Here is a 131,416-nt window from a genome sequence, read left to right on the forward strand (position 1 = left end):
CCTTGGTACCAAGGGCCTTTCTATGAAATAGACAAAGCCAACTTGTCTGAATATTGTGGGGAATATACATAGGAGTATGTCAGGAGGCATGCAAAGGAATCTGGAATTTAATCCTAAAACTATTGAAGGATTAGTAATACGACCTCATATGTTTTGAAAGATCACTCTGGCTGCTGGCCATAGGGCGGATTAGAGACTAGGACCTGGAGCCAGTTCTGCTAGTATTACTTGGTGTGAATGGAACAGAGGTTTTATTTGATATATTTGAATAAAGTTATTTTAAATATATTTTGGCATAATACTATCTTATTTTTAAATTACCTTCTGTTATGAGTTATAATATCCAGTCTTTTTGTTATTACTATCCAGTCTTTTTGTTAAAATTAAAAAAAACTAGCTTAGTGTGATGAATACTATGTACTGAGTAATTAGTCTTAACATCTGTAAACACTGTACAATTTTGTCTTCTCTCCCCACCTCCCCCAGTTATTTAGATGAATTATTCTAAGTAGTTTGTAGACATGAGGCTACCTCAAGCTAAGAATTTAGCTTGTATCTATTAGAGACAGTGAAATTCTCGAAGATAATCAATAAAGCAGTATTACAACTTAATAGAACTACCAGTAATTTTCTAAAATATTTGTTCTTTAGTACATATTATACTTCCATTTTTAATTATTTATATATATTTTACATCATTGTTCATTTTTAACCAATGTTTGCTTTTTTTTCCCATCTCTCAGGTGTAGTCCCCATAGAATTTCCTCTACCAATTCACCCTCGCACCATCCTTGAAACTTGTATTGTGAATGTATTTTTTTGGACATTTTTAAATTCCAAGTTAGTTTCTTACAAATGCTTATATATGGTTCTTATTGATTTCTATCTCTTAACCTACAAATCACTCCAGATATCCCTCATTTCTTTTTAAATCACAAACTGAATAATTATTTGTTTTGCCAAATTGCTTATTCTGCATTTCATGATGATTTCTTTTAACTTAATGTGTTCTCTGTCTTATGTATTTCTTTTAGACTGGAAGTTTCATCTCTACACCATTTAGATTCCGGTAAAATTTCCAGACACAGTTTCACAGGTGAGGTTTACAACATATGATTCCTCTCATAAAGTGAATGCTAGTTTGTCCCACAATTGGTGATGTTAATTTGGCCCCTTGGCTAAGATGGGGACAGATAATTCTCCATTGTAAGGGAGGTATTACCCTTTGGAAGTATTTAGCAACATGTGGGAGTGATACTTAGACATCATGCCAATATCCCCAGTATAATTTACCTAGCAGTTTTACATCCACTGATGATCTGTGTGTGAATTAACTATTCCTTTGGTGGAATTAAATTTTTTTTAAAAGATTTGTGTATTTATACATCCAAGAACTGGGTTGTAGGCCAGAGATGCGGGGGTTAGGGGCTGGTGAGAGGATTCACCAGAGTCAGAGTGGGGAGCAGAACAGGCAGATCTACTGAAATAAGTGCTGAGGGGAGCAGCGGGGGAGACAGGACAGGTCTGCTGCGCCATGTGGGTCAGCTGCCTGGCCAGGGATCGAACTCAGGCTGCTATGGCTGCAAATAGCTTCATAGTGCTTGTGCTACCAGGGAGACCCGGGAAGTAAATCTTGGATTATTCCTTCAATATTATTAGCTGGAATTCTTTATAAAGGAGAGCTTTTCTTCAATGCCTGGCATGATCTATATTTCTTAAAAAATGATCACTTTTCATAGTAAGGAAGTATGATCCTTATTTATGAGTATGCTAGACACTTCCAGCGAGAACAAATGCTTCTTTCCTTCCCTCTTTCTCTGAGTAGCAGAAGAATGGACTTTTATTTACTCCATGTTTTATGATCACTTACTCTCTGTGGGCTCCATATATTCCTAAATTTTACTCATGTCATTTAAATTTTTGTCCACCCACTTTTGAGCATTTCTTGCAATAAGGTGTCCCTGTACTTCTCTGCTTCAGAATGGGAATCAGTTATTCTCCAGGAAGCCACGGTTTTGTTGGAGGGTGGGGATTACATATTGAAACCAACATCTGCATTCTTAGTTATGGATTGTAGCTCTGGGGTACAGCTTTTAATACCTTTCAGGAAAGAAGAAATAGGAAATACATTTCTAAAAATGTGTGAGATTGTTTAATATTTCTAATTTAATTTCATATTAGAGTTTTTACTCAACTTCTGGGATTTTAGTTTTCATCTCTATTTCTTTACACTGTTAATCTTGGCTGCTGACTAAAACAATAAACTTATTTGCTTTATTTTAAGGTGTATATTCTCGCTTTACCTTACAGTGTATATGAAGTAATTTCAAAATAGCAGTAGCACTACTGTTATTAACAATACAACTAATGAATAAAGTTGATTATTTCTTTTTGGGTCTACATATGTTATAGGACAGGGAGAGGGGCAGCCCAAACCGGACCACTCTGTTACACATAGACTATATCTCACTAAGTTTGCATACACCATTGTGTTCAAAAATCACTTGAAACAAATATTTTTCTCTGTTGTTATCAATTTGACAAATGATTAGGTGCATTTCATTTCTTTTTTACTTTATGATTTAATTGTTTTTATAGCATTCATTATAAATTTTTCCAAATATACAGAGAAATTAAAACAACTGTACAAAGTGTACCTATACCCACTAACTAGATTGTATGATGAATATTTAACTTTATTTGCTTCATCTCCAGGATGTATCTATCCATTATTTTTGATGTATTTTAAAGTAAGTAGCACAAATTAGCACCCTTGACCCCAAGCATTTCAGACCTCCTATCATTAGAACAGATTAATTCCTGTATCTAAAATAGCTACAACACGCTCAGAATATGTTGAATCAAGGAATTTTATTTTTTAGATGAAATGCTAAGTTACAGTAAGTTAAGTTTTCTTATTTAAAGAACAGCATTCCTGAGGTTGTTTAAACAACAGCATTTAATGTTGATTATACAACAGCATTCCTGAGGTTGAACTTCTTTGGGGGCAGCAGCAAGTGGTGTCTCAGCAGAAATACCTGGATTTCTTATTTAGAAAGCTGTAAGAGGCAGGAGATTCTAATAAAAGGCTTCCCCAAGGAAAAGCAATAACAAAGAAGCAAGCAAAAATGAGATTAATATCTGTACCAGTGCTTTCATTCTTATTTATTTTTAAATATATTCTAATGGCTAGGTAGTATCACTTCTTTCATTTAGTTTCTTTTTTATTGTGGTAATGTTGATTCATTGGTTTGCACTGTGTTGGTATTTGGAAGTATAGGGCCGCCCTTCAGGTGTAGCTGCCACAGCCGCCACCTCCAGGACACCCCAGTTCACCACCACAGTCCACTGTGCTCCTCCCACTTTGTTTACCCTCCCCCTTCCCTTCCCCTCTGGATGCCTCAGCTCTACAATCTTAGCTTTCAGGGGCGTAGTTTTTAAACTTGTCTTTATCTGACCCTCTGGTTTCTTACATGAAACAAAACACATCTTACAGAAACCATTGCATGGGTTTTGACAAATGATGTGTCAGTGTAACCTAAGCTCTTACCACAATGTATACTTTTTGTGTTTAATTTCCTTCACTCAGCTAGATTTTGAGGGTCACCCATTGCAGGGTTAAACGGTTTTTAAGGCTTTTCTGCCCTCCCACTGTAACAGGGTGGTCCCAAGGAAAGGGGGAGGTTCCCTGCCCCACCCAAGCGAGGGTGGAGCTGAGCAGGGAGAGGAGAAGCTGCAGAAGAGACTGAGGAAGGAAGCAGGATGGAGCCAGGAGACCTGGAAGAGGCACATGGAGCCTAGAGACACGTGAAGAAACTGCGCTTGTCTTTTGGTCGTGGACTGGGTGACACAGATGTGGGTGAGACCCGTGGGGAGGTGACAATGGCAGCTTTTATCTTGATGTTGATTTTGCTCTTTTCCTTCCGGACTTGTCCGGTTGTTTGTGACCCTTTTCTGTGGGTCCTCACTGGAAGATGCTTTAGACTTTTAGCAGGCTTTGGGGCCTTGCTCTGGGCCGATCCCATATGGATGGACTTTAACCCACGAGGGGACGGGTAACTTTGGGTGCTTGATTTAGAAACTAGATTATTTGCCTTTCCTGTATTGTTTCCTAGTTGTATTAAAGTTCCTTCCCATTAAAGTCTCATATGTTTTGTGTTGATGCGGCGGATGGCAGAACCCATTTAGAATAGGCAGGTTTGCGGGGTTTGGGCTGCCCCTCTCCCTGTCCTATAACACCACCATTAGGATTGCCCTACCTGATGGGGCACCTGCAGTTGTTACCTTGTTGTAAACTGTCTTGTTTACTTCAGTGGGCCATGGGAGGAGTATTGAGGTAGTCACCAAGAGAAGTAGAAGCAAGAGAGACAGAAGTCAGAGAAGCCCAGAGTGAAGACTTGCAGAAGACCTCCTGGGTATCTGTTTGCCACACTACATGTACAGCTCAATTAAAGCCTGAGAAAGCCATGGAGGGCTCCAGGACTCTCTTTACCCCGTCTGCATGGATCATAGATAACTGCTCAGGTGCCCATCCTGCCACTACACCCATCTTATAAGAGATCCTAATAGCTTGTTTCATTGTTACTGTTGAATAGTATGCCATTGTATGCCATTGTGGTATGTCTGTACCACAATTTGCTTAACCATCCACTGTTGATTGACTTCCATGCTATTTCCAGTTCTGGGTTATTATGAAGAAAGCGGCCATGAATATTTTTGAAAAGTCTTTTCTGTGGACATTTGTTTCTATGTCTCTTCAATAAGTAAGTGGGAGTGGAATTTCTGGATCAGCTGATAAATGTATATTTAATGCTATAAAGAAGTGCAGTATTTTCAGAAATAGTTATGTCAGCTTTAACTCCTACTAACCATGAATGAGAGCTCCAATTTTAAATGACTGTAACACAAACACTAAACAAAGGGCATTAAAAAACCCAATAGATCATTAACTCATACATTCAATTAACATTAAATTACAGATAACATTTATTTGTTGGTAGAAAATTTTTTTAGAAATATTTCAGTGGCGTTAAAAAGAATCCCTACTTGTTTAAAAATGGTGGTCCTTTCATGATTTCTGACTTCACACCATATTTTTTCTGCTACCACTCTAAAAAATTATCTGCACTGAAGTATAAAGATGTGGTATTAGGTCTGTCCCAGAGAATCTCTTTTTCACATCTTTTAATAAAAAAGTCAACTCATAAAGACTTGCAAGGTTAGAAAATTTACTGGGGACCTCCCTGGTGGCACAAGGGGTTAAGCATCAGCACTATGAAGCTATCAGCCGCTACTGCAGCACAAGTTTGATCCCCAGCCAGGGAGGTACCCACATGGCACAGCAGACCTCTCCAGTGTATTTCAGTGGATCCACCTGTTCTGTTCCCCACTCTGTCTCTGGTGAATCCTCTCACCCCTCTTGCATCCCTGACCTACACCCCAGCTCTTGTATGCATAAATAAATAAATAAATCTTTAAAAGAAAGAAAATTTACTGATGGGCATCTGTTGATTTATTGGAGGTGAGATTAAGGAGGGGCTACAGGAGACAGGTAAGAATACACTACCCTGCTTACATTCTAGCTCTGGAGGTAGCAGAACTCCACAGAAGCCTCTGGAAAACCCAGTCTCTTGAATCCAGAACTGCTGTAGTGGAAAAGCCGCTGCTGAACTCAGGAAATGGGAGACTCAGGGGTCCTTGGGATGCTATCCCTCCCCCCCCCCCAAGGGCCCTGCAGACCTTGCCTTCTGTATCAACAATGTGAATGGAGCAGACCCTTTTACATATCATAGAAAAACAAACATTCAGAGCAGGTTTAGTCTATGCACATTCGACTGCAAGTCTTCCTAAAGTAGAGCATTGGAAAATTTTTTGACATCGAATGAATCTTTGATGATTCATTATCATAAGGGAGTTTCATGAATTGACAAAACCTGGGAATACCATCCACCACCAGTTAACAGGATGGCTCTGGGCATACAGACAGGAAAATGCCATCCCTGCCCATGAGACGGGCAAAGTTGGGTGAGGCTGTGGAGGAAAAGAAATTTCCTCAGACTGCCCATGGGAAAACACATGAATCCACCCTCTTTGGAAAAGAGTTTGGCTTGTCTGCTAGGCTGCAAATGTGCGTCCTCTCTGACCCAGCACTCGTTCTCACTCACATTTTTTAGAAATGTGTGCATGCTTCTCTGGGACTCTTGTCCAAGAATATTTTCAGCAGCATTGGCTATAGCAGTTCTAGCTGGTCTATGAACTTTAGAGTGGAGACATACATGGTGGAATATTCTCTGCCATGAAAATCTAGACAGAAGGGAAAATAAGCCAGAGCTGAAAGCAACAATCGCTTGGAATTGATGACAAAAAGGAGATAAATGAAAAGGATCTACAGGATTTGTCTATAAACTGTAAAACACAAAAATAGAAGAGATGGAACTTTATTGTATAGGAATACCTCCCAATGTGGTAAAACTCTAAAGAACAGTGAAGAAATGATTAGCAGAAAGGCAAGTGTTTATCAGGTTTTGGATCTGAGAGCCCTCACTCCCACAAGCAGGAAGTTTATACTTAGGACTCAAGCCAAATGCATGTAACAATGATAGGAATTTACAAGGGGAATCCACATAGCAATAAGCATGCAATTCAATTGGCAGCAAAGACGGGGAAGGTAAGATATCTCTTGGCCAAGTATGGGACACTGGCGTGCAGAGCTCCTGAGATACCCCACCTTGGGAGGTGGGGAGAGGTTTCCTCACATAGAGTCCCCAAAGTCCCTACCCCCAAGGTTTTTATTGAACCTTGAGAAGGCTTCAGGGCTATGGGCATGCAGTCCATAAACATCTCAATTTGCCTCAAATTTCATGCTTATGTTTAGATCTCTCTTCAGAGGCCTGACATCAGAACCACCTGTTATTTTTAATTTAGGAGGGATCTCTTGGCACAGCCAGGTTTTAGTTGTCTTGCCTTTTGCATGTATGTTTCTCCGTATCTTCATAAGCAAGTGGTTTTTTAATTGATAGCTTAAGTGGCTCTCTCAGTTGCCTCAACCTATCTGTCAGGATCATTACAATATCTGTGTCTATCTGTATCTATCTATCTATCTATCTATCTATCTATCTATCTATCTATCTATGAATGAGACCAACAGTTATTTTCAGGAGGGTGTAAGCAGGTTATAACAAAAATATGTTTGATATCATAGAGTGCTGATCTGGGTGGAGGTTCTATGGATATTTAACAATCACACCAAGTACTCTGTTTGTTTGTTTCATGCATTCTTTTCCGACACTGTCAGATCTGACTGCTTTTGCAACCTGTCTTGAATTTTGATTGATAAGGAGGTTAAACCTGTGCGGTGGTAGTAGCACAGGTGCCCTTTGACTACCAAGAGTAAGAAGGTCTCAGTTCTTGGGGGAAGAGCAGGACGTAAAGAGACAAAGAGAAGAACCGTCCTAGCCTGAGGGAAGACTCACTCCAGGAGTGTGAGCAGATGTTGTGTGTGAAGGTGGAATCCCGGCCCTCCTTGCTGTCAGGGCTAGTGTCGTGGTGCCCAGAGTTCCTGCTGGTCAAGCTAAAGTATAGAGTCAGGCAGGGGCCTCTCACCAGGGCAAAAGTCCTGGCATGAGGAACACACTGGGAAACCAGTATCTGCTGATAACAGCAGGCAGACATTATGGCCCCATTAGCAAGATCAGCTAGACCACTTTACTTATAAAGATGAGGAAGTTACATAGAATAGGAATTAGAGATAGCATGCTTTTATTAGTTCTGACTATGGACGCCCCCCCACCCATGCAATAGACCCTGCTCACTCCATCTTAGCTGGCACCAGATGATGATGCATCCCCATAGTGCACCCCAAACATGTACATTCCTCTACATATTTTCCCACCTCTCTGAACCTGGTAATAAGTAAGAGATTGCCCAGAGATCAGGGCTTACTTTGTGAGGTGTCAGCCCCTCTAGGCCTGTCTCACTTGGACTTTGAGTTGTCTTTCTCTCATTCCCGCTCTCCCTCCAATGCTGCCACCCAGAGAGGTGACACCTGAGGATATAAAGAACAGGCCTGGCGAGGCAGGTCACAGGCCAGATGCCCCACCTGCTTTGAAGGGATTTCTAGAGGTATTTTTAAAAGCAGTCCACTTTGTTAGGAAGCAAGAACAGAAAGAACTAAAGGAAAGAAGAGGAGAATTTAGAAGGGAAAACAGAAGCACAGAAACAAAGGGAAAGAGTGAGCAAGGGAGGAGCCAAAAGGAAGACTCAGGGAAAAGACTGGAAACATGAAAACTGAAAACATACAGAGAGAAAAAGGAAGAGGTTACCAAGCAAGACCTTAGAAGCTGAATTGTTGAGACCATTTCCTTTTCAGGTGAAGAATGGGGGAAAAATCAGTGAAAGAGGAGCTAAACACAAAGCTTTAATGAGAAGAAAGTGATCAGAATGTCTAGTAGAAACATGAAAATTACAAGTTCAAAAGACTAATTTTACAAATACTAAACATTTTTAGGAAACCAAATGATCCCCACAATCAGAGATAAACAAAACCAAGAAATGGAAAAACCCTTAGAAAAAACAAGAATGACATGAAAGTACTAATAATTATTTAAAGATGCTAAGGGAAATAATTGGATAAAAGGAGAAAACAAAAATATTTAAAAGTTATGCTGCAGAAAATACAGGAAATGAAAAAGATGATTTTTTAAAAAATTTATTTATACATACAAGAGCTGGGGTGCAGGCCAGAGGTGCAGGGGGCAAGAGGATTCACAGGAGACATAGTGGAGAACAGAGCAGGTGGGTCTACTGAAATACACTCTCGGGAACAGCGGGGAGACAGGAGAGGTCTGCTGCACCATGTGGGTAGCTCCCTGGCCTGGATCGAGCCCATGCAGTATTGGCTGCGGATAGCTTCGTAGTGCTGAGACTTAACCCCTGTGCTGCCAGGGAGGCCCTGAAAAAGATGATTATTATGTTTTAAAAGTTCTAGAGTTTCCAAATTTCTGGTCTCTTTGCATCTTACTCTGCTAAAGATAAGAGAAAAAGAGGACAGAAAATATGAAAGAATATCACAAACCCGAAAACTTGGGATCATTCAAGTTATTAAAACAGGAGAAAGCCAACCAGCATGGAAGGAATGGGGAGCCTAGTTAGAGCTAGGAGGAGGCTGGGAGGTGCAGGTTCAGGAATGTTCAAACCCTGAGTTCACTTTCCTGGGGGAACATCACGCCCTCGACTGGAAAGACCAGTTCCACTCACACACCCAGCAGCTGAGCATCTAGGAAGTGACTTCACAAAAGTTCTTCCTTTGCTCTAGGTAATTTCTGCCTTTCATGATTTAACTCATTCTACCACATCTTGACCTACTTGAAAACTGGGTCAGACCTTCAGAAAAAAAAAAAAAAAAAAAAAAAAAAACGGAAATTTGAAAATCATTCTCCCTTAAACAAATTCAGGTTTTGTACTGTTTTCTATATTCAGTTTCTTTTCTACTTTTTGAAGCTGCTAACAAAAGTGGCGTGAGCCAGAGATTCTGAATATGTAGAGACCTGCAGAGAAATGGGCATTTCACAAGAAAGCATGAGGACTTCCTGGTGATTGTCCTTGCATGGCGCTGGGCTAATCAGTGACATCTAGAACATTTCAGTTGTGACATTTCTCATTTTCTGGACACTTCCAGAGGTGCAGAGGCACTCACTTTTGCCTCAAAGATTCTTATGAAGGATTGAAGAAAGACAGTAAGGTGGAAATGGGGAAGTGAGGTGTGAGTAATAAATAATGAGGCAGCAGAAATAGACTAGGAGCAGGGAAACCCAGTCTCCTAAGTGACATTAAGGAGTCCTGGGTGAGGTACTGTCTTGATGACATTAAGGAGCCTGATGGGGTTATTAAAAGATGTGTAATATGATCAAATTAACATTTTGAGCAGGTTGGAAAGTTCTAGAGTGACTTGGAGGAATGGAGTAGACACTATCCTGAGCATAGAGCTATCACAGGGCACACTCATTGAGGCGCTTTCCTCCTGGCCTGGACCCCAAATGCCTGTTGATCATCCATCCTCTTTGTCCATCTGGCTCATTGAAATGGGTATCTGGGAACCCAAGGAAAGTTGCCAGATAGAAATAGAAGATACCCAGTGAGTTTTGAATTTCAGATGAACAGCATATATTTAGCATTATATGTGCTTTATTTGGAACATACTTACATTAACATTTTTCTGGGCTGTTGCTAAATCTGGCAACCTGGTCCTCCAGACAGTGTCCTTGGGGGCCAGGCGAGGAAAGCAAGTCCGAAGATAAATGGAACCAGGATATCTGGGTCAAATTGGGCATGAGAACAACATGGGGGGTTCGGGGGGCACCTAGAGTTTAGAACTTGTCGCTTTCAGAACTGTAAGAGAAAACCTTGTGTATGAAACCACTGAGGTGGTGGCCATGTGTTCCAGTGATTATAGGACGTGAACCCCACTGGAACTATTGAGCCTCCTTTCCTCTCTTCTTCCTTTACCCACCTTGGCGTCTGCCCTGACACACAGAGAGGACCAGATGGGAAAGAGGTTGGAGGTCATAGAGCCAGTGTTCTCATTTTCTGATGAAGACGCTGAGGACATAGTCACTGATCACCATTTTAACTTATTTGTAGAGTAGTCCAGCTAGCTACACATGCTCATATTCCCCTTCATCTAATAATCTCTATCATCCTCGTCCCAAGTCTTTCTTGTCTTCCTCTTTCCATCCTCGACCCTTTTCTCCATCATCTGTCCACTCCTCCATCCATGCATCCATTCATACAACATCCTCTTCCTTTTTTTTTTTTTTTGTTATTCCAAAAGAGAATTTTTCAAGTTCATTAGTCCCTGCTTTCCAAAAATTCGTCATTATTTTGTTCTTCTTTTCTTCATGGTGCATCACTATTTATAGATCCATTTGAGTAAAGAAACTTCTCTTTTAAAAGTGCATTATCTGCTTTCAAGGGAAAGTTGGAAATTTACATCCTGAAAGTTCTATCCCAAGGTTTTCTGTCTAAGAAAGCTTATGAATTTGTACTACATTTCTAAAACAGGAGCACTTAGGGTATTTCATATTATCTTAGGATATCTGGGCCAATTGAATATTCTAGTTAATCGTGAGTGACCCCTTTTATTATAATTGGATATTTTATATTTTCAATCTATTGGAATAAAATAAAACCGAATAATTATCTCTGCTTTGGTTGTCAGATTTCCATATGCAAGAACTATCTGGGGCACTTGTGAAGACAGTCTGTTTGGAGATACTCATTCAGTAGGTGTGGAATGGGCCTCCACCTCACACCTACTATTTATATCTTGCTTAACTATGTCATACACTTTGTAGATTTATATATTGTTTAAATGCTTCAAAAAGCACTAGCTGAACCACCCATTCCCGAGACTGGGATTTCACAGATGGGGTTTAAAAAATGTGTGTGGGTGATTCACAGAGAAGGGGTTTGACTAATATAGAATTATCAATGCTTTATTTTTCAAAGCAAAGAAATTACAAGCAAGTGAGCAAGACAAATGTCATCATTTCATTAAACACATCTCAGACTGTAAATATGAGAAGAATAATTTCAAAATGATGGGAAACTCATCATAAGAAAGCACAGGGAGTGATGTTTATAACCTTAATGGCCTTTTTAAAGAAGAGAATATATTAAAGAACTTAAATAGGGGTTCCCTGGTGGCGTAGAGGTTAAAGTCTCAGCTGTTTCAAGCTATCAGCCACTGTGGCCTGAGTTCGATCCCAGGTCAGGGAGCTGACCCACATGGGGCAGCAGACCTCTCCTGTCTCGCCCTCTGCTCCCCTCAGCAGTGGATTTCAATCTGCCTGTTCTGCTCTCCACTCTGTCTCTGGTGATTCCTCTCACCCCACTGCACCTCTGGCCTATATCCTAGCTCCTGTACGCATAAATAAATAAAAATAAATCTTTAAAAAAAGAGAATTTAAGTAGATAAAAATATATAACAACACAACACAGCAGTGTGTTTTACATTATTTGAGTGCATTTTTTTCTTTTCTACAAGCTTGTCAATTTGCAAGTCTATATTTGCTGCGGTGTGAACTGAGGTGACCATGTCTTACTTCTTCCTGGGTTCCATCTTTATCGCTTATTGTTGAAAATCTGTTCTCACATACCTATGCTAACAGAAATAGACACAGCCTTCTTAATGCTCTTCTGCTCAATCTAAACTTCTCTGAAGATACAGAAGTGACCTTGTGATTCTGGGCAGTCTCCTGTTTCTCGTTGGCAGCCTTCAGGCTGCGGAGAGGAAGGTTTCCCCGGGGGGATGAAAGAGCGAAGGCTGCAGGGCCTCTGTCCTGGCAGCCTCCCCCTAGGGGGGCCGGGAGCTGAGTGTGCGCACCTGGGTCCTGGTGGGGGCGTCCACTGAGGAGTTGTCCTCCCTCACCCACCCGCCTCAGGCTGCTGCCTGGGACAGTTTCTTGCGCTTGGGTCTACTTCAGACCTATGGATGTAGAGTTTCTGGGATGAGTGTCTTGCATAAATACATGTTTTAAACTGTACATGTGATCAGATGCCCACCCTCCATCAAACCTTGCTGAACAAGAGTGGTTCCCACCCCATGGTGCCCCATCCTACTTATTTGGGGAGCAGAACCTGGACACCTTCCCGCCCCCCGCCTCCATGACTTCTAATGGACTATGTGGTGGAGGAGGGAGCCAGGGTATTAGTAGTTTTTTAAAGCACCTCTGATGGTTCTGCTGGGCAGCTAGATTTGGGAAACTGCCTTATGCGCATCATTTTGCACCATTTCAGTAGCCCAGCATTAAGGAATCCTGCACAGAACACTTTGGAGTCAATACGTAGCCACTCCATGGTGTCACGCGGTCAGCCATGTGGACACCTTAGGAGACAGGCCAGGGTAGGGGCTAATGCTGCCCGGTAGCTAATGCTGCCCGAGCACTTCCCGGGTGCCCTGCCCAGTTCTGGGGTTTGCATCGGTTGCACCCCCTCAAACAGGAGAGGGGACCGAGAGCAGTGCAGCTGCTGGGTTCATGCAGCTGAGCTGTGGTGCCATCTGGCTTGGCGCTTGCTTGCTAAACCACATGCTCCGCGGGAAAAAAGGCTCCCTGGGAAAGGCTCAGGGGAAGACCGCCAGGGAAGCAGTAAAAGGAGTTCAGGGAACACTGGCACTAAGGGCAGGTCTAGGGAGATCCTGGCTGATGGTAGACCAGATGCTGAGGAAAGAGTAGCTGAGAACCTCCCTAGCGGAAGGAGAAATGGTGCATGACAGGGGCCGATACCTGGCCAAAGACAAATGACATCACTTTCAACAGTTTTCCAGCACGTTCTACCCAGGGAAGGGGGAAGAAACTGCTAGTGTGAGGACATCAGCTATCAACTGCCCCTTGTTATCACATGGCTGCCCCCAAAGTCATTTGAATTGAAGGCACCACATTTTATTTGCTGTCTCTAAAAGGGAGGTGACACCTCTTGCCTCGTGCGGGTCAGACCACAAGAATGAGCCACATTTTGAAAAGGAGAAGAGGAGGGAACCAATTTCAGAGATGGCCCAGGGGAGGGGACTACACACTGGAGTGAGGAGCTGATGGTGTTTGGAGGGGTCTGGCTGGCCTCTGTGGGCCTGACTGCAGCAGGTGGGTTAGACTTTCGGGGCCTGTCTCCAGGACTGAACTGGGGGTGGACACAGACTGAGGTTTTCTCCTCTTAGAAGGAATTATCTATCCCTCACTGCTTTGAGAATATTCTTTACTACTGGAAAGAACCCTGATCAGCTGAACAATGACTGGGCGTAGGGAGTACCTTTCAAGTTTGCTGCAGCTGACCTTCTGTGGTCCTGTGATGTTTCCTCATCCCCACTCAATTATTCATTGAGGATTTATTGCCTTTGGGCTGGCGCATGAGCTGCAGGGGTGGCCACTGCCTTGACAGATAGAGAGGAAAGCAAAATAAACTCCACTCACACTTTGATCATTTGCTCCCAGGATCTAGAATTTGGACTGTGAATATTGAGCACTATGTTTCCAGAAACATTTTGGAGTTAGTATCTCTACATCTCTCTCTCTCATTGCTTGTCATGCTCTACTTTTTTCTCTCCCTCTTTCTCTTCCATGTTTTTTTTTTTTTTTGGTTCTCGTTGACCATCTGTCTCTGTTATATTTTGTCTCTTTTATCCTCTCTTCTCCCCGTTTCTTCTTTCCTATTTACCATTAATAAATGGGTGGAATTAACATATTTATTAATCAATATCTATTATATATAATTATATATTATGTAGGAATATACCTAATTATCTGTCTTTGTTTTTATATCCTTGGTTATATTGACAGAATATAACTAATATGGTCTGTGAAGATTTAAGTACCATACACATATTTCTTGGCTCATGACATATTTTAATAAAAGAAAATCAGGTCCTTCTCTCCTCTAAATCATTCTCCAAGGAGAACTTCCTCCCTCTACCTCGGGCTTGGGAAGTACTGTAAAGTTTATACTAGAAAATACCTCACGCATTGTATGTTTTGTGACCCAGTAATGAATAGTTTTCTTGTTCTGCTCTGGGTCATCAGGTGCCAAACATTTCTAGAACAATAGCCTCAGCAGGACAGCCAGCCCTGAAAGCTAACATCATTTCATTGTTTAAAAAGTGGTGGTTTCCACTGTGAAGAAACACAGTTTGAATTTTTATCACTTTCACCTCTGGAAATTAAAGTCATGGGTAAATTTTGAGAGCAAACACTTCAAGTGATTTTGCTTTAACATGAAAGTGGAGAGCATGTAACAACATATTTTAGGAACTTTAATTTGGAAAGGTCTAAAAAAAACAGCACACCAGGCAATTACTTATCTTGAATTGCGCTTCCTGCTTCAAGAGAGAAATGAATCAAGATGGGAGAGGAATCTGGGGCCTGTTGGAGAACATACCTTGGTGACAGCAACAAATGCAGAAGTTCAGCCTGATATTGGCCCTGCATGCTGAAAGTTTTTGCCCAGAGAACTTTCTATCTCTAAAAAAAAAAAAAAAAGAAAGAAAGAAAGAAAAAGAAATCAGATCCCAGTGGGAGTGATATTTCCCCTAGCTTCATGCCCTGTGGGATAATATCTTAAATTCTTTTTTTATCATCCTTGCAATAGTGCACATTTTTATTCATCTCTGGCAAAGATATCACCAGTTTCCAAACTGCCAAACAGATCTGTCAGTTGTTAAGAGCTGAGGAATCTACATTTGAAGGTGTTGCCAGGTACTGTTCTAGGTGATTTACCCTCATTCTTGCACTTTTTTCTCTAGATAATTCGTCAGGGACGGCCCATCATTATACTCATGTAAGGCTGATGTCCAGCTCTGAGAAAATCATGAAATCGCCCACTTCCTATACGTTCTGATAGCACAGGAAGCATTGAGTCCATCTCCTCTCCTGAACCTTCTTGTATAGCTGAGAACATAGTCCCCAGGTGGTTTAAATATCTCTTCATTTTTCTTGGAGAAGGCCTTTGTGCCCTTGAGAATGGCAAGGTCAAGGGGAAACTTGAGCCGGACAGATGTCTGGGAACTGTATGTAGTCTGATGTCTCAGTCCCCAGCTTGCAAGAAGTCCCGACACAGGGAATTGGTGTGACCTTACGGAGCCAATATGGCACCCTCGCCAGAGGCCACACCTTTGGCTCCTTGACATCCTGGCATGCCCTTCTTCCACACTGAAAATGTCAAAGCACAACAGCAACTGAAATTGCTCATTGTTGGAACGAAACCATGCTTCCTGCGAGTAAGAATACATTTAGCTTTCCTCCCAAAGTGGAGACCTCATTTGTCACAGTACAGCATTCATCTCTGGGGTGGTCTTTCCTCCTGAAGTTTCATCACAGTCCTGTATTTTTATTCTGCAGCCTATGCACAAAATTATAAAGTTGACACCCACTAACAACCCCTATGTAAGTCGTAGGAAAAGGGGAGAGAAAAGACGACACAACATGGGGAGGAGAAATGTGAATGACAACAATGTTCATTTCTGCAACTGATCGTGAGTTTTTATTTGGCATCTGTTATTTATAGCTTATTCCACTGCCAATTCTATGTTCCCTGTGCCTTCAGACAGCAGCTTAGGGTTCTTTATTTAGGTGGTAACTCAAAATGTCATTCCTGAAAGGCATGAGTCTTAGGGAAGTCTTTGTATATGAACTGTCAGTCTTTCATTGACTTTTCTCACTTGACGTGGCACAATATGGGCCATCCCATAGGATTTCTTGGTTTGGGTAATCTATCCCATTGACTGCCTAATTTTACAGAATTTGTTTTTTTATAACCAATCAAATCTTACATGCCAATGTGACAACCTCCTATGTTTGCCTCTTGGTCCAAGGACTTAAGGAATCCAAAATGGCCAGCGGTAACTCTCAGCTACAGGAACATGGTTGTGTCTGATCTTGGATGATTTTGTCCTTGAGATCTTAGGCTTTGACACCAGCAGAACCACAGTTGAAAAGATACTGATCAAACTTTTAAAGATTTATATATTTTTTTATTTATTCAAGACCTGGAGTACAGGCCAGAGGCACAGGAGGGTGAGAGAATTCACCAGAAGACAGAGCAGGGAGCAACACAGGCAAAAGGGCCGAAATACACTGCTGAGGGGAGCAGCGGGCAAGACAGGAGAGGTCTGCTGCACCATGTGTGTATCTCCCTGGCTGGCTGGGAATTGAACCCACACTGCAGAGGCTGCAGACAGCTTCACAGCATTGTGCTCAACCCACTCTGCCACTGGGGGAGGTCCCTTATCAAATTTTTAGATTCCAGAACAATGTATCTGATTATGGGAGAATTGATAGCTCATGTGGTTGCTGGTTCAGAACAAATAACTCATCAAGAACAACACTTCAGTGTAATCTGTGTTGCTTATCACTCAGTCCTGGAACTCTCTGCCCTGTAGGCCAATTGCTTCCAACTGATGAGGTTTTGTTAAGAACAAGGAACTTTTTTCCTGCCTTTAATTCTTATGCAAGTGCATGGACATGAGTTCTTAGTTCAGAAGCAGTATTGTTTGGTTAATTTGTCGGGGCTACTCTAACAAAATACCAGAGGGTGAGCTTATAAACAACTTAAATTTATTTCTGATAATTGGTGGGAGCAAGTCTGACATGGGAGTTCCCACGTGACTGGGTAGGTGCCATCTTCTGCGGTACAGACATCTCTGTGTGTCCTCACTTGGGGAAAGGGTCTCTGGAACTCTCTTGTGCCTCTTTTTTTTTTTTTTAAAAAAAAAGATTTATTTATTTAAAGATTTATTTATTTATGCATACAAGAGCTGGATACAGGCCAGAGGTGCAGGGGGTGAGAGGATTCGCCAGCGACAGAGTGGAGAGCACAACAGGCAGATCCACTGAAATACACTGCTGAGGGGAGCAGTGGGCGAAACAGGAGAGGTCTGCTTCACCATGTGGGTTGCTCCCAGGCCGGCTGGGGATCGAACTCATGCTGCAGAGGCTGCAGATTGCTTCATAGTACGGTGCTTAACACCTTGTGCCACCAGGAAGGCCCTGAAGATTTATTTATTTATGCATACAAGAATGGGGGTGTAGACCAGAGGTACAGAGGGTGAGAGGATTCACCAGAGACAGAGTGGGGAACAGAATAGTCAGATTGACTGAAATACTGCTGAGGGGAGCAGCAGGCAAGTCAGGAGAGGTCTGCTGCACCATGTGAGTCAGCTTCCTGCCCGGGGATTGAACTTGTTCTGCATTGGCTGGCGATAGCTTGATAGCACTGTGTTTTTAACCCCTTACCACCAGGGAGGCCCTCTTGTGCCTCTTTTAATAAAAGAACTAATCTCATTTAGGAGTGCGAGTCCTCATGACCTACTTAGCTGCCAAACCCCTCACTCAGCATACCAGCACATTGGACATTAAGATTTCAAAATTTGAATTTTGGAGGAGCACAAATGTTGAGCCTATAGCAATGCACAGGGCAGATTATGTTGCAGGAGGGAGTGTGGTAGGCAGAGAGAAGGAAAACTCTAATCCAGGTCTCAGTGTCTTCTCCACCGAGGGCAATGTTCAATGCCCTCCATGATAGAGCAGTTCCATTCTAATCAACCTTCTGGCAGCTGTTGGGTAGGAGATGACTGACAGCTCCAGTGAGGGCTTACTCTTGATCAAGAGAAGCATGCTGTCTGAGACATGAATATTCTTACTCTCCTGTCCCATTCTGAAATGCCCCTTCACCTTCTCCAGGCTTCCTGTCACCAAGTCCCAATTTTTCCATCCGAGTTCCGGAACACTTGTCCTCATTAAATTGTTCACATACCCAACTATCTCTCTCACTCCAGACAAAGGGGACTCTGAGATGGGCTGTTCGACACCCACCCCTGAACATGACTTTCTGCATTCCACTGACCTCGAGGGCCACCTCTGACAGAAGTCCTCTTCCAATTTATGCAGCCATGTTTACATTATGCTTAAATTCCATTCTTCATTCTCATGGTGGGAGCTCCTCACGCGGCCACGGGTGTGGGCAGAGGGAAAGATGTCAGTGAGGTAGAGTAGGCGCACTGGGGATATAGGCTTTGTTCTTGCAACTGACTTGTACCTTCAGAATCTGCTTGAGCTGGATCCCATAATTGCTGCTCCCACTTGTAGATATCGTGTGCTGCTGCTTGCACCTGGCTTCAGTGCTTGATGAGCCAGCCAAGCCCCAGTTTGGGATGGGCACCTCCACTTATCACGACAACTGGTCCTTTCGGTCAGGTGTTAAGGGCCTTAGAGAAAGTCGAGAACTCTTTTTCAAAAGAAGACTGACTAAGGGAAAGGACATGGTTTCCTTCAAAATGCAGTGGTCTGAGCTCTGAGTTTTTTTCAAGGCTCCTCAAAGACTCTATCCATCATCCTGCACAGCCAAAGACCTGTTAACTCATAAAGGCCAAGTGTACAACTATTTTCACTGCATTCTGGTTACATGGAAAACCCATTTGTGCTCAACCCACTCAACATGAGTGCCTTAGAGGTTACTCGAGTGAGATGAGGCTGTCAACTCAAATTGTTCTGACATTCCCACCAAGAGTTTTGCTTCTTAATCGGCTGGAGAAGCACAATGCAGATGTCCCAGCAAGCTCAAGAACCAAGAATGCTGGTCTTCGAGAAGTAGTTGTGGGCCTCCCCGGTGGTGCAGTGGTTGAGTGCTGGGCTGCAAAGCTGCCTGCAGCCTCTGCAGCCTCTGCAGCGCCGGTTTGATCCCCGGCCACCGGCGAGGTTCCCACATGGCGCACAGACCTCTCCTGCCACCCGCAGCTCCCCTCAGCAGTGTATCTCGTCACTCTACCTGTTCTGTTCCCAGCTCTGGCTCTGGTGAATTCTCTCACCTTCCTGCAATTCTGACTGTACCCAGTGCTTGTATAAATAAATAAATAAATCTTTTAAAAAAAGAAGTAGTTGTAAGGTGGTAGACCTTGCATTTATTTATTTATTTGTTTGTTTGTTTATTTATTTATTTTTAAAGATTTATTTATTTATGCATACAAGAACTGGGGAACAGGCCAGAGGTGCAGAGGGTGAGAGGATTCATCAGAGACAGTGGGAGCAGAACAGGCAGATTGATTGAAATACACTGCTGAGGGGAGCAGCGAGCAAGTCCATGTTTGTAGCTCCCTGGCCAGGGATTGAATTCATGCTGTAGTGGCTATGGACAGTTTCACAGGTTGCGTCTTACCGCTTGCACCACCAGATCTTGCTCTAGGGATTAAATCCTATGGTTTTTGGCTGCTTCTCATTCACTGCATAGTATTAGTAAGATGTCATCACACAGGGGGCCAGTGTGATCTCCTGTGGGCTGCTGAGACACTCAAGCTCCCTCCAGCTACGGACTTTCAATCTTTCATCATATAACGGTTGTGACCATTACCTGGAGATAGTCACTCCCAGACTCCATCCTTGAGAGTTTGCTGCCCCAAATCAATTCTTACACCAATTAATGTTGGGCAGGACTTACAGTTTGAACTAAAAGAAAAAGGGAATAAGATGTTTTCCAAGTTATTGGAGGGCTGGAAAAATAGATTCTGAGCAGAACGTCCAGGCAGGTCTACCCGAACAACAATGCAGAGCTGGCCAGACACGTCTGCAGGCAGCTGTGCCACAACCAGTGAGCAGGAAGTCGGGACACCAGCACGGTGGGCTGACCGCTGTCCGGGATGGCATGCACTCTGCTTCCAGCACCCATGGAGCTGGAGACCATGTGTGGACCATTCTGCTACAGATGCTGTGAAAAAACAACCTGGCTTCCCAGGGACTGAGCTTTCCGGATCCAGCACAGACTCTGTCTCCAGATGTTGCTTCTGCTTCCTGATGGTCCAGCAGCTCCCTTTGGCTGGGACTTGGGCCACACACAGTACTGGGCTGTGAGGATGTCTACTTTCTCCAACGGATGCAAGGCCACCCCCAGGGGGATGAAACAGAGTGGAGTGAACCAACTTGTTCAATCTGCCAAAGGGGCCAAGGAAGAGTTTTGGAAATGAAAGGATGTATCTGCTGATTAAATACTTAGGAAAAAAGAAAGGAAAATCCTGGAATTCTCTGAAAGGAGCTGCCTTGGGGAAAGGATGATGGCACATAGCTAGAGTTGGAGCTAGAAGAGGAGAAAGTGAAAAAGAAAGGGAAAGAGAAAGTCAAAGAACCTTGGAGAAGGAAGAGAGACCAGTGGGGTCCAAGTAAGAAAGGGGAGAGAAGGAAAACTCAGATCCTCGCTCGTGGAGCAGCTCCAGCTGTCTGTGGTTACCCTGCTGCTCTGCAGTCCCAGGTGGCCTGAGGGATTTAGGTCCTAGAAAACAGGACAACCTCTGCCACCACAATCATATAGCAGCATCCATCTTGAGAGTTCTTTTTCTAATTTTAAAAGCATTTTTGTATACATCTCCATAGAAACAACGCAAAATCAGGACAGTTTGGCTTTTCCTTTTCTCTGTTAAGAAGTTCCCTTTTCTGGGGGTCTCCCTGTGGTGCAAGAGGTTATGTCTCAGCACTATGAAGCTATCCACAACCACTGCAGGGAGCTGACCCACATGGCGCAGCAGACCTCTTCTGTCTCGCCCGCTGCTCCCCTCAGCAGTGTATTTCAGTCATTCTGCCTGTTCTGCTCCCCACTCTGTCTCTGGTGAATCCTCTTACACCCCCTGCACCTCTTCTGTACCCCAGCTCTTGTATGCATAAATAAATAAATCTTTTTTTAAAAAAGAAATTCCCCTTTACACTTTAAAATAAAATCATTTTAAATATTTCCTTCTCTGCTGTAAAATAGCACCACAGTGTTGTTAGTTCAGTGGACCGCATGAGGCTGATCTTGGCTGAGAGACAACAGGCTGTTGGCATTTGGTGCACTTGGCACTGGGGCTGCAGGGTTGTGACCCCAGTGTTGCTTCATCTATTATTATCAGTTCTTCAGTTACAGTGAAAATGCTACCTTCTTAAAAGGAAAATAAAAGAGAATAGGATTTGAACTGGAAAAAATTTTTAACAAATTAGACTAAAAGAACTTCTTTGCTTTTTGAAAAAAAAATTTCTTTTTTGATTGAGGTGTTGTGGGTTTAAAACATGGTATATGATTTAGGGGTACAGTTTCAACCCCAAATCCTCCACCATTATCCACTGGGCCCCTCCTGTCTTTATTTCTCACTCCTCACTGCCCCCTCTGGTAGCCTCAATTCTACAGTGAGAGTTCTAGAGTTTGTCTTGTTTTAGTTTTGTCTTTTCTTTTGTTTTATTTCTTTATATTCCACATGTGAGTGAAATCATCTAGTACTTGTCTTTCTCCTGAGTTATTAAAAGAACTCTTTTTAAAAAGCCATAGGGAGAGACAAGAAAACTCAGCTGCCTTATCTTCTCAGAACACCTAGGCCTCACCTGTAAAGTTGGGATGATTGTCTTGACTTTCCTCCCAAATTCTGTCCCATGCTGACTCCCTTGTATTCCTTATTTCTTCCTTCCCCATCTGCCCCCAGCTGTATTCTTTTTGTGTATCACTACAGTATGATCACTATTTTATAAAGTATTCAAAAATGGGTAGTCTCTCTCAAAAAATATTCAGGTATGGCCAAGAGCACCACAGTAACGCCGGGGAAAGCTAAATGCAATAGAATATAAAAATGTCTAACTCACCAGTTCTCAATATTTTTTCAGAACAAAGAGAAGGATACTTGTAAATTGTTAAATCTCAACAAATAAATGCAAAAATTAATAAAAAAGATAAAACAAACAAGATCTGCCTTATGTACTGCTTTGGCATGAGGAATAACCATCAAAGTTATATTCCAGGAAGCCAGAAGAAAGAAGTGTCTGGCACTGGCCTTCTGTCCTTTGTCTGCCCAGGACCTGGTCTTCAGAAGAAGCGGGTGTCCCTGCATACAGCACACGTGTGCACTGCTGCCCCCTACTGCCCACACGCTGTGTAGCAGCTAAAAAGCCAGAGTGTGAAAATCTCCCAATCACATTTTACACACAAACCCCCACCTCCACGCCCCACCCTCAGCCCCAGATATTGTAGGTTTGGTTTCAGACCACCACAATAAAGTGAATATTTAAATAAGGTGAATATTATGTTATAATAAAGTGAGTCATATGAACTTTCTTGGTTTCCCAGAGCATATAAAAGCTATGTTTATACTGTAGTCTGACTAGCCTTGTCAGGCAAGCCTAAGGAATGCTGGGAGGCGCGGGGCTTTCGTGCCACTGGGGCTGGTCTAAGGGAAGTTTGGAAAGATCAACACAGCCCTGGGCATTCGGGCATTCGTCGGGGGTGCCTGGACCTCCTGAGTTTAAGGGACAGTCTGGGCAGTTACCTAAAGCCCAGCCAGAGAGCAGGAGTTTGGGAACCTGGTGTGAGCTCAGCTTCATCTCTCTGCTTGCCCCCAACAAGCCTGCCCTGGAGGGCCGAAGACACACTTGTAATCCTCTAATCAGAGGGGAATCCATGTTATCATTTGCCCCCAGTCTCAGCTCCTACCAATGGTGGCACTGCACAGACCATGGCTGGATGTGCTCACCTGTCTGTACCCACATTTCAGGCTCAGGCAGGGCAGAGGGCTCCCGCCAAGTGATTCGAACCCAGTGCACGGCACCACTGCCACCTGCAAATTGAGAAAATAGCCTGTTAGCCAACAGCATAATACTAAAATGATTACTATTAGTATAATTATTATAGGTATTAAAACTAGTTTACTTTCCTAAAGACATAACTACTTTTTCTGACTAGCCAAGCAGATTTGTCTTCTCCAAGAAATGGCCTGTGTGAATTTAGAACAAGAGAGAGGATCTTTATCTCAAGAAGCTAGACGTAGTCCAGAGAAGAAAATCAAGGTGTGAAAGGACCTGTGAATATCTTGGACAGGAACAAGATAACTGGGTGGGCATGATGCCAACTTCCTGCCACACAGTAGATCCTGCCTGGCACACAGTAGGTCCTCCACTAATGAGTGATGCTGCAGCTAACATACTGCAGTAGGTAAGGAGGGAGGGAGAGTATTTCTTTGGAATTATTTTTTAATTATTATTTTTTATTGCTTTAACATCGGTTTACGTTGTTGTTTGTATTTTGCAAGTGTAAGATACTCCTTCAGGTGTGATTTCCATAGCATACCTACAGTTCTTGGAGTTTTGACAAAAAAGTGATAACAAGCTTCTCAGAGGTGATACATTCGTGCATCACAGAAATGGGGGAATCGGGGGAAAATGGCAGCCTGATACAGATTAGAGAAAGCCCCTCGTTTCTCTTAGTCAAACTGATGAGTTTAGATGTTTGACGGTTTTCAGGACTGCCAGTGGGGTGTGGAAACTAACAAAGAAAGCCCCACAGGTTTTTGGCGGGGCAGTGGACAAAAGGGGGCAAGCACAGGGGCCCCAGGGGACTGTCCTTTCTGGACTGAAGCAGGACACGGTCTGGGCCTCTGGCTGCCTGGAGCCGGCAGGGAGCATGTGATTGGGGTAGGAGCCCAGGACCAAGGGCCCAGGACTGAGGGCGTCAGGCCATTCCCCTATCAGCCAGTCCCCTATCAGCTTTTGTAGAAGGTCCCTCAGGAGTTTCGAGTAAACTCTACTGGAAAAGCAATAAGCACACAGTTCTGAATGGGATGGGGTTTCAGACATGAAGTAACTCAGGAGCCCCTGGCCGCACCTGAGCGGGCCTAAAAGTAATCAGAGCCGGTCTTGTGCTTGGGGGCCTGAGGTGGGGCTGGCCAGCAGGGACGCTTCGGCACCTGGGATGTGAGTGCCCACACACGCCATCATAGTCTGAGGACTTGAGCATGTGGAGAAGGTGATTCCAGCCTGGAGGGTGTTAGAAGGGATGACGTGGGAGGCTTATCAGGTGGAAAGACTGGCAAGAACAAGCTGTGGTATGCCAGAGCTGGATGGCACGCAAGGAGATGACTTGCAGGTATGTGAGGGCCGGAAGGACAGATGGCTGGCTGAGAGCTGACTGACCAGAGGACAAGGACTAGAATGTCTGTCTTCAATGAGCCATCTACTCTTGTATAGGTTCCACATTTATTCTTTCGTGAAAACACAGAGACCCTAACTGTGGAATTGTAGAAAGGGAATTAGAGCTCTTCTCCAGTCCTGTCTCTCTCCTCCAGTTCAACTTGTGTTCTGGAATAATCCTGGCAGCTGGTCAAATCACCTTAGAGTTCAAAAATTCTCGGTACTTTTTCACAAACTGGACAAATTGGCACAAAGTTGTTGAAATTGAACTGAAATCTACCTCATCTGTATCCTCATCTCTTTGCTTTACCTTCTAGCCCTGATTATCATCAATTCCTTTTTTAAAAATGGATACTCCAAATTCTCAAGAATTAATGGAGGACCTACTGTGTGCCAAACAGGAAGGTGGCATTATGCCCACCCAGGTGTCATATTCCTGTTCCAGATATTAGCGGCCCCTTCACACCTTGATTTTCTTCTCTGGACTATGTCTAGCTTCTTCAGATAAAGAATACCCTTTCTCGTTTTAAATTCAGAGAGGCCATTTCTTTTTTCTTTTTTTTTTTAAATAAATTTTATTTTTATATTCCCCATACAATTGCAACCCCCTTATTTTGACCCCAATCCCTCCCCTCCCCGCACCCCACCCCCCATAGAGTGTCTCTGGTTCATAGTTTTATGTAGATTTTGATTTTCACTTTCTTATAGTTATTCATTTTCCTGGTCCCTTATTTAAGTTTTCTAGATTCCTGCTATGAGTGAGACCATCCGGTATTTTTCTTTTTCTTTCTGGCTTATTTCGCTGAGCATGATCCCTTCCAGCGCCATCCATGTTGCTGCAAATTGCATGTGTTTATCTTTTTTGAATGCTGAGTAATATTCCATGGTGTGTATGTACCACATCTTCTTGATCCAGTCATCTATTTTTGGGCATTTGGGCTGTTTCCAAAGCTTAGCTATTGTAAACAGTGCTGCTATAAACATAGGGGTGCAGGTGAGGTGCTCTTTGGAATTGATGTTTCTGTGTCCTTTGGGTAAATACCTAGGAGTGGAATTGCTGGATCCTATGGAAGCTCTATGTTTAGTAGGTCCAGAAATCTCCACACAGCTCTCCATAGTGGTTGGACCAGTTTGCACTCCCACCAACAGTGCAAGAGAGTTCCTTTTTCTCCACATCCTCCCCAACATTTGTTGTTGCTAGTTTTTTTAATATGTGCCATTCTCACTGGTGTGAGATGGTATCTCATGGTAGTTTTGATTTGCATTTCCCTGATGACAAGTGATGTTGAACATTTTTTCATCTGCCTGTTGGCCATTTGCATTTCCTCTTCAGAGAAGTTTCTTTCTAGCTCTTCTGCCCATTTTTTGACAGGATTATTTTCTTTGTTGTTGTTGAGTCTCATCAGCTCTTTGCAGATTTTTGTGATCAGTCCTTTATCATTAGTGTTGTGTGCAAAAATGTTCTCCCAGTCGGTGGGGTTCAGAGAGGCCATTTCTTTAAGAACACCAATCTCCTTGGCTAGTCAGAGAAAGTAGTTATGTCTTAAGGAATATAAATTAGTTTTAATATTTATATTAATTATATTAATACTAATTACCTAATTGGCAAGGTGCACCTGTTACTAAATGTCACACAAAGGATTCCAAGTGGCCAGTGAGTGATTATCAGAGTAATTGTTGATTTAAATTATCAACTTAAATGGGAACAAGATGCACACACACCTTCCCCAATTTCAAATAAACAACCGCAGGGTAATACATGTTTATTATCATCACCATCCCTGGTATGGAGTGTTTGTGAATGAGAGACTGAGGTATAACTCCATTAACTGGATACTTCCAGCATTCCTTTCTTATGAGGAAACTGAAGGCAGAAGGGGTCTGGATCTCCCCAAGATGACACCTCGTAGATGGTAAGGTTGGGCTCTTAAGTCCCAATTCTGCTCTAAGGAATTGCAGTTGGCAAAGCTGTTGTTTACCAGGCCTGTTAGCATAACTTGCACGTCCCAGGTGCCTCAGCTTGGATGAGGATAAGGTCACATCTAGAGATGTGATCCTTTCTGCACATGTAATAGCTTCAAACCTTCCTAAAATCCATACGAGTTCCTCAGTTGCAGTGGAAGCAGGCATGGAAGGAGGTAAAAAGTGAGGTGTCACTGTGCACCCCAATCTGATGCAATGCCTTCCCTGGGTCCTGCTAGTGGGACCCCAGCTAACTGCACAGTTCACTTCTACTGCCAGTTCTCAGCTCCTCTTTCTACCTTCCTCCCTAGAGGAAACTCTGCCTCTTCTTTTTAATCGACTGATCTCAGAGAGGACCCAAAGGCAAGGGATGGTCCTTCCATGATGCCACGGTTCTCCAGGAAGAGGTGAGTCCAGTGTGAACCCAGCAAGCCCCACTGCAGCTGAACTCCTGCTCCTACCCTGCCTGCCCCAGTCTTATGCTGCACCTGGGCCCCCCAGAACGGCTCCCTCCTCCCTGAATGCCACCCCCCCCTTCTCTCTTCTTTCCTGCTTGTAGAAATCCCCCTCCCTTTGCCTCCCAGGGGCCTTGTTTTCTGTTCCTCCCACGGTCTGACAGCCACTGGCCTCTCCTGGTGCTTTGGAGCTTCTGGAACTCAACTATGGAGAGAATTCCAGCTTCTTCTTGCATTGTTTCTGAGTCACATTCGCATCCAAGGATGCAGCTGGGCAAGCAGTGGACTGTCTCTGACAATCACAAAAGGTCAGCTTGTGGCGGGGGAGGGCGAGCATCCGAGTTCACGCAGCTCGCAGCCACACTGGCTGGCCACACTAGCGCAGCCCTTTGTAAACATGCCATTCACCAGGACTGCAGGAAAACCTGTTCCAACACGACTGCTTGGTCCCACCACCAGCATTTCTGACTCAGTAGCTGGCTGTTCAAGCATTTGCATTTCTAACAAGTTCTCAGATGACACTGATGTTGATGGTCCAGGGACCACACTTTGAGAACCGACATCCAGAGTATCTCTAATGTACTTGGCAGTGTTGATTTGGGGAAGTAAAGCACTGCTGCTCATTTTCTAGTTTCTAGTTGTTTGAGGCAGGCCTCCTTAGGAAAAAACAAGATCAGACATTAAACTTATGTGTATGAACCCATGTGAATGACAGTCATGGATGCTGGTCAACACAGAACACCAATAATTAACTAAAAGTGAAAGTTTCAGGAGTGCCTGTGCAGCAACCCTGTGAGGAAGTCACACCTGTGTCAGCCACACACACTCCTGGCCATGCAGGAACCTTGGTTTGCCGATTTCCAGACTTCTGACTGCAGTGGGGGTGGCTTACTTAGGTTGACGGATTCCTGCAGCAGCTTCTGGGAATGAGCAAAGCTGAGCCAATAAACCAGGGTAGGACACGGGGTGGTTCGGAATCTCTCTAACACGTATGTAGGAGAACTTGACTTAAACTCCTTGGACCAAGGGAAAGTAGTTAAAAAAATGCAGAACTGGAATAAGAGGATTTTGTGAAGCCAAAGCACAGCCTTAGAATTTGATTTGAGGAAGTAGGAGGGATCCTCTACTAGGAAGATGAAAGAAAGAGACACTCAGAGTGGACAGAATCCCTAGAAAAGAAGGGAGTGGTGAAGGGAAGTGATGAAGGTGCCTGCTTGAGAAGAAGAGATGAGATTAAGGATGAATCAGAAAGTGAACTTGAACTTGGGGCTCTCTTAAAAAACAAAAGTAGATTCAAATAGTTCTGTCATTAGCATCTTTATTCTGGAACATTCTGAATTGGCTTGGCTTTCAGGAAACTAAGGCCACTTTTTATTTTGTATTACTCTCAAACTTAAGGAGCAGTGGCAAGTGTAGTGCAAGAAAAAGTGCTCTGCCTAGAGTCAACATTTTGCTTCTTTGTTTGACCATGTGTTTTATCTAAATGCACATATCTGTTTGATTTTGTTCAAAGCCACTTGGAAGTTCATTACAGTTCATTACATCATACCTCTTTATCCCAAAGCAAATCAGTGCATTCATTACAGACATCATACCTCTTCATCCCAAAGCAAATCAGTGCATTTTTCTTAAGAACACTCTTTTATGTAACCACAGGACGATGATCAAAATCAGGAAACTTTATATTGATCTAATACTCTGATCTAAACCACAGTCCTCATTTGAATTTCAACCAGTTGTGTCCATCATGTCCTTATAGCTAATATTCTCCTGGTTCCACATCCACAATCTCTCTGTGCATTTAGCTGTTCTAGCTTTTCAATATTGTCTCATCTGGAGTAGTTTTCAGCCTTTTTCTTTCGTGACATTGATAGTCATTTTGTTTAATTTGTTTGGTTTCTCTGATGTTTCCTGAAGGTGAGAGGCAGGAATTGCATTGAACTGTTCTACCCTTTTTAGAATAGGTGTGTTTAAAACAGGAGTGTTCTACCCTTCTTAGAACAGGCATCTACCCTTTTTAGAACACTATAAAGTTATCGTTAACTGTTCATCAACAGGAGAATGGATAAATTATGCTGTTTCCACACAATGGACATTAGTACAGCAATAGAAATTAATGAATGTGACTACACTTACTGAAATGAATGAAGCAGGAGACCTAATGCTGAGTTACAAAGCAAGGGTAGACAAATGCATATACAGGTAGGAGAATTGTTTCTGTTGCAGAAGTGCAAAAGTAACAGCATGGATGGGTATACTATGTACAGAAATGAAAAATACAAAATTCAGGGGAAGCAAGAAGTAAGCAAAGGAGAAGTACAGAAGATGCTTTCTCCACTCTTCTTTGAGGAGTCAGCTTATGATTAAAATCTGAGTGGTGTTTTGGGCCTGGTGTTTCACAGAGACCATTACAGAGGCTTTGTCTGGCAGGCCGGGTACAGACAGCTGCCCTCCCCACACCAGGCTGGGGTGAGGCCAGGCTGTGATAGTCTCCCCAGGAGTTACAGTCAAGGTCTCAGCTTCCCCTGGACAGTGATGCTCTTTCAACCCGGTGCTGTCACAGGGCAGGGAGAGGGCAGCCTGGACCCCGCAACCCTGCCTGTCTAGTTCTGCCATCCGCAGCATCCACACAAAACATATGAGACTTAATGGGAAGGAACTTTAATATAATTAGGAAACAATACAGAAAAGACAAAGAACAGTGTTTCTAAATCAAGCACCCAAAGTCACCTGTCCCCTCGTGGGTGAAAGTCCACCCAAATGGGATTGGCCCAGAGCAAGGCCCCAAAGCCTGCCACGAGTCTAAAGCACCTTCCAGTGGGGACCCCCAGAAAAGGGTCAGAAACAACCGGACAGGTCTGGAGGGAAAAGAGCAAAATCAGCGAGAGCGAGAGAGGACGCGCAGCGGCGGGGCCGGAGGAGACCCTGCGGGATCGGGAGGGAGCCCAGAGAGAGTCAAGACCCCCTGGGCGCTGGGGGGCCCCGCCCGCCTCAGCCCTGGATCCCGGCCCCTCAGGCCCCGGCCCGCCCTGGGGGAACCCGCCTGGAGAGTCTGGGGTCGCAAGGCCGGAAGCCTCCCCGGGCCGGCCTCCTGCCCGCCCAGCCCCCGGGCGCCCAGCTGCGATGGCCAAGAGAACCCGAAAGGCCCTCGCCAGCCCCCGGGAGCCCCAGGACCTCTGCCCGGGAGCCCGGAGCCCCCGGAACCCCGGAGCCGGGCCCTGCAGCCGCCCCACGCCCGGCCCGGTTGGCTGGACCCGGCACGGACGGGGACGCGGCCCCCCCCCCCCCCGCCCCAGGCCTCGGGCAGGAGCGAGGGGCGGCTCCTCTCTGCGGCTCCTCTCTGCGGCCCCGGGGCCCTCTCGGAGCAGGTCTGGGGGGAGCGCCCCTCGAGGCTCTGTCCGTGGGGCGGGGGGACGACCCCGGAGGCGCGCAGACCCCAAAGGCGGACGCGGCCGGCCCCGGAGCTGCCGGAGCAGACTAGGGGGGAGGGGGGCTGCCGGCGGGGACCCGCCCGGCACCCGGAGCCGCAGACGCAGGGCGGGGGAGCAGGGGCCCGACCCCGCCTGCTGCGCTGCCGGGGCACCCCATGGGCGGCGGGGACTCCCGAGCCCGCCAGCGGCTGGGGCTGGGGCGGGGGCGCCCTCTCCGGGGTGCCCGGGGAGGGGGAGCGAGGGCGTCCTCTGTGCGCCCCCGGAGAGCAGAGTCGGGGTGTCCTTGAGCGGCCTGGGGGAGGGTCTCCGCGGCAGGCGGGAGAGTCTCAAAGAGCCGCTCAGACGCGCTAAAAGGGGCGCGGATGTGGGGAGCCCCGAACGTGTGGGCGGCCGCCGCGGGGCTCCCGGAGCAGCGGACCCCCGCCCGGCACCTGTGGGCGAGCCCCGTCGGCTTCGGGGGGAGGGTGAGGGCGGAGGAGGCTCAGGGGCGGGTGGGGACGAGGCCCGTGGGGGAGCCCAGGCGGAGAGGGGACGGGGCGCCCCGCGGGGAGCTGGTCTCCCTGGGCCTGAGCGCAGGGGTAGCCTGGCGGCGGCGGGGAGCGCCCCTGGGGCTGGGCTGTTCCCCCCGACGAGAGTGGAGTGTCTCAGACCTCAGAATGCGGGTGGGGGCGGGGGTGGCTTGTGCTGAGTCCGCAGCCGGGAGAAGGCCCTGAGCCAGGCGCCCTTGCAGGGGATGCGGGTTGCCAGGGGCTTGCGCGCGCGGGGGGGAGTCTGGGGGGACCTATCTGCATTTTCTGGCTGTTGTCGCGGTCACTGTCCGCCTGTGGCTAGAGGGGGTGTCCTCCCTGACAGTGACCTCGCCCCTCCGCCCAGGGCGCCTTCGGGCACAGCCTGCCCCTGGGGGTGAGTGCGAGCGGAGGGTGCAGGTGTCCCTGTGTCCCCCGGCGACTGTGGCCAGGGCAAGGGGGTGCTAGGAGGGTTCGGGGAGTCCTGGAGATGAAGCAGCTGGATATCGGGGGCCCGGGCAGGGTGGGTGTGCCCCTGCTCTGCTTGGAGCCCCCCTGGCGCCTCAGGGTCGCGGGCCGGGCGGGCCTTGAGGGGCGCCGCCTCTGCTGAGGGCGAGTGGGCAGAGAGGCCCTGGCCTGGGGCGGCACCGACTCAGGGGTGTCAAAGTCGGGGCCACCGTGTATTGTGCTGCACCATGATGTGCAAAGAGAAACGTTCTGTGTGGAGCCGAGAGCCTTCATTTTTCTCAGAATGTATTTTGAGTAACAGCTGCTTTTTAATGTTCACAGTAGGATCCATGTCAGGATCTGCAGGTAAATGACGTTTTAGTCATGCTTTATTTTATTTTATTTTATTACAGATTTATTTGCTTATGAATACAAGAGCTGGGGAGCAGGCCAGAGGTGCGGGGTGGGGGTAAGGAGAGTCACCAGAGACAGTGGGGAGCAGAACAGGCGGACTGACTGAAATCCACGGCTGAGGGCAGCAGCGGGGAGACAGGAGGGGTCTGTGGCGCCCCGTGGGTCACCTTCCTGGCTGGGGATGGAACGGGGGCTCCAGAGGCTGTGGATGGCGTCACAGTGCGGGGCTTCACCCCTGCCCCACCGGGGTGGCCCCTAGTCATGCTTTTATGTCAGCTTCAGGTAAGGCGATTTTTAGGAATGATTTTTAAAAAATAATCTTTCCCAGAAATCCAAGCACCTTGTTTGCCCTTTTACTGACGAGCGGATACCGCAGGGGCGCAGTGTTCTGGGCGAGGAGGAGGCATCTGTCTGCATCTCAGTGTTTATTTGCGAACCGTCCCGCCAGCGCCTGGGCCGGGTGGGCGTGGCCTCCGGGGGCCCCTGCGCGCCCAGCCCCGCCCAGCGCACCTGGCTGCACCTGTGCCGCTACTGCGCATGCGCGCGCTGGCCCTGCTGTCCCCAGACTCGGGGTGAGGTTCAGGCTGGGGTGAGCCTGGTCCTTCAGGAGCCCCGCGGGGGCGCCGCTGTTGATTACATGCTTAACCCCTTGCACCATGTGGGAGGCCCCAGACCTCTTGTATTTGAGGCTGGAAGTGTCTGGACTTCGAATTAGTGCCTTATTTTTTCACTGTTTTTTATTTTACCTATAACTAGATGAAGCTTGTTGATTAAAACAATAAATATTGTAAAAATTGAAAAAGGGTAAAATGTGCTCTTTTGGACTGACAAATGAGTTCAGGCTAAAAATTGAAAACCTAGTTATGGAATTCAGGTGATGGGGTTCAGTATGGGGGGATTCTTGGATCCTCTGACAAATCATTGAGTAATGTTCCCTTTCATCAGCAACGGCAGGGTGATTGAGGAAAAGATAGCAGGAAAGAGACGTCTGCACAGACACAGATAGGCTCTGAAAGAATAAAAGCCGCATTTTGCCAGGGCAGGGGGTGGTCTTTCATAATGTTCTTTGATTGAATTATTGTGGAAATTATTGCTTGCCTTGGGGCCAGAATGGGTGTGTCTTCTAAGTTTGATAATCCTCTCTGCCCCATCTGTGGCTGATCATCTTTTCTGATCCCACCTTAGATTGCTGGAACCTTCCATAATTGGGTTAATAAAGATTTATAGATTTTCCTTATGATACCTTCCTCATAAAAAAAAAAACAAAACAGGGTGACCTTGACATTAACTGATGAACTGATATGCAGCTGCTCTTCCTACACCTGCTTTACTATCAGGTAGGCCATATTTTCACCCTTAGAAATTTTTCTGTAACTGCAACATAATTTTTAAGGCTTTCTTTACAAAATTCTATGGTTACTTTTCACCTGCCAGGGGGGTAATTGCACCAAATGATTGCACCACGGGCCTCCCCGGTGGCGCAGCGGCAGTGCTGGGTTGCGAAGCTGCCCGCAGCCTCTGAAGCGCCGGTTCGATCCCCGGCTGCTCACCGGCCACCAGAAGAGGGTCCCACGTGGCGCGCAGACCTCTCCTCAGCAGTGTACTTCGGTCCTTCTGCCTGCTCTGCTCCCCGCTCTGGCTCTGGTGAATTCTCTCACCCTCCTGTGCTTCTGACTGTACCCATTGCTTGTATAAAATAGATAAAAAAATCTTAAAAAAAAATGTTAAAAAAATAAATAAATTGAAACGAAAGGCAATTTAAAAGAAATGATTGCACCGATTTGTAAATTTGCTTTGGTTGACTGGTCCTGAAACTGAAAGGGAGTTGTACATTGTAGAATATTTGAACATTAGAATAAAATACAATGAGGAACAGTGAACTGTGATTTTTCCTCAAAAGATAAATACTTTTAGGGTCTCCCTGGTGGTGCAGGAGTGAAAGTCTCAGTGCTATCAAGCTATTGCCAGCACTGTGGCCTGAGTTTGATCCCCAGGCGGGGAGTTGACCCACATGGCACAGCAGACCTCTCCTGTTTCCCTGCAGCTCCCCTCAGCAGTGGGTTTCAGTGGATCCTTCTGTTCTGCTCCCCACTCTGTCTCTGGTGAATCCTCTCACCTCCTGCACCTCTGCCCTAGACCCCAGTTCTTGTTTGCATAAAAATAAATAAATCTTTTTAAAATAGATAATTTGAAGAATTAGCTTACTTTCTTCCTCATAATTTCCAATATTTTGAACTGTGGACTATGACACCCGTGTGTAAAGGCAGAGACTATACAGGTGAAAATTTAGAATTACAAAATGAACTCCCATTAAGAATCCTAAGACCACACTATATCATCATCTTCCTCCCCAAGTAAGCAGGAATATGTGGCTGTCATCACAATTATTTCCCTTGCCCTTCATGACAGTTCATCACCTAAGTGTGCATCAGTAAATGCAGACCTAACACACGATTTCAACTTTGTCTGGTTTGAAAATTTAAATCAATCCTATTATGTTCATTTTATATCTGGAATAATGCTATGCCTACAAGCTTCTGTCTTTCCTCCTTCATTTAACATTATAACACAGGTATTTTCCAAATCATGTAAAACTATTCAGAATGACTGTGCCTCATTGCTACGTTTGTCTCACGTACATAGTGTACTCCATTTCACTGTTTCCTGGAGTTTTGACTTAGATTGTTTCCAGTATTTGTAAGTATGAGAAAATGCTGGTTAGTATGTTTACAAATAAAGATGTGTGTGTGTGTGTGTGTGTGTGTGAAAGCGTTTCCTTAGGTCATGTCTCAAAACCTGAATTACTATTTCTTTTAATACAGACACACATATATAAATATATACAACATCCCAAGTGCTGGCAGCTAAATCCAGAAGGGCGATACCAACTTGTCCTCTTCCCCAATGAGCGAGGATCCCTATTTCAGCGGGTTCTTGCCTCCAAGTCATTCTGTCTCCCCATCTTCAGGGCTGTGATGTCACACACTCCAGCTTCCTGCTCCCCCTCGGCGCGGGCCTCCCCCTCGCCTAGGCTCTCCCTGCTGCGTCCTCCCGGCCTGGCCGACCCGCCCCTCAGCCTGCTCCATCCCCGCTGCTCCTCTCCCCGACCCCAGCTCCTCCTCCCCTCTGTGTCCCGCCTCGGCCGCACCGCCCCTCCGCGCCACCAGGCGGCGCGCGCCGCTGCTCCGTCCCTGGTTTCCCCCGCGAGCCTCTCCTTCCTCGGCCGTGCCCCGCCCCTGCGTATTGACGTCACGGCACTGCGTGCTGACGCGGAACGGCGGCGGGAGCGGAAGTGGTTGAGCCGCGGATTGCAGGCGCGCCCGCCCCGGCGGAGCGGGACCGCGGGCCGAGGAAGGAGAAGCCCCGGGGGCAAAGCACAGGCGCGGGGAGCGCGCGCCGCCTGGTGGTGAGGCGGGGAAATGCGGCCTCGCGGGGAATCATGAGGAGGCGCCTGGGCGGGCAAGGCGGGGCCAGCGGAGCGGGACGCCCCTTCTCTCACTGGGGGGCAGCAGGTTTGCGGGGCCCTCTTGGCCGCGGGTCAGTGTTCCCCGGCGTGTCTGATGCCCGTGGACACGATCTGCTGTTTTAATGGCTGCGGAAATTTAGATTAATAGTATTTTCAGAGATGTGGGCTCTTCGCCTCCGTTTCCGTTTGATTTTCTAAACTTCAGCCGCAGCAGGACGGGCGGGGGCGCCCCCGCGAGTACCCCAGGGCGTTCCCGCTTGCCCCCAGGCTCTGGAGCGCGCCCCCTACGCCCGCACCTGCAGCCCCGCCCCCTCCCTGCAGCCCCGCCCCCTCCCTGCAGCCCCGCCCCTGCCCCCCTGCTTCCGCAGCCCCGCCACTGCACCTGCAGGCCTCCCCGGCTGGCTCCTGAATCCCCGCCCATGCCTCTGCACCTGCAGCCCCGCCCCTGCTTCTGCAGCCCCGCCCTCCCTGCACCTGCAGCCCCGCCCCTGCAGCCCGCCCCTGCTCCTGCAGCCCCGCCCATGCTCTGCACCTGCAGCCCTGCCCCTGCAGCCACGCCACTGCACCTGCAGGCCTCCCCTGCTCCTGCAGTCCCGCCCATGCCTCTGCACCTGCAGCCCCACCCATGCCACTGCACCTGCAGTCCTACCCTGCTCCTGCAGCCCCTCCCATGCCTCTGCACCTGCAGCCCCGCCCATGCCTCTGCACCTGCAGGCCTCCCCTGCTCCTGCAGCCCCGCCCATGCCTCTGCACCTGCAGCCCCGCCCCTGCTGCCCCGTCCCTCCCCTGCACCTGCAGCCCTTCCCCGCCCCAACACTGGCTCCTGCCTCCCCAGTGGCCGGGCTCGCCTTGGCACTCGAGGGTCCAGGGGGTAAAGGGTCCAGGGAGGGGTAGAGGGTCCAGGGTGTTTCTGGCGCCCCCTACCGACGGTTCTCAAGTTGTCACTTTTGCGCCAGCACAGTCTGGGGGGGCGGGGTGTGGCTCACCTGCGGCTGCGCCTGGAGCTTCTCAGCTCTGCGGCCCATGCGGGCTTCTCCCCATCAGGGATGCGGGTTGCCAGGGGCTTGCGCGCGCCCGCGGTGAGGAGAGGGGAGACCTATCTGCATTTTCTGGCCCTTGTCACGGTCACTGTCCGCCTGTGGCTAGAGGGGCGCGTCCTCCCTGATAGTGACCTCACCCCTCCCTGTCTTTCGCCTCAGGCCTGTGCGCCACTCCCTAGACCTTCGGATCTTGCTTGGGCCTTGGGCCTTGTGACAAGGCAGTGCGCCTGAGGGCCTTGAGTTCTACACTGGGTTGATGGTCGTGTTACTTCCCTCTACCCCCACCTCCTTGTGTGAGTCAGGTTCTGGTCTCAGGGCACCCCGTTTCCAGGTTTTTCACTCTTGTCCGCCATCAATTCTTCCAAGGTGGGAAACTCCACTGGAGACATGTTTGTAATTGCAGTTTGGCAGGGGTGTGTGCTTTTGTTCTTTTGACTCCTTCATTCATCACTGCTGATAAAGGGAGGACCCCGCCCCCAGCTCTGCAGCTCGGCCTGACTCCAACCCCTAACCACCAGCCACAGAGCAGACTCAGGGGTGTCAAAGTCGGGGCCACAGTGTATTGCGCTGCACCATGATGTGCAAAGAGAAACGTTCTGTGTGGAGCCGAGAGCCTTCATTTTCCTCAGAGTGTATTTTGAGTAACAGCTGCTTTTTAATGTTCACAGTAGGATCCATGTCAGGATCTGCAGGTAAATGACGTTTTAGTCATGCTTTATTTTATTTTATTACAGATTTATTTACTTATGAATACAAGAGCTGGGGAGCAGGCCAGAGGTGCGGGGTGGGGGTAAGGTGATTCACCAGAGACAGAGTGGGGAGCAGAACAAGCGGACTGACTGAAATCCACGGCTGAGGGCAGCAGCGGGGAGACAGGAGGGGTCTGTGGCGCCCCGTGGGTCACCTTCCTGGCTGGGGATGGAACTGGGGCTCCAGAGGCTGTGGATGGCGTCACAGTGCGGTGCTTCACCCCTGCCCCACCGGGGTGGCCCCTAGTCATGCTTTTATGTCAGCTTCAGGTAAGGCGATTTTTAGGAATGATATAAAAAAATAATCTTTCCCAGAAATCCAAGCACCTTGTTTGCCCTTTTAACGACGAGCGGATACCGCAGGGGCGCAGTGTTCTGGGCGAGGAGGAGGCATCTGTCTGCATCTCAGTGTTTATTTGCGAACCGTCCCGCCAGCGCCTGGGCCGGGTGGGCGTGGCCTCCGGGAGCCCCTGCGCGCCCAGCCCCGCCCAGCGCACCTGGTGCACCTGTGCCGCTACCGCGCATGCGCGCTCGCCCAGGCCAGGCCCCTGGCCCTGCTGGCCCCGGACTCGGACTCGGGATGAGGTTCAGGCTTGGCTGAGCCTGGTCCTTCAGGAGCCCCGTGGGGGCGCCGCTGCCCTTTGACCTGGGGAGCCGGCGGCCTTGGAGCGGACAGGTGAGGCCGAGGGAGGGAAGGCGCCAGGGCTCGGGGAGGCCCAGCGCGCGGGCTGGATGTGGAGAACTGGGGCTTTGGGGGTTCATCGTGGAGCCGGCAGGACGCGGGGGTCCGGGGCCCTCCTGCGCGCGGCCCCGCCGCTTCCCGAGGCCTTTGCTCCCTTCTGCGGCCCGCGAGGGCGCCCTGGCGGGTCCTGGGCCTCCTCCCCCGCCGGCCTGCGCGGTTTCATCCCCGCGGTCTGCGGTGCGGTTCGGGGACCGGGTTGTCCACGTTCCCGGGGCCGGTCCCCGCCGCCCCAGGTGCAGCAGGCAGGAGGCGAGCCGCGTCCAGTCTCCCGGGTGCAGGCTCTGACCAGCGGGCCGCGTGGGCCTGGGGCTCTGCTTTTCTCGGGGGGTCTGAGGTGCTGCCCCTGCCGGGCCTGGGCCCACGTCTGAGGGCTGAGGCGTCACTTCCCCGCCGCGCAGCTGATGTGGCCGTTCAGAGCCTGGAAGGGAATTTCACACCTGGACACTGCCTCAGGAGGCGCCTTTAGACGCTCCCTTGAGTAGAATCCAGGCTTTCCTGAGCCTCGAGAGACCAGGAGCCACGCGGCTGCTGCACTCCGGCTGCATGTCTCTGGTTTTCTAAAATGGGTTATTATTATTTTTAAAGATAATTGGATTTCCTTTTTTTCTTTTTTTGAAGGATTGATTGATTGATTGATTTATAGGAGTACTGGGTACAGTCAGAAGCGCGGGAGGATGAGAGAATTCACCAGAGCCAGAGCGGGGAGCAGAGCAGGCAGAAGGGCCGAAGTACACTGCTGAGGGGAGCAGCGGGCGGCAGGAGAGGTCTGCGTGCCACGTGGGACCCTCCCTGCGCCCGGGGATCGAACCAGCACTGCAGAGGCTGCGGGCAGCCTCGCAGCCCAGCGTTCAACCACTGCGCCACCAGGGAGGCTAAAATGGGTTATTATTAACCAACTCAGTGTAGTGAGAGCAGTGACCCTCTCTGTGTCACCAGAGGACCCGCCTGAGAAACACAGCAGGTGTAGCTGGGCGCTGTCACCAACGGGGGGGGGGGTGCAAAGTTCTTCATGGGGGATAATCTGAGACACTGAGGACCAGTTTCCTGAGCTCTGGAGATCTTTTCTCTATGACACCTGGTGCCAAGAGGATTCCTCCTGTTTCAGGGGCTGCATTAGCCACAGTGACTCCCCTGGGAACTGGGCTATTTGTAGATAATCCACATTGCCTCTTAACCGTTCTAATGTGTTAAACTATTGTTACCTCCTTCCTTGCAATCCCCTGTTATGAGGAGAAGTTGGGCTCCTCAGGGAAGGAGAAAGGAATTGCGTTTCTGAGCACCTGCTGGAGGTGACCTGAGGCCCTGCAGTGCACGCGTGATCTACATTAATGACACTATAGAGATTTTAAGCATTAATAATCTCTATTTTAATCATATAAGTTTAACAAAAGAGAGCTCAGGTGTGAAAATACAAATTACTGATTGAATCAATATCTACACTGATACTGTTTTTTAATATATATAAATTATTTTATTTTCTATAATTCTTACATCATTTTTCATTTTTGCATAATGTATGCATTTTCATTTTGTTTATATTCCCCATACAATTCCCACCCCCTTTTTCTTACTCTAATCCCTCTTCTCCTCCCCCTGGCCCCCACTGTAGTGTGTCTCTGGTCTACAGTTGCTTGTATTTTGATGTTTACTCTATTGCAATTAATCTTTTTCCTAGTCCCTTATTTAGGTTTTCTAAATTCCTGCTATGAGTGAGACCATCCGGTATTTTTCTTTTTCTTTCTGGCTTATTTTGCTGAGCATGATCCCTTCCAGCTCCATCCATGTTGCTGCAAATGGCATAAGTTTATCTTTTTTGATTGCTGAGTAATATTCCATGGTGTATATGTATCACATCTTCTTGATCCAGTCATCTGTTTTTTGGGCATTTGGGTTGTTTTCATAGCTTGGCTATTGTAAATAGTGCTGCTATAAACATAGGGGTGCAGGTACCCTTTTGAATTAATGTTTCTGTGTCCTTTGGGTAAATACCTAGGAGTGGAATTGCTGGATCATATGGAAGCTCCATCTTTAGCAGGTTGAAGAATCTCCACACAGCTCTCCATAGTGGTTGGACCATTTTGCACTCCTACCAGCAGTGTAGGAGAGTTCCTTTCTCTCCACATCCTCGCCAACATTTGTTGTTTCTAGTTTATTTTTATTATTTTTTAAAGATTTTTTGTTTATTTTTATACTAGAACTGGGGTATAGGCCAGAGCTGTGGGAGGATGAGAGGATTCACCAGAGACATAGTGGGGAGCACAACAGGCACATTGACTAAAATACACTGCTGAGTGGGTGAGACAGGAGAAGTCTGCCCTGCCATGTGGGTTTCTCTCTGGCCAACTGGGAATCAAACCCATGCTGCAGAGGCTGTGGACAGCTTCTCAGCGCTGTGCTCAACCCGCTGTGCCACTGGGGAGGCCCTATTTCTAATTTTTCTAATATGTGCCATTCTCACTGGTGGAAGTTGGTATTTCATTGTAGTTTTGATTTGCATTTCCCTGCTTACAAGTGATGTTGAACATTTTTTCATATGCCTGTTGCCCATTTGTATTTCCCCTTTGGAGAAGTTTCTTTTTAGCTCTTCTGCCCATTTTTTGACTGGATTACTTTCTTCCTTTTTGTTGAGTCTCATCAGCTCTTTATAGATTTTTGTGATCAGTCCTTTATCATTAGTGTTGTGTGCAAAAATTTTCTCCCAGTCGGTGAGGTGTTTCTTTGTTTTGGTTGCTGTCTCTTGCTGTGCAGAAGCTCTTTTATTTGATGTCGTTCCAGCTGTTTATCTTTGCCTTCACTATCACTGCTTTGGGTGATGTGTCTGTAAAGATGTCTTTGAGGTGCATGTCATGTAGTGTTTCGCCTATATTTCCTTCTATATATTTTTGGTTTTGGGTCTTATGTCTAGTTCTTTAATCCATTTTGAGTTGTTTTTTGTGCATGGCATGAGGTAGGAGTCAAGTTTCATTCTTTTTTTTAAAGGTTTTTTTCTTTTTTAAAGATTTATTTATACAAGCACTGGGTACAGTCAGAAGCGCGGGAGGGTGAGAGGATTCACCAGAGCCAGAGTGGGGAACAGAACAGCCAGACTGACAAAATACACTGCTGAGGGGAGCAGCGGGCATGGCAGGAGAGGTCTGTTGCACCATGTGGGACCCTTGCTGGTGGCCAGGGATCGAATCGGCGCTGCAGAGGCTGCAGGCAGCTTCGCAGCCCAGCGTGCAACCACTGCGCCACCATGGGATGCCCCTGACTGATGTTCTTTTTAAGAAGGGGAAATTTATGGAGTCTCCCTGGTGGCTCTGGGGTTAAGGCTGAGTGCTATCTGCTATGGCCTGAGTTCGATCTCTGGCCAGGTGCATGGTTGCCACATGGCACAGCAGACGTCTCCGGTGAATTCTCTCACGCCCCACACCCTAGCCTACACCCCAGCTCTTGTATGCATAAATAAAATAAACCTTAAAAAAATGAGGAAAATTGGGCGCACCAGGACACCATGGCTGCTCAGGCAGAGGAGAAAGGCCACATAAAGAGGCAACAAGAGATCAGCCATCTACAAGCCAAAGAGAAAGGACTAAGAGGAAACGAACCCTGCTAGTACCTGGATCTTGAACTTTTAGCCCCCAGAACTGTGAGAGAATAAATTTTGTTGTTTGAGCCACCCAGTTGGTGGTGCTTTGTTATGGAAGCCCTGGCTGATGAATACACATACCTGTTGTTTAACTTGTTACTTGTGAAAGCATCACTGATACTTTTCAGTTCTTGGAAACATATGCTGGGAGTTTTTAGAACCAAGATTGAAAAAAGTCAAGTCTGACTAACATTTTTTCTCAGTAGTGTGACTATTTCCCCCTTAACCCCAATATCGTCAAAGATTTTTGGTGGTAATTTTCTTTACAGCTTCACAATGCTCCATCCAAAGTTTTCAGTGAAAGAACCATCACCCTAAGTAAATGACACCAGAGTTGAATAAGGATAAAATTTCATCATTTAATAGCTTTCACAATAAAGAATTAGGAAACTTGACAGCTGTTCTGTGAATGTTAACATAATTATTGAACTGCCTTCTTCAAATACTCCTCATTTACACACCAATATAATGGGGAAGAGAAGCAGTAATGGGATTTGACCTTGTCAAATCTGATATACAGAAAGGAAAAGGGTCTGTCTGCAAATGCCAAAGATTTCAGAGAAACATTATTCCAGGAATCACTGAGTGTATGAGTTCACAACCACCATCTTTTGAAAGCAGTGATATAGATTGAAAATAGTTATAACTTAATTAAGTTCTAAGAAAAGATAGTGATAGTTGACTTAAAAATTAATCTTGATGAAGTGTTAGGGGGAAAGGATGTCCTGAGCTAATCCCATACAGGCTTTGTGGACTCCACCCCTACTCTAGACCAAAGCCATCAAGACATTGGGAAAGACAAATCCCATCACCACCAAAGGGAAGGTTGCTGGGATCTGAGGGTGGAGCCAGGTTTGGAATAAAACCCAGACACATGGGCCTTGGGGGTCTCTGTCTCTCTCTCTCCTCTTGGCTTCATGGCTTGTGGCTCTCAGCCAGCTCTCAGAGTGCCATTGGGATTCCAGGTCGGCGGATCAGGTAGGATGCATTTAAGACTTTATTTCCCTGTTTTCTCCCTGAGTTGTACATTTCCTCATTTCCCCTTCCCTTGTAAATAAACCTTTTATTAACCTTTTGTGTGTGCCTGCAGTAGAGTATTAATAAGTCCTTTATAAGCATGTGGGTGAAGACCCACAGCCAGGCAACTATTTTATATTGGGGCTGCCCTGTAACAGAAGTTACAATATTTTATATTGGGGCTGCCCTGTAATGAAGGAAAATATTACTAATTTTGCACCCCCCCCCAATTTCAACTTTTACAAAAAATATGCAGGGTCAAAATATAAAGAAAGGAAAAGTTTCTACTACCACACATGAGCAAACATGGACTTCTCCTTATTTTACAAAGAGCTCATATCAGCAAGAAAGAGGTAAATGATTCTATTGAAAAATAGATTATCAAGAGTTCAATGACAATAAAAATGCAAGTAGATATCAAACATTGGACAGCTCTCTCAGTTACATTCATAAAAAAAAAACAAATCAAAATGATGGTGCAGTGTAAATGATCATGTAATTCTGACACCAAATAAATGGACACAATCTAGTATGGTGAGGTTTGCCTGGAGGTCTTGTGGGAAGGTAAATTTGCACAACATTTTGGTGCACAATACCTGTCAAAATGTAAAATGCATTTCCTTTAGCCAGTTAATTTATCTTATGGATATATTTTTAAGTACATTTTATCTATCATCTATCTGTATCAATATTTGTATCCCTCTAATTTTACCTATTTCTGTGCCTAAGGATATTTATAGCAGTGTTGCTTCTAAGGCAAAAAAACGAAAAAAGAGGGGGTAGAGCTAAGTAAAACTCCTATGTCTATAAATAAGAGACTAGATAAATTAAGGTGTATACATATTATGGAATATTTTGTGGTTATTAACAGAATGAGATAGCTCGATATATCATAGCACTGCTAAGTAAAAAGCAAGTTTCAAAGCCACATACACAGACACACAGAAACACAGATGTGGGTATATATGTGCATACAGGTGTGCTATATATTTGTGTGTATATGTTTATATTGATAATAATTTCTTGTGGATATGAATTTGTAGAATCATCTCTGTATATCAGCAGGAACTTTAAGAGGGAAGGGTCTGAAGGAAATGGAGTTTGTTTGGGGGTCAAGGTGCCCTTTGTTCTGAATCAGTCTTTAGCTCCAGGAGATCTGTGATTGGGGAGGTGGATCCTTTTGGGCTGTGAGGTTGGTTTCAGTTGACATGAAATTGAAACACACATTACAGTATGTTACATGTTACAGTATAGCCTTTTAATAAGACACCAATTCAAGGGTTTCATTTTAACTTTGGGGAGCATTTAACTTTGGGGAGTATCTGCTGAACAAAGTAAACCACACACACCCAGGTGAGTTTCATTGTCAAAACCATTGAAACCGGGGCCTCCCTGGTGGTGCAACAGGTTGAGTGCAGTGCTGTGAAGCTGTCCAAAGACTCTGCAGGATGGGTTTGATTCCTAGCCGGCCAGGGAGATACCCACATGGTACCGCAGACCTCTCCTGCCTCACCAGCTGCTGCCCTCAACAGTGTTTTCAGTCTGTCTGCTTGTTCTGTCTCCTGCTCTGTCTCTGGTGAATCCTCTCACCCTCTCACACCTCCTGCCTGTACCCCAGCTCTTGTATAAAAATAAGTAAATCTTTAAAAAAAAAAAAACATTGAAACTGGCTTGGATCCATCTGGCAGCAAGGTAGTGAAAATAGGTCCACACCTCGCTACCCACTGCTTGACTGAACACCTCTACTTTTAGACTTCGTGGGGAGGGGTATAATTCTGCACCTTTCTCTCTTGGGTTCTGGTGTGCATCTCCCGTCTTGGCTTCTTGGAACCCAGACACTGAAGGAAGCCGCCACAACCTGGGCCTTCCAGAACGTGGTTCCTGAGATTCTACCAACAATGCCTGGGCGTCCAAAGAGCACGTCCACAGGAGGCTTTGGGAGACATTACTGCCTTGAAAAACATTAAGTTTGCAGAAGCGTATTATTTAGTTTTGTCCAGTTTCCCTAAAACTCTCCACAGAAAGTGCTTGTCTTCACTCTGGAATGGCAAGGAACATTTTTCCCCGAAGAAGTAAAACAGGACTAAGACAAAAAACATCTGGTGTCTGTGACTTTTTATAATAGATGCAAAATGGGTTATCTTTGTTTTACACCAACCCACGTAGGCAGCGCAGCGGCACAGGTAAGGGAGTGTCTGGGGGCGTGGGGGGAGCCCAAGAAATCAGAGCTTGGCATCGGCCAAGGCCCCAGACCCGAGCCCTGGCGGGGGCAGCAGGCCGCGGAGGCCCCTGTGGAAACCCCTGGGCGCGGGGAGGAGGGAGGGACAGGGACGCGGGCGGGAGCGCGCGCTCCACTTGACCCGCCACAAGGCAAACCGGGGCTTCCCCCCCACGGGGGGCTTTGTCGGACTCTGGCCGCGCTGGGAGAGGAGAAGGGCGGTGACCCGCGTGCGTCAGGTCCCGGCTCCCCGGATTTCGCTTTCCCGGCACGGGCGCGCGGTGGGCGCGACGGCTCCCCCCATCAGGACGGGGAAACTGGGGCACGGAGGGACGACACGCCCAGGGGGAGGGCGCAGTGGTGACAATGGGCGAAGCCGGCCCCTGACCCGGCGGCCCGCCCCCCTCGCAGGCCGCCTGCCTTCCCCCCCCGCCGCTCCCGCCCTACCCCCGCTGAGCTGCGGACCCCAGAGCCCCCCAACCCCCCGCGGCAACGACTTCCGGCCCCTGCGGGCGTCCACGCGCGGTCGCGGCGCTCGCCGGCCCGGCGCGCCCATCAGGTGGGCGCCGCGCCCCAGTTTGGCCCCAGCGCCCGCGCGCCGGGACCACACCCCCAAACGGAGCCGCGGAGCGGAAGGTCCCGCAGTCCCCGCGCCCGCTGCGCCCCGCGGGCGCACGCTCCCCGGGACCGGGCACGGCGCCCCCTCCCCTGCTCCCTGCTCCCCTGCTCCCCACACGCACCTCTCCCGCCCCCGCGCCTCCCCTAGCGCCTGCGCACCCGAGGTCGCGGCGGCGCTGGCTCCGCGGAACCCGGACTGGGTCCGGCCGGGGAGGGTGAGTCCTCGCAGGGGCCCGCGGGCGTTGCGGGGGCCGGGCCCGGGACGGGGGCGCGGGCGGTGGTGGGGCGCCCGGGTGCGCGCGTGCCGGCTGCGGGCGCGGGAGGCGCGGAGGCTCTGGCGCGGGGTCCGTCCCGGCGGGTCCGTCTGCGACCCGGGGTGCCCTCGCTGGCGTCTGGGCCCCGGGGAGGAGGGGGCGTCCCGGCCCGAGTCCCCACCGCGTCCGCGCCCCCGGGTGTCCCGCGGCGCACGTGCGCCCCCGCGGGGTCCGCGCTGTCCCTGCCCGCGGCGGGTGCGGGTGCGTCGGGTGCGCGCCGGGAGCTCGGGGTCCCGGCCGCGGGGCGCCCCCACCCTTCCCGCAGGGCGCGGAGCCGGCGTCGGGGCGGGGCCTTCCCGGAGCTCGGAGTCGGCTGTGGGCGGACCCGCCTGTCCCCGCCACGGCCCCGCCGCCCGCGCGGCCTCTCGGGAGGGCCTGTTGGCTGTTCCCGGGAACGTGGTCTCCGGGCGCGACCGCCCCCCCTCCCCGCGGCCGCCCGTCCCCCCGTCCCCCGCGCCGGCGCTGACCGCGCTCCAGGCTCGTCCTTCCCGCGGGCGCGTCCGCCCCTGCCCCGGGGGCCGCGGCTGCTCGCCCCGCGCAGGCGCCCCCGCCTCTCGCTGGACCGGCTCTGAGGGTTCCAGTGAGAGGGGCCGGGGGGCGGGGAAAGGCGGGCCCGGGGGTGCGGACGGAGATGACTCCAGGGGGCAGCTCCGGGCCTTAGGCTTGTTCTGGGGCCTCCCGGAGAGGCCGGAGCAGGCGTGGGGCGGGCGGGCGGGGTGGGGGGCGCAGGCGGAGGTGTGGGCGCCGCGGGCGGGCGGAGGGAGGGGGTGGGGTGACGGGGGTGGGTCTCCTGGGCGCTGCCACCATGGCCTTTGCTGCAGGAGGGCCGCGGGGGTGCGGGCGGCGAGGGGTGTCCTGGCTGCCGCGTCCACGGGCCCCTCGCTGCCTCCTGTGCGCGTGGGGGGCTCAGGGGGCAGAGGGGGGCCAAGGTGGCTCGGGTGAGGAGCGAGGGCTGGACGAGATCGAGGGAGAGGGTCTGGGGCGAGTGGCCCCAGCGCACCCCACCCCGCACAGGAGGGCGCGGTGGGGCCAGTGCCGGCCCCTTGAGGTTGGGTCACCCGCTCGGTCCAGCGGCCCCCCCCAAGGTGCAGCCTCCCCCCTGCGGGTGGCCTCCTCCAAGAAATGGGGGGATCTGCGGCCGTCCCAGGCGGGGTGGGTTCTTCGTGGGTTCAGGCAGCGAGCAGAGAACCTCGGAGCCCAGTGTCACCCGCAGGGCAGGGGCAGAGGCGGCAGGGACTCTCCGCGCTCTGCGCCCCGCCCCCTCATGGCCAGTCGTGGCCGCCCTGTGTCCCTGTCCGCAGGCCCAGGCGCCCACCCGGCCCACCCCACCCCACCCGGGCTCCGCCGCCAGCCGCGCCCCCGCGCCGCCTGCACACGAGGGGTGGCCACGAGGCCGGACCCCTCTCCCCCAACAGGGAGCCGAGCCCCACGCGCCCTGGCTCCCATCTGAGCCGCCAGGACAGGCTCTGTCAGGCCACATGGGGCTCAAGCGAGTTTCCTGCGCCCGGGCTACTGGGGGAGAGGCCTTCCGGGCCGAGAGCCAGACCCCGGGCTTGAGAGTGGGGAGTTGGGTAGCCTCGGGGCGTGTGTGTGTGTGGTGGGGAGGCGGCAGGTGGAGCGCAGCCTGGAAGGGCCCGAAGCTGAGAGGAGGGGACGTTGACGGGAACTTGTGGGGTGGGGTGGAGAGATTTTGGGCTACTTGGGCTCTGTAAAGGGCAAGAAGCCCATGCAGTCCCCCGCGAGAGGCAGGAGCCAGGTGGAGCTCAGGAGAGGGTTTGATGGAGAAACTTGGGGTCAAAACGGCCTCTAGCACCGGGAGCCTTGCTAGTGGGGAACATGTGGAGCTGCCTCTCAGGGATAGTCTCCCCTCTCCTCTGCCAGGGCGTGGGCAGTGGGGTGACCCTCGGCCCCCCAGGCAGCGTGGGTGTGGCAGGACTGTGGCTGCACCCTCTGCCGGGCACCCTGCACCCGGCTTGTGTATCTGTCACTCGGTGGTTGGTGGTCGTGTCCTCCAGAAATCTCAACAGCTCGGCAGGTGCCAGGCTGAGCCATCCCTGGGCCTAATCCTCGTCCTGCAAGCAGGGTTTCCCCCAGCTGTTGTCACCCCCTCTTCCGTCTCAGGGCTTCCTGGAGTGGCCCAGAGTGCCCCAGTAGACGGCCATCGTCCTGGTGGTGTGGGTGCTCTCCCTGTTCTGGTGTTGACCGGGATGCTGCCCATGGCGCTTTCCCTCTGACCACGGTGCCGCCGCCTCTGAGGGTTCTGCGCATCTATGCGGAAGTGGCCGGGCTAGCAGCAGGACAGGCCACTGAGGCCTACCAAGTGCCCTCCCAACACCTGTTGGGACATTTCTTTTGTTGAGTTTAACCTTTTGGTGAAGCTTTGTGCCTGTGTCCCTGAACAAAGTCATTGTCGATGCAAATGTTTTCTGTCCCACCAGGAGGGGGAGCAGGGATTCACCGGTGCCCCCAGCTGGAGGTGCAGCCTGACCTTGCAGAAGGTGGATGGAGGTAGCTGGGGAGGGGGTGGACAGTGCTAGTAGCTTTCTGACCTGTGTCCTTGGGGCGTAGGATACTGCTGATCGTTTGTGGGGGAGTCTCGTGTCTGTCGAGTTTGGGGTCACGGCTGAGGACTCACTCACCCTTTTATCTGCTTGTAGAGTCGGTTCCTTGACATTTGGAAAGAGGCCTCCGTTGAGGGATCCTGTCCTGGAGGGAGGGAGGGCTAACTCTTGACTCCTGTGCCTCTGTTGCAGTTTTTTCTTCATCCTGATGTTGGATTTTGTTGCTAGAACATCCTCCCACTCAGCTGTTCCCAGGTTTGCCTTAATGTTACCATGTTACCCTTCTCTTTTTGGTCGATTTGTAAGTGTTTGACTAGTTTACTCTTGTGTCTCCAAAGAAACAGCATCAGGATGGATTTATATGCATTTCCCTCCAGCCTTGCGATGTGTTTGCCATTATTAGGTGTTGGGTTTGAAAAAGTGTTTCTACTTCTCATGTCCATGTCGAGGTTGAATCCTTTGTGTTCTCTGACTAAAATTATCCAGGGGTAGCGCCAGCTTCGGCAGCGTCCTGAAGTTGGATGCCCTGTGTTTTTTGTGTCACACTGTCCTGTTTCTAACTCCCAGTGACTGGACTTACTTAAATATAGTCATTTTCTTGATTTCTGGCTCTGTGAAGGGGATGTGGCCTCTCCGCTGCTTATGACCAGAGTGTGTGTGTCTTGTGGTGGACATTTGAGGCAGATTTTCCATTTGTAGGATCCCAAACACTGTGCATGCCTTATTTTGGCCCGCCCCTGTCCCAAGCCCAGGAAGGGGAAAACCTGGAGGATGGGTGTATTTTTGTAACTGTTGCTGTCTGAGCGCAGCAGCTGTGGCTGGAGATGGAAATGAGCGAGGCTCTGCTGAGAATACAGGCTTCGTGCAAGAAACCCCAAGTAACTGGTGAAAGCGAGTCCCTTCATGTCACTTGACTGGGATTCCAAGGCCTTTTCCTGATATGCTAGAGAAATGAGGACATGCAGGTTTGGAACGGGGGGGTCTCTCCCCATTGTGCTCCTGGGGTGCAGTCACCCCAACAAGAAGGGGCATCTAAAGGGAAAGGACACAAATCTGAATAGGGTCACTCTATCCGTGTCCAGTTGCTTCCTGCCCGTCCTGCGGCAGCCCGACGCATCGCATCCTGTCCTGCCTTGCCTTCGTGGCCCGTCCGCCCTGTCGCAGCTGCCCCGTCCCGCCATGTCTTGTGTCCCATCGCGCCCCATCATCGCACCCCGTCTGCCCCATCGTGGGCTGCCCTGTCGTGTCCGTCCTGGCCTGTCCACCCAGTTGCGTCCCGTTGTGTCCTGTAGTTGTGCCTCGTCCCGTCCGTCCCACCCGTCCCACCCGTCCCACCCATCCCGCCTGTCCCGCCTCGGCCCATCCTGTCGCCGCCCATCCCACCTGGCCTGTTTTGTCTCTGTCCATCCCGCCAGTCCCGTCACGGCCTGCCCCATCGAGCCTGTCCCGCCGAGCCCGTCCCGTCGAGCCCGTCCCATTGAGCCTGTCCCGCCTGTCCAGCCTAGCCCGTCCTGCCCATCCCGTCGAGCCTGTCCCGCCCGTCCTGTCAAGCCCGTCCTGCCTAGCCCATCCTGCCTTTCCCATTGAGCCCGTCCCTTCGAGCCTGTCCCGTCAAGCCCTTCCTGCACGTCCCTTTGAGCCCTTCCTGCATGTCCCGTCGAGCCCGTCCCGCCCGTCCCGTCGAGCCCATCCCACCCGTCCTGTTGAGCCCGTCCCGTCGAGCCTGTCCCGTCAAGCCCTTCCTGCACGTCCCATCGAGCCTGTCCCGTCAAGCCCTTCCTGCACGTCCCGTTGAGCCTGTCCTGTTGAGCCCTTCCTGCATGTCCCGTTGAGCCCACCCTACCCGTCCCGTTGAACCCGTCCCGTCAAGCCTGTCCGATCAAGCCCTTCCTGCACGTCCCGTCGAGCCCGTCCCGTTGAGCCCATCCTACCCGTCCCGTTGAGCCCGTCCCGTCGAGCCTGTCCCGTCGAGCCCTTCCTGCACGTCCCGTCGAGCCCGTCCCATTGAGCCCATCCTACCCGTCCCGTTGAGCCCGTCCCGTCGAGCCTGTCCCGTCGAGCCCTTCCTGCACGTCCCGTCGAGCCCGTCCCATTGAGCCCATCCTACCCGTTGAGCCCGTCCCGTTGAGCCCGTCCCGTCGAGCCTGTCCCGTCGAGCCCTTCCTGCACGTCCCGTCGAGCCCGTCCCATTGAGCCCATCCTATCCGTCCCGTCGAGCCTGTCCCATTGAGCCCATCCTACCCGTTGAGCCCGTCCCGTCGAGCCCTTCCTGCACGTCCCGTCGAGCCTGTCCCTTCAGGCTATTCTGCTGAACCTGCAGAACAGACCATCTGGTCAACCCACCTAAATGCCTGGTTGGGGGTGGGGGGGCACTGGCTGGCCAACTGGTCGACCTCAGCAGGGCACAGCAGCAGCTTTGGTTCCCCTCCTAACCAGCAACCTAGTAAGGAGGAAGACTCCACAACCCAGGGTGACTCCACCACAAACCACACCAGCCATCTGCACACACCCCACACCCCTGAGGGATCTCCTGCAATCCAGGAAAGTACAAAGATGCCTCAGAGCTCTGCAGGGGGAATGGGGGCATTCCAAGCCTGCAGCCCCTGCCAGGGGGCAAGTGGGCAGCAGGGGTTGACTAAGAGAAAGCACTCCCTTGCATCCATCATTGCCACCTAGACTCAGGCCCTTCTCCCAAATTGAGCAGGGCTAACCCAGCACAGGTGAACAAACCAACTCAAAAGCAGCATGTACACCCCCACATACACCTCAGCCACTGCATGTAGGTCCAGAGCAGTCCAGGGCTACCTCATGCAAAGTATAATGGAGCTCCCCACACCCACAGGGTGACTGACCCCTGTGGGACAAAGTCAGGCCCCAATCACAACAGGAGCACATGAGGGGAACAGGCCCCAAGCCTGTGAGCCATCCCCCACAGAGGGCATAAGGCCAAGCTCAGAGCCATAGATGCCACCTCCTCAGAACACCTGCACCCCAGACCCCCTACCCTGCTGCACCAGTCACAGACTAGGGAGCAGCCCCCATACCATGGGCTTAGGTACAAGGCTTGGCCCTACCACAGCTCAGGGGAGCCCATTTTGCATATTCACTTGAGAATAGACCATGTGGCCAGAGTCCACCCCAGATAGCACACCCTATTAAGAGGGGTGGTATAGGTTGTAGCTCAGGCCCTCACAGGTTGAGACTACAGGAAAGCCACTTCAATCCATTCCAGGCAAGAGCCCATGGCTCACTTTAGTTTGGACCAGGCCCCAAATGTGGGGCACATTGTAGGCATACAACCCCACTGTACCTGCACCAGGTCTTGGAGAGCCTACAGGCAAGCTCAGAGCCTTGCCCCATAAGCACCCACCCTAAGTGCTACTCCAAGACCAAAGTGCCCATGGCAGCCCCTGTGGCCTCTCAGAGGTGCCACCACCTCACCCCATTGATGAGCAGAGGCCACCCCCACAGGGAGAGCACAGGCACAGCCATCAGCCCAGCACACACCACTGGTTGGGGTTAGGGTTATATCATAGTGAGCAAAAACAGCACCTTGAAAGGTACACCAGAGACACAAGGGCCTACAGAGAAGGGCTACCACCCCTCCCAGCCCAGCACTGACAGACCAAGCCATGGCCCCCAGCCCCCCTCACCACATGGGCAGGGCACCCCTACCACACTGTAATGGGGCTAAAGATAAACACTGTTCCATGGGCAGGCCAGTAAAGGCAGAACAACCCTGGGGTACATGGCACCAGGGGGGCAGAGCCTCTGAGCTAGATGAGAACAAACTCAGCCATCAGCTCTCCGTATATACCCCTAGCTGCCCTCTCCTGGAGGCTGCAGCAAGCACCACCCCACACACACAGCAAGGCTCCCCATGGCAGTTAGGGCATGAAGCCTGCCCCAGCACCTCTGGGGCATGCCTATCATGAGAGCTAGAATCCCATGTCCAAGCTACAGCCCTCACAGCAGGAAAGATGCCACCCAGGGTCCCTTGTACACAGGACTCAATCAGCACTTGACTCTACAAGGGAGAATAGCCATGCTTTCACTTCCTATTTGCCAAACAGCCCCCACTATTTGACAGCAGCATTGACCCATGCACAGAGGCAGGGCTCAGTGAACAGCCCACTGCTTGGGCAACAGTCATTGGCAGTTCAGGCACCCCCACTGCCCACCAAAACTCAGGAAGCCTGCAAAAACCTCAGTGATGGGGGCACTGACCCATCAGGCAATACTCAGTCACCAGGAGCTGGGTCTCTACCTGCCCACCAGGGGCACCACCACTATAGGGCCCAGCTAGAGGGCTCCACTCCACAACCAGCCACATAGGACCCCAAGGCCACCAGCTCATAAGGGCAAGCAGCACCATGTGGGAGATGGGTACTGCCAGCACCACTCAGAATTCTGGGCCTCTGATATGTCCAGGCAACACAGGGACAGCCAAACCCCAGGGTCCCCATAGGCCCAACAATTACCACACCATTGCTGGATCTACTGTAATATTGTAGCCCCCATGGGGCTGTGGTAGCCTGGGCACTGCCCAGGGTCAGGCACTCCCTTCCCAGCACCAGCTCTCCCTGCAGGCCCACCTTGAACAGTGGAACCAGCAGCATGGGGCTCCTTTCTCTGGCATCACCTCTAGCAGCAGCACCATACAAAGGCTGCCCTCCAGCTCCAAAACAGCCCCATGGGCCCAGGTGGCTCAAAGCACTGGCTCTTTTGAAAGTAAAGGCTCCAGGTGGCATGATACCCCACTGAGGGAACCAGGCAGCATCTACCAGCCACAACACCAACCATGAAGCTGCCTAACTAGCAGCCACAGGTGCCCCCAGCAGTGAGGGCCAAGAAGATTGACCCAAGCACAAGATTCATCTGAGGTCCCCCTACAACTTGGCTGCTTGGTGAACATCACAACTACAGAATACAAGGGCCCTTTCACAGCATCCCAGAGACCCTGGCACAATGCAAGCCAAAGGGCAGGTGCCTGGTGTTGGCTAGGGCAGCACAGAGCATGGGCAGAGAAGGCCAAGACAAAAAGGGCCACAGGCCCTGAGGGCCCAACTCTGAGGCTGTGCACTCACAAAAGCAGGGTCAGCTTATGACAGTGGCAACTGCACAACTGACCATCCATGAGGTGAGGACAGGCTCCCTAAGGAGCCATATCACTGAGGTGGGTAGTTGATACCCAGTCAACCCCAACTTGGTCTGAGGCCAACACTACACCCAGTCTACCCCAACTTGGTCTGGGGCCAGTAGGGGAGCCACAGGGACACAAAGCCAGAGCAGTACCAACTGCTGTGGTGCTGCCTTCAGGGCATCAGAGCAGCAAGGCACACAGGGGGCCAAGGCCCTATAGATATCTGAAGAGGAATGCAGGGAAGGAGCAAGCCCTGAGTCATTGGGGCACACAGCACAGGCCAAGGACCCAGAACACATGGAGGCAGCCCCACAGAGAACATGCACCCACCAGGGCAGCTGCATCCTCCCAGCCCCTATGGGGAGCAGCCACCAACATTGGTGTTGGCACAAGGTTTGACCCAGTAGTAGCTTCAGGCCTGGGGATCGCTACACATCCATCTGTGCTTGGGCCCACCCTGTGGGTTACAGAGCTCCACATCGGAGAGCCCCCACGCACAGGAAAGCCTGGTGCAGGCCCCAGCGCTCACCATACCAGGTGGGGGGCTGACGAGTTTATATTCTAGTTTTGAAACAAGGTTTCCAACACCACTCAGTGCCTCCCCTCCACCAGTTCCCAGGTGGGGGGTGCATTGCGGGTCCCAGACTTGCTTTCATCAGGTTATGAGAAGCCTGCGGGAGACTCACAGCTCTGCGGGCAGCGCCCCAACTGCTCCAAGACAGATGCTTACTGCAGACTCCGCGGCCTCCCACGGTGGACAGCGGTTTCGCCACGCTTGTTGCCCCCTTGGGGGGGCGCCCCCTCCCCGCTGTTAGGCAGAGGCAGCATTTGCTGGAGGTCGCGCACGAAAGCGGGCCTCGCTTGAGCTGCGGGGCGGCGGTGCTACCGCGGGGTGCGGCGCTTTGGGCGCCAGGACGAGCGCACGGGCTCGCGGAGACGCGGGGAGACGCAGAGGCGGGCAAGGAGACGCGCGGGGCTCCACCCCAGGGGAGGAACCACTGATACTCTGGAGGTAAAAAGCGCTGATTTGGGGCCAGAAAAACCTCGGCGCCCAGAGGCGGGGCGGAGCCGCAGGTCCCCGCGGGCCCCTGGAGCGGGGGCCCGGCCCTCGAACCCCCGGGCGACCCCTTTCCCGCCGCCCCGGGCGCGCCGGGGCCTCTGGTCGACCTCGGGCGCGGGGGAGGGGCCGGGACCCCGCGGCGGGGCCGTCCAGCCTTGGCCGTGCGGGCCCGGCTCCCCGCCGCGGCCCTCCCCGAGGGCGGCCCCGGCCTGACCCCGCCGGAGACCCGCGTTCTGCGGCCCCGGGGCCCCGGGATCCGGCTTCAGCCCACGCCGCCGGCCCCGGTTCGCGGCCCCCGACCCCGGCCTTTCCGCGGGCTTCGGCGCGAAGCTCGCAACTCGCGGGTCTCGCCAGGACCCCGCGACCGCCCCCGCCCCAGGTTCTCGGCCCGGCTCAGCCTTCCCGGCCCGGCTCAGCCTCCCCGGCCCCGCCCGCGGCTCCGGGTTCGCGACTCGGCCCCCCGGCCTGGCCCAGGCTCCGGCTCCAGACACCCCAGGCTCGCGGCTCGCGGCTCGCGGCCCCTGCCCCAGCTCAGGCGCCGCTCCCCACCCGCGGCACTCGGCTCCCAGCCCCGGCCCGGCCCCGGGGGCAGCGACCCCGCTCCATTCGCGGCCCCGACCTCCGCGGCTCCTGCCGGAGACTTGCGGTGATCAGCGGCGGCACCTCGGGCCTTTGGGCACGGCGGCGGCAGGAGCGGGGCTGGACCCCGGCCGTCCCCCACACTCCCTGGGCACCGCCGGGGCTCCCTCCCCCGGGCGGGACGCGGCAAAGGGGTCGATGGAGATGCAGCCCCCCGGGCGCGGGCAACCCGGCCGCAAAGTGTGCGCCCCGCGCTGGGCAGCGTCCCGCGTGGCTGCAGGGGTTCCGGGCGGGCTGGGGTCCCGGGCTCCGGGTGGCCTGCGGGGGTCCCGGGCGGGCTGGGCTCCCCGGGCGCTCCAGGCTCGGGCGAGCTGGGCATCTGGGCGGGTGGGGGGTCCCGTGCGGGGGGTCCCGGCGGGCTGCGGGAGGAGGCGGGAGGCACCGACCCCGCGAGGAGCTGGTCGACCCGCGCAGCGCGCAGCCCCCACCCGCCCCGGCGAGCGCGCGGCGCGCCCCACCATAAACCTGCTCTCACAATCCCCGGGCGTCGGGCGCCGCGCGCACAGCCCGCCCGCCCGGCCCGGCCCGCCCGCGCGCCCCGGCCTCCTGGAACCGCGCGCCGGGCGCCGCCGCCAAATCCGCCCCCTTCGCGGGTGGGTGGGCGGGCGTGCGGCAGGCGCCGTCTACGCGGCAGTCAGGGCCGCGCGGCTCTGGCGGGTCCGGGCGGCCGCTCTCCCGGGGAGAAGCCGAGACCGGGCGGCCGAGGCGAGGCGGTGGGGTCGGCGCGCACCAGCACGAGCCACGCCTGGACGCGGGACGCGACCCAATGGCTCCGGGCTTGGGAAGCGGGGGCGGAGGCGGCTGGGGTCACCCCACTGCCGGCTGAAATTGGGGAGCGGGTGTCCGGCACCCGCCTGGGGGCGCAGGGGTTGCCCCGATGTCAGGCCTCCAGCCGAGCGGCCTCCGGCGGGGGCCTCGAGTCCTCCTCTTGGGTCGCCTCGCCTGCGGGGGGTGGGGGGGGCCTTCGCGCGCGCCTCTGGGCACAGGGCTGCCCTGCGCGCCCGCCGGCGTCTGCTCGGCTCGGCTCGGCTTGTCTGGGGGATGCCAGGACCCTCCTCTGACGCCGAGCCTCGAGCCTCGCGCAGCTGCGCGCAGGGTCCTGGGGCGGCTCCTCTGGGCCCTCCCGGAGGGCTCAGGAGGACCTGATGCGCGCCAATGGCCGGGCGCAGGAAGAACCGGAACGCTGGCTTTCTGACTTGGAGGGCCCCCAGGGCTACTAGTGCTGTGGATGCTCACCTGCATCCGTTCACCCAGGGCTCGTTCTTCCTGAGGACCCACTGTGTGCTGAAGCCCGGGTGACATCCAGAGTACAGGGGAGAGTCAGACCCCACAATTCCTGACCTGCTGGGCACCAGGGCCAGGCCAGGGCTTTCCCCACTTACTCTCTTCCCCGGATGTTTTCTGGGGACCTACTGTGTGCCAGGGCCAGTGCCGGTGATGCCAGACCAGAAGCAAAAAGTCCGACAGCCCCTGGTTCCTTGGCTGAGCTGAGCTGAGCTGAGCTGAGGCCTCCCGGGTCTGGGCTCGCCTCCCCCAGCTGCACACCCGCAGAGCCCTTGTACTTAACTTATTTTCTAAGAAATCACGTTCTTCAAACTTTTGGGGGCGGGGGTGGAACAAAAACACCTGAGCGTGGCTTGGACAGGGATATGAAGAGATTCACTGTGTTGGGATGACGCTGCGGCTGCTGAGATGATTGTGCTTAGACGCGCAAGCAAAGTGTTACCAGTGAGGCAGGCCAGATCTTAGAATTTATTTCAAAATAATTTTGGAAACATAGCCGTTTCCATGACCTGTTTCAAAAGCAGTCACCTATTATAGAGCTTAGTAAACGCTTGTTTTTCATGGTGTTTAAAATGTCAAAGGTGTTGGATTGGGGAACGCACCGCGCTTTATACTTTCCGGTATAATCGGAAAATCTCGTTTCTGAAACGTGGGGTTTCTGCGCAGACCTGCCCTGCTGGGCACAGGGCGGTTCCTCAGTGAGGGGCCGCCCGCGGGGCGCATTCAGGCCGATGAGCGAATATTCACAGGAACCCTCCTAACCGGAGACAGGGCAGAGGCAGCCAGGGGACCACAGACAGTGGTGCCTGCGGGGGCCCTGGGAGGACTCTGGGGGGACTCGGTGCTTCTGGGGGGACTTAGTACCTGGTGGGGGCTCGGTGCCCGGGGAGGGGTGGCTGGTTATTTTTTTGACTGCACCAGTTGCCCACCGCGGGGACGTGACTGGTGAGACGATGCTGGGGTCCTGCTGTGATGATGGCTCCGCGGGAGGCCGCGGCGGACCTGCGCCCAGTGGGCCACGCGCAGCGGGGTGCCCAGAAGGTGGCGCCTCCTGGAAGGGGAGGCCTTTGGTGTGCGGTGCCCCTGAGCCTGGAGGGTCGGGCCCCGCCCCCCCCACGCCTCCAGGGCTCCCCGACCCCGCGCTGTCTCCGCCCCCCAGCCCGCGGGGAGGCGCGGCCAGTCTCTCCGTCGGGGGTGGGGGTGAGGGTGGGGGTGGGGGTAGGAGTGGGGGTGGGGGTGGGGGTAGGAGTGGGGGTGGGGGAGGGGCCACAGCCCGTGAGTCCTGTTCCTGGCGGCTCCGCACAGTCGCGGTTCCGGACCTGCTGGGCAGAAAAGGGAAACCCGAGCTGGTGCCCTTTGTCCCGGGAGCAGCGGCTTCGTGGGGAGCTGGCGGAGCGGGGGACTCACGCAGAGCAGGGGAGCCAGGCCGGGGCGGGGCTGTGGGGCCCGGCCAGGCCGGGGCGGCGAGGGGAGCTGGGCGCGGGGCCCGGGCCGGGGCGGGGCTGCGAGGGGAGCGGGGCACGGGGCGCGGGGCCCGGGCCGGGGCGGGGCGGCGCAGGGCAGCGGCGGCCACGCGGGCGAGGGTCAGATCGCGCAGGGCCTCGGGCGCGGGCTGGGTGTGGGGGGTGCCCTCGTGCTGGGGGCCCCGAGCCCTCGGGCTGCACCCCTCTCCTCCCGGGCAGGCGAGGGAAGGGGCCGGCGCGGGGGTCGCCCCGCCTCTGCTCCGCGAGGGAACAGACGCGCGCTTGGCGCAGCCGGCCCTCCCCGTCTGGGTCCCGCGCCGGGGGCTTTGGGCGGCCTCCCCAGGGCGCGGCGGCCAGGACGGGGCGCCGGGAGTTGCGGGGGGCCGCGGGGGAGGGGCCCATCCGCCAAACTTTACTTGTGGACTTCAGTGGCTGAGCCGCTGACCACGACCCCCCCCCTTTCATCTCCCCTCGCCGGCGGCTCCCCCAGGCCGACAGGCCCCCAGCGCGCCCCTGTCCCCTCTCGGGCAGCGCGGGCCCCGGGACCGGGAGCCTCAGGAGGGGCGGAGGCGCTTCCCAGCCGCGCGCACCGGATCCGGCAAGGAGAGCGGGGCGGGCGGGGCTGCTTCTCGGGCCCTGGACTCTCCGGCGGGGCGGGCGGGGGAAGGGCTGGACGCGGACTCGCTCTCGGCTCCTCGGGGCCCTGAGGGCGCCCCCGGGTCGGGCTCGCCTCCATCCGGGCTATTTTCACTGCCGCGGGTTTGGGGTGGAGTTCCTCCCGCCCCAGGCCCAGCAGCGGGAGGGCACAGCGGGTGCCCGGGGGTGAGCAGCTGGGGGGGGAGCCCCACCTCACCGCAGTGTGACCGGAGGCAGGAGAGCAGGTGCCCCCGAGTAGCAGGGTATCGCGGGCGGGGCCTCCTCGGCCGCTGACCCCAAATGCTGCTCAGGGTCTGTGTCTTTGGGGAGCGTCTCCCCTTCTCCCTCTGTCGGGTGTTTGGCTGCGGAGTCCAGTCTCCTGTAATCTCCCCCTGTCGGGGGCCCCTGAGGGCAGCGGGCTCGCCCTTAGCTTAAGCCGCCAAAGAAAGGGCTGGAGAAACAGCCGCTCCTGAGGCCACAGGGTTCTGCGCCCGGGAGGAGGTGTGGGAGGGCAGAAGGTGTGGGAGGGCAGAGCGGAGCCACCAAGGCTGTCGCAGGCCTGGAGGACCCCCTGGCATCTGTGCCTTCATGCAAGGCCTCAGGGCCCCATCTCTCAAGGCCTCCCTGCACACTTCACCCCTGCTCTGCTCCTCCCCGCTCCCCTCACTGCACCCTCAAGGCCCCCCTGTCCTGTCCCCAATGTCATGAACTGAAAGAGCAGCTGATTCACGGGCCCCACTTCCAAGTGGGGACCCTCCTATCTTTGGATGGCTCGGCTGGCGTGGCTCCTCTCCCCGACGGTGTAGACAACTCGCTGACTTTATGACTTTGGGGGCCTGGGGGCCATGGTGGAGATGATGGTGGGTACCGGAGGCTGCTGGTACCCGAAACAACCCTGACCCCGAGCACAGCATCGCCCTCCTCTCTGGGGACTCTGCCCTGTACACCCCCCCAGGTGTGTCAACCACTGTTTCCTGCCCCCCCTTTCTTCTGGTGAAGTCCCAGTAGCTCTTTGAGTGCTCCCTGAGTCCAGAGCTGCCCCGTGTCTGATTCCAGATGCCGCCATGGTGGGAGCCTCTAGCAGGGACCCTCTGCTGGGAGTGGAGACCTTCCCGCAGGGGAGCTGTTCCCTTGGGCAGAAGCTGCACAGCCTCGGGGCAGCGAGTCTCATGCTGGGTAAGAGTGGGAAGGGGAACCCGGCCTGGAACCGGGTGCAGCGTCAGGTCACTGGGAAGGGACACAGAGTGCCCCCCAAAGCAGGACGGCGGGAGAGCTGTACAATTGTTGTGATCTTTATAAAAACGTTTCCTAAGAGAAATGCCTTGTGCCTTCAGCCGGAGCCATTTCTCTTTTGCCTGAAAATGCACAGAATCGATCCTGGCACTTATGTTCTGTTGCAGGCTAACGAACAGCGCCCCTGATGCTGACGCAGCTCAGGGTGACCAGGAAGCTCGGGTAAGTGACACTCAGATGTTGGAGCTTTGATTATGACGCATACATGAAAAATGAATCCATGTTAATAAATACCATGATCGATGTTGTCATCGCCTCTGAAGATCATCTCATTCGTGGCTCCAGTACACAGGTATCTTCTCATGTTGAGAGAAATACTTTACCCCAAAACTGCAGTGAAATAAAATAAATTGCATACAGGTAGTGAGTCCCCCCGAAATGTTACTTTTTCCTATCATGGAACATTCATAAAACAGAGCATTAAAAAAAAACAAAACACTTGGTGTTATTTTTCTACAGACACATTAGATGTGTTTGGGGAAGATGAAGAAAGAATATTGCTGAGATAAAACCTGTTTATCATGTTTTAGAGAACACGGTGTTAAATAAGGCCACTGTGGCGCTACCACAAAAGTTCACCTGAGTGTTTTAATGCCCCCGGCTCTCCTACTGCCTGTGGCATCTCCACTGAATGAACCAGGGTTTGAACTCCAGGAGAGACAGAAAGTGAAAGCCACAGTTGAACTATCAACTATGATCTTTGCCAGGACACTGGATTTATATTCACCTGTGACAGCTTGAGCTGGACGCGGGGATTCCATTCTATTCTAGTCTTCTTTTTCTTTTTGTAAAGACAAGGAAGTAGTCACAGGGAGAGGCTTTCAGTTATACAAAATTTTGTTTTATGAAATATCCTGGCCCCATTCATTATTCTGTCCTGCTCCTCCTGTAGGTGTAGACAACTTTCAGGACTCTCGTATTTGGAAGCTGGAAGGGCACAGACTTTGAAGTAGTGTCTTGTTTTCACTGCTTTATTGTTCATTGAAGCTATATACAGCTGTGGATTAAACAGAATAAATGTCTAAATTTAAAAAAGAAAAAAAGGGGCAAAAGATGTTTATTTGGGTTTAAAAGCCAGCCAGAGCACAGGTTCAGGCTAGAAACCCAAACCCCCTCACTAAAAAAAATGAGGTGACCTTGACATTAACTCCCAATGCTGCTGCTCTGCCCTCCCCTGCGTGACTAGCAGGAGGCCATGTTTCATCCTCAAATGTTTTCCTGTAACCACATGGCATTCTTAAGACTTTTTAAAAATTACTTTTCCCCTGCCAAGGAGCAAGGAGGTCATTTTAACAATGGAGCTTTCATCAGCTCCTGTTACTGGTCCTGATAATGACAGGGAGTTGTGTATATTATAGAAGAGTAGAATAAAATAGGATGAACAGTATCAAAAAGTACTCTTATGATTTAGCATGTTTCCTTCCTAGTTTTTTCCCCAATATTTGCAATTGTGAACTAGAATGCCTGTGCAGAAGGTGGGTAGTAGCTTGACAATTAGAAAATGAGCTTCCATTAAATACATCAGGGAATGTACAGTCACATCATATGATCTTCGTCCTTAAGGAAGCCCCTATATGACTGTCACTCATTTTTTTCTTTGCTCTTCACTACATATCCTAGGTCTGTACCACTGCGTGTATCATTACAATGTGATTTTAATTTTGTGCGATGCTTAATATTTAAATTAATCATGTTGTTTCCGTCTCAGATGTCAGTCAACAGTATGAAGGCAAGACTAGCCCACATTTTGGATGCAGCTAGACTGTTTATCCTCACTGCTGTGTAACAGCCCACTCCACGCTGTTGTTTACATTGTGTTCTACTCACGTAAGGAGTAAGAAGAGGATGTTTCATCAATATTTTCTTTCTGTGGTGGAATGACATTATTGCTAGAATTCTCCACTTTCAACATTTAATACTAAGTACTTCCCATACCATTAAAAACTTTCCAGTGTTATTGTATCTAGTTTTTACATTTAATTTTGTATATATTGGCGGTTTTTACTTAGTTTCAAATCATCTTACTGTAAATGAAGTGGTAGGGAGCATTTTTACACATAAAGATTTTTTATCTGAATTTGGAAAAATTTCTTTAGGTCACTTACAAAAATAAAATTACTATTTCCATTGAAAATGTAAGTATTTTAGGGCCTCCCCGGGGGCGCAGCGGTTGAGCGCCGTGCTGTGGAGCTGCCCGCGGCCTCTGCAGCGCCGGTTCGATCCCCGCCGGCCTCGGAGCCGCCCACAGGGCGGCGACCCCTCCCGTCTCCCCGCTGCGCCCCTCGGCCGTGTGCTTCTTGGTCAGTCAGCCCGTGCTGTCCCCGCTGTCTCTGGTGAATCCTCTCACCCTCCCGCGCATCTGGCCTGTGCCCCGGCTGTTCTAAAACAAATAAATCTATAAAAAAAAAAAAAAAAAGGAAAATGTAAGCATTTAAATTTCATAGTTCTCCGAAGAAGGGTTGTGAACTTACTTCTCAGGAACAGTGAGGACAGATCTCCTCTCCTGCCGTCATTTCTCCGGTCCCGCTTTCCGGGTCAAGCTTCCCGCCGCGGCGCGGTCCTCACTCGTGTCAGCTCCCGCCATCGCCCAGCGGGTCAGCGGCGCTCTCAGGCCTCGGGCAGGTCCTTGAGCAGCCCTTTGCCGTATCGGCCCTTTAAGTGCGCCCGCGGCCGTCACGTCATCACGCTGAGACTCCCAGGATGCACCAGGCGGGACCTGAGCGGCCGCGCCAAGAGCGGCTCGCAGGGGCAAATTAAAGGAGCGAGAGGAGCGAGTGTCGCCGCCTTGTGGACCGGGGTGGTATCGTGGGAAAATCGAGGTCAGAAACGCGAGCGGGACTGGGAGTGGCAGCGCCAAGAGCGAGGCAAAATAAAGGCCTGAGATGAGCAAGTGTCGCCGCCTTGTGGACTGGGGTGGTATCGTGGGAAAAACGAAGCCAGAAAACTTAGCGGGACCCTAAGTGGTCACGCCAAGAGCAGCTCCCAGAGGCAAAATAAACCGGCGAGAGCAGTGAGTATCGCCGCCTTGTGGACCGGAGTGGTATCGTGGGAAAATCGAGGCCCGAAAGGCGAGCAGAACCGGAAATGGGACCGAAAGTGGCCGCACCAAGAGCGGCTCCCGGCGGCAAAATAAAGGGACGAGATGAGCGAGTGTCGCCGCCTTGTGGACAGGGGTGGTATCGTGGGAAAATCGAGGCCCGAAAGGCGAGTAGGACCGGAAGTGGCTGCACCAAGAGAGGCTCCCGGCGGCAAAATAAAGGGGCGAGACGAACGAGTGTCGCCGCCTTGTGGACCGGGGTGGTATCGTGGGAAAATCGAGGCCCGAAAGGAAGGCAGGACCGGAAGTGCGACCGGAAGTAGCTGCACCAAGAGCGGCTCCCGGCGGCAAAATAAAGGGGCGAGACGAGCAAGTGTCGCCGCCTTGTGGACCGGGGTGGTATCATGGGAAAATTGCAGCCCAAAACGCCAGCCAGACCGGAAGTGGCCGCCATGAGCCGCTCCTGGCGGTGTAATGAAGGTGCGGGTGGAGCGGGTGGCGCCGCCTTGTGGCCCGGAGGGACCATGAGGGGGAAACGCAGAATGAAGACGGCAGGGGATGGGGAAGGTAAAGCGCCAGGAGGGGTGAGAAAGGTGGAGAGGAAGGCGGGAAGCCGGGGGAGGGACGAGGTAGTGGGGCCAAGCACGGAACAACGCGCGGGCCGGACTGTGACTAAGACGCGGAGACGTGCTTCAGGCAGTGGAAAGGGCTGCGAGGACCCTGTGGAAAATAATGGGGAAGGGCGCCGCCTGGTGGCCACCAGCAGCGAGACAGCAAAACCCTGACCAGTGCCCAGCGGGGAGGAAAGGCCCCGGGGGCCGAGGCAGAGCCGAGTGACGGCGGGGAGCAGCCATGACGGCCCGCGGGAAGGGGCGGCCCGGCGCAGGGGCAGGGGCAGCGGAGAGCGGTGGGCACGTGTGTCCAGAGCCTTGGAGAGGAAAACGGATAGACTAGAATGTTAGCGAGACTAGGAAATCTGTCCTCACTATTCCTGAGAAATAAGTTCACGACCCCTCTGTAGGGAACTTTGAATGCAAAATACTTGAGATTTTAATGGAAATAGTAATTTTAGTTTTGGAAATGACCTAAGGAAATGTTTTAAAATTCAGATAAAAATCTTTATGTGTGAAAATGTTCACCAACACTTTTACAGTAACATGATTTGAAACTATCTAAATAAAACCCCCAGTTTATACAAAATTAAATGTAAAGAGTGGACAGATACAGTAACACTGAATAGTTTTTAATGCTGTGGAGAGTACTTACAGTGCAGTGTTAAATGATGAAATAGAATATAAAATTTTAGCGATGATGTCAGCATCCTCTCCTTAACCCTCATGTGTGAGTAGAATACAATGTAAACCACAACTGTACATCGAGTGGAATATTATACAGCAGTGAAAATAAAAGCCTCAAGCTGCATCCAAAATGTGGACTAGTCTTGCCTTCATACTGTTGAGTGACATTCAAGACAGAAACAGAACAGGATTTAATTTATTTAAATATTAAATACCAGACAAAATTAAACTCACGTTTTAATGATACATGCAGTGATACATACCTAGGATATGTAGTGAAGAACAAAGAAAAAAAATTAGTGACAGCCTTACAGGGGCTTCCTTATGGACAAAGATCATGACATAATCTGACTTTACATTTCTTTTTTTTTTTTTTTATAGCACTTTAAAGGTCTTTTATTTATTTATTTATTTATTTTATTTGTTTGTTTGTTTTGTTTATACATGCACTGGGTACAGTCAGAAGCGCGGGAGGGTGAGAGAATTCACCAGAGCCAGAGAGGGGAGCAGAGCAGGCAGAAGGACCGAAGTACACTGCTGAGGGGAGCAGCGGGCGGCAGGAGAGGTCAGCGCGCCATGTGGGATCCTCCTCCGGTGGCCGGGGAGCAGCCGGGGATCGAACCGGCACTGCAGAGGCTGCAGGCAGCTTTGCAACCCAGCGCTCAACCACTGCGCCACCGGGGAGGCCCTGACTTTACATTTCTTGACCTATTTAAAGGAAGCTCATTTTATAATTCTCAAGCTACTATCCACCTTCTACACAGGCATTCTATTTCACAATTGCTAATATTGGGGAAAAAACTAGGAAGGAAACATGCTAAGTCATAAGAGTACTTTTTGATACTGTTCACCCTATTTTATTCTACTCTTCTATAATATACATTTTCTATAATATACATGACTTTTACATTTTCTATAATATACACAACTCCCTGTCATTATCAGGATCAGTAACAGAAGCTGATGAACGCTCCATTGGTAAAATGACCTCCTTGCTCCTTGGCAGGGGAAAAGTAAATTTTTAAAAGTGTTAAGAATGCCATGTGGTTACAGGAAAACATTTGAGGATGAAACATGGCCTCCTGCTAGTCATGCAGGGGAGGGCAGAGCAGCAGCGTTGGGAGTCAATGTCAAGGTCACCTCATTTTTTTTAGTGAGGGGTTTGGGTTTCTAGCCTGAACCTGTGCTCCGGCTGGCTTTTAAACCCAAATAAACATCTTTTGCCCCTTTTTTTTCTTTTTTAAATTTAGACATTTATTCTGTTTAATCCACAGCTGTATATAGCTTCAATGAACAATAAAGCAGTGAAAACAAGACACTACTTCAAAGTCTGTGCCCTTCCTTCCAGCTTCCAAATACAAGAGTCCTGAAAGTTGTCTACACCTACAGGAGGAGCAGGACAGAATAATGAATGGGGCCAGGATATTTCATAAAACAAAATTTTATATAACTGAAAGCTCCTCCTTGTGACTAGCTCATTGCCTTTACAAAAAGAATAGAAAAGAGGTGCCTCCCTGGGGGTACAAGGGGTTAAGACATTGCACTATAAATCTGTCACCATCAACTGCAGCACAAGTTTGATTGCTGTCTAGGGAGCTGAGCCACATGGTACAGCAGACCTCTCCTGTCTCCCCACTGCTCCCCTCAGCAGTGTGTTTCAGTCAGTCTGCCTGTTCTGCCCCCCACTCTGTCTCTGATGAATCCTCTCACCCCCCCATCTCTGGCTTACACCCCAGTTCTGGAGTACAGAACTGAGATGTTCTGTACTGGAGTACAGGCCAGAGATGTGGGGTGTGAGAGGATTCACCAGAGACAGAGTGGGGAACAGAACAGGCAGATCTACTAAAATACACTGCTGAGGGGAGCTGTGGGCCTAACAGGAGAGGTCTGCTGTGCCATGCGGGACCCTCTCCCACCGGCTGGGCTCGAACTGGCGCTGCAGAAGCTGTGGACAGCTTCACAGCACTGTGCTCAATCGCCTGAGCCACCAGGGGAGGCCCTGTTTTAAATACAATTCTTAACACACTTCACTTTATTTGCATTTAGAGTTAGGACCTTCTACCTTTTGAGTATCAGATTGTAAGAGGTTATGGAAGAATTTCATCTTTATTTATCCCGCAGGCCCAGAGGTGATCTTTTTTCCAAAGTCCGAGCCCTGAGCCATCAGGTGACAGAGCACCCATAGCCCCAGCAGGGCCACATTTGCACCTTTAAGCAAGCTGGGGGTAGAGAAGCAGGAGACTTCCAAGAGCTCACCTGGTCATCTGGGGTGCACAAGTCAGGCTCCTGGCCAGATAAAGTCCATCAGTTACCCCCTGAAACGTTTAGTCCACCGCCAGGCCTTGTGCCAACATAACTAACTCTAGCTAATGAGAAGGTCACAGTGGGCTGGGGCAGGCACGCTAGGGCAGGAGGCTCAGGTGGGTCTGTTGCAGGCCCAGGGACTCTCAGCCTTTCACCGACAGCATCTACTGCAGCCAGACCCTAAAATATCTGCAAGTCATTAAAACAACAAACAAGGTTAAGGTTGCTTGAATTCCTGAGAAAGATTTTTTTTAAAATCATTGTTTAAAATCCCCTTACCTGAAGCTGACATAAAAGCAAGGCTTGGGGCCTCCCTGATGGCGCAGCACTGTGAAGCCATCCACAGCCTCTGCAGCTCTAGTTCCATCTGATGGAGGACAAGAATGGAGAGACTGGAAAGGAGGCCTCGCAAGACCAAAACCTGACTCACGCAAGGAGGTGGGGGTCGAGGGGAATCACAGGACCATTAACCCAGCTGTGGAGGTCAGACCCTCAGGCGCCAGGGCCTTGTCACAAGGCATGAGACCCGAGCAGGATCCAAAGCTCTAGGGAGTGGAGCACAGGCCTGAGGGGAAGGATAAGGAGATCGGGGCCACCTTGGAATCTCCGGTCCCTTTCTAGTGTTGCCTGTTACCCGACATCAGCAACAAGCAGCCGCTCCACGGAGGAGTGACCCTCCCAAAGAAAAAGGACTGTATCAGGGCAGTCTCTGCACAGGCTTGGGGCAGCGCTCCCTCTGCCCACCCGCGACTATGCAGGAGCCTCTTTTCACCAAGTCTCTCCCTCTGCAGGGCAGCAGCCTCCTGCCTGCCGTGACCTGTCAAGGCCGCCACCTGCAACCATGCAGGCCTCTCTCAGCAAAACCTGTTCCTTTGCATCCGAGGGCAAGTTAGGGTAATTAGGCAGTTGTAGGGACCCTGCAGGAGGGGACCTCTGCAGAGGTTAGGAAGGCTTCAGAAATAAGGACCGTTAGAGGAATGTGACGAATTCCACTGGGAATAAACAACATCCCAGGGCCAAGGACAACATGGTTAACGCTGGCCCTGGTTTCCCTCAGGTGACACAGGGAGGTGGAGTCTGGGGACAGGGAGAGTGGTTTACATATGAGGAGGGCAGCAGCCTCAGGCCCGGGGACCACCGTCCACCCCTCTGTCAGAGCGCAGGGGTATTTCTGTGGGGGGAGATGAGCAGGGGTCAGCGCTGAGACCGGTGGGCGCTAACCTGTTTGTCTACAATAGATAAGGATGTGAAGACCCCCGCTCAGCGGCAGAAGAAGTGAGTCAGCCGGGAACTCACCAATCACAAAGAGACTGGTGCAGCTTTACGATAATGAGGGAAAGAAGGCATATATCCCCTGAGACACGACTCCACTTTGGCTTCCGTGCCCCTCCCTGGCCTGGTTTCATGGCCTGGGAATCCCGCTTTATTTCTGTTCTTTTTCTCAATAAAACTTTTTCTTTCTCTAAACAAACCTGCCTCTTCTCGCATGCTCGCCTGAGCGTCTGCAAAGTTCCTGCTGCGGCTTCATGAGACGCCAACCTGTGGGGGTCTAGGGGCTGGGACGCGGCGCTGCCCTGAAGCCTGGGGTCTGTTCCTGGCTGGGAGACTAGGCCTGACAACTCCGCTATCACCTTTCCCTTTCCCTAATAAACCTGCTCTTTAAATGTAACTAGTGTCTCTGTCTCATGGAGAAAGGTGCCTGGGGAACGCGCTGGGTGCCGCTGAAACGGGAGCTCTGGGGACACCTTTCCCAGAGTGAACCCCAGGACCCGCACCCACTCTACAACCTACAACATTTTGGCGACCACAAAGGGACTCGTCACATCATCTGGTGCCAACATCACATCCCCAGCCAGGAAGGTGACCCACAGGGCTCCGCCGACCTCCCCTGTCTCCCCACTGCTCCCCTCAGCAGTGGATTTCAGTCAGTCCACCTGTTCTGCTCCCCACTCTGTCTCTGGTGAATGCCCTTACCCCCACCCCCGCACCTCTGGCTGCACCCCAGCTCTTGTGTTCATAAGTAAATAAATATGTAAAAAAATAAGTAAAATAAAAGCATGACTAAAACATCATTTACCTGCAGATCCTGACATGCAGCCTATTGCAAACATTAAAAAGCAGCTGTTATTCAAAATACATTTTGAGAAACACGAAGGCTCTTGGCTCCACATATAATGTTTCTCTTTGCACATCATGCTGCAGCACAATACACTGTGGCCCCGACTTTGACATCCCTGAGTCTTTTCTGTGGTTTGGTGTAACATTCAGCCTTGAGCCGGGAGCCTGTGTCTATCTTTGGGGCTCAGACGGGTCTCCCGGGGACTGCGTAAACTTGGGTTTTGTTTCCTGAACCGAGGCTGGCCTCTCTCTGCCTTTGGATGGGTGAGCCCAATAGAGGATCTTCTACTGCCACTTTGACTTTAGTTTACTGGTTCTATTTCCCTGCTCAGCTTTTTCTTATTTCTTTCTTTCTGTCTTTCTTTTTTCTTTATGCATTTTCTTCTCTTTAAATTATACAGGGGATCTCTTTTTAACACTTCTTTCAGGGAAGATCTAGTGTTACTGGATCACTTCTTCAGCTTTTGTTTGTCTGGGAAGAACATTATTACTCTCTTGTCTCTGTAGAAGAATCCTGCAGGTTAGGATATTTGTGACTCATATATTTTATCTCTATTCTGAATACACTATTTCATCCTCTCCTTGCCCTACAGTCCTCCAGAAATGTAAGTTGGGTCCACCCCCACATATGCACAGCCCATGACAGAAACCTGTTAAGAGGTGCTGTGATCGGGACCTCGTCCTGGCGTGGTTACCTGAGAGTTCTGAAAGGACAACTCATAAAACTAGAGCTGTAGATATCTACGAGGCTCTCGATGAAAACCAGCATCAGGCTCATCATCAGTACACTCTACCTGTAGATCAGAGAGAGAAAGATTGGAGAAAGATGAAAATTTCAATAGAAAGCAGTCCAATAAATCCAGAAGAGAAAAAAATATTATATAAGGAAAAGATAGCCAAGATCACCAATTTTCTGGAGCACAAGGACCACAGGGAAAGCTTTGGGTATGGGGACATTGCAAGAGTCGTGCATATCGCTGGAATGCTATGCAAGAAATCCCAGGTCCAGACATGCAAATGAGCCTCTTACTTTGTGAAGTAAAAGTGCTTATTATTGTAAAATAATCTCCTTTGTACTCGCTGAGTATTTCTGCTGGGAGAAAAAGGTGAAAAGAACAGGGCAGGGGCGACCAGCAAACATTTCCATTTTAAAGCCATTTTAGTGACTCATCCAGGGCTGCTACCATCTAAGGCCAAATGTGGCATTTACTCTATGAAGCTAATTCATTTCCTGCATGTTTGCTTGGGGTATTATTTCATTTCCCTGGAAGTTCCTATCAGATTCAGAATATAGAGTATTATTCATTGTATGCAAAAATATAATGGGTCTTTATAAAAATGTAGTAAATAAAAATGATATTTTAGGGTATTATCACTGTGAATATTACATTAATCTCAAAGTCTAAAATCCATTTACCTTATTCACAGAAATTCATGCATTACACATGGATGCAGAATATTGAATTGAATTCTTTCCCCTGTTTAGTGAGATGAGCTCTAGAGACTGACTTCATTTTAGTGGATTTATTTCATACTACTGTTCCCAATATGAGTTACTTTGTATTTGGGGGCTTTATATGTACCTAGTTGGCCAGAAAACAGCAGGCAAAATATAAGCAGACCAAAAATACCACAAAACAGCAACAAAACCACCCTTTTATATTCAGAACAACTGTTTTTTTTTTTTTTTGGACACTCGCCCGTGGCCGGGGAACGAACTGGCGCTGTAGAGGCTGCGGGAAGCCTCGCAGCCCAGCGCTCAACCGCTGCGCCACCAGGGGAGGCCCTATATTCAGAACAACTGAATAGCAACATTTTTCTATATCAAAGACAAGAAGCTACCTATAAATTGTTTTTCAACTCTATAATAGAGTGATAGCCTGAAATTAATGAGGCAAAAGTAGCTTTCCCAGTTCCTGCGCAGTTCTGAGTGATCATATGACTAGTTCTTCCCAATAGAAAGTGAACAGACGTGACAGATGTTACCTCTGCACATGTTAAGAAACTCATGATCCTTCTCAATGAACTCTTAGTCCACACCCAAAGAATGGATGTGATATACTATATTTTCGAGGATACTTGATCTGTGAGCCAGAGGTTGCTAGTACTCTTGCAAGACCTCACAAGAAAAAACTGGTTCCATCAGAATTGTGTCTTAGAAAGAATCATTTTATAAGAAAAAATGTTTTATTCTGTTGAACTGTTGCATTTGGATTTAATTATCACCACAATCTTGTGTGTCTTCACTAATCTTTATGATTAATATACTCTCTGCTATTGCTTACAAATCTTTAATATTTCCAGAGATCTCAGTCTATGTATCTCCCTAGGAGCTCTGTAACTTCACCTATTTTCATTCGAGTGCACATACTTTGTGGATATTTCATTGTGTTAACAACTTTACTGGGGAAGGGAGCAGTTGGTCATATATATTGGTACGAAATGAAACTGTTACTAGAATGATAATGATAACATTAACAATGCATGTAGATAAGTAGTGATTTTACCACTTCTTAAAAGTAGAACTACATTCCCTTAAATTTAGTTAATATTATTTTCTGTGCCCATGAACATTCTCTAACAGGTGTGATGAGACTGCACTTCCTGCCTTCGTTATTCAGACAGTGAAAGTTGTTTCATGGAACATGTGGTTTAGATGAAAAGGAACAGATAGGAAATAAAACTATAATGCAAATCTAGACCCATAGCAGGATAGTTGACAGCTGCATGTCTGCAGGAAAAAAACAGTCAATATTTTCTGTGAGGATAGATTGAAATGGCATTAAAGTACAGCTGGATTTTATCTGATGCTCCATAAGAGTACACATTTCTCTCAGACATAAAAGAAGTATTTGGATGAGTTTGACAACTTAGACTATTCAGTAATGACAAATTCTATCAATTTTTTATATATAAATATTGATAATTTTCATATAGCTAATGTGGCATTTCAGAAATACGAACGCCTTGCTAAATACTATCGTAACAGATTCAGGTTTGCTCAGTGATGCCTTTGTGCTAACTTCTCTAAAACCTTACTAAAATGATATACACCATTCATGACCTTTTTACTATACTGAGAAAGATACAACTCTGTGATCTCAAGAACTGTATGATGCTGCATGCACTGTATGCACTCAGTTTCTTCTAGAAATTTCCTAATTATGTTTATATATGAGCTTGATCAGTATCTGAAGAAATTAGATCATGTATATAATATTATACTTTTCATTAAACTATTAACTGTTCTTCCATCAACATTCAGTTAATCTTATGTATCAAATAAATCACATTCCCAAATATTTTCTTTTGTTTTATGCTTGTCAGGCAGAATTTTATGTTCATTTTTATTATATTCCTATGCATAATGTGAAAGCTTTTACCAAAATGCAGAGGTTATTCATATGAGCAAAGAGATTTATTGGTGGGGAAGAGCAAGGGGTTAGACATTTTAGTTATTTAAAAAACACAAGAGGGCCTCCCTGGTGGCACAGGCAGTTGGGTACCACACTGTAAAGCTGTCCGCAGCCTCTGAAGTGCGGGTTCAATCCCAGCTGGTCAGCGAGAGTCCCACTTGGTGAGGCAGACCTCTCCTGTCTCGCCCGCTGCTCCCCTCAGCAGTGTATTTTGTCAGTCTGCCTGTTCTGTTCCCCGCTCTGCCTCTGGTGGATCTCTCACCCCCCGCATCTCTGGCCTGTACCCCGGTTCTCATATAAAAATAAATAAATCTTTAAAAAAAACCACAAGAAACTCTTAGTGTCATCCTGTAAATGCTGTGAAAGCTAACAACAAGTATTATATTGATATACATTACTCTAAGGACAAGGAGCTTGGCCCACAGACCCTGGATCATCTGTACTGCACCCTCCTTTCTTAAATAAACATAAAGATATACCCAGCTCATGGATTGGAGGAATCAACATTGTCAAAATGGCCATCCAAACCAAAGATGTTTAGAGATTCAATGCAATCCCAAAAAAATCCCAATGGCGTTCTTCAAAGAAATAGAACAAAGATTACTGAAGTTCATCAGAAATCACAAAAGACCCCAAATAGCCAAAGCTTTCCTGATATCAAAGAAGGGAAATGAAGGTATCCTACTTCTGATCTCCAACTATACCATAAGGCCAGAGCAGTTAAAGCAGCATGGTAATGGAACAAAAACAGACACACAGGCTAATGGAATAGAATTGAGAGCCCAGGAAAAAAAAAACACATGTTTATGGACAAGTAATATACAAGACAGGAACAAAGTACATACACTGGAACACGGAAAGTCTCTCCAATATATGGTGCTGAAAAATAGGAACTGCCACTAGCAAAATAAAGAAACTAGATCATTATCTCATGCAACACATGAATGAAAATTGACTCAAAATGGATAACAGACTTGGCTATGAGACCTGAAACCACCAAAAAACAAAACACAGAAAAGAATAGGACAGAATAGAATGAAACTCCTAGGTTCCAAAAACTTGCCCCAAGTTTATAGCCATACCCAGGGTCCGGCCCAAAGGCATACTGTCATTTTCAGTCTCCTCCTAGAGCTCAGATCCTGATGCTGGCAGCATAGATTCCAAAGTCAACAAGAAAGATGGTGGCAGCAACATAGAGCGTTCCACTTTTGTGGAAGTGCAGCCGTGGGCTGACTTTGGGGCAGGCTTGCAACTCCTATGAGGCCAGAGGCATCGTCAATTATTTGGGTGCTAAGACTCCAATGAAGCATTGAGGAAGGAAAAACACCTCTGGGAATAACCAGAGCCATGTCAAGGAGCTGCAGGAATGCCAACATCAGGGTTCTCCACCACGGAGTAGGAGTAACATCTCTACAGTGTCATTAATGGAGATCACTCACTTCAGTCATGTGTGACCTGCAGGGCCTCAGGTCACCTCTAGCAGGTGCTCAGTAAATGAGATTCCTTTATCCTTCCCTGAGGAGCCCAACTTCTCCTGTAACAGGGATTTGCGAGGAAGGAGGTAACATCACTTTAACACATTAGAACGGTTAAGAGGCAAAGTGGATTATCTACAAAATGCCCAGTCCCAGATGAATGAGTCACTGTGGCTGATGCAGGCCCTGAAATAGGAGGAATCCTCTTGGCACCAGGTGTCATAGAGAAAAGATCTCAAGAGCTCAGGAAAGGGCCCTTCCAGGTCTCAGATGATCCCCCATGAAGAACTTTGCACCCCCCATTGGTGACAGCACCTGGCTACACCTGCTGTGTTTCTTGGTTGGGTCCCTTAGTGATGCAGAGAGGGTCACTGCTCTCACTACACCGACTCTGTTAATAACCCATTTTAGAAAACCCGAGACTTGCAGCCAGAGTGTGGCAGGCCATGTGGCTGTGGTCACTCAAGGCTCAGGAAAACCTGGATTCTACTCAAGGGAGAGTCTAAAGTCAGCTCATGGGCCTCCCTGGTGGCACAAGGGGTTAAGAAGCAACCTATGAAGCGATCTGCAGCATCTGCAGCCTGTGTTTGATCCCCAGGCGGCCAGGGAGCTACCCACATGGCGCAGCAGCCTCCTCCTGACTCGCCAGCGGTTCCCCTCAGCAGTGCATGTCAGTCAATCTGCCTGTTCTGTCCCCCACTCTGTCTCTGGTGAATATTTACCCCCCATACCACTGGCCTGTGGTTCTTGTATGCATAAATAAATCTTTAAAAAACAAAAAAATATAAAGGCGCCTCCTGAGGCAGTGTCCAGGTATGAAATTCCCTTCCATGCTCTGAACGGCCACTTCAGCTGCGTGGCGGGGAAGTGACGCCTCAGCCCTCAGACGTGGGCCCAGGCCCGGCAGGGGCAGCACCTCAGACCCCCCGAGAAAAGCTGAGCCCCAGGCCCACGCGGCCCGCTGGTCAGAGCCCGCACCCGGGAGACTGGACGCGGCTCGCCTCCTGCCTGCTGCACCTGGGGCGGCGGGGACCGGCCCCGGGAACGTGGACAACCGGGTCACCGAACCGCACCGCAGACCGCGGGGATGAAACCGCGCAGGCCGGCGGGGGAGGAGGCCCAGGACCCGCCAGGGCGCCCTCGCGGGCCGCAGAAGGGAGCAAAGGCCTCGGGAAGCGGCGGGGCCGCGCGCAGGAGGGCCCCGGACCCCCGCGTCCTGCCGGCTCCACGATGAACCCCCAAAGCCCCAGTTCTCCACATCCAGCCCGCGCGCTGGGGCCTCCCCGAGCCCTGGCGCCTTCCCTCCCTCGGCCTCACCTGTCCGCTCCAAGGCCGCCGGCTCCCCAGGTCAAAGGGCAGCGGCGCCCCACGGGGCTCCTGAAGGACCAGGCTCAGCCAAGCCTGAACCTCATCCCGAGTCCGAGTCCGGGGCCAGCAGGGCCAGGGGCCTGGCCTGGGCGAGCGCGCATGCGCGGTAGTGGCACAGGTGCAGCCAGGTGCGCTGGGCGGGGCTGGGCGCGCAGGGGCCCCGGAGGCCACGCCCACCCGGCCCAGGCGCTGGCGGGACGGTTCGCAAATAAACACTGAGATGCAGACAGATGCCTCCTCCTCGCCCAGAACACTGCGCCCCTGCGGTATCTGCTCGTCGTTAAAAGGGCAAACAAGGTGCTTGGATTTCTGGGAAAGATTATTTTTTAAAAATCATTCCTAAAAATCGCCTTACCTGAAGCTGACATAAAAGCATGACTAGGGGCCACCCCGGTGGGGCAGGGGTGAAGCACCGCACTGTGACGCCATCCACAGCCTCTGGAGCCCCAGTTCCATCCCCAGCCAGGAAGGTGACCCACAGGGCGCCACAGACCCCTCCTGTCTCCCCGCTGCTGCCCTCAGCCGTGGATTTCAGTCAGTCCGCCTGTTCTGCTCCCCACTCTGTCTCTGGTGAATCACCTTACCCCCACCCCGCACCTCTGGCCTGCTCCCCAGCTCTTGTATTCATAAGTAAATAAATCTGTAATAAAATAAAATAAAATAAAGCATGACTAAAACGTCATTTACCTGCAGATCCTGACATGGATCCTACTGTAAACATTCAAAAGCAGCTGTTACTCAAAATACACTCTGAGGAAAATGAAGGCTCTCGGCTCCACACAGAACGTTTCTCTTTGCACATCATGGTGCAGCACAATACACGGTGGCCCCGACTTTGACACCCCTGAGTCTGCTCTGTGGCTGGTGGTTAGGGGTTGGAGTCAGGCCGAGCTGCAGAGCTGGGGGCGGGGTCCTCCCGTTATCAGCAGTGATGAATGAAGGAGTCAAAAAAACAAAAGCACACACCCCTGCCAAAGTGCAATTACAAACACGTCTCCAGTGGAGTTTCCCACCTTGGAAGAATTGATGGCGGACAAGAGTGAAAAACCTGGAAACAGGGTGCCCCCAGATCAGAACCTGACTCACACAAGGAGGTGGGGGTAGAGGGAAGTAACACGACCATCAACCCAGTGTAGAACTCAAGGCCCTCAGGCGCACTGCTTTGTCACACGGCCCAAGGCCTAAGCAGGACGAGATGCTCTAGGGAGTGGTGCACAGGCCTGAGGGGAAAGACAGGGAGATTGGGTCCATCCTGGAACCCGTGGTCCCTTTCTACTTTTGCCAAGTTATCCAACATCAGCAACAAACAGGCCACTCCACAAAGGAGTGATGCCTCCCAAAGAGAAAAGGACTATATCTGTGCAGGCTCTGCCCTGGCGTAGGGCAGCCATCCCTCTGGCCACCCGTGACTACACAGGTGCTATTGTAACAGGGTGGTCCCCAGGAAAGGGGGAGGTTCCAGGTTTCCTGCCCCACCCAAAAGGAGGGTGGAGCACAGCAGGGAGAAGAAGCTGCAGAGCAGACTGAGGAAGGAAGGAAGCAGGATGGAGCCAGGAGACCTGGAGGAGGCACATGGAGCCGAGAGACACGTGGAGAAACTGCGCCTGCCTTTTGGTCGTGGACTGCGTGACACAGATGCGGGTGAGACCCGTGGGGAGGGAACAATGGCAGGTTTTGTCTTGATTTTGCTCTTTTCCTCCCAGACTTGTCTGGTTGTTTCTGATGGTTTTCTGTGGGTCTCCACTGGAAGGTGTTTTAGACTCTGACAGGCTTTGGGGCCTTGCTCTGGGCCAATCCTGCTTGGATGGACTTTTACCCACGAGGGGACAGGTGACTTTGGGTGCTTGATTTAGAAACTATGTTCTTTGTCTTTTCTGTATTGTTCAGTAATTGTATTAAAGTTCCTTCCCACTAAAATCTCATTTGTGTTGATGCGTCGGATGGCAGAACCCAATCAGAGTAGGCAGGTTTGTGGGGTCTGGGGTGCCCCTCTCCCTGCCTTGTAACACTTCCTATCACCAACTCTCTCACTCTGCAGGGCAGCAGCCTCCTGCCTGCCTGTGCCCTATACCTGCCAGGACTTCTCCTCACTGACCCCCTCAGCAGAGGCCACTCCCCTCAGGGCCCCTGCCTGCTACCTCACACCACATACAAAAACCAACTCAAAATGAATTAAAGAACTGGACATGACCTGAAACCATAAAATACATAGAAGGGAATAGAGGTGAAACGCTACATGACACGCACCTCAGTGACATCTTTAATGACACATCACCCGAAGCAGTGATAGTGAAGGAAAGGATACATGGTGGGATGACATCAACTAAAGGCCTTCCATACAGTGAAAGAGACATGAACCCAAACAAAGACACAACTCACTGATGGGGAGAAAATTTTTGCACACAACTAATGATAAGGGACTGATCACAAAAATCTACAAAGAGCTGACGAGACTCAACAACAACAAAAAAAACAGAGTAAGTCACCCCATCAAAAAATGGGCAAAAGAGCTAAAAAGAAACTTCTCCAAAGAGGAAATGCAAATGGCCACCAGGTATACAAAAAAATGTTGAGCATCACTTGCAATCAGGGAAATGCAATCAAAACTACAATGAAATACCATCTCATACCAGTGAGAATGGCACATATTAAAAAACTAGCAACAACAAATTTTGGCGAGGATGTGGAGAAAAAGGAACTCTCCTGCACTGCTGGTGGGAGTGCACACTGGGGCAACCACTATGGAGAGCTGTGTGGAGGTTCCTCAATCTACTGAAAATGGAGCTTCCATCATGCCCAGCAATTCCACTCATAGGAATCTACCCAAAAGACACAAAAACATTAATTCAAAAGGACACCTGCACCCCTTTGGTTAAAGCAGCAGTATTTACAATAGGGAAAATCTGGAAGCAACCCAAAAGCCCAAAAATAGATGACTGGATCAAGAAGATGTGGTACATACACACAATGGAATATTACTCAGCAATCAAAAAGATAAACTCATACCATTTGCAGCAACATGGATGGAGCTGGAAGGGATCATGCTCAGTGAAATCAGCCAGAAAGAAAAGAAAAATCCCAGATGGTCTCACTCATGGCAGGAATTCAGAAAACCTGAATATGGGACCAAGAAAAAGACTAATTATACTAAAGTTAAAAGCAAAATGAACAGGCAACTATAAACCAGAGACACACTGTGGAGGGGGGGAGAGAAGGGCGTAGGATCGAAACAAGGGGGTGGGAATTTCACGGGGACTGTAACCCAGATGAAAACGCATACATTGTGCAAAGATGAAAATGATGTAAAAATATATAAAATTTAAAAATTTATAAAACCTTCAATTTAAGCAAAGAAAAAAAAAAAAAGACAATTGTTCTCCGAGGCACGCAGAGCCGCCCCCACCCTGTGGTGAATCCCCGGACAGGGGTCCCCAAGGGTCGCTGAGGCCAGAGCTGCCCGTCTGAGGCCCCGTCCGGCAGGGCCCGGGAAGAGGAGGGCGGGACCGGCTCAAGGAGGAGCGAGATCCCAGCACCCCCAAGGGAAGGGCCCCAAGGCCTTCTCCTCAGCCTCCTGGACACGCCAACCTGCCCCGCTGCCCAGGAGGCTGGTGGGGGACACCAGCACCCCCGCCGGAGCCCCCCACCACCCCAGCTCCGAGCCCGGGGGTGTGTGTCCTGGCCCTGCCCCTGCCTCTCCCCAGCTCCCCAGCCAGAGGCTGCTCCGGCTCCGGCGACCCTGTGCTGTGGTCTGGGGCGGTGCCGGGGTGAGGCCCGGGCCTGCGTTTCCCCCACCCCATCCTCCTGCCCTGCTGCTGCTGTGGGGTGTCTCTGGCAGCCCGAGCCCCACGGCCTGGAGGGTACAGGCGCCTCCCTCTGCACCCCTCAGGGTGGGGAGCCAGGCTGGGGGGTGCTCAGACCTGCTGGAGGGCCAGCTGCTGGGGCCCCTGCATGTCCAGCTGCTCCCTGCCACCTGGCTGGCGCTCTCCCGGGTGGCTTCTCTGGGGGCTCCCTGCCCACCGGCTGCACTGTGGGGCTGGGGGGACGCAGTAGCTGCCCTCCTTTATCGCAGGTGGAGCACAATGGCCCACCCCAGGCCTGCACCCCAGCTCTGCTCCCTGCGGGGAGCTGTTCTGGGCATGGCTGGGGTCTCCCCAGTCCCTGGGCTCTCCCCCCTGCATGGCGGCAGCTCCTCACTCTCCATCCAGCCGTGACACCCACAGATGTCTCCAAACATGGTCAGCCATCCCCTGGTCTAATTGAAGGGGTGTCCCTCACCAGGTGGGGTGCCGTGCACTTGCACGGGGCCCACAGGACAACGTGTGAGCCAAGCACATGGGCGTGAGTGTGTGTGAGTGTGAGCTGCTGGCGGCCACAGCTCTCCTGACTAGAAACACTCTGTGACCCTCAGTGACCAGCCCCTGTGGCTACCGTTCCCAGGCATCTTGTTCAGCATTCAGAACATAAAACACACTCCTTTCTGGAACAGAAAGTAGAACTTGGCTAGATTAACAATAAATGACCGGGGCGCTCAGCCTCCAGGCACCGTCCCCGGAGTGGCCAAGGCCAAGCGGCCGTGCTCCCCAGCTGTGCTCCCCAGCTGTGCCCAGCGACTCCAGGTTCCCAAGGACAAGTGGCGGAAGTGCTTCACTTCAGTGTGGGATGCAGGTTATTCTGTCCATTAACTAATATTTGATGGACCTGCCATAGGACCCAGCGACCCCACTCCTAGGACACAGAAACACGGATCTGAAGGAAACCTGCACCCAGATGTTCACTGTGGCACCATCAACAAGAGCCCAGTTATGGAAACTTCTCAAACTTCTCAACTTCTCAAACTTCTCAAATGAGTTAAGGAGCCCCCAAACAGATGAACGGATCAAAATGTGGACGCTATACACCATGGAATACTACTCAGCCATCAAAAAGATAAGCTCATGCCACTCACAGCATCATAGATGGAGCTAGAAGGGATGGTGCTCAGTGAGATACATCAGAAGGAAAAACATAAACATTGGATGGTTACATTTACAGGTGGAATGTAGGGAAACTACACATGAATAGAGGATCAGGAAAAACCACAAAACTTGAAGGCACCATAGGTCTGAGGCACACACGCAGTGGAGAGGGAGGGGTCAACAAAGGGGAGGGAAGGTCACAAGGGACTACGCTGACACTGATGGTTCACGGGTGCTGTGGTGGGTGAAGGGGAAAGTCAGATAGTCTCCAAAAATAAACAATGATGTAAGAAAATTAAAAAAAAAAAACAAATACAGTAGAGGGGCTCGATAGCATTAATAGCCAGTGATGGGAAGAACCTAAGAAATTGGCTGCAAAATAGAGAGAAAACAAAACAGCATAGAGAGGAAAGACTTTGAAAAAACGCGCAGGTGAGGGTGTCCGCAGCGTCGCCGGAGCCTCATCTAGTTCAGGTCACTCTGTCCTCATCCTCGGCGCGGCTCAGGCCGGGACAGCGACGACAGCTGCGGCCCAACTTCTACCGCCGACAGGAGCAGCGGCCTCGCGTGGCGGGGCCTGGTGTCCGCGGGTCGGTGCGGGGAGCCCGGGGAGAGCTGCTCTGCCGGTTCCGAGGACGAGCCCAGACCCGCGTCCTGCCGAGAGGCGACGGGGACACAGCGGCCCGCGAGCTCCGAGGCGCCCGGATCCAGTCTCAGGAATCCGGCCGAGGTCCACGAGCCGCAGCGGCCAGGGAGGGGGGAAGAGGACAGGCCGGGCTCAAGCCCCGGGACCCCCGGGAGCGCCCCGGCTTTGGGCAGCGCCTGCGAACCCCTCCGCAAGGCCCCCCTCCAGGGCTGCGGGGAGAGGACACCCCGACCTGCCCTCAGGCTCCTGGGTGCTGGGCACTTGCTGTCCGGTCTCCGCCCCCTCGCGTGTCTCCCTCGGAAGGACCTGCCGGGACGACGCGCCTGAGCCCCGGGGGTCTCTGCCCCCCCCTTTCGGCGCTTCCCGCGCGGAGTGACGAGCAGACCCGCCGCGGGGACTCCCCGGGAAGCACCTGCCCGCACCGGCGGCCTCTGCGCGGGAGTCTCCGGCTCGCCAGGGAGGGTCCGCGGGAACGTGGACGGGGAGACCCAGCAGGCTGCACCTCCGTGCACCCCTCTACCTGCGAGGGGGAGAATGCGCCCCCCCATGCCGCTGTGGCCCAAGATTCGGTGCAGGACAGGCCCTCGAGAACAAGCCGGGCCAAGACAACTGACCCCGCCCCCAGAAAGCAGGAGCGGAGTCTCCCCCCGCCCAGGGCCGCCGCGAGGGAGAGGGGGGCGCGCACAGGGGGCCCGACCAGGCCTCGCCCGCCAGGGCCGGCGCCTCCTCATGATTCCCCGCGAGGCAGCATTTCCCCGCCTCACCACCAGGCGGCGCGCGCTCCCCGCGCCTGTGCTTTGCCCCCGGGGCTTCTCCTTCCTCGGCCCAAGGTCCCGCTCCGCCGGGGCGGGTGCCCCTGGCCACCCAGTCTCCGCCACTTCCATTCCGCCACCACTCCCGCGTCAGCGCGCAGTGTCGTGACGTCAACACGCAGGGGGCGGGGCAAGCCCGAGGAAGGAGAGGCTCGCGGGGGAACCAGGGACGGAGCAGCGGCGCGCGCCGCCTGGTGGCGCGGAGGGGCGGTGCGGCCGAGGCAGGACACAGGCGGGAAGAGGCGCTGGGGGCGGGGGGAGGCTCAGGGGGGACGGAGCCGCGGCCGAGGGCGGGTCAGCCGGGCCACAGCCCGGAGAGACATGGGGGGGGCGCGCAGAGGGGGCCAGGAAGCGGGAGTCTGTGACGTCACAGCCCTGAAGATGGGGAGACAGAATGACGTGGGGGCAAGAACCCGCTGATATAGGGATCCTTGCTCTTTCGGGGAAGAGAACATTTGGTGTCGCTCTTCCGCGGGGACTCTGGACTTAGCTGCCAGTATTTGGGATGTTGTATATATATTTATATATGTGTGTGTGCGTGTCTGTATTAAAAGAAACAGTAATTCAGGTTTTGAGACATGACCTAAGGAAACGCTTTCACACACACACACACACACACACACACACACACACACACACACCTTTATTTGTAAACATGCTAACCAGCATTTTCTCATACTTACAAATACTGGAAACAATCTAAGTCAAAGCTCCAGGAAACAGTGAAATATGTAGCACTATGTACGTGAGACAAACGTAGCAATGAGGCACAGTCATTCTGAATAGTTTTACATGATTTGGAAAATACCTGTGTTATAATGTTAAATGAAGGAGGAAAGACAAGCTTGTAGGCATAGCATTATTCCAGATATAAAATGAACATAATAGGATTGATTTAAATTTTCAAACCATACAAAGTTGAAATCGTGTGTTAGGTCTGCATTTACTGATGCACACTTAGGTGATGAACTGTCATGAAGGGCAAGGGAAATAATTGTGATGACAGCCACATATTCCTGCTTACTTGGGGAGGAAGATGATGATATAGTGTAGTCTTAGGATTCTTAATGGGAGTTCATTTTGTAATTCTAAATTTTCACCTGTATATTCTCTGCCCTTACACACGGGTGTCATAGTCCACAGTTCAAAATATTGGAAATTATGAGGAAGAAAGTAAGCTAATTCTTCAAATTATCTATTTTAAAAAGATTATTTATTTTTATGCAAACAAGAACTGGGGTCTAGGGCAGAGGTGCAGGAGGTGAGAGGATTCACCAGAGACAGAGTGGGGAGCAGAACAGAAGGATCCACTGAAACCCACTGCTGAGGGGAGCTGCGGGGAAACAGGAGGGGTCTGCTGTGCCATGTGAGTCAACTTCCCGCCTGGGGATCAAACTCAGGCCACAGTGCTGGAAATAGCTTGACAGTGTTGAGACTTTCACTCCTGCACCACTAGGGAGACCCTAAAAGTATTTATCTTTTGAGGAAAAATCACAGTTCACTGTTCCTCATTGTATTTTATTCTAATGTTCAAATATTCTACAATGTAAAACTCCCTTTCAGTTTCAGGACCAGTCAACCAAAGCAAATTTACAAACTGGTGCAATCATTGGTGCAATTACCCCCCTACTCCTTGGCAGGTGAAAAGTAACCATAGAATTTTTGTAAAGAAAGCCTTAAAAATTCTGTTGCAGTTACAGAAAACTTTCTAAGGGTGAACATATGGCCTTCCTGATAGTAAAGCAGGGGTGGGAAGAGGAGCCGCATATCAGCTAATGTCAAGATCACCTTGTTTTTTTGTTTGTTTTTTTACTGAGGGAGGTATCATAAGGTATAAATATTAACCCAATTATGGAAGGTTCGAGCAATCTAAGGTGGGGTCAGAAAAGATGATCAGCCACAGATGGGGGCCTAGAGGATTAAAGACCCACCTATTCTGGCCCCAAGGCAATAATTTCCACAATAATTCAAAGAATATTACGAAAGAACACCCCTTGCCCTGGCAAAATGCAGCTTTTGTTCTTTCAGAGCCTATCTGTGTCTGTGCAGACGTCTCTCTTTCCTGCTATCTTTTCCTCAATCACCTTGCCGTTGCTGATGAAAGGGAACATTACTGAATGATTTGTCAGAGGATCCAAGAATCCCCCCATACTGAACCCCATCACCTGAATTCCATCACTAGGTTTTCAATTTTTAGCTTGATCTCATTTGTCAGTCCAAAAGAGCACATTTTACCCTTTTTCAATTTTTACAATATTTATTGTTTTAATCAACAAGCTTCATCTAGTTATAGGTAAAAATAAAAAACAGTGAAAAAATAAGGCACTAATTCGAAGTCTAGACCCTTCCAGCCTCAAATACAAGAGGTCTGGGGCCTCCCGCATGGTGCAAGGGGTTAAGCATGTAATCAACAGCGGCGCCCCCGCAGGGCTCCTGAAGGACCAGGCTCACCCCAGCCTGAACCTCACTCGGAGTCGGGGGACAGCAGGGCCAGGGGCCTGGCCTGGGCGAGCGCGCATGCGCGGTAGTGGCGCAGGTGCAGCCAGGTGCGCTGGGCGGAGCTGGGCGCGCAGGGGCCCCCGGAGGCCACGCCCACCCGGCCCAGGCGCTGGCGGGACGGTTCGCAAATAAACACTGAGATGCAGACAGATGCCTCCTCCTCGCCCAGAACACTGCGCCCCTGCGGTATCCGCTCGTCATTGAAAGGGCAAACAAGGTGCTTGAATTTCCGGGAAAGAGTATTTTTTTATATCATTCCTAAAAATCGCCTTACCTGAAGCTGACATAAAAGCATGACTGGGGCCACCCTGGTGGGGCAGGGGTGAAGCACCGCACTGTGACGCCATCCACAGCCTCTGGAGCCCCCGTTCCATCCCCAGCCAGGAAGGTGACCCACGGGGCGCCACAGACCCCTCCTGTCTCCCCGCTGCTGCCCTCAGCCGTGGATTTCAGTCAGTCCGCCTGTTCTGCTCCCCACTGTCTCTGGTGAATCTCCTTACCCCCACCCCGCACCTCTGGCCTGCTCCCCAGCTCTTGTATTCATAAGCAAATAAATCTGTAATAAAATAAAATAAAATAAAGCATGACTAGAACGTCATTTACCTGCAGATCCTGACATGGATCCTACTGCAAACATTCAAAAGCAGCTGTTACTCAAAATACACTCTGAGGAAAATGAAGGCTCTCGGCTCCACACAGAACGTTTCTCTTTGCACATCATGGTGCAGCGCAATACACGGTGGCCCCGACTTTGACACCCCTGAGTCTGCTCTGTGGCTGGTGGTTAGGGGTTGGAGTCAGGCCGAGCTGCAGAGCTGGGGGCGGGGTCCTCCCGTTATCAGCAGTGATGAAAGAAGGAGTCAAAAGAACAAAAGCACACACCCCTGCCAAAGTGCAATTACAAACATGTCTCCAGTGGAGTTTCCCACCTTGGAAGAATTGATGGCGGACAAGAGTGAAAAACCTGGAAACGGGGTGCCCCGAGATCAGAACCCCCCTGGCCTCCTACCCCCTGGACCCTCTACCCCCTGCACCCACATTCCCAGCACCTTAGTTACAGCTGCTGTGCTCCCCTTGCTTCTCTCCTGCTCCTTGCTCTCTGCCGCAGCCTGTATTTTCGCAGCCCCCAGGCTCAGGTGTGCCACGCAGGTGTGCCCACCCCTTCCCCCAGGGGTCCACCCTCAGGCGGCTGAGGTGAACCCCACACTCCCAGAGGCTCCTTCTTTTCACAGCTGCTAATTTGCCCCAAAGGCGTTTGCGCAAACCCTGCAGGAAGCACCCTTCCCTGACCCCTCCCACCTGGCAATTTGCCACACCTGGACACTCTCCCCCGGGCTTGTCTTGGCGGGTGAACCCTGCGGCCATGACCCTCACCGGCGAACGGCGCAACCGAGCACACTCACCATCCACACAGCGGAAACGCGCCCCTTCCAGCCAGGGCACCCCGAGGGCTGATGAGCAGCTCCCTTGCACCCGCCCCCCATGATCGCTCTAGATTGCCCCCCACAATCCCGCTCCCTCCAGGGGGAACCAATGCTCAGTCTTTTTGTTTTTTTTTTTTTAGAGAAACTGATTCTATAATTTATTTATTTATTTTTTATAATAAATTTTATTTTTATATTCCCCATACAATTGCTCAGTCCTGGTGGACTCCGCCGTCCCATGCAGGGGCGGCTGGCGGGGGCCTTCTCCTGGCTGCGGACTCAGCACAAGCCACCCCCACCCCCACCCCCACCCCCCCACCCCAGCTGCGCGCACTCTGAGGTCTGAGACACTCAGCTCTCTTGTGGGGAACAGCCCAGCCCCAGGGGTGCTCACTGCCTTCCCGCCGCACCAGGCTCTCATGGCCCCTGCTGTCAGCGGCCCCTGCGCTCAGGCAGCTCCTTTGCACGCCCCAAGCCCCAGGATGGCTCGCGACTGCCCCCCGCAGCCCCGCTCCCTCCAGGGGGAACCACTGCTCAGTCTCCGCGGACTCCGCCGTCCCACGCAGGGGCGCCCGGCTCGCCGGCCTTCTCCCGGCTGCGGCTGCGGACTCAGCCCGAAGTGGCAGCGCGCCAGGCCACCCCCATCGCCTGGGCATCCCTGGGGGGCTGCCTGACCCTGGTGCTCAGAGGGAGCGCCCTCTCTCCAGGGGGAGGGGGCGTCCCAGCAGCGGTGGGGTGTCTTCTGGGGTGGGGTGGGGCATGTCAAGTCCTCCCTGGGAGAGGCGCAGCTTTTCTCTGCCCCTGGATTCACCTTGGAGGAGGTGGAACCCTGGTGGAAAACCGAGGTCCCCTGGCTTTGGGTGTCAGTTCCCTGGGTGCGTGCCTGCCCAGCCCCTCGCCTCCACACCTTTGGGAGGAATCGGAGTCCCCATCAGGGACAAGTCCAGTTCCCCTCAGTTTGGGAGGGAGTCTGTGAGTCTCCCTCCATTTGGGGCTCCTGTGGTGTGTCAGGCCTGAGGGAGTGGGAATTGGGAAGCATTGGGTATTTTCGTTGGATGTCTGGTATTGGGAGTTTCCTGTTCGTTTTTGGAAGCCAGAGATGTGGTTAAAATGGAGAGAGGTTCCGTGTTTGTCTCATCTGAAAGCCCCTTGGGGACAGTAGTAACTGAGTTGGGGACCTGTAGCTGCCAACCCATGGTCTGAGAAGCAGCCCCTGTCACTGTTTCCCTGCAGGAGCCCAGGAGCAGCTGACAGTGGGGAGCAGACAGGTGCTTTCCTAACCCTAAAGCCAGGCCATGAGCGCTTCTTGTCCACACTGGCTAGCTCGGGCTTGAGTTCCTTGTGACTCTCCTCTTCCAGTCTCACCCTGACATCCAGGGTAAGCTCAGGCGCTTTGGCTGTGGGGCCCCTAGGACAACCCTGACTCTGGACACGCGCAGGTGGCTGGAAGGGCTGGCTGGGCCCTATGAGAGCAGCGGGCCTGGACTGGGGTTCTCCTTCCCTTACTTGGTCCTCACTTGGTGCAAATAGCTTGGTGATTCTGAACGTTGTGCCTGTGTGAGGAATTCAAGCAAGTATCTGGAATCAGGTCTTGGTTATTTAAAAGTTTGGTATTTTTCTAATTTTTATGTGTTTAGTCAGACAGCTCGTTCAGTATCTACCTGTCACTGTGAAAATGGGATGTAAAGTAAGCTGAAGAGAGTGTTCTCCACTCGAAGGAGGCCTTTTCTTCCTCTGAATTCGCTGACCTCTTGGGATCACATTCGAGGACTTCTCGGATCAGGCTTAGTTGGTTTTGTCAAAATTACTTTGAACTTTCTCATCAGCTGTAAAGGAAACTTGCCAATTGGTTGGAAAATGCCTGAACTTCTTATTGGCCATTAAAAGTGACAGAAATCTAGGGCCTCCCTGGTGGCGCAGGTGGTTGAGTGCAGGCCTGTGAAGCTGTCCACAGCCTCTGCAGTGCCAGTTCGATCCCCGCCGGCCTGGGAACACCCACATGGCAAGCAGACCTCTCCTGTCTCGCCTGCTGCTCCCTTCAGTGTATTTCATCCGTCTGTCTGTTCTGTTTCCGCTCTGTCTCTGGTGAATCCTCTCACCCTCCCGTGCATCTGGCCCCAGCTCTTGTAAAAATAAAAAGAAAATTAAAAAAAGTGGCAGAAATCTAAATTCAAGTAAAAATTTGGTAGCCTGTCATTTGGTTGATACAAGGAAATTTTGTGGAACCTCAGCAGAGCTCCTGAGACACTCCACAAAGTTTCTCCCTTTCCTCCTGGGAAAGGCATTAGATGACTTTGTCCTATTTGGCTTACCCAGTAATATCTAGAGACACTGTAAGAACTTAAAGAAAACTCAGGCATGGCACCTGGGGGGGGTAGGAGATGTATCTCATTTGTGATGCTAACACAGGCATTGTTTAAGCTTGGAAAATTCAGTGAGGGATTTAGCCTAAATTCCCTAAAAAAAGTCCACAAGCTGGTTAGGAGAGTCTTCCAGTTCAGTCTTCCTTCCGTGGCATTTTTCTGTGTGCTTGCCAAATTTCTCTTGGCAAGCAAAGACCTATACTGGCAAGAAATAGAACAAGCCAAAGGAAGACCTTCCAGCCTGAAATTGAGGGTTGCTGGCACAGGTGAGGCTGCAGACCACCTGCCTTCCCGTCCCTCCTCCTGCTCTGGCTCCAGCGTGACCTGGGTACTTCTCCCACAAGGGCAGGTAGGAAATATGCCCACCTATACCTGTGTCTGGACTCTAAGAGCAAAGGTGTGCAAAGCGCTTGCTGCAGCGCGAGGCGCCTCTGCAGGAAATGGATGCTACTGACCAGGTCCTTTTTCTTTATTTTTTAAAAAAGATTTATTTTATTTATACACACAAGATCTGGGGTATAGGCTAGAGGTGGGGTGGTGGTGAAAGGATTCACCAGAGACAGAGGGGGAGCAGAACAGGCCGATCCACCAAAATCCACTGCTGAGGGGAGCAGCGGGCAAGACAGGAGAGGCCTGACGCGCCATGTGGGTATCTCCCTGGCCGGGGATCGAACTCGCGCTGCAGTGGCTGCGGATAGCTTGACAGCGCTGAGACTTAACCCTGCACCACCAAGGAGGCCCCTCATTCTTCTGAGGGCGCAGGGACAGGGCACGGGAAGGGTCAGGAGGGCTGTCAGGAACGGGATTTTCCTTCCAACTCTCCTTACTGGGAACCCAGGGGGCTTAAGCGCGCCCTGGTTTCCCCTCCAGATCTCGCCCCCATGAGATCCCCGTTAATGAGGATAAGGGGGAGCAGACTGGGGTGGGGTGCAGGGGCGTGGAGCTGAGCCCTGGCCCCGGCTCGCCCCCCAGAGCTGCGGGGCATGTGCGAGCGGCGGGAGCAGGTCCTTCTCCCCGAAGGCGCCGAGCTGCGCTGGGAACCACCTCGAACCCCGCCCCTACGCCGGCAGGCGGCTCCCCCCAAATCTGCGCTCCCAGCTCGGCGCCCGGGGGCCCGCGGAGGCTTCTGCGCACGCGCACACGCTTGTTTGGCGGTTCCCATGGCTACGCGTCCGGCCGACCCGGGTTCTGGGAACCACACGATGAAGCTCAAGAGCCTCCTGCTCCGGTACTACCCCCCAGGTACTGCTCGGCCCGCACCCGCACCTCGCGGCCCGGCTGGGAGGGGCGAGGGCGGCGGAGCGAGCCGGGCCCCGGGCGCCTGCACGCGCGGCGGGGATGGGGCGCTGCCCACTGGGCTGCTCTCTGCGGACGCCGGACGCTGCCCCTCAAAACTTCTCGAAGGACTCTTTCAGGAAGTCGTCAGCCTTTTGAACTGCTGAGTTGTGATGCTTTCCGCTGCTTCAATAGCAAGCGAAGGGAGGGAGAGGTGGGGGTTGGTGATTTCCAGGGATGCTCATTTCTGGGAAGGGAACCCACAAGAGGGACGCGTTGCCTTTTCCTTCAGACACACCAGAGTGATCGAGTCCCGCAGCGTGGGGTGTGCAAAGAAAATGCACACTCAACCAAGGATACTGCAGTAGTGAAATTCCCTGCCATTCTTCCTCTGCCTGCGCCTGTGGCGTGTCCTCCGATGGCGCGTGGCCTGGAGTCCTGGCGTTCACCTTCGTCCCCTACAGGCTTGTGTTGGAGACCCCGTAGCTGGCACTGACGCTGCAGGCTCCGACCTGCTCAGAGAGGAGACACAGGCCAGCGCCTGGCATGGACAGGCAGCTGCCTCAGCATCCAGGCTCCTACTTGGGGAGAGTGAAAACCCCAGACACATTTTAACTGAATGCACAGGTGGAAGGTGGGGTGCAGCGAGCCAGGGGTGAAGGGCACCCTCATCCAGGGTGAAGAGCAAGCAGGAGATAGGGAACAAAATAACCAGCACCTGCACCTGTGACTCTGAAGACGGTTGGGGTGGAGGTCGCTAACTTTTCAAGGGCTCTCAGTGGTATTTTTATTTTTTTTTTATTTCATCCTCTTCCAGACTTCTTCTTACCCTACACTCTCCCCTCCCTCCACTTCAGACTGCCTGACTGCTCTTCCAAGACAAAGGGGAGACATCCCCGCCATTGTTCTTGGCCCTGGCCTAGCCTTCCCAGTTGGCCCCAGTCAGTGTCATCTACTTGGAGACCTTCCTGCCCCAGCGCGCGGAGCAGCCTGCCCCTCCTAGATTTCTCTCTCTGCCTGTCTGGGTGTACTTTATCATCTTCTGGTGTCTATTTATTGTTTCCCTTGTAAATACCTGCCTCTTTCCCATGGACCGGAAGCTCCTGGGGACTGAGACCTGGCCTCTTTTGCTGGCTGCTGAGTTCCCAGCTCCAGAGGAAGGGGGCACCTCTGGAGGGGGGCGCCTTCAGGGTTTATGAAGTGCTTGTGCAGGCACACGGAGGTGTCTGATGTGCGAGGTCCACCCAGGTGTGGAAATGCTCATGAACAGTGTTGAAGATCTCCAGGGCTGCTACCTCTGCTGCCGCCTGCCTAAGTGGGCCTGGAAGGCAAGGTCTGCCAGCGTGAAGCTGGCATTTGCTGGGAAAACACTCATTTCCTCCCCTCTTAGAATTCCAATTAAGATAACACAAAAAAGGTCTGAATAGAGAGGTCATCTAGAGGAAGTTTTAAATGAAGATGAATGGCTTGCTCTCTAGGCATTCTGCACATCTGCTTGGGCTGGGCTTGCTGGAAGGCGCTGCTGCTGCCCCCAGACTGTCCGACGATCATCTGTCTATCTGCCTTTCATCCTTCATGGTAGAGTTCAGGCCAAGAATGTGAGTTCTGGAGTCAGAATAACTGACTGTAACCACGCACACGCACACACACACATTGTGGCTTGCGCAGTTTGCTTTGCTCTTCCTCTCTGTCAGTGATGGGAGGACACCAGCACTCCTGGCCACCCACCCCTCCAGGGACCATCCTGTGGGTGGGACTCTTTCTCTGGAGTGACCCTCCTTGGAAGACTGTTTCCTGGTTGCCTGTCTTCCTCCTCTGAGGCTTCATCAGCTCGCTCTTTGTGATCAATGAATCATTTAATGAGATTAACTCATGGCATGAGTTAAACAGAAAGCCTATGGCTCTTTGTGGGCTGGGGATGGGTCAAAGAGGTGGTCTCGAAGTCCTTTCTGGCTCTGAAAGCCCAGGGTTCTAACAGCAGTCTTCCGTTCCAGAAAGGCTTTCGATTCCTGCTTGCAACTCTTAATGCTTATCCCAGAATGAGGCTCCATCTCATTTAGATAGCTCGACACTTAATTTCTGAATTCCAATCTTTGGTGAGCCTTATTATATGCAAGATTCCCAGGACTGCTGATATGCAGGTGGGTGTTAACAATAACATGGTCAAATAGGGAGACTATCACTCACCCCTGAATCATGCCAACCTGGCCTTTATCCCTTTTGCAGCTAAAGCAATTTTGTAACTTCCTAATCCTCTTTATTTCGGCCCTCCCACTTACCTTTGAATAGCAAAGTGCTCTAGAGTGTTCTCTTGTTGGCATTCTCTGACTTATCTCTGTATCTCTAGCATGAGTGAAGGCAGGTGCGTACATAGGGCCCCTCCCTACCTAAGTTCTTGATCCTAAATGTCCATGGCAGTTACATGGCTTATCAATCACAGTGCATTCTCCCTTTAGCTTGGCCACATTCATTAGTTCATAGGCTCTTCAAAATGTGAAGAGTAGGTGTTGAATGCATGCTTTTCAGCTGACTCAGTTATGCCAGTCTTTATCTTTTATTTATTGTGTGCAATCCCCTCGTTCCTCGGCCATGAGAAGGATAAGCATCTGTTAGTATTATAAGCATTTGTGAACATTATTAATGCTTAATAAGCATGAATTATACTGGTTAATATTCTGAACACTTTCAAGATTTCTATTGCTGACTATGATCTGGGTAAGGAATACTCAGATCTTTTGAGCTTGGTCTTTTATTCAGTACATTGCAGAATTTTGGGGGTAGAGGCTTGTTACCTAAGTGTTTTGGAAGTTACACCTATTGCATAATGGTTCACAGGCAGGGGAAGACCAAGCATACTAAGACAGTGTGGGAAACAATCACTGAAGACAACAGATTTATGGAAGCGTCTTCATTTGCTGTTTGTATTTTTCCCGGCAGGCATCACAGCCCCTTGCTCCTCTTGAGTGCGGTGATGTGGGAAGGGTGAACATATGGCCGTGGTGACTGGTCACAGTGCAGCCACCAACAGCACTGATTTCAGATTTGGCATCTTATTTTCTAGATCAACTTGTACAGCAACCCAACCAATTTTTAGTAGGAGAATTCAAGACTTTTAATATTTTCATTTTATTAGAAACTGGATAGTGTAGCATAAATAAAGCAGAATCTTATTCATGCATTGGCTCATTTTTATATGCATTTTCTTAGGATATCTGGGTTGGGGGTGGCCAGCTGTCACGGGGTGACCTTGGGAGGTGGGGTGGGGAGCAAACCCCTGAGCCTGGCTTTGCCACTGGGCAGGGAATGCTGCTTTGGGGGTGCCTGGTTATGGAATGGGGCCTGGGGTGTCACTGCTGCCCCTTCTGCAAGGCTGGGACTGCCCACCCAGGCTCCTGTAGGGGCGGCTCTGTGGGATTTGGGGCTTGGCCTAGGCTGCTGGAGGCAGAAGGCCCACTGGTGTCCCAGCCGAGGAGCAAAGCTTGAGAAGTTCTGAGGCTTTGCTGCCGGGGCTGCTGCAGGCTGATGGGATGCTCAGGGGCCCCAGCTTGTGTGGTGGGGACTGGGGCAGCTCAGGGATCTCCACAGTTGGGGTGTGTGTGTGTGCGGAGCTGCCTGCAGGGCTCCTCTTGGTGGAGAAGGGTTCAGGGCTCCCCTTCAGTTCTTTGACTCCCCACTTTCTGGTTCTTTGGCCACAGAGAGCAAGCTTTGTTGTTGCTATTGTATTTCTTGTTGTCTATGAGTTGGGGGTTCCTAGGCTTCAAGTGTCTCTAGTCCCCGATTGGGGGGTGTATGAGAAATGAAAGAAAACCCAGTCTCCAGCCCTGAGGCCGCTCACCACCCACCTTTTCCTACTCAACCTTGGCTGATGTTTGCACATCTGCTCGCAGGTATAGTTAGCTGTTAGGTGAGGAGGACCGGGGGTGGGGAGGAGGGGTGGCTGTGCAATGTTGTTTCAGAATCAGGGACAACTACTTTTGTTTCATCTTGAAAAATTAAAAAAAATATATTGGAAAACAGGGGCCTCCCTGGTGGTGAAAGTGGTTAAGTCACAGCACCACGAAGCTATCAGCAGCCACCGCAGTATGAGTTCGATCCCTGGCCAAGGAGCTGACCCATATGGCACAGTAGACCTCTCCTGTCTCACCTGCTGCTCCCCTCAGCAGTGTATTTCAGTACATCTGCTTGTTCTGCTCTCAGCTCTGTCTCTGGTGAATCCTCTCACCCCCACACCTCTGGCCCATACCCCAGTTCTTATATGCATAAATAAATCTTTAAAAAAAATTGGAGGGCCTCCCCTGGTGGCGCAGTGGTTGAGCACTGGGCTGTGAAGCTGCCCGCTGCCTCTGCAGCGCGGGTTCGATCCCAGCTGCCGGCGAGGGTCCCACATGGCGCACAGACCTCTCCTGCCGCCCGCTGCTCCCCTCAGCAGTGTACTTCGGTCCTTCTGCCTGTTCTGTTCCCCACTCTGGCCCTGGTGAATTCTCTTACTCTCCCACGCTTCTGACTGTACCTAGTGCTTGTATAAATAAATAAATCTTTTTAAAAAATTAAAAAAATTGGAAAACAAAAATGAAAAATCAGTATGTCCAAGTGGACCGGCTCTCAGCATCACTGCCATCCTGCATGTTTTATAACCTGTCTGCTTGCTGTTGCAGGAATCTTGCTGGAATATGAAAAGAGTGGAGAACTAAAGACAAAATCTATAGACTTGCTCGATCTCAATCCAGGGTAAGCTCGCTGTGTGGGGCCGTGTGGATGTCCTGTCCAGGGATTTTTTACTGGACACCCTGATATGGGGTGTCTGATGAGGATAAACCACATAAACTACAGACAATATATTGCTAAAAAATAAAATAAAATTGCTCTTCTGTCTTGTATTATTTCCTGCTTGTTTCAGTGGGTTCCACCTGAGGGCCTTGCTAAAGGAAGAGGTGGGAAAAAATTCATCAGTGAGCCCCTCTTCTTCCTAAGCAGACTTTAAAGAATAAACCCTTTAGTGAAGTTTTCAAAGAGTTGTGAAAAGACCCCACAAGTGCCATACCCAGATTCCCCTCTTTTAACATCTTGGATTCTTAGTTTGGTACGTTTGTCACAATTAGTAAACCAGTGTTGATAACTGATAATTAAACCACATTTTACTGGGTTTCTCCATAGTCTAGCCTGATTCTTGCCCTCCTCCAGGGTCCCATCCTGGCCTCCACGCTGCATCCGCGTCCTGGCTCTTAAGCACCTCAGGCCAACGCTGGCTCTGTGTAGTGCCAGGATGGGCACTGAGCAGGTATCTATGATCCACGCACACAGGGTAAAGGAGAGTCCTGGAGCCCTTGGTGGGTTTCTCAGGCTTTTATTGAGCTTTTACATGTAGTGCAGCAACCAGGTACATGGCAGTCAGTGGTGCAGGGTGGGGGAGGGGTGGGGGGTATGGGGTGGGGGGAGTGGTGCCAGGAGGCCACCAGGCCTTCAAGCCCCTGGCAAGTCTTCACTCAGTGCTTCTCTGGCCTTCTTTAACACACTTCTCACTCCTGCCTCTTCCCTGCTTGTACTTCTCTAGGTAACTATCTCAATACTCTTCCCATGGCCCACAAGTAAACAAGGCAGCTTATAACAATGTAACAACTGCAGGTTCCCCATCAGGCAGGGCAATCCTAATGGTGGGAGGGCAGAAAAGCCTGAAAACCATTTACCCTACCTCAGACTCCTTCTTTTTTGATGATCGTGACCTTTTGAGGAGTACAGTTTATTGAATTTTGAGACTATGACTGAGCACAAGATGCTCCTGGTTGTCACGGGGTGTGGGGAGGTCCTTTGTCTTGGGAGGCAGGTGCACCCAGAGGATGTGCCCTTGTGAGGGCCTACTGCCGGTGTGTCCCCTTTAGGGGACCTTATGCAAAACCCCCCTGGAAGAAACGCCCCAGACTGTGGTTACACCCGCAGGAGCCCAAGTTTGGATTAGGCGAAGGTGTCCTCAACAGGAGGAAATAAACCATAGAACAAAAATGTCATGATATATGCGATACTCCTTCCGCTTGGAGATGATTAGTGAGGACAACAACAAAGGCTGCAGGGCAAGGCACCTCCTGCAGCTGGAAGTCAGCGGTGAGTGGGTGTTTCTGGTGAGAAAACCAGCTCAGACATCCGGGTGCTGTCCAGGGCCGCCAGAGCAGGAGTGGGGCCCGGGGCTGTTGTCCTAGGGCGAGGACAGACTGTGGCTGGAGCATGGAGGCGTTGGTGGAGCACAGCTCTTATTACAAGTCCCTGGCACAGAGAAGGCTCTCTCCGTAGGATTTTCTTTTCTTTTCTTTCTTTTTTTTTTTTAATTAAAGAACAGCACAGAAAAGATCAGTGACCTTCATCTGCACCAGTCCTTGTTTGATCTGTGTTCAGGGAAGACGAGACCTAAGATCTAGCTTTGTTAAGATGGTTCAGTGGGACACACCTGAACTAAAATCATAATGAAAGCATTAAGTTAGAGAGTCTTTACAGGATTAATGAAACAAAACATGTAAAGAGAAAAGTAAAGTAGGGCTGGGTCCTTCAAGGTGTTCATTTAAAAGAAAGAAAAAAACAGGAAAAGACCAGCACTCATGTTCAGGACCAGTATGCCTGACCTTAGGGGAGTTCTGGGCTCTTCCAGAGAGCTGGGTCCCCACCAAGGAAAGTACTCTGGAGCTCCCCGCCTGCCCCTCCCAACCCCCAACTTCCCTGGTGCTGCTAAGCCCTCAGTGCTCTGTGTGCTTTGCCCCAGAAATTCTCTGGGTGAAGATGATGTCTTGGCATTTTATAAGTGTCCTTCTAAAGCAGTGCAATTTCTTCATGTAATGGAAGTTTACCTTATTTTTGACATAGACATAAGTAATGTTTGTCTTTGGTTTTGGTGGGTTTTCAGCACTGATGTCAATGCCTTAGTGGAAGAGATACAAGTAGCAGAGCCTCTCATCACAGCTTCCAGAACAGACCAAGTGAAACTCTTAATACAGAGACTGCAATATAAACTCGGCCAGCACAGCACACACAAATTCTACCTTTTTAAGGTAATGCATGTTTAGCAATAGTAGTTAGAAGGATTTCAATGAATGAAGTGATGCTCTATTAATATGAGATTAAAAAAAAAGAGAAAAAAATGCTTTTCCCTCAATGTCTCGCATATATTTGCTGAGACTAGACTCAATAAATGTTTGTTGACTGGATGAACCACACACATTTATTTCTTAAGAGTTTAAATAAAGATCTGTGGTGGGTTTAGCTCTTCTTTATTATCACAAATTGACAGAGTAGCTATTGAGGTCGCTTTAAATTACTGAGCAACATGTTCTTCCAGCTCACATTCATGTGAATGAAACTGTACTTAAGTAAATGATTTGTTGATAGGGCAATGTGAATACGCATACTTTTCCTAAAGTTTCTCATGATTAAGAGTGTATGTAACACAGGTAGTCATTTATCACTTCAAGAACAACTTTATTATTTAGCAATATTTAATAGCTTTTCTATTATTACACTGACTTCTATTATTACACTTTTCTAGTATCAAAATGACTTTATTTTTATAATTTAAATATAATTATAGTAAAATATGATTATTATTGAAATACTCGGCAAAAAATCCAGGCAATTTTTGGCATTCATTCAATTTACTGGAAGAGAATGAAGTTATTCCTGTAATTTTTTTAATCCAGCAGGTAGCGCTGTTTAGCTTCAAATGTGATCTCTAAGGAGGGTGACCTTGTAATTCATCTTCCAGAGGGACCGGACCATTTGTGACAGTGACAGGAGATGCAATTGATAGTTACACTCTGGCAGTAAACAAACTGACACTGTCCAGTCCCTCCAAATCTCTCTTACTTATAAGCAAACTACCCAATTTACATACCTGCTAGAGAATGTAAGGATTGAAAAGCAAAAAAGACAGCATGACTCTGAGGGAGCTTTAGGATTGAAAAAAGTAATAATAATACATCATAAAATTCTATCTTTGCAGGATATTTAGTGTCATTCTTATCAGCACTGTCCCTATAGAAATGAAGTATTGTAAGCTTCCATTACTTGGTATTTTATTTAATACTCATAATGTAACTCAAGGGGAAATGAATGAAAAACATATATCCAATGACATTTTTTGGTGATTTATGTAACCACGAGATGAATTTTTGGTCTTAATGATAGATGGAACAATGCATTTTTTTCTCATTCATTGCAGTATTGGATATTGTTCATTTTTCTTTATAATCAAGACAAATTTGAATGTCTTCATTGAAGCTAAAATGAGTGAATGACACTGTCATTGTTTTCTTTCATTGAAGGTTCTCAGGGCACATATATTGCCATTGACCAATGTCGCGTTAAATAAATCGGGCTCATGGTAAGGATCTCTATTTAAAACATTTTTTTTCATTAATTTTTTTAAGAGCAATTTTAGGTTAACAGAATCATTGGGCAGAAATGCCCCGCATTCCACTGGCCTCTCACCTGCCCAGCCTCTCTGCCTTCCACCAGTAGTACCCCCACAAAGCCATGCACTTGGTACAGCTGATGAAGCTGTAAGACTGACCATCATCATTCAGAGTTCACAGTTCACACACAGGGTCTCCCTCTTGGTTTTGTACGTTCTGGGGGTTGACAAATTGTGGCGTTAGGGGACTCTAAGGCGGTTTCACTACCCTAAACACCCTCTGTGCCCTGCAAGGCTTCATTTCTATTCCTGATGTCTAAGAGATGAAAACCTCTTTTTTAAAATAAAAATTATGTATATTAGAAGTGTGCAACATGGTGATGGTATACGTACACAGAGTGAAGTCGTTACTACTCAAGTTAATGAACGTATCACCACAAGTTACCATGTTTTGTGTGCACTGAGTGTGAAATCTGTGCTTTTAGTAGATTTCCGGTATCCGATACACTCAGTACCGTATTACTGCCCACAGCTGCCATGCTCGAACATGAAGTCCCTGGACCAACTCTTCTTATGTGACTGTGGCTCTGTCCCCTCTCACCATGTCTCCCCCTTCTCCCTCGCACCAGTTCCAGGAACCACCATTCTAACCTCTGAGTTTTATTTTCTTCCACGTCTGGTTTATTGTTGTCACAACGGCAGGATTTCCTTGGCCAAATAATATCCCATCGTATATACACATACACCACCTTTTTGTGATACCTTCCTCCCTTTACACACACGTAAGGTCATTCCTTACTTTGATCATGGTGAATAACAATGCAAGCTAGCTCTCCAAATCTCCATTTCATTCCTTTGATGGTATACCCAAAAATGGGACTGGAGGAATCACAGAATAGTTTTGTTTTTAATTTTTGGGGGAACCTTTATAAGGTTTTCCATATGAACAGTACCTATTTATGTTCCCATCAGCAGTGTACAAAGGTTAAGGGGTTTCACACTACTTCCAAGCATTTTTGTTAAAAGTAGCAGTTGAGTAAATAATAGGTGGATTTTTTTTTTTAATTTCAGCACCCTACCTGATTAGAGGGGTTTTGAGTCTGTACTAACAGAATTTACCAAGATGGGGGGTGGATGGGGCCACAGAAAGGGATCCAGATGAAGTGAGGATTTTGTGATGTAACCAACGGGGAAAATGTCCCGGTTTATTGGGGTAGATCAGAAATTCAGGAAGCGTCACTGCTTATCAGCATCATTTAATAATATTATTTGTTTTTTTTTAAATATTTTATTTATTTATTTATACAAGTACAGGGGTACAGGCCAGATGCACGGGAGGGTGAGAGGATTCACCAGAGTCAGAGCGGGGAACAGAACAGGCAGACTGACAAAGTACACTGCTGAGGGGAGCAGCGGGCGAGACAGGAGAGGTCTACCGCGCCATGTGGGATTCTCGCTGGGATTGAACTGGCGCTGCAGAAACTGTGGACAGCTTCACAGCGTGGCGCTCAACCACCTGTGCCATCAGGGGATGCCCTAATAATATTATTTGTATTGTAAAAACAATTACTAGAAGGGTTGCTCTCTGAGTGGCTCTTCTTTTTGGGGGTTTGCAATACAATTTTAGAGTTTCTAAGTCAAAGGATTTTGATATTGTTCGCTATTGAACCGTTTGTTCTGCATGCACAAATCCACCGTAAAAAGCAAAACACACGGGGTTATGTATAGTCCTGCAGGTGAAAACCAGCTGTTAGCACACCGCTGTTCTCACCTGTCGTGTATTTCTACCCTCGGCAGCTTTATCACCGGGAGCTATGACCGGACATGCAAGCTCTGGGACACTGCCTCGGGAGAAGAGCTTCACACCCTGGAGGGGCACAGGAACGTGGTTTATGCCATCGCATTCAACAATCCTTACGGGTAAGGAGACATCCCCTCACTCACCTGGTCCATCATTAACCCACGAACTCATCTCATCATCCTTCCCCATCTAGAGGAGACTGTAAAAGAACTAAAATTTATTGTGTGCCTGCTGCGGGCTTTGGAAGCCTTTAAAATACGCCCTTCACTGCCTAATAGAGCTTTGGGACAGGCATTCCTGCCCATGGCCCACTATCTTGTCCAGAACTTTCTGCCCCCACAGCAGAAGTAGAGAGAAAAGGTGACTCTCAGCCCTTGTGCACCCCCTGACCGCAGCTTCTACAGAACGGGCAGATTCAACGTGGTTTGCTTTTTATTTATTTTTTTACTATTTACAACACTTTATTTTTTTAGAAGATTTATTTATTTATGCATACAAGAGCTGGGGTACAGGCCAGAGATGCAGGGGGTGAGAGGATTCACCAAAGACAGAGTGGGGCACAGAACAGGCAGACTGACTGAAACACACTGCTGAGGGGAGCAGCGGCGAGACAGGAGAGGTCTGCTGTGCCATGTGAGTTGCTCCCTGGCTAGCCAGGGATCGAACTCGTGCTGCAGAGCCTGCAGATTGCTTCATAGTGCGGTGCTTAACCCCTTGCGCCACCAGGAAGGCCCTACAACACTTTATTTGTAAGTCGATTTGATTTACCATTTGTTGACAAAACGATATAATTTCGTGAGTATAGCTGTACACTTTGGCAATTACACATGCTCCACTCACCCTCCACCAGAGCTCCAGTCCCATCACAAATGGCTTTGACCCCATCTACACCCCTTTCTGTACCCTGTGGTAACTATCATCTTTTTCAGAGCCTAAGAATTATTTTTGCTCTTTGTTTTCTGTATAGTATGAAAATGAATGAGGCCATTCCATAATTGTCTTTCACTTTCTGATTATTTCACTTAATATAATTGCCTCAAGACCCATCCATATTGTCACAAAGGCACAATTTCATTTTTGACGGCTGAGTAGTATTCCACTGAGTATATGTACTGCCACTTCTTTAACCACTCACATGGTGAGGGGCATTTAAGTTGATTCCATGTCTTGCCTATTGTGAATAATGCGGCTATGAGCATTATCTACTTTGCTTAGAAGTAACTGCACAGTATTACCAGGTAGAATAATGTATATGATAATTTGCTGAATAACAGTACAAAATTGCTGTAGAAAGTTGTCGATGAGATCATTGAATTGGAGAACACTTTGTACAAATTTAGAAAGCCCTTTGTTCAGATTGTTCTGCAGGCATGTTTAAACTCTTTAAGGATTTTTTTAAAAGGGTTTCAGCAAAGTGAATTTAAGAGATCCAAAGAGTAAGCGGGAATGTGTTTGGTGATAATGGGGGTGAGGGAGAGAGGAAAATAAATGTAAACTACTTTAGAGTTTATATGTTTTATACATTAGTTCAAAATTACATTTTGATTAAATAAAGAAATTCTAAAACATTGAAATTAGTGATCACTTTTACAATGTGATAACTTTTACAGTATGTGATAGAACAGCAAATGATTTAAAAGCCACAGCTGTGTGAGACTGATGTTTTTGAGGGGCAGGAAGGAGAGGGACAGAGCGAGGACACTTAGTGTAGAGCTCGCAGGCTTTCAGTACCGTTGGCAGAAGCAGAAAGCCATGAGCTGCTGACGGGAGAGGCATCTCGCTGGATGCTATTACTTGTTAGTAATGTTCTAAATAAAATCTCTCGCCATAACCATTGTGATAATTAAAATATTTTTAATCTTCAACTTCTACCTTTAATGTATAATTTAAAAAATTAAATACCACGCAAAAGTCAGACCACTTTTTATTCACCACTAATATAATTATTGTGTTTATTGCTGAAAAGTGAAGTAAATTTTTTAAGTAGGGAGTGTTGTATTAATATATCCTGTCTTAATTCAGTGTATCATAGACTTGGCTGAATCTGATTTCAAAATCCAGGTTTTTTTTTTAAACCTTAGTGATAAAATTGCCACTGGGTCCTTTGATAAGACATGTAAACTATGGAGTGTGGAGACGGGGAAATGTTATCATACCTTTCGGGGCCATACAGCAGAAATAGTGAGTATATTCATTTTATTATTTTTATGCTGCTGTTTTTTTAAACATTTCTCTTTGTTTCATGGACTTTATTTTTAGAGCAGTTTTAGGTTTTCAGCAAAATTAGGCAGAAGGGGCTGATAATTCTCTCTCCCCAAGACACTTGCAGCACCCCCAGTATCAGTACCTGCTCTACAGGGCGCATTTGTTACAATTTCCACCTTGAGGCATCACTGCTGTTTCTCGTTAGGTTCTCTTAGGGGCAGAAAGGGCTCTCGTATGCTTGCCTGGGGGATACAACTGTCCTCAGCCACCTGTAGGCCAGCTGGACATTGTTCCAAGGACCAGATAAGACCTGGCAGATCTGGGAGGCTGGGAAGAGTCTTTTAACTACAGTTTCCCCAGACTCTAAAAGAGGGAGGCAGGGAGGGTAGTTGAAATCAGAAGTGATGGGGGAAGGTGCATAATTAAGAAGGATCCCTCCCCAGCCAGGAAGAAAACCAACCTTAACAGTCCTGCAGCTTTATTGCTGGGGCAGGTCTCAGCTGTCCAAGACTGTCCACTGCTTTCTAATCAGCTTTGTTGCTGACTTTATTCTGGTGCTTTGTGAAATCTTTTCTCAAAAGACCCCAAGAAGCCTCTGGTATGGCGGTCCCCAATGATTCCATTATAAAGTCATGATTTTACCTCCTAAATTTTATAATTATTTTACACAGGATATCATTAGGTAAATTTGGGATTATAGGTTATAATTCATTTTATAATTAATTAAACAATTCCACCCTGTCTTGTTTGTCTCTCCCTGTAGTTTATATGGTGCTCGATAGAATTCACAAGCTTTAGTTTCAGTGGCTCGCAGAATCGCAGAGACCCATATCCTGCATCCTGTGTTGACTGAACATACAGTGTGATAGGTTAAGGGTGTGAGAACCGCACCCACCCTGACCTTTTTCTTTTTCACTGAATTGTCCCTAAAGTTTGAACTCAATGTGTGTTGCTCTCAAACACGCTTTTTAAAATAGCCTTTTCAAATCATCTAAAATATTTAGGCTGCTTGTTTTTTACCTGTCATTAGAACTCAAATTTGCATAAATAGTTGATGCTCTAAATAGTTTTCACTATTGGGAAGCCCTTGGTGTTGACCAATTCTGTGTTATATCCTATAACAATTACTGAGATAATTGGCTCCCTAGAGGAAAATGATGGCCTCTAAAGATAAACAGGCTGCTTATTTTAGGGGTAAAATCAGTGTGTATTCATTCTTCAAATTCGTGGTATGTTCATCTCACGAGAGCTCAGGCTGTGCTCAAAATACTTTGCTAGATGCTGGGGACACTGCAGAGAAAAACGGTAACTGCACCCTTGGTGACACTCAGGGCATCAGCTCGACCCTGCCTTACAGCGTCCTGAAGAGTTGACTCTCAGGAGTGGGTTTGGCTCCTGTTGTTCTCCCTGACCCAGAAGTGGCAGGAGCCGACCCTGCCGTTCTTGGCTGGTGTAGGAGGACACGCGGCCTCTTCTCAAGGGGAGGACATTCCCGGGGTTCAGCTGCCGAGAGAAGACCCCTCTTGCTCGGCGCTGGGCTCCTTATGTTGTTCCCAACAGTCCGTCACAATCTGCTCAGTCTGGCCCCTTCCAACTTTCCAGTGGAAAATGGCCACTTTCTGAGTCATGTGTCTGAGACCTCTTCCCTTTCTTGTGATCCAGGTGTGTTTATCGTTCAACCCCCAGAGCACGCTGGTGGCCACGGGCAGCATGGACACGAGGGCCAAGCTCTGGGACATCCGCAGCGGGGAGGAGGTGTGCACGCTGGCGGTAGGTGGCTCCGGCCCGCACCTCCTCGGCCTGGCTCAGGGCCACCACGACTTGGGTTTATTTCCATCTGCTTTTTTTTTTTTTTTTTTTTTTTTTTTATAAATTTTATTGTTATATTCCCCATACAATTGCAGCCCCCCCATTCTGACCCCAATCCCTCCCTCCCCCCCCGCCCCCTAAAAGTGTCTCTGGTTCATAGTTTTTTGTTGATTTTGATTTTCACTTTCTTATAGTTATTCATTTTCCTGGTCCCTTATTTAAGTTTTCTAGATGTGCTTTCACCACACTCCGAGCTCTAAGTGAGAAGAGCACTCAGCGCTTTTGGTTTTCTGATGCAGTGAAGGGCGGGGTTCCTGCCGGTGTGGGATTCACGCCAAAGACGATACCCCAAGTTCTTTCGATTTTGACCAATTTCACCATGGAAACGGCACCAATGCTACCCAAAACCTGTCGTAAAGTCTGGTTAAAAGCCGTGCTGTGAAGCTGTCCACAGCCTTTGCAGCGCAGGTTCGATCCCTGCCGGCCAGGGAGCTACCCACATGGCGCAGCAGACCTCTCCTGTCTCGCTGCTGCTCCCCTCAGCAGTGTATTTCAGTACACACTCAGTATTTCAGTACACACGGTCTCTGGTGAATCCTCTCACCCTCCCCAGTTCTTGTACAAATAAATGAATCTTAAAAAAAAAAAACAAAAAAGCCGAGACGGAGGCAGGTACTTTTTGGAAGGGGCAGAACTGGAGAAACTTGGCAGAAGGTTCTAGAAGGGGATGGCTGTTGCCACTCTTCTCCTCTGCCCTCCCATCTCAGACGCCTCCTTATTACCAAGTCTGAACGGAGGAAGGACAAGTGGCAGGAGTGGACAGTCCCAAGGGCACCGGCCTCAGAGCGGGGGGACCCTCCACAGGGACCCTCTCTGTCCCCTGCGCACGTCCAGCACCTTCCTTTGCCCGGCCACCCTCCCTCCCACCCCATCCAACCAGCACATGGAAGCAGCGCTATTCTCTGTGGAAAGAAAAACGAATGAACAAACACACACACACACACACAATAGCAATAAGCAGCAGGACCCCTTTCCCAGGAGAACTTTTTCTAAGAAAGTTAAAAAATGAACTAAGAGATAGAAACAGCAAAGGTTTTAAGTAAATGACAGCGCCTGCCACTCTTGATGTAAGCCTCACCGTCCTGATGTCTGTGCTCCCCAGTTCTGTGGGTCACGGTCCCCACTGCCTCTTCTTTCAAGACAAGTGCCTGAGAGCATGAAAGGCAGGAGCCCTCCTCTGCATGCCTGTCTACTCTCAGAAGACACGTTTGTTATGTGCAATCAGAATTTCAATGCTACCTTTCAATTTTGTCATCTGCAGCCAATTGGAACTATAATTAGTGAGCTTTTTTTTTTAAAAAAGGATTTATTTATTTGTTTTATACAAGAACCAGGGGTACAGGCCAGATGCACGGCAGGGTGAGAGGATTCACCAGAGACAGAGCGAGGAACAGAACAGGCAGACTGACTGAAATACACTGCTGAGGGGAGCAGTGGGAGAGACAGGAGAGGTCTGCTGTGCAATGTGGGACCCTTGCCGGCAGGCGGGGAGCAAACCAGTGCTGCAGAAGCTGCGGGCAGCTTCACAGTGTGGTGCTCAACTGCCTGCGCCACCAGGGAGGCCCTAATTAGTGAACTTTTTAATGTTATTTAAAATGTAATGATGTCACACCACTGAAATAATTAGGAAAACAAGGACTCTACTCCAAGCAGGATTTACTAGAGAGAGCAGTTTTCCTCAGCCCCAGATGGTAACCCATGGAAAGTCAGTCCAAAGGCCAGAGATTTATTAATCTATTCGTGGGGAATGGTCATAAGAATGTCCCCCTTTCAACGTTGCTAACTATCTTTATTTCACTGTTTTTTCTCGTTTGACTGTCACCTGTGATTAGCCCATAAAGCAGATGGTGCTTGTAGGTGTTTCCGTACAGTGTGAAAACAGCTGATTTCCCAAACATGCCCTTCTCCATTCTTAAAACAAACAAGCGGCATTGTTGAGTTAAGTTTGACTTGCTTTAATTACACGAATCATGTTTTAGTAAAGTTAGAGAATTATGCAATCACCAAAGTCTAGTTCGGGACCATTTCCGTCACTCCCAAGGGAAGCCACCTACCTGTTCTCTGCTGTTTCTTTCCCAGTCTCCCAGCCACTGCTCTCCTTCCTCCCAAGGGAGTTTTGCCTTTTCTAGCATTTTCTTTTCAACTGTGACATTGCACATTTATAGAAACTGTCTTATCTACAGATGCCATGACAACATCCCCTTCTTTTGCAGGGACACTCAGCCGAGATCATCTCCTTGTCCTTTGACACCTCGGGAAACAGAATCATCACTGGGTCTTTTGATCACACGGTGGCACTGTGGGATGCTGCCACTGGCAGGTAGTGTTTGTTTTTGGGAATTTTTAAACTTGGATCAGAAAGTTAAATATCCAACTTTTGTTTTTTATTTAATCTATGCTTTAGACTCCCTAGAAAGTGGACACATTGAAATATAAATCAATTTGTTCCATAACCATATGTGTCTTCCTGGAATTCTGAGCAGATAAGAGCAACCAGGAGCATAAAAGGAGAATGTTAGCAATAGCCTGATTATATCTGTTATTTGTTCCATGTACTCTGTAATCAGATTCAATGGCTTGTCATTACCATAGGCATTGGATATCAAGAATTAATAAAATCATGGCTAATTTATCAAATTAAATTAGTCCAAGAACTTCAGTTTCCTTCCTAATTATTTTTTGGTCCCAGTTGCTAAGAAGTTAACTACATTAGCCTATTTATCCTGTAAAACTCCACCTGGCTTTGTCCACATGTTGGTAGATGGGCTAATTACCAAGGGTGACAATCAAAAGGACACAGGGGAAGGAGACTGAGGGACAGGTCATCTGACCAGCTAGGTCTCCACTTATCTGATGTAAGGATGCGTCAAGAATATTTTTATATTATTATTTTTCATCTCCTGCCTTTCTGAAGTGTCAGTCCTTGTTTACAATTTAAGCATCATTTTGTTGGAATGAAATTAGCAGTCTTACTGACTCTCTTTGAACTACAACAAAACCATGTTTGTCATAAAAATTATCATTTTGTAAAAACTGTGGTTTGCACTCTTAGCATGTTGGGCTTGGCCTCATTATTTGTGCACCTCTCCTAAAGTGAGGCATCTTATATCATTGGGAATCCTTTCCATTTTATAGGAAGATTTATACCTTGATTGGTCATTGTGCGGAGATTAGTAGTGCCTTGTTCAACTGGGACTGCTCTTTGATGTTAACCAGCTCCATGGACAAAACATGCATGGTGAGCTCAGGACATAACTTTCCTTACAATTCTAGAGTATCCTTCCTACTGTCTCAGATATTCACTGGAATATTAACACATTTCAAAGCTACTGTCAAATTAAGATACTAACTTTGACATAATAACTGGTAAAGTTTCTGATTCCCTAAGTTTAAAAGAATTATGATATAATAGAACAGTTGTAATGGTTTCAAAACTAAATTATCTTATTTTTCAAAGGCATCTTATTTTTGCTTAACAGTTTCTCTATTCATTTATTAAACTTTATTTATTTTTTAAAAGATTTATTAATTTATGCATGCAAGAGCTGGGGTACAGGGCAGAGATGTGGGGGGTGAGAGGATTCACCAGAGACAGAGTGGGGAACAGAACAGGCAGATTGACCGAAGTACACTGCTGAGGGGAGCAGCGGGCGAGTCTGGGGAGGACTGCATTGCCGTGTGGGTTTCTCCCTGGCCGGCTTGGGATTGAACTTGTGCTGCAGAGGCTGTGAATTGCTTCATAGTGCGGTTCTTAACCCCTTGTGCCACCAGGGAGGCCCCTCATTTATTAAACTTTAACTGGAATGAATGTCAAGGAGTCTCAACAGACCACCTCCCAGACTTACAAGTTTCAGTTACTAAGAGCTTATGCTCTGGGATTATTAGTTGATTACATATCAAATGCATTATGATTTTAATGTAATTGGAAGTTTTAGATCAAGCTCCTTATCATTTGATCACCTTCCTATGAAAACGGGATACCACAATCACAAGCAGTGAAGCAAGTACTTTGAGATTCCCTCCCCGCCTTTACTAATTTGCACTGACCCATTCTAATCATTTTTGGTCATCCCTGTGTCCAAGATGTTCCTTCTTAGGTGGTTGGCGATGGTCTATGGTTATGAATTGAGGTAGAATTCACAGAATCCATGAAAATTATACATGTGATTCTGGCATTTATTTAAACGGCTACAAGCATGCCACAAAGACTACAGCTTCTGCCCATGTTTGCACTTCAACCTTTTCACAGTCTTTTTGTTTTCTTTAATTGTAGCTGTGGGATACTACAAGTGGAAAATGTGTAGCTACATTAACAGGCCACGATGATGAAATACTAGACAGCTGTTTTGATTACACCGGAAAGTTAATTGCTACTGCTTCAGCAGATGGTAGGCAATCTATTCATTCATTTAATTTATTTTATGCTTTGTTTGATAGACACTCATGAATACAGACTATGGGTTATCTCTCTGATGACCAGTTATGATAGAAACTATGTTTACCTTCTGTCTGGCATGTCATTTGTGTCACTATACTATATCTGGGTCACCTTCTTGACAAGTACATGAGATGTTATTCTAGGTTTTCACTATCTCAGTGGTACCCTAATATAATGGTAGGCTCCCCATCATTTCTCCGACAATCATGCATTATACCACCCTACGTTGACCTCATCAATGTGGCCACCAATCATGGTGCTGTAATAAATCGGCATCATCTCTGCGGTGACCACACGGGCTGCTCCATTGGGCCTAACAGATCTTTGTGATGAGCATTTCTGATGCCAGGCTGCATGTCCTCTTCTTCATTCCATGTATGACGCCACACTAATTCATCATCATCTTATTGGTAGCCAGTTCCATGAAGACCACATGTGATGCTACAATCCATCCGTGTCACTTCTCTGTTGACCACGTGTGCCATTATGTTTGTCTCAACCCTCCAGGACCCATGCTGCATTTTATATCATCATCTCCTTGAAAGTGATTTACTATGCTACCCCTGTTCTCATCTACTCTTTTAAAACCATTTGATGCTATGCCTTATTTGCACCCTAGAAGACTCTTATGACACTAATAATACTTAGGATTCCTATTTCTCTGGTGACAGTTAGGATCACTGCAGGAGGTCTCTGCCATCTCCTGATTGTGGAGTAAGTACATCATCTTCCTGATGACCGTGGACACAATGCTATTTATATCATTTTCCTGGTGACTGATGCACTTTGTTCACATCAACATTTTAAAAACCACCTCTGATGTTACATTCTGCCTGCAACATCTCCTTTCTCTGATGTATGTGTGTGTGCATCCTATGATGTATGCCATGTCAGCTAAATCTTCTTGATAACATGTTTGGTGCATTAGGAGGGGTCATTTTTCTTTTTAGTATTTATTTATTAGGAGGGGTCATCTTGATGACAAAGGTGGATGGTGCTATACCCTGTCTGCACCAAAAGCTGGGTGTAATGCTATACAGACTCTCTATTGTCTCAGTGACCACCCTCTGCGCTGATATACTGTGTTCATCATGACCTGCATGGCAACCTCTGACACTGAATGATGGGCCATCCCCATCATACCACGTATTCCTGATGAACACAAAAGACAACACTTTCTGTCATTCCCTGGCAATCCTTGATAATCAGTCATGAAACTGTGCTCTGCCTGCATTAAAGAAAAGCAGAGCATCAAAAGAGCTTGCCCAGGAGGGTGATAACCACATATTCTCTTGCACTCCATCTGCATCACCCTCCTGGGCAAGCTCTTTTGATGCTCTGCTATTCTGTGCTGTCTTGTGACTTTACGCAATGATGTGTGATGCTATTCTATGAGGCATCACCCTGGATAACAAAGTGTGATGTGATTCTATGTCTTTTCTTCCTGAAGACACCAAAGATGCGACATCACACCTATGATATCTACCCGATGACCATGGACAGCACTGCCCTAAATCTGTGCTACCCCTCTGATGACAGTTAAGAACTATCTGTGTCTACATCACACACTCGACAGCTGTGTTTTAACTTGTAGTCTTTGCCATACCTTTACAATCATGTGTGATGCTATGCTGAATCTTTATCCAGTCCTCTAGAACCCTGCATGGTACAGTTCCCCATATGTGTCATCTCCTAGGAATCCATATGTGATGCTGTCATATGTCAGTCTTGTTTCCCTGAGGACAAGGGTCTGCTGTGTCACCTATATGACTCTGTAGTGTATCTGGACCATCTCTATGAAATGTTTGGGGCACTGTACTTTGTTGCCATCTCCTTAAGTGCTCTGTAGATGACACACATGCTATGTGTCATCTCCATGGGTGACTGTGGAGGGCATGTATACTGCTATGATCTGCGACAACAACTGGATAGCTTTGTGTGATGCTAAAATATGTCACTTCACTAGACTCCATTTATGATGACAGTATGCTGGCATCACCTTTCTGACAGCTGCATGATTGCTGTGTCTTATCTTCACTGGTCAATCAGTCAAGATTCCCTGCTATTTCTGTGTCATCTTCTGATGTTATACAATATCCACATTATGTTCTTCAGAAGCGCTATCACGTCTGCATAAATTTCTTGATGAGCTTGTATGACACTGTACTATGAGAGTTTCCTTCATGACCACGTATGATGCTACATAATATATGCATCATATCCTTGACATCATATCCACGATTCCACATTTTGCATCATATTTCAATTATGTGTTATACCGTGATATTACTTCAATGATGGCATGTTGTCACGCCATCATTCATGGTTTTGATAACTTCATAGAAATGTGAATTAATCCACATCCTTTATAACTTTCTATTATGCTATAATGTGACTTCATTTTTTCCTTGAGAATCTCAAAGAATACTTGATGATATGTCATCTTTTCAATGGTGATGTATGATGCTACCCTACACATGTGTCATCAAATTAAATACCATATATGATGCTATGTTATATCTCTGTTATTTTCATAAATATGCATGATGCTAATCTGTGTCACCTTCTCCTTGCTAGCCACAACACATGCCATATTATGGGTTAATTTCCTCATGACCATGTTTGATGCTACAAGGTATCAGCATCAGCTCTTTGAATACCTTGTGGGGTGCAATACCTTGACTGTGTCTTTTCCTTGATAACCATTCTGAAGTATTTCAAGGTTATTTCCTTGACAACAATCTTTGAATAACTATGATGTTTGATCTCCTTAATAACTATCTATGATGTTCTATGTAGGATCATCACCATGATGATAATATACAACCCTACTCATTGTGTCACCGTCCTATTAATGATGCTATGATGCTCTATCACAGTTGTGTCATCTCCTTGATAACTGTATGATACAACACTAGGTATACTTTATCTCCTTAATAGCCACTTATGAGGATGTCTGCTCAATTTTGTTGAACACTTCATATGATGAGATACTGTATCTGCTTCTCCTCCTTCAGAACCACAGAGTTCTAAATTATTTACATATAATTTCCATTATAACAATTTAAGGTGACATATTGTGGGTTATCTCCAAGGGGAACGCATCTAGTGCAGAAATGTATCTGTCCATGTCCTCTCCTTGTTAACCATTCATGATGTTATAGTGTACATCATCTCTTTGTTACCACTGATGGTGTGACACTGTGCTGTATCATTCCCTTGATAACCATCTCTCATGCTCTATTATGTCATATCCTTGGGAACCACATACTAGATGTGCTTCATGTCATCCTGATGACTGTGCTGTGTCACCTCGTGACAGGTTTGCTTCTACACTAGGTCATGTCACCTCTCCTAAATGCACACGATGCCACAGATGTATATTTTATCTTTTCACTATGCATGATGAAAAGTGCAAAGTAGCAAGCTTTATGTTTTTAATCATAGTATTTCTAAGATAGCAACTTGCATCATTTTGTCTATTTTCTCCTGAAGTTGGCATTGCCAGAAAGGTAAGTAAAAAATCATTTTGATGTCTTGTTTTTCTATGAATGAAATTGAGTGACTGCAACTTCCCCGTTGGCTAATTTAACCTCTATGTAATGCTGTCATTTGCAATAGGAAAGTGTCCATCACTTAGCCAGAAATTTGGTCACTTTTTAAAACAACAGTTTCACTACAGCAGTCTTTCCTTTTGTGCTTATGTAACTCTCCCATTCCTTAATTCTAAGGGCAAGTATAGGTTACTTCCTCCCTCCATCCATCCATCCCTTAGTCCTACAGCTAAGGATGGAATCCCTGCTGTGACTTCAAGCACTTCTGGCCTCTGGGGATGCAACAGGGGACAAACAATCCTATTAGCTCTTTCTGTTGGAAAGAATTTCCTAGCGCCTGTTCTTAGTCCTCTGAATAAAGGCCTCTGTTTCCTTCTAGGAAGACCCTCTCGTAGCTTCCGTGAGCTGACTCATATTTGGTGTGTGATGCTGGTCCTGCTGTTTATTTCATCACCAGCCTCTCAAAACTTGTTTTGATTTCCCCTTTTTTTCCCCTTTAAAATCTCCTTTCTTTCTGGCTTCCTGCCTCCTCTTTCTACCTGGGGCCCTATCATCTCTTCCAATAGGCTCGGGGCTGGAGCACCCCTACTTTCACCCTGGCTACCTTCATGGGACCAGCTTGCATTACCCAGGTCCGTCCCAGGTGACCTGGGCACAGCTGCAGGCCTGAGGAGAGCACTGAGGATGCCAACGAGGATGATGAGCTCCCGGATTAAATAGCAAGAGAACGTGGGTAGAGCTTTCTGCTCTACAGCCCCTGCCAGTTGTGTGAGAGGAAGAGTTGCAGGTGCAGCCTGCTGCTTAGAGTCCCCGACCAGGCACGGGTTAATCCAGACAAAAAAGCCCACATGGAGGGTGGAGGGCCACATATACAGCTGCTTGATTCTGAAAACAAACCCACGAAACAACACCTGGCCCAAGAGCTCTTACTCCTTTGGGAAAGAAGCTTCAGTAAAATCACAGGGTTAAGAAAGTTTAGGAATCTGAGCCCATGACCGCTGCGGATGCTAGAAGGACTGGGCTGGGGAGAGGCAAGCAGAGACAGGTTACAGCAGTCCAGGGGAACTGTCCTGTGCTCTGCAGAGAACACCTCCGGGGTGCTGGGCGGGGCCAGATGCTATGTGAGCTGGGGGCTTGATGCAGTTCCTGGAAGAAGCCGGGGGCACCTGAGCAGGCTGAGCACCCTGCTGCCGTGCAGGTGGGGAGCTAGAGGTGTGTGGGTTCCTGCCAGCCTGAGGATCAGACTGCAGCCACGATGGAAACCCTGCTTGTCTGACATTGGTTCAATTCAGTGGAAATGGCGGCACAAGCACCATCCATGAAGAGGAGAAACTCACGTTCGTCCACCTGTGTTCCACGTACCTCCCTAGCTGCTGAAGGGGCAGGACACACTGTGCATTTGCATAGTTTACTTCATCCCATTTGAGTTTTCTCAACTGTACTCATCCTTTTCCTACCACCTTTCCTTTCCACCCCCCCACCCACCACCCCTCTTGGCCTAGTAAAGTGGACTCCTCTCTGGTAATCAGGCCTCCCCTCCTCAGGTAGAGGCTGGCCTTCACTGCAGGCGGTGGGCTTATGTGTCAGAGGGGAGACATTTAGATCATTCCAGGTGTTTGGTCCAAAGTGCTGTATTCAGATGAATTCACATTTATATGTATATCCCCACCTCCCCTCACAAAGGGACAGCCAGGGTGTTCAGCGCAACTGCCAGGAAATGTATCACCAAACTGGAAGGTCATGAAGGTGAAATTTCAAAGGTGAGTTGCTCTTTCATTTGAAGCTTGGTAAGCTTTTTCTTACTAAAAATATAAGTCTATTGACTCCAAGAGACTAGAAATCAGTTACCTAAAAAACTATTTTTACGGTGTCCTCAATTTCAGCATAATAAACAATTGCCAAAACTTTTCACAAAATATGAAATGGTTCTCCCCTTAGCCATCAGCTACAGATTTAAGTAGCTGAAAATACCTGGGAGAGCTATTTAAGAAACTTATGAAGAGCTTTTCCTGGTTCTCATAAACACACAAGTTCATAATAAGCAAAAATCATGCTGTGCAGCAAATATTAAGTGTTCTGTAAATTAGATGTAATTGAAGCGGCATTTCCTGGAAATATTTAACACTTAACAAAGTATAAAATGACCTATTTTGGAACTTCAAAGCTGTCGCCCCTCCCCATGGCTTAGTCAATGGAGCAGGGACCTCCACACTGTGATTGGAGGCTTAGCTGTGTCATCAGTGCTTGTTAGAGAAGCTGGGACTTTGTGCCTCTCACTCCCCAGCTCACCTGACTCCTTAGCCTCACAGCCGAGAACCAGAATTGCTAATTCCTTGTGAGAAACTGGCTCACTAGTTTCAAGGCTCCGAAGGTTCCATCTGGGCCCGGAAACCTCCCCCTGTGGTGGCCATTGTCCTCTGGTCCACCAGGACTGGTCTCAGGAATGCAGAGACCACCCTCTCCATAGGCAGGGGTCTTAGAACAGATAGGCCTGGATGGGGAGGCCTGGGCTTGGGAGACATGTTGCAGGAAGAGCCCAGGCTGTGCTTTTGAGGGCCCAGCTGGTTGCTGTGGACACGTGCAGTGTGTTCCTCTCAAGTGCACCCCTGTTTCAGTGTGTGTGTAGAATTCTTAAACTCTCTGTCATTGCATTTTATGCTTGTTAAGTGGTAGATTACTTATTGAATTGCCATCCAGGAATGACAATTATATGGGGTAAAAATAAAAGCATTCATTTTTTTCATTCATTCACAAGTATTGAGTGACCCCACTGCTTGCTAGTCATAGGGCTCTGAAGGCTCCCTTTGGGTCCTGGACCTCCCCCATGTCCCTGCACCTGTGGTGCTGGCACCAGGGACACATGATGGGAAATCATGGCCCTGCCCTTGTCAAGTTCTTGGTCACAGAAGGGTAGAGAGTGAGGCAGCTGAGGACTTAGGGTTATAGCAGGCTGCCCAAAGGCCTGGGGACTAGCAGCTCCCTGTGGCTGCTGCATGGCATCTGCTGACAATGCTCAGGGAAGGGGAGGGACTCAGTGAATCCCTGGTGGGTGCAGCATTGAATGACAGGACAGGAAGTCTTTCTCCTCCTGGTTGTTCACTTATCCAAGGAGGGCCCACCGCCTTTGATGCCAGAAGTGGAGTTACAGAGCTGACACTGGGGTTTATGAAGGAGTCTGGCCTGTGATCTGCTCCCCACCAGGCTCTGCCCATGTCTGCGTGGACAAAGGCATTGGGGATCTTTGTAAGAAGCTGGGTGGGGACGACCCACATGAAAAGGGTGCTTGGTCTTCCTCGCTAGGTTTTGAAGGGGTTGGCTGTTAAACCTTTCTGTCTAGATTTTAATTTTCATATATTATTAGTCCCATGACATTTGCCCCACCATGGATGAGCCATTGTTTGGCAGAATAAACACCAGGCTGGGGAGGGGACAGGTGCTTAGAAATGTCCCCTTTTGGCTGGTTAAAAAATATTGGTATCAGTCCATGAACCCATGAGAATGTTTTAATTTTTCCCTTTTGTAGATTTGTTTCAACCCCCAAGGGAACCGCCTTCTCACCGGCAGCTCCGACAAGACGGCCAGACTGTGGGACGCCCAGACGGGGCAGTGCCTGCAGGTGCTGGAGGGCCACACGGACGAGATCTTCTCCTGCGCCTTCAACTACAAGGGCGACATCATCATCACAGGTGGGGAGAGGTGGGCTCCGAGCACCTAACTTTCCTCTTTCCATTGGCCATTAGAGTTCCTAAGAGGAAGACCCGCAGGACACCCCCTTTCCAGGCTCCTGGGCTCATCCTGGTGCCTCTGTGGCCAACATTTAATTTTAATTGCATCACATAACGATGAGTGAGCTCTACCCTGAGAGGCCTCGTGAATTTTGAATTTCAGTGGCTCTTGACAAAGCAGGGATTCAATAACCTGCTTTCCGCTTGCATTTTTCCAGGCACCATCCATCAAGTGGTTAATATTCCATTGATGTTAAGTGTTTGTCACTCACACTAGTCACGGCCTGCCTTGTCCACAGCGGGATGTATGAGATTTATTCTTAGAGCAAAGTTGTTTTCTTCTCGGAAGAGGAAGCACTGGTATTTGGGGAAGCGAAGACATATCTCATATTTTTCAACCATTAATTTTTTTGGTGAATTATACTAGCAACACTTTCCTTTTAGATCAAGATTTTGTAAGAACTGACTGAGAATAGGTTAATTTGGATTGTGGAAAGGGATGGCATGGTAGGAATATAATTAGAATAAATTAACCACTTAACTTCCTCTTCCTCACCCAATGCTTGTGTGGTGCCTCTCCAGGGGTTCTTGGCAGGGAGCAGGGAGTAGGAAGCTGACACTGATGGGCAGGAATGCTATTAAAGGGCACAGAAGCCTGAATCGACCTCTCCACCCTTCTCACTGTGTAGAAAATGCTTAACTGTCCTTATAATGCACAGACTCAGGTTTTTTTTTTTTAAAGATTTATTTATTTATGCATACAAGAGCTGTGGTACAGGCCAGAGGTGCAGGAGTGAGAGGATTCACCAGAGACAGAGTGGGGAACAGAACAGGCAGACTGACTGAAATACATTGCTCAGGGGAGCAGCGGGCAAGTCAGGAGAGGTCTGCTGTGCCATGTGGGTAGCTTCCTGGCCGTTTGGGTATCGAACTCATGCTGCAGTGGCTGGGCGATAGCTTGATAGCCTGTGTCTTTTACTCCTGCACCACCAGGGAGGCCCCAGACTCAAGTTTGGTTTCTATTTTAACTGGCTAGGTGCCTTCCTACTCAAATCACCTCAAGAGTGCTGAGAATCATCTCCCCTTTGGCCCTAAAACATTTCCCTTTCTACTTAATTATGAATAAGTTCTAAAATTTCTGATGACTTTCTTTGGGGTTACGGTTTCAAGTGTTTCTCCTCGATACCGTGCTGCGCCATCTATTTATGGTGGGCCATGACGAGGAAGGAGGGGGCAGCTACAGTGGAGACAAGAATGCTCTCAAGAAGCTGCCGCCAAGGAAGGGAGAAGGAAATGGGGTGTTTCCGAGGATCAGCCTTTCCGAAGCCACGTGCCCCCATGCTGGCTAGCGCTGCAGCGCCTCTTCCTTCTCCCCTCTCCCCACCTGCTAGTGTCTTTGCCTTATTTGCACGCCGGCTCTTAAATCCCCAGCTCTTTGAAGATAATAATGATTTATTTAGTGGTTTCCAAAGCCCCAAAGTACTGAATAGTGGCCAGTGGGGTGGACAAATCTGTCTTGCCTTCTGCAGAGCAATCGGTGTCTGGATTGCGGGTCCTAGGTGTTAGGTGAGCCCACTGGGGTTAACTGCAGGCATCTGAGTGGACTGCTCTCTGGAGGCTGGGTGCAGAATCACAAAGTGGACAAGAATCAGCCAGCGCGGTCACTGCCATTGTAAAAACAGCAGGTGCAGCCTCTTGACCTAACCCCACACCCTGAGTGCCTGGCCCTGAAGTGTAGAGAAGCAGCAGCCCAGGACTGCTTGGCATCAGCTGTGCTTTGGTGGAGGGAATGTGAACGGTGCCCCTTGGGGAGAGGACAGCCAGGCTGCCTGGGTGGCTGTCCTGCAGTGGGGGAGGTTGAGGATAAACATTTCATGGAGGCCATGAATTGAGAAATATCTATGGACATTTAAAAATGTCCCAAAGGGGAAAGTGCTGTCTCCTCATAAGCTAAGTCTCCTGTAGGCTGCAGATGTCCAAGTTCACCGTGTGACCACAGCAGTGGTCGAGGGGACGCAGAGGGTGTCAGCAGAGTGGGTGCATCCTGGCTTGAGTATTACCAGTGTAAGACAGGAGCTTGCATCCTTTGGAGCTGACAGGAGTCTTGCAAAAAATTAAAAGCAAAAAAGATCCCCAGTCCAACAATTCCTTTGCTGCCCCGGAACTCGCAGCTGGGTGCTGAGAATCCAGCTCATCTCGCACACCCAGAGTGGACCCTGACCCGGAACATGTCACATTGCAAGAGGAGAGAGTGAAATGAGTGAAATAAGGAGAAAATAACTTGGCGGATTTTGTTTTGTAGGCAGCAAAGATAACACCTGCAGGATATGGCGCTGACGGAGGAGCGGCGCCCAGGAGCAGACGCTGCGGCGGGCCCAGATTTCACAGACAGAAGTAGACTATTTTGATATTTCATGTATTTTCTTCTTTTTCACATCAACCATTTATACACTGCCCTCTGCTTCGCAGATAGGACCATTAAAACTGGTACAGTTGTGCCATTTCTTGATCCTATTTGATGGAGATGGCAGGAATCAGCGTGACGTTGGACAAACGTTGCTGGTTATTTCAATCTTATTTTATGTTTGAACAACGTCATGCAGGAGAAATGAAAGGGACTCTATTGCGTGTCTCTTTGGTAGGCTGTTGTCATTTCTCTTGAATAAAGTTTCTGGAAAAAAATATTTGTGAATTGTATACCATGTGATGTGCTTTTTAAGAAGACACAAATGTCAGCAATTTGATTCAAAGTTTCATTATTTAGCATGGAGCTAGAAGGAATTGTGCTCAGTGAAATAAGTCAGAAGGAAAAAGATAAATATCGGATGGTTTCACTTATAGAAGGAATATAGGAGAACCAAATAAGACATGGGGCGGGGAACTAATAACAATACAAACCATAACAAAACGAAACAAAACAAAAACAGACAGTTATAAACCAGAGACATCCTGCAGGGGAGGAGGTGGGAGAGGGGTCAGAGGGAGGGAGGGAGGAGCACAGGGGACTGAGGTGATGGTGCACGGGTGCCTTGGGGAAGGAAGCTCTATGGGGACTAGAATTTTAAATCAGGACTGCTTGTTACCGGCTTTCTTTTTTTTTTTAAGATTTATTTATTTATGCATACAAGAACTGGGGTACAGGCCAGAGGTGTTGGGGTGAAAGGACTGGGGTGAGGGAGGAGAGAAAGCAAACATTGTTAAAAATGAACAATGATGTAAAAATATATTAAAAAATGAACAATGACAATGATGTAAAATATAAATGAATAAATAAATGTCTAAAAAAGAAAAAAACTCAAAAAAACCCCTAAATTTTATTCTTAGTTATTTTACTTCTTGCAACTAAGCATGTGAAAGGTAATTTTGGAATAGAAGCTTGATGTTCCTCCCTTCATATTCAAACTATACCCCACCCCAAATATTGACTTACTCTGAATAAAATTGGGGAGCATGTGTAGAAACTAAAATAGATCTCATTTAATAACAAACTTACTCTGGATTCATAGTGGGTTGAAAAAACCTAGGCAGGTTTATCTGAAAAAAGAAGTTAAGCAGAATAGACATTCAGGTAATTGAATTTAAAGGTCTGGGTGGAAAACAAATGAGAGGATGAGAGAAACCACCAAACACCAGCCTGATTCCATGCCAAAGTGGGTATTAACAACTAATGTTAAAAGTCAAACCAGAAGGTAAAAATAGTGATGCCTGCATCCAGAGCAAATATACATACATATATATATATATATATATATATATGAATTTTACTTAATTGCTTGTTAATAATTGGCTTGTGGCTGAGAACTAATTGTGGCCCAGAGTTACCTCACCCCCCACCTCTTAGGCAGATCATCTCATTTAACCCTCTTGGCAACTGTTAGAAAGCAGATAACTAGGGGCCTCGCTGGTGGTGCAAGGAGTTAAGACACAACCTATGAAGCTGTCCAGGGAGCTACCCACATGGCACAGCAGACCTCTCCTGTCTCACCTGCTGCTCCCCTCAGCAGTGTGTTTCAGTCAATCTGCCTGTTCTGTTCCCCACTCTGTCTCTGGTGGATCCTCTGACCCCTCACACCTCTGGCCTATACCCCAGTTCTTATACACATAAATAAATCTTTAAAAAAAAAAAAAAGAAAGCAGGTAACGAATAGTCCTGATTTGAAAATGAGGAAGGTGAACTTCAAGGTCTCATTGAAGTTCAATCATTTACCAAAGACATGAGACATAGGAATGATGCTGGTTCCTGGGCTTCCGCTCCTTCGTCCCTGCTCTTAAGTGTACCTGGTTAAATGATGGGAGAAGAGCATCAGGTGCAGGAGCAAGGGGGGAGTGGGTGAGACTCACCCCTCAGATCACCCTCCGGTGTCTAGCCCTCAAGAAATAAAAAGCAAAAGTAACGCAAAATACACGCAGACTTCGGGTGGCTGCAGGTGGAGAAAGTGCAGAAAGTGAAGCCAAGAAATCTGTGTTACAGGAGATCGTGTGGGGGTGGGGCGGACTCCTGCTACTTTTTTAAAAACTCTAAAGGACGCTGATACTGTGTTTTCTTCTTAAATTTTCAATGGCTGTAGGAAAGGTAGTGATGTGATTTCACACATCAGGTAAGAGAGTAGTCAGTGTGTGCCCATGTTTCTCATCCTGGGTCTCACGGACCTATTTAAGTGGGATAATCCTTGACAGAAAATGGCTTGATCCTCATTTTTATTTTGTGAGGTAACTTTCTCTATAGAATATTTATTACCATTTCCAGGTACCCCAAACTACTTAAAAAAACAAGCATTTAAATACTGAAGGTCATAAGAAAAATGGTTTAATATACACACTTTATTTTTCACCTGGAGTATTTTAGTATAAAAGTGAAGCTGTGTGGATGCAGTCAGTTTGGATGGATATTCTGAATCCAACTCTTAATTGCTGGGCAAGTTTCCTCAACGTCAGACTCAGTTTCCTTATCTGGAAAGTGGAGTTAATAATAGTTGCTGTTTTGAGGATTAGGAACACCTGGCTCATAAAAAGCATGGTGATAAATGTTTGCTATTATTCTTATAATTAATAACTTAGCAGTCATCTTAAAAAATCTGTGCTTCCTATAGAAACACATTTCTCAAGAAAGAACAGTATTATTTACTCAGAAATCTAATTTGAAATATAACTCACTTTAATCTAGTATCTTAGCATTGCAATGAAATTAAAATTTAGAACTCTAGGGTAATTGTCTTGTAAAAGTTCTCTGTGGAATAGAGAAGCTGAGAAGTGAGACTATCAACATAGATGATTATAACCTAATCCATCTTATGTTTAGATTTTTATGGGATTTTGTGAAAGTGGGCTGTCCTCATAAAGTTGAAATATCATTGGGAACATAGTTGGTCAGACATGGATTACCCTAGAAATGCTGTCTTTTATAAATAACCAAATAAGCTGTTAGCTGGTGATGGTTAAATGCAGATGAGCTGCCCATGTTTTTTTGTTTTTTTCTGACATGGTTAATCTTTTTTATATAATGCATAGAAGGCATTTTTTTTTTTTGTCTGAGTATCTTTTGAAACCCCTGAATAAATAACTTTTAAAAGATAAACATTATGATCAGGTGGTTTTACTTATATGTGGAATAAAGAGAAACTGCACAAAACGTCAAGAAAAGACAAATCTTGCAAGCTGACCATAGACCTGAGGCCTCCAACAGGGGAGGGGACAGAGGGTCAAAACAGGGGAGGGGACAGCACAAAAGACTATGGTGGTGGGAGAACCACTGGGACGATGCCTGAGGGGAGAGACCAAATACCGTACAAAAATGAGCAATGATGTAAGAAAATAAATTAAAAGATAAATATAAAATAAAAGATAAACTTATGAAGTATGATGCTTTTTTTCCCAAATAATGAGTCTGAATTTGGACTTTTAAAATAAATTTTTATTTGAGGTCACATTGGTTGATAGCATTATGTAAGTTTCAGGTATATATATTTTTACTTTAAAAACAGGCCAGCTCTACCTTTATGGTTAAAAGGAATATAGATTCTCTCACAGACAGTTTCCTCCCCATGGCTGGGTGAAAACCCTCAAATCCACTTCGATTATGGTCACGCCTGGGTCCGTGGGTATCTGAACCTACTCTCTGCTATAGAAAGAGTGATGCTTCTGCTTTGGCATGGCTGTCTGAGAGGAGTCTACAGCTGGGAATGCCACTTTAGGCTAACCCTGCTGTTTTAAGATAAATTAAGTGGAAACTCATAGGCATCTGAGGTTAATTCATTGTAACATCTAGAAGATTCCACCAGGGAGTTGGTATGGCTGTGACTCTTTTTCCCCTACTAACTACCCTTCTTAATTTCCTGTTCCCTCTGAAACATCATGGTTTTTGTAAGCAATAAATCCTAGGATGAAATATTGACTTATAGAGGAAAATTGATATAGAGGAAATTGATAATGATAAATACAGAGGAATATAAATATAGAGGAATGATAAATATAGAGAAAATTGATAATGCTTTGTGGGTGTGGGTGGTTGGGTGGGTGGGGCATTGCTGAATCCTGCACATCGAGGCAAAACCATTTTCTCTCTCTCCCTAAATTTCCTCTAATTGGAGTTTCAGGTCACTAGAAAGTGAGTCTCTGAGTAGGTGTCAGCATGTAAAAGCTGGACCCCAGGAAAGCTGCGTGGAGGTTGGGAAAGCAACAAAGGCAAGAACTGACATTTACTCTACCTTTTGGGAAATGTTGATACTTCCCTTTGAATCAAGTTGTCTTTGACACTGTTATTTGGACTGTGGGATAATCAGATACCCATGTGTTTACTGAGTAAAGAACAACACGGTTTTTACTGCACTCCCTGATGAAGGCTAGAAAGTGTGGCCGTGTTTTAAAGTGTCTGAGGGCCTCCCCAGTGGTGCAGTGGGATGAGCACTGTTCTGTAAAACTGTCTGCAGCCTCGACAGTGCGGGTTTGATGCCGGCCCTCCGGTGAGAATCCCACATGGTGCCGCAGACCTCTCCTGTTGTGCCTGCTGCTCCCCTCAGCAGTGTATTTCCATTGATCTGCCTGTTCTGCTCCCCACTCTGTCTCTGGTGAATCCTCTCACCCTCCCGTGCCTCTGGCCTGTACTCCAGCTCTTGTATAAAAATAAATAAATCTTAAAAAAAAGAAAAAAAGAAAAAGAAAGTGTCTGAGTTTGCATGCTTTTTCGTTTCTCTTGTCTCAGCAGGTGGCAGTGTTTATCTTCTGGTCTGTAAGTCTTCGTTTCTTTGCAGTTACAAGTGAAGGGTATACAGAGCAGACTTTTTATTCTCTCCCCTTTATAGATCTGGACTACGCGGAGTATATAACTATGTGCTATGGCTTAAGGTTGTGGACAGGCTTGACATATCTGGGCCAAATGGCACATCTCATTAATCCTGATGCACCGTGGAAACATTTTCCATCTATTTTTGAGGATGCAAACCCACAGGTGAATAAGCCATAGTGGTATTTTTTTCTATAGAACCCTCTATTGGAAAGCATGTCATACTGATTTATCTCAAAATGACACACTCCATGAAGAAATCCAGCATTCAAGTCTGTCTTTTAATATTAATACTTGACCAGCGTGTACCATGAATTCTTTCTATGTTTTAAGAAAGTTTTTTTCAATTTTCAAGGTTTATGAATATTTGGAATTTTATTATTTTAGCATAACTATAAATCAAAAGGGTCAAAGCAACATGTATTTGGATGTCAAAGACAAAAATAAGTCTGTGGCTAAATTAGCAAAGACTGCTTATTCATAAACTGAATCAAGGCAACCCAACTGCTGCCCCTCTCATTTCATCAGGAATTTAAGTCTCAATGAAGGTCAGTTTCTTAGCGCATAAAGATGAAATACAGGATGGGCTCTGATTGGCAAGGACTAATAATGAAGGTGGGGGCTTTGAAAGTGGGGTGACTTTATAACTGGTGCTCAGGTACACCTGGTAGCCTGTGGTTGGCTGCCAGAGGGCAAGCAAGCATTTTTGGGACATTTCAGAAGAAGGATGGTGCAGTGCTGTGGGCAGGGGATTTTCAGGTGGGGTCCCCTGGGGCTTGGTGGCCTCCCAGCTGTGGTCACGCTTCTTATTTGGGTGGAGGGAGAAAGTGGCTGACAGAATTTGGAGATTAAAAGCACGCACTCTGGGCCTCCCTGGTGGCACAAGAGGTTAAGATGCAACCTATGAAGCTATCCACAGCCACTGCAGCACAAGTTTGATCCCGGCCAGGGAGCTATCCCCATGGCACAGCAGACCTCTCCTGTTTCGCCCACTGCTCCCCTCAGCAGTGTATTTCAGCCTGTTCTGTTCCCCACTCTGTCTCTGGTGAATCCTCTCACCCCCTGCACCTCTGGCCTGTACCCCAGTTCTTGTATGCATAAAAAAATAAATCTTTAAAAAATAAAATAAAAGCATGCACTCTGGAATTGGAATGCCTGTGTTAACACCCTAATCAATTACTCTATTTGGGTCCTTGAGTATTCAAATATGCCTTGACTAGATTTTCTCATCTATAAAATGGAATCAGTAATAGTATGGGGGGATTTGTCAGGATTAAGTAAGTTAATTGATCCATAAAAAACCTGGTGTCTGATAAACATTGAATTCATGATCTAATAATATAACTGGGCTCTGCATTGATGACTTGGATACAAAGGATTTAAGAGTAGAGGACATTTGCACATTCAAGTCATATTTTCTCATGAATTCATTATGGATTGCAGTATCCCTGCTATAGACATAAAAATCTTCCAGTTCATCCTCGCTAAGAAACCAGGAATAAAATAAATGCCATGAATATTTTGAGTGTTCTTTCAGGAATTCTTTTGGATTCAAGTTATGTGAATAAAATTTTGGTTCAGCTTAGTAAACACTAGTTTACTGTGTCTGCCTGGTTTTTCAATAACTTTCTCCTTTTGCAAACCCTGGAATTTAGTTAAACCTCATCCAGCCTGTCCTGCAATGCTAATTATTGTTGATGAGGAATGGCATGCAAATGACATGAGATGAGTTTAAAACTTTGTTTTGAAACCCTTCTCTTAGTACTTAAGAAGATAATTTATTAGAAAAATGAGAAGGAATTTATCAAGTATATAAAGAATTAAGTGTGGAAAGACCTCCGTGGGTGCTTCTTCTGAGGGGCCTATTAGCATTTGAATGACTGATATGTTTGGGGGAACTGACAAATGTCTTCAAATTTGAATTTTCATTACTCATAGTGACAATCCAAGAAGCCATTGCCCCTTCAGTTAAAGTGATGTCAGACACACTCCCCCTCAGCACCTCCAGTATGCTCACCTGTAGGGTTTTGGGGGTGGGTTTGTGCCAAATGTGTGAGGAACCCCCTGGACTTCTCAGTAATGTGCTCCCCCCTGCTTCCAAGCCATCCCGTCCCCCCAGAGGGCTGTGCTGTTGTTTTTGTTTTTGTTTTAAATTAATTTATTTTTGACTGTCGCTGGCTTCTGAATGCACTGGGATGTTTTGCAGTTGCTGAGTCATTGTGTGGGGCAGCGGTTTGGAGGGAGTCCCGGTACTGATGTGGACACAGTGGCGTGGGGCCGGCTCTGTCTGTAACATCACTTCCCTCTTCTCTGTGCTCTTTTTTTTTTTTTCAGGATTTATTATTTATTTATTTATGCATAGAAGAACTGGAGTGCAGGGTCAGAGGTGCAGGGGGTGAGAGGGAATCCTCTCACCAGAGACAGAGTGGGGAGCAGAACAGGCAGATTGACTGAAATACACTGCTGAGGGGAGCAGCAGGGAGACAGGAGAGGTCTGCTGTGCCATGTGGCTCAGCAACCTGGCCGAGGATCGAACTCAGGCCCCAGCGGCTGGCGACAGCTTGGTAGTACGAGAATTTAACCCCTGTGCCACCAGGGAGGCTCCATCAGTGTTTTTCTTCATCTGTACCCGCTGTCATCTGCCAGTGTTTCTAGGACACACACTCTTGTCTTTAAATATGGAAATAGCAATTTGAGGGCGGGTGGCCTGACTTTCTGCTCAATCTGGGTGTGGGTTTCTCCCCATTTGCACAGAGAGTATATCTTCCTGGAGGAGAGGATGAAGCTGGGCATTTTATCCCCAGGCTACAGGAGACTTATTTTCTAGGTGTGCCTGAGGCAAGAGCATATGGCCATTCATACGCTCTCCTTCAACAGGAAGGGCAGCAGCAGTGTCTGTGCCTGTGTGTTATTACCAGGAATAAATAATCAGGTAAAATCCTATGTAATTGCCAATTTGGACAAATTTTGGTCTACAAAAGGTAGCCTTTGTGGCTCAGCCTCAGGTGCTGCTGTATGTGTGTCAGGCCAGAGATTTCTGTCCAGGCTTTACTCCCCCTGCATACACTGAAGGGGACAGACAGCAGATTCAAATGGAGGCTGGTGGGCTCTTCACCGTGGGGGGTGAGGACAAGGTTCTGTTCACCCCAACTTTGCCCTCTTCTACTAGATGACATTCTCTTATTTTACATTTTTAGCATCTGTTCCACTAGAGTGAAGAGGATGCCTCTGGCACTGTCTGTGTGGGCTCTAAAGCAGCTTGGCATGGTGCCAGCGTTTCAGAGATTTTTATGATGCGGTGCTTTATTTTTGCCTGCTCTGGCACACGTGCATGGAGGAAAGAGGTGGTCAAAGGGAAACCTGGCAAAAGCGGATCCAGTTTCACCAACAGTCAGCTGCCTCTACCAGGGTCTACTTGTTTTTGATATAAATTCCAGAGCCCTTTGAGGGGTGCCTGTCAGGGTCTCTATTGCCTGGAAAGATCTTCAGCAGGAGAATAAGCATCTCTCAAGCTGGCTTCACCACTAGGATTGGTCTTTTCTTTTCTGTGAATTTCTTCAGAATGTTGCATGGTAGAGCACTCCAAATAGTTAATGACTGAGTGATTGATTGATTCAATGAGTGGATTAATTTAGCAATGATTTTCTAATTATGGAATGTTAGCTGTTCCTCCCTGCCAGTGAGAGACCGAGCACACAAACCACTGGTTTCCACACCTGACTTCAATCAGAAGAGCTTTCATCACTAAAAAATAAACAAGCTTTTTGTCCTCCTGATTTTAATCAACAAAATTTTTTTGAGTCAGAGAGAAGGAAAGGGAAGAACTACTAGCTTAAAGAGTAATAAAGTTCTGCATTTATTCATGCCGAATCTTGGTCATGATCTAATCTTCCAAACATTCTCCTCTGTTTGCATACACAAAGTCTTTGTCTAGTCTAGCTTATATAACATGCCTGAATATGCTATTTCCAGTCTCTGTTTTCACTCCTCAATCTTCATCCTCCAACTGCAGCTCCTATTGCATTTTTTCCTGCTCTCCATGGCTGGATGTGCTTACATGTCAGGCTGGATTCTGGAACATTTACTGTGCTTCATGATCCATCTCTCTGTTCCATGCTTTACTTCTCCAGCCATATTGTCCACTCATTGCTTCATTTGATCTGTGTTCCTTGGGTGCCTGCTATGGGCCAAACAAGTTGCTCGGTACTAGAATTCCTAATGAATGAGATACACACCTCTGCCTAAAGAGTATAGAATTTAATGGGGGTTGGGAGTCTATTGGGCAAGATTAAACCATGGAAACCAAATCAATATGTATACATTAACAGAGTTCCTGCAAGGAATTGGCTTATATGTTTGTGGGAGGTGACTAGGTGTGTCTGACATCATTCGGGCAGGTGCCAGAAGGTGCTAGAAGAAACTCTCTCAGGCATAAGCTGAAGCTGCCATCCACAGGCAGAATTTCTCCATGTTCTGAGAATCATATTGTTTAGGATAGCATTTCTTACATAACGTCAGCTGATTCTGAACTTTAAGCACCATGACAAAATACCTTCATAGCAACTTCTACCTAGTGTTTAATTGAATAATTGGACTAGCCCAGCCAAGTTGGCACATAAAACTGATCATCACAGGGACAAACATTAAAAAACTCACTCAAAATATGATGAGTTTCAGGAAGGTGAAAAATATTTCTGTTTTCCTTTGTTTAGCTGGAACAGTTAAAGTTTTGTGCTTAATTTTAAGGTTTAACATGAAAGCCTTAACTCATCCCAGGAGTTTAACACAACTATCACATTCACTGAGTGTTGAACTTGGCATCTTTGCAGGTGTCAGTGTGTAAGCTCTACTCTGGACCAATTCAACTGGAATCTCTGGGGTGGAGGGTGCTGACATTGGTATTTTAAAAATAACCCCCTGCCCTCAGGTGATTTTATTTATTTATTTATTTATTTATTTATTTTAAAAAAAGATTTATTTATTTATGCATACAAGAGCTGGGGTACAGGCCAGAGATGCAGGGGGTGAAAGGATCCACCAGAGATAGAGTGGGGAACAGAACAGGCAGACTGACAGAAACACACTGCTGAGGGGAGCAGTGGGCGAGACAGGAGAGATCTGCCTCGCCAAGTGGGTTTCTCTCTGTCTGGCCGGGATCGATTTCGTGCTGCAGAGGCTATGGATTGCTTCATAGTGTGGTGCTTAACTCCTTGTGTCACCAGGTAAGCCCCACCCGGAGGTGATTTTAATATGCAATTAGAGTTGAGAACAACTGCCTTATGTGGGTTTGAATGGTTTGATTGTCCTGTTCTATACATATTTTTAAGTTGAAATACTATTTTCACATCTTTGGAAGTAAACACCTACACAGATTAGACATAATTATTTTAGTTAAAAAATAGATGTTTATTCTGAAAGATCTGGAGTCCTCCTTTTCTCATGGTAAATGGCATGTGAAGAGCTCCCTGTGTTTGGAGTAAAGAGAGAGAGTTGGTCATGCTGCTTGAGTGATGTTGATGGTCTGGGTGGAGGGGTTGTGACATGACCCTGCAGGGCAGAGAATCCATGAAGTCATTAGACTGAGAAATAAAAAAATGAGTGTTTATTAAAGCTATCGAGGTGCTTGAAGTCACCTTCTTGGACTGCATACGAGGACAGACACCAAGTACGATTTATCCTAATGACAAGCAAGCATATGTTGCAATAAAAAAGTCTTAAATTCTCAGGTTAATAATACAGAAGTTTATTTCTCACTTATGCAAAGTCTGCTGTGAGTCAAGTTTAGGTCAAGTTCCAGGACAGCTGTTGCCTCTGGATGGCTCTTAGTAAGATCAAGTCAATTAGGGCTCTTATCTCTGCATGTTGCTCAATGACTGTCACATGGCAAGGGCTTACTAGGTACTCAGGAAATTCACATAGCACCTTTTTTTGTTGTTTTTACACCTTATGTGTGATTGTGAGTGTATAGGTATGTGTGTGTATAGTGGATCTAATTCTCTCCAGGTAACTGTTCATCAGCTCATTAACTGCAGGTTTATAGCTCCATAGGATGGTCACCTGTGGGGGTGGTGGAGCAGCTGGGTCACCTCAGCTGGGGTCACAAGGACCTGCATGATCCTAAATACAGTGACTGTGTCAGTAAAGAGATTCTTTCCAAAACCGTCTGACCGTCAGTGCTTCAGCTTTTTTTCTTTTAGACCCAAGAAAAAAGGCAAAGAAACCTTCTATACATCACCCTGTTAAAAGGTGAGCCTGGGTAAATTCTCTGGAGAAACAGTAATGCCTGGATTTCTTCTCTTGTCAGATGAATATCACTGGCCCGCCCTCCCTGGCTCTGAAGAATGGAAGCTGGACTGGGAAGGGAGGACAGGCTGCCCCAAGGTCCAGGCATCTGGAGAATCTCACCAGTGATCTCCAAGCTGCTGCATTTCCCAGGCTGACTGTGAGGTGTCCACCTTGTGAGGAGGTTCATTACTGGAGACTTCCAGGGGGCGAACTTCCAAGGACCCTCTCTCTAGATCCATGAAAAGGAGGACATTTTTGAAGCAGAGTTGGAATGGGGGTTGACGTATTCACATGCTAAATTGTCACTGGATGTACTTGATGTGTATTTAGAGTTCACAAAATTTCCAGTTGAAAAACTTAGAAGCCCGTATCTAGGTATTCAGTCATAAAGTTGTTTAAGAGCTGCAGTGAGGCCAGATAATCACCTTTCGTTGAGTGTCACGCCCACGTTTGTGGACCTGCTCATCTTCCTTGGAAGCATTGATTTGACTTTCAAGCAAAAATACCTGTTTCAAAATGACATTTGTCCAAGTTAGGTAAATTTGTTCATTCTTGTGTTATCTCCAGGTTATTAACATCAAATTAATAAATAAAATGAAGACTTCACTTTCAGGGACACATAAGTCACATTTCAATAGCCTTAAGGGACCAGTAGCTATTGTATTGGCAAATGTAGGTGTAAAGGATACTCTCTCCAACTCATGCAATCAGGTGTATTTTAAGGTGCTGCTTTGTAGCCAAATCAAGGCAGTGCTGCGATCAGGCCAGTTAATAGCATTTACATTTTCTGGGCTTGGCTTGGATTCTTACTTTCTATCGGCTTATTGACACTAGTTTGACTTAGGCTAGCAGCTGTCAGCCTCCTCGTTGTTCAGGGCCTGCAGATGGCACTCAATGTCTTTCTAGTGAGAGACACTGAAATGTTGGCTCAGTCATTACTAACTACTTCTTTGACTCTGAACTTGTTTTACCTTGAGTGATTTTTTTTGTACCAGCTCACTGAAAAGGAAGATTGAAGTGCTCATTAACTCTTCCGATTTGCTCATGAACTTGATACACTTGGTCTTTTGTATAAATTCAGCTTTGTGCCTAAAGAAAGTTAATTCAGGATTGATGAAGTATTCTAGGCAATGTTGAACTTGGATCTCTTGACTTCATTTTTTTTTTTTTTTTTTTTTTTGCTTAGCTCAAGTCTCTTCCAGCTCTAAATTCTCTGGTTTAATTACTTTGGAAATATGTCAAAGGGGGGATTGGTACAATTTTAAAGGAACTTCCAATTTTAGGTGCCTTTTTCCAGAAGCTTGATAAATGTAGTTTTGATTTTCAAATAAAATTTTAACTATCAAAATACAGTGACAAATACAGTGACAAACGAGTAACTATGTGGAAATGCTTATCTTGAAGGAGGTTGCTTTAAATCACTTTAGCATTCTCTTTTGATAAATCTTCAACTACTTGTGTATGTTACTAAAAGTTCAACAAACAGGAAAGATGTTTTATCTGGGTTGAAGATTTTAGTCTTAATGTAAGGGAAACAGGTGAATAACAGAATTTTTAGATATAGCCTGGTCTGACCAATATGGCAGAGACCTGCTAGAAACTTCTCTTGTGTTTGGGTATCCTAATAAGAAAGCCCTGTGTGAAGCAATGGATTCATACACCATTGTTTGTGCTCATTCATGTCATTTTAATGGACCATTTTGTATCAAGAGGTAGCATTTCTCCTTAGAAAACATCTACCTTATACACACACACATACACGATATAATTATTCATTTGAACATGCTGCTGAGAGGTGACACATCACTGACCATCATAATGAGAAGAGAAAAAGGGGGAGAGAACTCCTGTAGTCCTTGATGTACGAGCCATTTGTCAGGGCCAGCTTTCAAGCGCTGCAGTTATTGTTACACAAGCAAGCTTATCTGGGACATGAGGATCTTGTGCTCAGTTTTGGTGTTCTAGGGCAAGGCTTAGGTGTTTGTTTAACAATTAAAGTGGCATTCAAGTTAAATCTCAGTCCAGAAGCCAAGTCCACTGTCAAAGGATTAAGCTATCCTTACAGTCCCTCTAAGGATAGTTCATGTGGGATTGTTGAAGCTAACACTTTTATACTTCTTTCTCCTAAGCCTATCAATCTTGAGATTGTCTCCTTCCCCCCTACCTTCCCCTCTCCCTTCCCTCCCCCTCCTCACTCTCTATATTTATATGCACCTGACAGAGAGGCCTATATAAACCAATCAAAATTTCTCTTCTTTATTACCTGAAAAGGCTCTTTAGGTGGCAGATTTCTTCTCATTTATATTTTTCTCCTTTACTGGAATACTTGAGAGTTGAAACTGCTACTAGCCAGGTATTTTTGCAAGGGTCACCTACTGTTTTCCATGAAAGAAAATATATTTTCAGGCCAGGAATGCCAAAGAGTTTGAGGAGTTACTGTGTATGCCCCCACTGATTGCCAAAGTCCCTTCTACCAAATATAAATGTTGTTTAAAGTCACGCTGCATTCACTCAGGAGAATCTCTTTCCTACTAAACTGTGTCTTCTATGTAGAGATTCTGGAACTGTCAGTGTTTGCATGCTCAGCTGAATATGTGCTATAATATGTATTGTTTCCAAGCCCACTTTAGTAATTTCCAGTGTAAAAAAGCATCCTCCATGTTCAGAGTTTTGTTAATTGAGGGCATCTCGAAGGCCAATTTGCCAGTATACATTTCAGTATTTAAAGTGGATTCTGAACTTAAACTTAGCATGTGGATTCTGAATAATTATTTCCAGGAACTCCAGACAAGCACCAGCATGTGGTACTGCTGAGCTAAATAAACACACTGTTCTAGGAAGAAATACTTCATGAATTATGATTTCACAAATGATCATTAATGAATATGTCTGGACTGGCCAGAGTGAGAGCATAGGGGGAAATTATACTCATATTTTGGCATTTATATCTTCTCTGGATAATAAACACTTTGATCGATTATGCTTGCCATATTCATATTAAAAGGAGCCTGAGAATGACCTACTTTAAGGATAGGGAAGCTTATGTTTTCCTTTGGTTATTAAATAAGAACAAAATTTATTATTTAATTATTCCAAATCTGATTGCATTGACTCTGGAATGGTGCGACCAAATACATCACTGCTCTCAGCCTGGTGCATCCATTTTCTAAAAATGGAGTGAGGAAAAGAGAGAGCATCCCTGTCTGCACTGCTTGCGTTCCTGGGCAACAGACACGCTGACCTTCCCGCATATCTTGCCCAAGTGTTCTGGATCTTCTGTGATCACAGTCATAACTGGATAGGGCTGTGACTTGGGATTCTGACACATTTTTAAAGTTGTTGATAC

The 131,416-nt window shown here is 48.8% G+C and overlaps 1 protein-coding gene and 2 long non-coding RNA genes across 5 annotated transcripts; 1 reads left to right on the forward strand and 2 right to left on the reverse strand.

Moving 5' to 3' along the window:
- Nucleotides 1–59,382: 59,382 nt before the first annotated feature.
- On the reverse strand, nucleotides 59,383–62,209 carry LOC119256276 (uncharacterized). The gene is made up of 3 exons (XR_005127684.1): nucleotides 62,007–62,209; nucleotides 60,263–60,532; nucleotides 59,383–59,865 (listed from the first exon to the last, which is right to left on the reverse strand). It is a non-coding gene; the product is annotated as an uncharacterized LOC119256276 (long non-coding RNA).
- A 1,538-nt stretch (nucleotides 62,210–63,747) lies between these two features.
- On the reverse strand, nucleotides 63,748–84,678 carry LOC129146666 (uncharacterized). 3 transcript variants are annotated; one of them, XR_008553682.1, is made up of 5 exons: nucleotides 77,558–77,866; nucleotides 68,988–69,086; nucleotides 66,454–66,541; nucleotides 66,127–66,363; nucleotides 63,748–64,024 (listed from the first exon to the last, which is right to left on the reverse strand). It is a non-coding gene; the product is annotated as an uncharacterized LOC129146666 (long non-coding RNA). The 3 variants fall into 3 exon arrangements; XR_008553681.1 differs by lacking the exon at nucleotides 63,748–64,024 and adding an exon at nucleotides 84,513–84,678 and having other exon boundaries at nucleotides 65,688–66,363; nucleotides 77,558–77,665; XR_008553680.1 differs by lacking the exon at nucleotides 63,748–64,024 and having other exon boundaries at nucleotides 65,688–66,363.
- Nucleotides 84,679–88,415: 3,737 nt separating this feature from the next.
- Nucleotides 88,416–117,188, forward strand: DAW1 (dynein assembly factor with WD repeats 1). The gene is made up of 13 exons (XM_037521924.2): nucleotides 88,416–88,492; nucleotides 93,181–93,253; nucleotides 95,412–95,556; nucleotides 96,826–96,884; nucleotides 98,712–98,834; nucleotides 100,797–100,896; nucleotides 102,583–102,690; nucleotides 105,003–105,109; nucleotides 105,925–106,027; nucleotides 107,063–107,177; nucleotides 112,465–112,541; nucleotides 114,305–114,467; nucleotides 116,809–117,188. Exons 1-13 carry the CDS (start codon nucleotides 88,453–88,455, stop codon nucleotides 116,841–116,843), a joined length of 1,248 nt encoding a protein of 415 aa, XP_037377821.1. The 5' UTR covers nucleotides 88,416–88,452; the 3' UTR covers nucleotides 116,844–117,188.
- The last annotated feature ends 14,228 nt before the right edge of the window (nucleotides 117,189–131,416 follow it).

Source organism: Talpa occidentalis, unplaced genomic scaffold (genome assembly GCF_014898055.3).
Source record: "Talpa occidentalis isolate TD23 unplaced genomic scaffold, MPIMG_talOcc4v2.1 talOcc4.3, whole genome shotgun sequence".
In the NCBI taxonomy this organism is placed as follows: domain Eukaryota; kingdom Metazoa; phylum Chordata; class Mammalia; order Eulipotyphla; family Talpidae; genus Talpa; species Talpa occidentalis.

What these genes read in the sequence shown, in the direction of transcription:
- DAW1 (XM_037521924.2), top strand. Translation starts at nt 88,453, where the DNA reads ATGAAGCTCAAGAGCCTCCTGCTCCGGTACTACCCCCCAG. An exon ending in GCTCCGGTACTACCCCCCAG is followed by an intron (nt 88,493 to 93,180) that starts GTACTGCTCGGC and finishes TTGCTGTTGCAG; the next exon opens with GAATCTTGCTGGAATATGAA. An exon ending in CCATGGACAAAACATGCATG is followed by an intron (nt 106,028 to 107,062) that starts GTGAGCTCAGGA and finishes CTTTAATTGTAG; the next exon opens with CTGTGGGATACTACAAGTGG.